Genomic DNA, 144,179 nt, shown 5'->3' with positions numbered 1-144,179 from the left:
CATTAAATATCTCCAGTGTGCTAGGCATTAGGAATACACATACAAAGAATCAATCAACAAGCAGCAATTAACCAGCAAGCACTTATTAAATGCTTCCTCTGTGGCAAGCACTGTGCTAAACACTGATGATACAAAGAAAAGGCAATAGCAGCTCTTGCTTCCAAGTAACATATTCCAAATGGGGGAGACTATACACATACACACACATACATATGTATATACACATATACTTATATAAACATTCAGACTATTAAATATAGAATATATGGAAGATTGTTGTTTGTCCTTCATTCTCGAAGAGGGCGATGACATTGGAAGGTGATGTCATGACTTGCACTGAATTGGATTTAAGTGAGGGAGGGCTGTGCAAAGTCACCAGCCTCACTTTCTCCTCCAGAGCCATCTGGGTCTAGTGGCAAGATATACATCAGGACAACTGGAGAGGGCTCTAGATGTTGAAGGCAATTGGGATTAAGTGACTTGCCTAGGGTCACACAGCTAGAAAGTGTCTGAGGTAAAATTTGAACTCAGGTCCTCCCAACTTCAGGGTCAGTGCTTTATCTACTGTACCACCTAGCTGCCCCATATGGAAGATAACCTTAGAGAGAATGACATTAGTAACTTGGGGTACAAGAACTGAGTGGTAAAGGAAGCTAGGGACTCTCAGAGTTTGAGGTTGGGAGGGACAACCAATCCTGGCATATGGAAGAATCAGTACAAAAAAAAGGCATGGAGATGAGAGCTAGAGGATGTTCTGGCAAAGATGGGACTGGAGATAGGGAGGAACTCACCTGAAAGCCAGCCTCAAGGTGGGATGAAGCTTGCTGAGGGCTTCATATATTTGAAGGACTTTCATGTGGAGGAGAGATTACAGTTGTTTGGCTCCACAGGACAAAATTAGATACAATGAGTAGAAGTTGCAAAAAGGCAAAAAAGTTTCAAAAAGGCAAATTTGAGCTGAATGCTAGGAAAAACTTCCTAAGAATTACAGGGTGGGCCAAAAGTCAGCCACAAAGGGGTTTCAATATCCAATTAGCTCCTTTATTTTTGTTTTTAATTTATAATACCATAGCATTATATACAGTATATGTAGTATGTATATAAGTGTATAAAATAAAGAAAAAATAATTTTCAAAAAGTTATTAAAACATCTGACCCCTTCGTGACTTGTGGCCCACCCTGTAGAAGTATTTCAAAATGGAATGGGTTACCAAAGGAAGTGGTGGTTGTCCCATGGTACAGAGTCCTAGGCACCCCATTCTTGGAGCTTTCTGAACAGAATGATCATACCTCAGAGTAGGAAGGAAACAGAGTTTTCCAGGCCCAAACCTCATATTCTGTGCATAGTTTAGCTAAAGCTGCCTTGAGAGACACATAACTTCTTTTAGTTCATCTCTTTATAGCCACAGGACAAAATGAAGTCTATTGCCTTCTTTTCCATAGTACAGAATTATTGAAGCCAGATTCATTGAGGTGAAATAAAGCCTGTGAGGGACATTTCTCTGCTAAAAGAAGATTAAGAAATTCTCATTTAGGGGCAAAAACCATTTTTTTTGAGTCAATTGGCCTGGGTCACACAGCTAGTAAGTTACTGAAGTCAAATTTGAACTCAAGTCTTCCTGACTGTAGGACTGGTGCTCTATCCACCGCACCATTTTGCTGCCCTCAGGGGTAAATGTTAACCTGTCTGAGAAGGGAAAAAAAAGTTATACATGACACACTTTTAATTTAATCTGCATTATTAACATTTTCTCCATCACTTTCTTACATTCAGACAATCAACAGAACAATAACTCAAACCCTGATTTTGAGTATTTTCTGATTTCCAAGGTGTAAATACTCCCACTGAAAATTTTACAGTTGGCTTTTGGTTTTTTGGGGGGGTTTCATGGGGCACTGAGGGTTAAGTGACTTGCCCAGGGTCACATAGCTAGTAAGTGTCAAGTGTCTGTATCCAGATTTGAACACAGGTCCTCCTGAATCCAGGCTGGTACTCTATCCATTGCATCACCTAGCTGCCCCCTACAGTTGGCTTTTAAAAGCTTATTTGAACTGGCTTTAGCACACAGTGTTGTCTACAATGTGGTATTGTTAGGGCTAAAATTCTAGCTAGTCTGTCTAAAATATTTAATGAGTGGTCGCCAATAAATTATAAGCTTTAGCAAGAGTTAGACCTTTAAGCGTTTATTAAGGAAAACAAGAATTTGGTAAAGAGAGAGAGAAAGGCCTAGATTCCTATCTATTAAAGGGAGAGCACATTTCTAGCTCCGCTCTCCACCAGAGTCCAAAGGAAAGAGAGTGAGACTGAGCGCCAGTCTCTTCCTTCCTCCTCCCACTAGCCCGCGTCAGGAAGTGACGCCAAAGAAAAGACTCCTGGTCTTGCCCTCAAAGACCTTCGCTTCATGGGCAGAACTCTTCTACAGTTAGTATCCAGCAGGTGGCGTTATTCCAATCGTTACAGTATTCAGGAAGCTTCAATGATGAAGCCTTCACCTATTCACAGATACTGTCTCTGGAAGAGCTCGGGTCTTTCCACTTGACATTTCCTATGCAATGGTCTCATGCATGGTCAACAAACGTATCTTCAATATCTGCATTGTGTAAAGTACCCATTCCTAAAGCATAAGTAGGTTTATTCTTGTCATTTTCCTACTGAAGACTTTCATTGGCTCCCTATGGGCACCAGGAAGAAATATAAACTCTTCTATTTGGCATTTAAATTCTTTCACAATATAGCTCCATCCTCTTTCCAGAACGGTTTCACTCTACATTCTAATTCAAACTGGCCTTCTTGACATTCATTGTACAGTACATTCCATTTTCTCTCTCTGAGTGTTTGTACAGGCCTCTTAACATGCTTGGAATCTTCTCCCTTCTCACTTCTGCCTCTGGGATTCCTGGTTCCCTTGAAGTCTCAGCACCAGCATCATCTCCTTTGATACCTTTCCTGGACCTTTCTCCCAATTAGCCTCCCTCCTCCAAATTATTTTGTTTTTCTTTGTATAGATTTTATATTAATTTACCTGTGTATTTGTTCAATGTTTTATTGCTCCTCTCTCTCCCCATCTCCCTCCCTCTTCCTTTTCCCCTCCCCCTCTCCTTCCTCCTCTCCCTTTCTTTTCCCCCTCTCCCTCTTTTTCTCTCTGTATCATTGCCCACTGCCTCCCCTCATCCTCAGTGGAAGTCTTCCCTTTTAACAAATGAGTATAATGCAACAAAACAAATCAATAGTTTCAGATCATGTCTAGAGCTGCATTTTTCAGCCTGTACCTCTAATTTCTGTCCACAAAATTGAAGTTGTGTTTTGTTTTCTCATTTGTCCTCTGAAGCTAGAATTGGTCACTTCATTGGTCAGCATCCTGAACACTTTCCCAGTTGTATTCCTTTATCTTATTGTGATTATCATGGAAATTGTTCTCCTGGTTCTGCTCATTTCATTCTGCATCAATTCAGACAAGTTTTCAGAGGTTCTTAATGAATCTACTTGTCATTTCTGAGGGCAAGTGGTAATTCTTATGGTAAGATTCTATTACATAAATAAACCCCATGATTTTTTCAGCCATTCTCCAATATATGGGCACCCACTTTGTTGCTGGCTCTTTGCCAGAATAAGTTCTGCTATAAATATTTTGTACAAAAAGGGCCTTTACCCCATGTTTGACTTCTTCAGGGTACATGCCTAGTTATAGTATCACTGGGCCAAGATTGTATACAGTTTAATGACTTTTTACAAACTCTTTGTTCATACTTGAAAAAATTGAAGCCCAGGGAGGCTTAGTGATTTGCCTAGGGCCACACAAGTAGCTTTGGCTACAGTTATAAACAAAACCCAAGTCAAACCTCATTAAATCAAGGCATGAAATATAAGTATAACATGAAACCATAGTGATTTCAAATAACAATAGCAATAATGATAATAAAACTCCAAATTCCAATTTATATAGCAACTACAGGTTTACAAAACACTTTTTTGATACAAATACCCGAAGTATATAATGCTAGATATTCTTCCCATTTCACAGATGAGGATGCTTAAGGGTGAAGGGACTTGTCCAAAGTTACATAGCTAATATATAGACAGAACAAAGACTCAAACCCAGGTCCTATAACTCTAATTCAACTATATCAAGATGATTTCTTGCTGATCAATAAAGAATAATATTTACTGAGACACAATTTTTTGTAGAAGACACTTATAGAAGAAAAATTGGGAAACCTGGGTTCAAGTTCCCATCTTGCTATTATGTGACCTTGGATAAGTCGTTTCTCCCACCTCTAGGTTTCAGTTTTACCCTTTGCGGAACCAAAAACTAGCAATGTTTGCAAGGAACATGAAAAATATCTTCAAATGCTATCAGGAACGCTAAAACAGTAGGATGTTGGAGAAAACTTCCCTGGGGTACATACAGTGGCACATGGCCGGGTTGCTTCTTATCATTGTTAATTCTTCCTCCTAACATCGGGCTAAATTTGGTTGTTTTTAAACTGCTAAAGGACTGCAAGTCTTATGAGCTGTCTCTAACTGCTGTCGCTCTGGGGCAAGGCAATGCTGCCCTAGTTACAACTCCAGAACCTCTTTAAAATTTAGGTGTTGGATTATATCGTTTCTATGGTTCCTGTTGCAGCCAGGTGGCACAGTGGATAGAGTGCCAGGCCTGGAGTCAGGAAGACTCCTCTTGGTGAGTTCAAATCCAGGCTCAGACACTTACTAGCTTTGTGACCCTGGACAAGTCATTTAACCCTGTTTGCCTCAGTTTCCTCATCTGTAAGAAGGAAATGGCAAACTACTTAAGTATCTTTGCCAAGCAAACTCTAAATGGGGTCATGGAAGAATAGGGCATGACTGAAATGACGGAACAACAATGGTCCCTGATAGCTTTAATATTCTGTAGCTCTATAGGGATCAAGTCCAGTATTCTTTTCCTTCAGAAAAGTTACATAAGTTGTTCCTTGTAATATAGTAGAACAGGTCCTCTGGAGTCACTCCTCCACAACTAGCACTTGTGTTCACAGATTGGGATGAAAGCAGCCACTGCTACTCTCGGGGTTCCAGAGGTACCCCGAGCTCATGAGCTCCCTATTGAAAATCAGCTAGTTGACTCAATTTACTTTTAGCAAAGGCATTTAAAACCTCAGATGATGTAATAATAATAGATACAAAATAGTTCCTCCCCAAAACCCTACGGCACAGTATCCCACAAATAATACATTATTTATCAGAAGGTTCGCCTCAAACTTAGAGTACAATGGTAATATGGCAGAAGAGTAATTTACAACTCCTTCCTGATGCTTTTATGACCTAGAAATCTTTTCTTGGAACTATAACTGGCATTTTTCTCTGGTGCTAGGGTTTACATTCCACATTTCTTGAAGCTGCTTTCTCCTTTGGTGGCTTTATATCTGCATCCATTTTTGTCTGTGTTTGCCTATGTTTGCCTGTGTTTGTCTTCTGTTTCTCTTTCTTTGCCACTGACTAGAAGTATTGTATCCTATAGGTACAGTCTCTCCAAGAGCATGATGGGGGAAGGGGGAGAAAAGGGGAAAAAAAACAAAGAGCAAAAAAGAGAGGGGCATGACATTCACAGGATATAGACCCTGTTTATTCATTTTAAATTTCATCATGGTGCTCACTTTGGCAGCACATATACTAAAATTGGAACGATACAGAGATTAGCATGGCCCCTGCGCAAGGATGACATGCAAATTCGTGAAGCGTTCCATATTAAAAAAAAAAAATCATCATGTTCTTACACTGTTTCATGGGGAGGTGGAGCCCTTATCTTTAAAATACCTAATGTCGGGCAGCTAGGTGGCGCAGTGGATAGAGCACCGGCCCTGGATTCAGGAGTACCTGAGTTCAAATCCGACCTCAGACACTTAACACTTACTAGCTGTGTGACCCTGGGCAAGTCACTTAACCCCAATTGCCTCACTTAAAAAAAAAATACCTAATGTCACATTCAGGACTTGAACTCAAGTCTTCCTGGCTTCAAGCCTACCATACTGTCCTTCACCCTAAGATGCCCTCTCTACATAGGAAAGACAAGGCATTAAGTATCACAGAGAAGTAATGAGGTGTGTCCCTCTTCAATGAGGCTACAAGAAGAGCTCAGCTAGCTAGTCACTTGGACTTCAGAGTAGCCTGGTACACCATTCAGCAGTTAGCAATATAGCATCTCCCCCACTGGCCAGCTGAAATAATGAGAAAACAGAGAAACCTGGTGTTGTGAAAAGAATAAGTATTTCTCCTCTAGGGATTCCAGCCTGTATTGTCTGTCTGTAATTACAGTCATGTTGTGACCTGTTTACTTAACTAGGGAGTAGGATAGACACTTTGGAAAGCTGAATGGAGGTGCATTAAGCCAACATCCAAGGCATTTCCTCTAGCAAATGACTTGGAATGTCTTCAGTGTGGTTCATTCAAGGCAGATCTTTTGTTTTCAGAGAATGGCATTCACAGACTAGCCAGCCCTGAAATGACCGAACTGCCTCAGAGATATGTATTATCTGGTAAAAGACAGAGACTAGCAAGAGACACCCATTAGCTATAACAAAGATTGGCAAAGCTGCTGGGTGGCCTCTTTGGGTGTCTGTTCCCTTAAGGCTAAGATTATAAGAGCACTGAGGAACTTGGGACGAGGACTTTTTTTTCCTACGAGATATGGGAACGGGATGAACCAGAGGCTTCTGGAGATCTGAAAAAAAAAAAAAAGCATAAAAGAACAAAAGACAAATGTGAAGGAGTATTTCTCCATCTTGTAGAAGACTGTGTGATATAGTGGACAGCACACTGAACCTGAAGGCAGCAGGTCTGAGTTTGAGTCTTAACTGGCAATTATCTGCCAAGCGTAGGCAAGTCACTTGATTTCCTTGAACTTCATTTGTAAAAATGGGATCTTTTTTGTACTACTTATCTTACAGGGTTGTTGTAAGGAAAGAGAGAGAGGGAAGGGAAAAAAGAGGAAGAAAGAGAGAGAGTAGACTTTGTAGATTGTGAAATTCTATGTATATTAAAATAGAATCTTGCCATTACTGTTGGTAAAAACTGTATTATCCACAAGTACCTTGCCTGTGGCAAATCTGCCCCCTCTACACTTTTCCTTTTCCCCAGCACTACTGTTCAGATATGAAAAGTGCAGTAAGTATAGCAGTATCTGATTGAATGTGTGCGCCTAACCAAATTCCAGTCCCATATAAATGATTGGAGGATTCTCTCCCTATGTCTGTCTGTCTGTCTCCCTCCCTTCCTCCCTGTCTCCCCCCTCCCCCCTCCCTCATCACTCTGTCACTCTGTGTCCCTCTCCTCCCCTCCCTTCCCTCCCCTCCCTTCCCCTCCTCTCCCCTCCCCTCCTCTCCTCTCCTCTCTCCATTATCCAAATCTAGATCCAAACCAGAAGTTCTGCTAACTCAAGGAAACAAAAGAAGTCATTCCAAGGATTAAAGGCTTAAAGATCAAGAAACAACCTAAGATCTCATCCAGCCAAACTTCATCATACATTAGGAAATTGAATCTCAGAGAGGTGAGGGAACTTGCCTGAGGAGAAAATTGCAGAGCTGGGGTTCAGACCCAGGTTCTTTGATTCCAGATCCAAGTTCTGTCCACCATGCCATGCCGCTTTATATTTGGATGATTCCAAGATTTGAACAAGAACCAAATAACCACCCCTGAAGGGAAACAAGAATTGAGTATTTTTTCTTATATGTGTATATATACTAAGCTTGGACTCTGTGCATTCTCTCTGAAGGTTTATGATGAATGCGGTTCCCAAAATAGATCCTTGCTACTTCTAATCTGTTGTATGTAATAACCCAGGAAGAACTGAAGATTGTCAAGAGAATCCAGATAATTAAACTTCTAACAAGTTTAACCTTATTTTACATATGATTTTAAGATAATAGACTTTGAGCGAAGCCAAGGTGACGGTGCTTTTCCGGAAGAGTAAAATGCATGGACTTTGTGATTGCTGTTCTCCTCCTGTTTTCCCTCTCCCCCACCTCCATCAAGATACCTCAGTTTTCAAAGTTATGTTTTGGATGGTTGAGGGAGATCTAAATCTGACTTGTTTTGCAGTGTTGGTTGTTTTTTGTTCATTTTCATGATTGTAATCATTGTGTGTATTTGTTTTCTGGACTCTGGTTTAGTTCATACAAATCTTCCCATGCTTCTCTGTATTGATCATCTTTGTGGCTTCTTTCTAGCACAGCTTTTGTAGCATCCCAGAGCTTTTAGTACGTATAATAATAATAACTAGCATTTATATAGTACTTACTATATGCCAGGTACTTTGCACGTATTCTCTCATTCAATCCTCACAACAACCCTGTGAGGTAGGGGCTATTATTATCCCCATTTTCCAGTTGAGGAAACTGAGGCAGAGATTAAGTGACTTGCCCATAGTTACTCAGTTTATAAATGTTTGGGAGCAATTTGAACTTAGATTGTCTTGCCTCTGGGCGCAGTTGTCTATCCACTGTGCCATCTAGATGTCTCATCATTTTTTATCATGTTTCATCATTTTCTTTCATAAAATTAATAATTACTTCCAACATGTGTACATCAGCCTTCTCAGTATTTAGGATTGTATTGGGGTTTTTTTTGTTGGTTTTGTTTTGTTTTGTTTTTTAAGTGAGGCAATTGGGGTTAAGTGACTTGCCCAGGGGCATACAGCTAGTAAGTGTTAAGTGTCTGAGGCCGGATTTGAACCCAGGTACTCCTGACTCCAGGCCCAGTGCTCTATCCACTGCGCCACCTAGCTGCCCCCAGGATTGTATTGTTATGGCTCAATTTGGGTCTATATTTTTTTGTTTGTGTTCTCTGAACACAATTTTTATTGAGTTGTGGTCTATAAAAGATGTTTAGTATTTCTTCCTTTTTACATTTATTTTCAATATCTCTATTCTCTAATGAATGGTTATTTTTTGTAGAAATCCCATGTGGTGCTGATATATGTAAATAAGTTTTATTCAGATGACTCCATAAGTCTTTTAGTTCTAGTTCTCCAGAAATTTGTTCAATTCTGTATTTTCCCTTTAGCCACTAAATCAGTGTTTAATTTTCTGTCTTCTTGAAATTCAGTTATTTTTTTTACATTATGGATTTACATGCTAAGGCATTTGGAGCATATAAATTTAACATTGATATTTATTTATTATCTATGGTTTATTTTAGTATAATGCAGTTTTCCTGTTTGGGGCAGCTAGGTGGTGCAGTGGCCCTGAAGCTGATACAATCTGAGTTCAAATTTGACCTTACTAGCTGTGTAAAACTGGGCAAGTCACAACCCCAATTGCCTTAATCCAGCCCTGGTTATCCCCAGTCATTCTGATATATATATATATATATATATATATATATATATATATATATATATATATATATACATATATATATATATATATATATACATATATATGTGTGTATGTGTGTATGTGTGTATGTATGCATGTATATATATATATATCTTGCTACTAGACCCAGATGGCTCTGGAGGAGAGAGTGAGGTTGGTGACCTTGCACAGGCCTTCCTCACTTAAATCTAATTCAGTGCAAGTCATCACCTCCCGATGTCATCATGGTCCTCTTCAAGAACAAAGGACAGGGTGCACTGGTGGTGCAATGGATAAAGCACCAGCCCTGGATTCAGGAAGACCTGAGTTCAAGGCCGGACTCAGACACTTGACACTTACTAGCTGTGTGACCCGGGGCAAATCACTTAACCCTCATTGCCCCGCCCCCTCCCCCAAATGAAAGAACAAAGGACAAACAACAATATTTTTATTCTTATCTTAGGTACATTAATTTTATCTTTGCAGAATCTTTTTAATTTCAAGTAATCATTTATTTTATTTATCTTTTATAATTGCCTCTATCTCTTGTATGGTTAAGAATATATTTTTTACTTATACCTGTGAGAGGTCTGTTTCTCTTCTATTTTCTTTATAGTATGTGCCTTAATATTAAGATCATGTAACTAATTTAGAATGTATTGTAGAATATGGTATAAGGAGTTGGTCTAAGCCTAATTTCTGCCAGACTGCTTTCCAGTTTTCTTAACAATTTTTATCAAATAAGAAGTTTTTTTTCCCTACATAATTTATTTTTACACTTTATTAAACACTGGGTTATTGACTTTCATTGTCTAGTCTTTGCAATTGATCTATTTCTTTTTTTTTCTTTTGTTTTTTCCAAGGCAATGAGGGTTAAGTGACTTGTCCAGGGTCACACAGCTAGTAAGTGTCAAGTGTCTGAGGCTGGATTTGAACTCAGGTCCTTCTGAATCCGGGGCCGGTGCTTTATCCACTGCGCCACCTAGCTGCCCCTCATTGATCTATTTTTTAACAAATATCAAATGATTTTGATGATTTCTGCTTTATAATATAGTTTGAGGTCTGGAAGTTCTGTATTCCTTTGTCCCTAGTTCTTTTCATCATTCCTCTGAATATTCTATATTTTTCTCCTCTTTTTTCCTCTCTGTCAAGTAAATTCTCCCTTCCTCTCTATTCCCTTAAACTAGGTTTGTTCATTAGTTTTTAAATTTCATTTTTTTCATCTCTTGTCATCTTCATTATCCACCTTTTCTTTGTGTTTATTCTAGACCTTCATTCTCTGATTCATGACTCCTATAATTGTCTGGTCTCAATCTTTTCTCTATATTCTTCGTGCCATCAAAGTGACTCTCCCATCTAGACAGTTTCTGCTATTATATTATAGGACTTGTCCCATGGATACCGGTTCCCATTGTGCCTCATTCTCAGAACAATTCTAATTACTACAAGTATTAGAGAGGACACTGTCCCATGATAGTGCCCTCCTCCAACCATATCCTGATCATGCAAGCCACCACTGAGCTATACCCTCCTTCGATTACCTTTCTTTCCTGATTTGCCTCAAAATTCTCCTCCCTGGGTCCACTCTCTCCCAATTCCCAAGGAACCATTTGCTCCCATACTAATTCTCCTTCCTTCCAATATAGGAGAGTAGACTTTTTGAGTATCAAAATCCCCAGGCCACACTTAGCACAAGGTCCCCATCTCCCTTCACAAACCACCTCTTTTTACCATGCCAGCCACCAAAGTAGGGCCTCTTTCTTTCCTTCTCCCTCCTCACCCATTCCTCTGTAGGCTCTTTCTGAATGAAACAAGAGGAGTCACCTTCTCCTCAGTGCTAGTCCTTGATTTGACCCAGACACATTACACATTCCTCTAATTCTCCCTGCTCCCCTTCCTTTCATGTACCCTTTCATATTTGTAAAGTAGTCTAACAAAAAAACAAACAAAAAATATGGATTCACCTGTAGGCAGGGTGTTGTTAGGCTCTGCTCATAATGCCCATAGCTGCCTCTTTACTATAAATTCCATCAAATTTCTGTCTTTACTTCTGTCTGCTTGTGCACATTTAGAAAGAAGTCTCTTACTGGTCTCTATGCTGTCACTGTTGCTGTTGTCCTTGGGTGCTGTAGTTACTCACTTCTACATTCCTATTGTTTGGGGTCTTTGAGAAGCAAATACTCTCTTTATTCTGGTTTTATTTCTTAAAAGGTTTCAAATGCCTCTTTATTATTGAAAGCCCATCTTTTTTACGTATGATTAAGCTCTGGTTTTCTTTCTTTTTTTAAAAAATAATAAACTTTTATTTATAGTTTTGGGTTCCAATTTTTATCCCTCTTTCCCTCCCTCCCCTCCCCCTTCCCTGAGGCAGAAAACAAACTTGTATGATTATGTAAAACATTACCATATTTGTCATTTTGTATAAGCAAACAATTAAAAGGAAAAAAAAATGAAAGAAAGTGAAAAATAGCATGCTTCAGTCTATGTTCCATTAATATCAGTTCTTTCTTTGGAGGTAGATAGCATGTTTTATCAATAGTCCTTTGGGATTGTCTTGGATCATTGTATTCTTGAGAATAAATTCTGATTTTCAAGGTAGGTCATGCTGGTTTGCTTTTTGAGCTCCATTGCTCTTCAGAACACATTATTCCATTCCCTCATATTTTTTTTTGGTGGATGCAGAATAGTCTTATATTATTAAAATTTCCTTTCATTTGTATTTGAAGGTCTTTCTTCTGATTATCTCTTTGGGCATAATTTCAGATTGCTCTCCAAAATGATTGGATCATTTCATAGTTCCACCAACAGTAAATTAGTGTCCCAATTTTTCCACATCCCCTTCAATATTTGTCACTTTTCCCTTTGTTTTAACCAATCTGATAGATATTAAATGATATCTCAAGGTTGCTTTAATTTGCATTTCTCTAATCAATAATGATTTAGAGTATTTTTATATGACCGTGAATTGCTTTTATTTCTTCATTGGAAAACTGCCTGTTCATATCCTTTGACCATTTATCAACTGGGAAATTACTCATATTCTTATAGATTTGACAAAGTTACATATCTGAGATATGAGACATTTATCTGAGAAACTGTCTATAAAATCTTCCCACCTGAATTTTCTGCTCTCCTTCTGATCTTGGCTACATTTGTTTTATTTGTACAAAACATTTTTAAACATAATATAATCAAAATTATTCATTTTATACCTAATTTTGCTCCCTATCTCTTGTTTATATAATTATTAATTGTATAAATTAAAAATTATTCACCTATCCATAAGTCTGATAGGTAATATGTTCCACGTTCTTCTAATTTTCTTGTACTATTTTTATATCTAGGTCATGTATCTATTTTGGCCTTATCTTGGTAAATTGTGTAAGAAATTGGTCTATGCCCAATTTCTGCCATAATGCTTTCCAGTTTCTCCAAGAATTTCTTTTTTTTTAACCAAATAATGAATTCTTATCCCCAAAACTTGTCTTTACATTTGGCAAATGCAAGGTTACTGTAGTCATTTACTGCTGTATGTCTTCTCTGTTTTACTGATCTACCTTTCTATTTCTTAGCCAGTACCAGAGAATTTTGATAACTGTTTTATAATATAGTTTAAGACCTGATACCTTTACATTTTTTCATTAGTTCCTTTGATATTCTTGAGCTTTTGTTCTTCCAGATTAATTTTGTTATTACTTTTTCTAACTCAGTTAAATTTTTTTTTTTTTGGAAATTTAGTTGGAATGGCATTGAATATATAAATAAGTTAGGTAAAACTGTCATTTTTATTATATTGTCCCTGCCTACACATGAACAATTACTATCTCCCCAATTATTTAAATTTGATTTTCTTTGTTTAAAAATATAATTATTTTTATGTAGTCCCTTAGTTTGTTTTGGCAGATATTCTCCCAGGTATTTTGTACTTTCTATGGTTATTTTAAATGGGGGTATCTTTTACCATCTCTTCTTGCAGCAGTTTCTTTGTGATATATAGGAATGCTGATGATTTATGTGCATTTATTTTATATTCTGCTACTTTGCTAAAATTGTTCATTGTTTCAACTGACCTTTTAGTTGAGTTTTTGGGATTGTCCAAGTATATCATCATATTATCTGCAAAAAGAGATAGTTTTATTACCTCATTTCCTATTCTGATTCCTTCTATTTCTTTTTCTTCTCATTGCTATTGCTAGGATTTCCAATACAACATTGGATAGTTTTGGTGACAGTAGGCATCCTTGTTTCACACCTGATCTTACTTGTAAGGCTTTTAGCTTCTCTCCATTACAAATAATGTTTGCTGATGGTTTTCAGTGAATGCTTTTTTATCAACTTAAGGAAAAATCCTTTTATACCTATACTTTCAAGTGTTTTTAATAAAAATGAGTATTGTATTTTATCAAAAGTTTTTCCTACATCTATTAGTATAATCACATGATTTTGTTACATTTATTATTATTATTATTTTATTTATTTAATTAGTTTGCAGGGCAATGAGGGTTAAGTGACTTGCCCAGAGTCACACAGCTAGTAAGTGTCAAGGGTTTGAGGCCGGATTTGAACTCAGGTCCTCCTGAATCCAAAGCTGGTGCTTTATCCACTGCGTCACCCAGCTGCCCCTGTTACATTTATTATTGATATAATCAATTATGTTGATTGTTTTCCTTGTGTTAAACCATCTCTGCATTTCTAGTATAAATCCCCCTTGTTTATAGTGTATAATTTTTGTAATATGTTGTTTTAATATTTTAGCTAGTGTTTTATTTAGGATGTTTGCATCCATATTCATTAATAAAATTGGTTTATAATTGTTTTTACTCTTTCTTGTTTACATATCAGTATCATATTTGTTTCATAAAAAGAGTTTGATCAGACCCCTTCTTTGCCTCTTATTCCAAATAATTTATTTAATATTGGAATTAGTTGAATCTTAAATGTTTTGTAGAATTCACTTATAAATCTATCCAATCCTTTCTTTTCTCCCCTTAGGAAGTTCGTTTATGCCCTGTTCATTTTTTTTTTTCTAAAAGAGGTCTATTTAGATATTCTATTTCTGCTGATCTAGGTAGTTTATATTTTTGTAAATGTTCCTCCATTTCACTTAAATTGTTAAATTTTTTGGCATATAATTGTGTAAAATACCTCTTTATAATTGCTTTGATTTTATCTTCATTCGTGGTATATTCACCATTTCATTTTTTATACTGATTTGATTTTCTTCTTTCTTTTAAAAAATTGTAGTAACCAATAATTTATCTATTTGTTTTATTTCTTAAAACCAACTTCTAGTTTTATTTATTAATTCAATAGTTTTTTTCCACTCAATTTTATTAATCTCTCCTTTAATTTTTAGGATTTCCAATTTAGTGTTTAATTAGGTAATCTTAGTTTGTTCTTTTTATAGTTTTTAATTGCATACCCAATTCATTGGTCTATTCTTTCTCTATTTTATTGATGTAAGCATTTAGAGATCTAAAATTTCCTCTGACTACTGTTTTTGCTGTATCCCATAGGTTTTGGTATGTTGTCTCATTGTTGTCATTCTCTTTAATGAAATTATTGATTGTTTCTATGATTCATCCTTTAGCTGACTTATTCTTTAAGATTAGGTTGTTTAGTCTCCAATTATTTTTTAATGTTTCTCTTCTTAAATGATCCCTTCTTTATTCACTCTCCTTACCCTCCTATCCTTTAATCTACACGAACCTCTAATAGTCCCTCCCTTATTCTCTCATCCCCCACCCTCCTAAATCTTAATCTATACACCCTTCTAAAAGTCCCTTATCCAGGCCCTTTGTCCTGTTTAGAAGAGCAAAAGGGCTGGGGTTGTGATCAAGAATAATTTATGGGGCAGCTAGGTGGCACAGTGAATAGAGCACTGGCCCTGGATTCAGGAGGACCTGAGTTCAAATCCTACCTTAGACACTTAACACTTATTAGCTGTGTGACCCTGGGCAAGTCACTTAACTCCAATTGCCTCACCAAAAAAACCCCCCAAAAAACCCCAAAAAGAATAATTTACCCAGTAAAATTTAGTATAATCTTGATTGAAAAAAAAAGGTCATTGAATGAACTGAAAGATTTTCAGGTTTTTTTTGACAAAAAGATTAGAACTCAATGGAAAATTTGATATGTAAGATACAGAAGAAATATAAGAAAAACATTAAAGACCAATGATAAAGGATGCATTAAGGTCAAACTGTTTACTTCTTATATATGAAAATGTTATCTGGGTTCTTAAGACTGTCATCATTAATGCAGACATATGTTTTATGTGATTGTACATATGCAGCCTGTATCAGATTGCTTTCTGTCTTGGGGAGTGGGGAGAGAAGGGATGGAGCGAGAAAAATTTGAAACCCCAAATCTTAGAAAAACAAATGTTGAAAACAATCTTGATATATAACTGGAAAATAATAAAATATTTTTATGATTAAAAAAAGGTTATCAGTTTGAAAGAAAGGGTGGCACTGAGCTGAGTATGATGGGGTGATTCTAAAAAACAAAATTGGGTAGGAAAAGGTAAAAAGGAGCAATTAACTCATGCAAATGGGGAGTGGAAGTAAGAACTGATATAGAGGAAGCAGGTGGGGGGTGGGAGGCTGGTAGTGCTTGACACCTTACTCTCATCAGATCTGGGTTAAAGAAGGAACAACATATACATCTAAAAAGGTATAGGTTTTTGTTTTGGTTTGGTTTTCTTACATTCTGCCCATTATTTTTACTGTGCAGGCCATAAATTCTGCTCTCATAATTCTCATTTCTCTTCTAAACCACGCAGAAAAAGCATTTTTGTTTGTTTGTTTGTTTTATTCTATAGAATTCTCTGTCTCATCAAGTGTTGGGTTGTTTTTCTTTCATTCGCAGGTTTTAATTATTTATTCATAGATGACTGAACTCATTTACTAGATCAGGAGAACATCTTTCCCTTTGTTGTTACTGTTTCCCCATTGATTTTTCAGGTTATATTCAAGGTCTTTGAGGTTTTTTTCCTGAAATCTCTGATAATTTCACATTTTTCCCCCTCTTACTTTCCCCTATCACTTACTTTCCGTTTTTTTTTTTTAAAGTGAGGCAATTGGGGTTAAATGACTTGCCCAGGGTCACACAGCTAGTAAGTGTTAAGTGTCTGAGACTGGATTTGAACTCAGGTCCTCCTGACTCCAGGGCCGGTGCTCCATCCACTGCACCATCTAGCTGCCCCTATCACTTACTTTCTGACCCCCTCCTCTCTGACTATAGTTTCTTTAGGGGCCAGATCTCAAAGAGCTACTGCCTCCTCCCATGCTTGGTAATTCACAATTTGCCAGCCTAGATCTCTTCCCCAAGTGACTTTTGAATGTTTAGAATTGGCACATCAGGATGCAGTGCTCTTTCCCCAGGGTTAGCAACCCTCCATATACAGTGTTCAAGAGCCTGTGTCTCCATGGCACTGGAAAGAAGGAGAGGGGACTGGGATATGACCATGGGTTTTGTTATAAGCCTATGTCATGCCCTGGGGTCTGCTAGTGCATCCTCAATTCCAGTAGCACAGATCATGGGCCAGGGGTGCTGAGTAAGCTCAGAGTCGGTCAGTGTCAGTTCATGGGTTTGGAGTTTTGGTTGTTGTTGGGTTTTTTAAAAACCTTCTTTTGGATTCCGGGTGTCCTAGAATATGGAGACAGCTGATGTTGTTTTATCTTTGCTGCATGGAAAAGTTTTGGAGGAGTTTGTGAGGTTGTGAAGGTCAGAAAAAGGTTTACATGATCACAGTTTTCTTATATTATTTCTTACATTATCATTTCAGGTTTTTTGACTTGTGTACTTCTGAGAGACCTATCACCCTTAAGTTACTTGTACACATCCTGAATTTGAGATCAGTATGTTTTGCTGTTGCACTTTTAATGTTATTTCTTTTTGCTTCTTTTCTTTTAGATCAACATTAACTTCTACATATTTGTATTCTCAAAATGGTATTTGTCTTTCACCTTTTAAGAGAAACTCACTTGCATGGAGTCAATATTTTTCTATTCTGTTGATTTATCTGCTTTTTTTTTTTTCGGAGTTTTAAATTGGGTTTTCTTCCTCCTGATCTCCTTCATAATTTCAGTCTTTTCCCTTATATTCTCTTATTGCTCACTTTCTGACTCCTTCACTTTTCTACAGAAATATATCAAGGTCTGGACCTCAAAGCTTTCCCAGTTTTCTCCTGTGCTCAAAAATTCCCTTTTCACAGTTCTCATTCCCTGCCTCAAATGAGCTCTAGGAGTGCAGGACTAGTCCCCTTGGCTTTAGATTTATGCAGTCCAGCACGTGTTAGTTTTTTGACCCAGTCTCTTTTATTTTCTTAATTCTTTAACTGAGTGCTATTATAGTAGCATAGTGCCACCGCAGGTAGAATACATTTCCACATTTCTATATTTCTCTCCCTATGGGTCAGGTTGTGCTGCCCTTCCAGAGTGTAAGGGCCAAGTGAGCACATTAGGTATTAGGGATGCTGTGTTGTCAATTTATTAGATTGTTACTTTGATCAACTTCTTGGTGTCTCGACCTTTGGGAACAGCTGCAATTACTTTACTTCTTGCACATAATTCTTATTTTGAAGAGTTTTGAGGGTCCAAGAGGATTGAAGAAAATATCTAGTTCTCCTCCTTGTTGGTTATGTGACCTGGACCCTCCAGCATAGTTTTTTACATGGCATGCATGCATTTAGTAAATGTTTGGTGAATTGAATGAATTAAAATTTGGCTAAATTTTCATTCAGGATACATCACCTTACAGTGAACTCTAAAATATTGCCCTAATTCAATATTATGTTGAATGTTATTCTAAGTAAGTGGTCCATCAACTGGGGTTTGGAAACATTTTAGCTTTGCCATGACTGTTTTGCTGATATTGGAGCTGATAGGTATATTGTTTCAAATAGTTTTTTTTTTAGGGCAGCTTCCTTAAAGAGGGAGGAGGGGGTTGGAGATTGGCTACCTTTCCACATAATGGATTGGCTTAGAACTGAATCAAGCTGGCAGCTGACAGGCTGATTGTTCCAGAGCAGGCTGACCTATTGCAGATCTTGCTTCACAAATATCCATGGTTACAAAGAGGGGCTGTAGGAGCTCAGGATGCTACTATTCCCTAGCCCTGCTGGACAAAGGGGAAAAATAGAGGTGATACACAAAAGCCCATCCTCAAATGACCAATTGTTCACTGACTCTGGTAGCTGCATACTTGGAGTATCTTGGAGTCAAGATTCTGTGGTCCACCCCAGGTACCCTCCCCCGCCCCCCCATCTGGGTTTTGTTCTGGCCCTAATCCTAGTTCCCCTCGTACCATAAAAGCCATCTGGTTCAATGGAAAAGGACACAATTCCACTAGAGACATAGTTATATACCCAAAAAGGTAAAGGGTTTTGCAATTTACTAGCTTATGACCATGGCTATTTTGCACATTGGGCAGAACCTCTCCCCTTACCCCCAGTGACAAACTTGTAGAAGGGCATGAACAAGAGTCACTCAGGAATGGAGGAGTTGCAATCGATATCACTACCTAGGAAATCTATAAAATCTCCATTTAGAGATACGCTGGTAAATATTTAACAAATAACTATCCAGGAAATACACAATACACTTTCACATTTAATCTGCATTATGAACATTTTCTCTATCACTTTCTTAAGTCTAGAAGATCAATTAAACAAGAAATCAAGCCCTGATTTGTAGGGGTTTTTTTGTTTTTTGTTTTTTGGCAGGGCAATGGGGGTTAAGTGACTTGCCCAGGGTCACACAGCTAGTAAGTGTCAAGTGTCTGAGACTAGATTTGAACTCAGGTACTCTTGAATCCAGGGCCGGTGCTCTATCCACTGCACCCCCTAGCTGCCCGGATTTGTAGCATATATAAATGCTCCCATTTAACACTGAACAATTTGAGCTGACTCCAGTACACTCCCAACTGCATAACAACCAAGCTGACTTTCCTTCAGGGTCCTCAGGGCACCTGGTGGTCAGTCATCTATTTGAGCTGCCTTCTGAACCAGGCTACTCTATTTTCCGACTAGTCCAGGGCTATGTTTTTATCTGCTGGTCGAATCAATCAGTTTCTACTTCCATCCCTTAGCCCTTCCCTTACCTCACAGATCTTAGGTGTGATTCAACAAACCAACTCTTTCCATCTCGTCATTTTAGAAAACATTTCCTAAAACTAGTATAAGAATGTATAAGCATATCGGCATCCATGCCCACAGGCCTCTCCATACAATTCAAGCTGAGGGTAGATTGGTATTGCCTCTGAGCCTGGAGCTTTGGGTGAGGAGGGAGCACTCACCCTACTGCATATAAAATGTCTTTGTGGTGGATGATCTCGAAGGTCCCTTTCAGCTCTGCTGCTTTAGACAAATGCTATACTTGTCCTGGATAAAGAAATTTTAATTTTTCTTCCATCCACGCATGAGTTCATCATTTAAAGAGTAATTAAAAAAAAAACCTCATGGAGAATTACACTCCCCCACCCCCTTCAAATTACATTTTTTGGGGGGCAGGGCAATGAGGGTTAAGTGACTTGCCCAGGGTCACACAGCTAGTAAGTGTCAAGTGTCTGAGGGCAGATTTGAACTCAGGCTCTCCTGAATCCAGGGCTGGTGCTTTATCCACTGTGCCACCTAGCTGTGCCCTCTACCCCCACCCCCTTCAAAAAAAGATTACTTAAAAGGAAAAATTCTAAGAAATAACAATATTAATAGTTAGCATTTATGTAGTGCTTTGGGCATTGCAAAGTGCTTCACATGCTATATCATTTTCTCTTTACACCAATTATTCCCATTTTACAGGTAAAATACTGAGGCTGACTTGCCTGTGATGGCACAGGCAATAAGTGTCACAGGTGAGATTTGAACAAAAGTCCTTGTACTTTATTTCATTGTTTTTTAGTGATATTGATTTGGGGAGAAATTTCTGCTTATATTTAATACCCAAGGATTGCCTTATGTCCCTACTGGTGCATATGTCAAGAGAAGCCATACACAGGGAAATCCCTCCTCAAGGCCAGCAATAGTCGGGATGAAAATATGTCCTAATCAACCCTCATTACAAAGTTCATATTCTGTGAAATGGTAAGTAGTAGTAGTAATAATAATAAAAATAATAAAGTAAGGCGTGAGCACATTTCTCTTGAGATGGTGGATGCCTTTGATTGAGCAGAGCTCTGCTGGGTCCTTGTGTAAGTGAAGATTTAGAGTCAGTGTGATTTATTTATCTATCTATCTATTTATTTATTTATTTAGCCTCCATGACAGGTGCTTCAGGGGTTGGTTAGTTGCTTTGCCACTTACCATTGAGAATGTAATTAGGACTCACATGCTCCTGTCTCCAGGTCTGGAAAACACAGTCTCTAGAGATGTAAAACACTTCCAAACCCTTTGTGAGGCTGCCTAAGGGGAACGAGGGTTACCACTGGACTTGGTGAGAGTAGAAAGCAGATGTTTCCAATCAAGTGGAGTCCCAGAAGATGCTAGCTTTAGAGCTGAAAGAAGCTTCAGAGTCCCTTCATTTTACAGACGAGGAAACTGAGGCTGAGATAACTTAAGCAACCTGTCCAAGGGGGCACAGGTACTGTCTAATAGGGATGGAGTTTGAACCCAAGTTCCCCCAATGCCCAATTCCATGTGCTTTCTACGGCACCAGCTGCCTTTTCTTTATTAGACGCTCCTGATGGTGCTGTAATATTTCCTTTTCCTCCTAGCCTAGCTCTCTTCTCCCCGCCCCAATTCCTAGTCCTGAAGCAGTGGTGGGATCTCACTGATTTAAAAGCAAGATTCAAAGCAGGTGGAAGAGCTATTAAAAATGAAGGCCAAAGCAAGCACTGAGGCCAGGAGAAAGATGGTTGAGAATTTCTAGTAAAACTTTACAATTTCCTCACTTCCCTCTCTTCTCCATCTCTCCATGAAGCCCATATATCTGTGGGGGCGTTGTGGATGATTGCTATTCTATGGGGAAGCCTATTAGACTTCCCCAGTGGGAAGGCAGCTCCTGCCTGCAGAAGGACCTTTCTATCCTCATTAGAGCCTGGGCCCAGCTACTGCACTCCCCTGCCCCAGTCTGCTAATTGGAGCGCAGGGGAATCTGAGGGAATGTTTAGCAACACAGGGAAAGACTGGAGAGCTGCCCTGACTATTCTATCAGACTCTGAGAGTCTTCAGTAAGTTGCTTGGGTTGAGAGAAGAGAAACCAGTTAGTTAAATGACAGGCTAACTTTGGTTATCTCCAGTTACCGGTTACTGGCTTTGCACTTGCTGGGCCATATAGGCCTGTAGGATCCCTGGTTGTTGGACCTTTCAAGTGTATTGACTTAGCAGAGTGCAAACATGTTAAAAGTTCACTCTCTCCTTTATAGGAGTCTATAAAAAACCTCTTAAACTGGAGTCATAGAGTTTCAATGAGACAAATGAATGATCTGCTCCTTGGAGTCGCCCCTTCTGAAGACTTGGCCCAGTAGGTGTGAGCAATTTTAAGATGTTGCTTCAGCTTGAAGACTTGGTTTGGCTGTGGGGCCTTTGGCAGTGGTCTCTGGCCACCAGGAGGCAGGATGGGAGGTCCAAGGAGGTGGGAAGTAGCTGCCCCTGTGGAATGGCAGGCGGTGCATGGTGAGCTCATGGGTTCAGCCCCAGCAGACCTGAATCATGGGGCAACTAGGTGGGACTGTCACCTTCAGGGTATGTTGGAAGGGTGCTGGGAAGGCTTCATGCCCCTCCAAATTGTTCCTTCAGTCAGCATGAGACTTTATACATGGTGGGAGAGAGAGAGAGAGAGAGAGAGAGAGAGAGAGAGAGAGAGAGAGAGAGAGCAGTTCTTAGAGCTTGAAAGAAGACAGGTTCAACTCTGACCCCTGACACATGAGTAACTTTTTAATCTGTGCAATCTCAGGCAAGTCACTGAATCTCTTCACTCTGGGAAACTTTCTAAGGCAAAGAAGGTGTCAGCCTGCACTGGGAGAGGGAGTTCCCTCATCAAGTCATTCTCTATACCAAGGAAATCACAGGTTCAGTCCCTATGCCTATCTTAAGTATTTAATAAAAGTGTGTGTGTGTGTGTGTGTGTGTGTTTTAATTTGAATGGAATTGCCTGAAACCAATTAGTCAGCAAGAACTTTCTCTGTGTCAGGTACTGTGCAAAGTGCAATGAATAGAAAATGAATGAAAAGAGCTTCAAGGACCTGGGAGTATGGAAGAGGTGGACAAGATACAAATATCTGAATAGATGACAAATAGATAGTGTCAATGGGAGGTAATCTCCAAATGAAGGCACTAGAAACTGGGGATATGGGAACCAGGAAAGTCCTATGGTAGAGGGTAGGTGTTGAGCTGAGTCTTTTTTTTTTTTTTTTGGTGAGGAAATTGGGGTTAAGTGACTTGCCCAGGGTCACACAGCTAGTAAATGTCGTGTCTGAGGCTGGATTTGAACTCAGGTCCCTCTGAATCCAGGGCCGGTGCTTTATCCACTGCGCTACCTAGCTGCCCCTGAGCTGAATCTTAAAAGAAGCCAGGGATGCAAAGAGGAAGCAATAGAGAGGACAGAGCATTTCAGGCACAGGGAAGAACCAGCCCAAAGGCACAAAGATGGCAGACAGGAAGGAAACAGGTTGTGAAGAACCCCAATGCTCAACAGAAGAGTTTATATTTGACAGAGAACCACTGGAGTTCTCTGAGTAGGGTGGTGACACCGTCAGACTTAAACTTCAGGAAAATCACCTGAGTGAAGACTGGATTGGAATAGAGAGAGGTCTGAGGTGGGAAGACCATGTAATTAATAGTGCAGGCGACAGGTGATGAAGGCCTGAGGTAGGGTGTGGTGGCTCTGAGCCACTTCCTCCTTTGAAAACAGCCACCACTGGAAGGGGACCCCTATGAGGACAGAACAAAGCAGCAGGCAGGTATCTGAATCTTAGAGGATGGGAAACACCACAGGGAGGAAAGGGGCTAGGAAGGAGGGTCAAAGACAAATTTGGTCGACACCACCATTTTGCCTATGCTGTCATGGCTGTGGTCACAGTCTTAATCTTTGAAACGGAAAGTAGCTCCTCAAACTTGGACTCGGCATTTCCCAGGAGGGGAGTAACCGAAGACGGTTCCTGGAATTTGAGGCGTCTGGTTTAGATTTCAAGGTGGTCTCCCTATTTTGACCAATGTGGTCTATGGAAAGAGTTTGACTTGGAGTCGGAGGACCTGGGTACAAATCCTAATTCTGTCACTATCTGTGTGACTTGAATCAAGGCGCTTCATAAATGTATGATTACGTACACACACACACACACACACACACACACACACCACACAGAACTGGAAGACGCCTTAGAAGTTATCTATTCCGGGGCAGCTAGGTGGCACAGTGGATAGAGCACCGGCCCTGGAGTCAGGAGTACCTGAGTTCAAATCCGGCCTCAGATACTTAACACTTACTAGCTGTGTGACCCTGGGCAAGTCACTTAACCCCCATTGCCTCACTAAAAAAAAAAAAAAAAAAAAAGAAGTTATCTATTCTATGTGAAGAAACTGAGGTCCAGAGAAATGATAACGACTTGCCAGATAGTTAAGTGGCAGAGTGGGGATTTGAACCCAGGTCTTTGGATTCCAAATCCAGCCACACCATTTCACCACACCATTCTTCTTTCTCATGCCCATTCCAACTTTGATTAATTGATGACTTAGTATAGTGCCAGTGATCCCTGTTCTAAATAATGTGATATTTAAAATCTAACTGTTATGTCTAAAAAATCTAATGTGTGGTCGCCTTAAATTAGAAACTTTAGCACCAGTCTTTGGGCATTAAGCATTTATTAAAGCATAGTAGGTATTAGAAAAAAAAGAACACCTGGAGTTAAGAAAAGGCCTATCTAGCCTAGAGTTCCAGCCAAATCCCATTATTTTCTCACAAAGTGAATTAATTTATCTCAGGTAGAAACAACAAGAACAACAATAATAGCATTTACATAGCTCTTTAAGGTTTGCAAAACACTTTAGAGAGGTAATCTCATTTGAGGGTCACAACAGCCATGGAAAATAGGTTCTATTATTAATCCCATTTTACAGATAAGGAAACTGAAGCTGAGACAGTTTAAGTGATTTATACAAGTCACATAGCTAGTTTCTGAGACAGGATTCAAATTCAGGCCTTCCTGACTCCAAGTCTGATACTCTATCCACTCCACCACTTAGATGCCAAATGTAATCAAGAGAGGAGAAAATAAGACATAAACTTTTGGGGACATAATGTTGTTTTCAGCATCTGGGAGAGAGCAAACCAATCTTTGTAGAAAGGAAATCTCATTCAGCAACTATTAATTGACCCTTCTGGTATTTTACAATGGAAAGAAGTGTGGGTCTGGTGGCAGAGGAGTTGGTTTTGAACCCTGGCTCTGTCACTGCCTATGTGACTTTGGGCAAGTCCTTTACCCTCGCTATACCTCAGTTTCCTTCTCTGTAAAAGCACGAGGGAGGGAAATAGGGAATAAGCATTTATACAGCACCTACTATAAGTCTGGCACAGTGCTTTTTTTTTTTTTTAAACAAATATGTCATTTGATAATGGGGGTCAGACTTAACTGGCTTCTAATGTCCAGTCCTGATCACATCTATACTCTTATTAAGGCTGGTCAGATTAGATGAGGAGCTGCTTCCTTGGTGTCAGCTGCTGTCTGAGCGCCTCTGTCTCATCTCTGCACTAGGTCCCAACCATCAAACTGTAGGTTCATTTCTAAGAGGTTGGCTTCTCGGTGTTTCAAAGTGTGCCTTTCCATCCCGATCAGGGACAAGGGGATCAGAAGAATGTCACGTGGCCCTCAGTGAGAAGGAGCAAAAAGGAAATGAATGTGGTCAGGCCCACTACATTGAGTGACATGGTATGTACCTGACGTCCCCCAAATGAAAAGAACTGACTGTTCTCGCTGTGCACATTTCATTAAGAAAACATTTATTAGATATCTCTATGTTCAGCGTGGGGAGGACAGTTTAGCTAAGACACAACCTCTGCTCTCATGCCACTCAGTTTGATTGAGGAGGGAGGTGAGAGAGGGTAATAACATACAAGCCAAGAGAATTATAGTAAACAATATTTCATGATAAACATGGGAAGATTTATATGAATTAATTCAAAGGGTAGTTAAGTAGAGCCAATGAAACAATGCACCCAAGCAGTACACCAGTGTAAGTGGAAAGAACAACCAAAAAATCACTGAAACTTGAATGTCTCAAAATGATAAAAACTAAACTTGGCCCTGTGGCGAGTAAAACTAAATGTGGTCGCCTATTTCTGTCCCAAGTGTAGGGAAAATTAGCTAGGGTTTCTAATATAGTTGTTACTTTTAAATTAGAAGCTTTAGCACCAGTTTGGGGCATTAAGCATTTATTAAAGTATATTAGATATTCGTAAAGAGAGAACACATGGAGTTCAGAAAGTTCAGAAGCCCTACATACCTAGAACCAGGGACGGGCCCACTAGCTTGAAGTCTCAGGCCAAAAAGAGGAAGTTCCTGTACCTGTGAGAGCAGAAGCTCCCTGCGGTTTGGAAGAGAGGTGGTCCCTACACTCTGCTCCAAGCTAATTGGCTGGTAGCATTCAAGTCCATTGATTGACATGACTTGAAGGTGGTCTTAAGTTAGTTAACTTCCTTTAGTTAGTTAGGAAGATCCATCTACATTTCCTTTGAAATTTTCCTGACTCTGGGCTGGCTCTGTAAAACTGGCCAGAATTCCTCTGTGTTTGTGTGTGTGTGTGTGGGGGGGGGGGGGCGGGGCGGGGCGGGGCGGGGATGGCTGAGTCCCCAAAACCCCATTATTTTCTCACAGCCCTGAGGAATAAATTTGACAAGAGAGCTCTACTAGCACCCCCATCTCCCTCCTTCACACCCCAACTTCGCAGAGGTAATGGGGTGTCCCATACTGCATCTATAGATTTATTCAATGCGTTGAATGATTTTCCTGATTTTTTCCCTTCTTTATTAAATTTTTGTTATATGAGGAATGACTCTCTGGGATGGAGAAGGGATAAAAGATAAAACAATAATAATATTAATAAAATAATAAACAATAAATAACATAATAAAATAATAATACTAATAATTTTAGTGGTATAAAAGCAAAATATCTATTTTAAGACAAACTATTACATGATGAAGGCACAAAGCACCTTGTGAGTTTTGAGAGGAGGGGTCAGGGGAAGCTGCTATTATGTCACACCTGCTTTGCTAAGCTTGCTGGCAATATTTTCTCTTATGCATGAATGGTGAAGACTCACGTCTATGATTTCAGGAAGCAATGGAGCCAACCAGCTCTGGGTCAGTACCATATGCCTGGCTTTCATACTAGTGTCATGTGAGGGAAAAAGCCAGCGTAGGCTCTGAGAGAATGGCCTTACTTTGGTTTATGAAGAACATGCTATCACTGTATAGAAAACAAGTTTGCTGGGTGTTTTTGTTGTTCACTCGTTTTAGTCATGTCCAATTCTTTGTGACACCATTTGGGGTTTTCTTGGCAAAGATACTGGCATGGTTTACTATTTTCTTCTCCAGTTCATTTTTTATAGTTGAGGAAACTGAGGCAGGTAGGGTTAAGTAACTTGCCCAGGGACACAGAGCTAGTAAAGTGTCTGAGGCCACATTTGAAGTCAGGAAAATTAATCTTCCTGACTCCAAGCTTGGTGCTCTATCCACTGTGCTGGGATGATGCCATGCTTTAAATGTCCCCATTGGTTAGGGAGCTTTATAGTTCCTTCTAGAAGTTCCTCCAGGAGGGTCTCTGCCTTTAAAACTTGGACTTCAGACCCTGGCGTTGCTAGAGCAAACAAATTTTGGTTCTCCTCAAGACAGAGTTTTACTGTAGGGCAGAAAATACATACATACACACACACACACACACACACACACACACACAATAGGTGTACAGTACCTCCTTGGCACATTAGGAGGTTCAGGAGGGCTTTGGTGATTTGGCTACCTTCCTTCTCAAAGTGTCTCTCCACTTCCACCCTTCTACAACCATTAGAGAAAAAAAAAACTGCATTCCCCTAAGAGCAAAGAATTGTCTTTTTAAACAAAAAGTCAGTAAAATCAGGGCTCTGGCTCATATCAGGAAGGTGACCTGGGTGCCTGGAAGAAGGCTGGCTTCTGCTATGCAGTGTACTTATATAGTTATCAGAAGAAGAAAATATGCCAAGAGATACTGGGAAATGCCACAGCTAATGGAGGCCCTACCTGTACCACTGAGCTTTCTACATTCTGCGTTAGCTGCCCTGCTAAAATCAGAATTTTGTGGGGCAGTAGTAACTATCCACATTCACTCTGCCAGCATTTGTCTTCTTTCTACCGATAGCTCACCTGCATAGTTCAGTGTTTGGTTGAGGGAAGTCCAGTTTCCCAGGGGAATCATAAACAAGCATTTATTAAGCACCTTACATGTGCAATACCCTGCTAGGCACTGGAGGAAATGTAAAGTTTAGATAAGACAAAATTCCCTCCTTCATGGGGCTTCTTGTCTAATATGAGGCTAATACATAAACACAAATAACTACAAAATGCAATTTGGCACACTATAAATATTTTAAGAGGGTAAAGGGTCAGGAGGTATAAAGTGTGAGGCTAACCCATTTCCTTTCAAAAGGGTCTGCAATCACACTGAGAGGCTAGATTTCCAGGCCTGAGGTAAGAAGGACCTGAGTTCAGATTTGGCCTCAGACCCTGACTAGCTCTGTGACCCTGGACAAGTCACTTAACCCTGTTTGCCTCAGTTTTCTCATCTGTAAAATGTTCTGGAGAAGGAAATGAAAGGGCAAGCCACTCCAGGATCTTTGCCAAGAAAATCCCAAAAAGGGTCACAAAGAGTTGGACATGACTAAACCACTCTCCACTATCTTTTTGTTTTGTTTTGTGCAAAAGAACATTCACATACAGGTCTTATGTCATTATGTATTGAATTTTTTTTTTTGGCGGGGCCATGGGGTTAAGTGACTTGCCCAGGGTCACACAGCTAGTAAGTGTTAAGTGTCTGAGGCTGGATTTGAACTCAAGTGCTCCTGACTCCAGGGCTGGTGCTCTATCCACTGCGCTAGCTGCCCCTCCACTATCTTTTGATGAAGGTATATGTGTGTGTGTGTGTGTGTGTGTGCGTGTGTGCACGCGTGTGTGTATGTGTGTGTGTGTGTGTGTATGTGTGAATTCATATTTCTGGACACTTTGTTCCATCAGCTGAGATGATTAAATAAACGACAGAGCTGGACCCATGTTAAATGCTCAGTAAATATCACCGAAGAGAACTGAATTGAATCCCATTCTGTCCTCTGCTTCTAGCACCAAAGTAGGTCTCTTGAATGGGAGGTTTCATGATGGAATATGACTTGATTTTATCTACTCAAAAAACCTTCCATGGATTCCTGCTGTCCACTGAATAAAGTGTCAACTCCTGACACTAGCATTCGGTTATTATTGGGTCATTTTCAGTCTTCTGACTCTTTGTGACCCCATTTTTCTTGGCTTGGTGGGGGGTGAGATTCTTGGCAGAGATAATGGAGTGGTTTGCCATTTCCTTCTCCAGCTCATTTTACAGATGAGGAAACTGAGGCAAACAGGGTTAAGTGACTTGTCCAGGGTCACACAGCTAGTCAGGGTCTGAGGCCAAATTTGAACTCAGGTCTTCCTGACTCCAGACCTGGCACTCTATCTACAACACTACCTAGCTGCCCCTGGCTTTTAGAGCCCTGAAGAGTTCGGCTTGAACTTGCTTTTCCAGCATTCTCATCCTGCTTCATTTGGTCTATGCCACAATTTTCACAAACTGTACTACCTTCCTGCCCCATCCCATCCTCATCTTTTTGATGTGAGCCTTTGCTCACATCATCCCCTATGCCTAGAATGCACTCTCCTCCAATCTTTGTTGAAGCCCTTCCCTTCCATCAAGGCCTGAGATGACAGTTACTTCATGAAACCTTCCCTTAAGCCTTCAGCTCATTTTAGCAATTTTTCCAGACCTCTCCTTTGTACTTGTCTCATTGTCCCTATTATCATAGTTATTTGTGTAAATGTCTTTCACCCTAGTAGATCTAAAGCTCCTTGAAAATAGGACCTCTGTCAAATATATCTGTATGGGGAATGGCTAAACAAACTGTGTTAAGGAACATAATAGAGTATTATTGGACCCTAAGACACAACCACTATGAGGAATTTAGAGAAACGTGGAGGCTATGTAAACTGAGGCAGAATGGATTAAGCAGAATGGGGAGAATAATATGTAGTGTAATTATAATGAAATTATGTATAATTATAATGACCAAGCCTGGTCCTGGGTTTAGGATGCTACACATACAATCAGACAAGAACCATGAGTTGGTTTGCTCAACAGGGTTGTTGTTGTTGTTGTTTTAATCTCTGTTACTTGCTGGGTAGGAAAAGTGAGGTGTCTATTCAGAAATGAATATGTATAAAAACAAAAAGCACTAATAAAAGGGTGTTTGCTTTTTTAACAATCTGAAAATATCTATAGAACAGTCATGACAAACAGAATATAGTGGAGGAAACACTACCATTCAGTAGTCCCTGCAGAGGCTGCTTATGGGCAGCTAGGTGGCACCACAGTGCATAACGTGCCAGGTCTGGAGTCAGGAAGATTCATCTTCCTGAGTTCAAATATGGCCTCAGCACTTACTAGCTGTATGACCCTGGGTAAGTCACTTAACCCTGTTCCCTCAGTTTCCTCATCTATAAAAGTGAGCTGGAAAACCCCAAATGGGGTCAAAACCCCAAATAGGATCAAAAAAGTATTGGATGTGACTGAAAATGAACAACAGCAACAGCAGAGGTCATTTAATTTTTCTGAGCCTCAGTTTGTCATCTATGGGGATAATATTTGTACTATCTACTCCAAGTATTGTTGAAAGGAAAATTCTTTGTAAAGTATAAATTTCTGTAGAAATGTCAAATGGGGAATGGGGTGGGGATAAGGGTCGAATTTGAACCCATGATTTCATGAGTATGAAGGATTCCTTGTTGTAGAAACTCTGATCACTGATCTAAGATTATAGATCTATAACCTATATAGTCTTGGAGAGTTACCTAGCTCACTAAAACATTAATATTACTCATGATTAATGATATAATGAGTTGTCATAGGTTTCTAGTGAACTTGAGGGAAGGGGTAGTAATATGCCATTTAGGAGCTAAAAGAAATTGTAGGTTGCAAACCTCAAATTTTCAAAGTCAATTGAATAAAGCTTTAAACATAAATGTGTATTATAAGGAAATAAAATTACATTTAAGTGATATTCACAATAGTTCTATTTATGTATTCTAAGTAGTTGGTATAAAGAATCCTGTGTAATTAATCATATTTGAACTTATCAATGAAAGCACTGAATACAAATAGTCATTCTCTGGTAACTTAAAAAAAAAATCTATCTTTGCATCCTTAGGGCCTAGCATAGGGCCTTGCACATACTAGGCACCTTTACTAAAAGTTGAAACTTTTTGCTAAATTATTAATATTCACTTTCAGATAAATATTCTTTAAAAAAATTTTTTTGGGGGGGGGCAGGGCATTGAGGGTTAAGTGACTTGCCCAAGGTCACACAGCTAGTAAGTGTTAAATGTCTGAGGCTGAATTTGAACTCAGGTCCTCCTGATTCCAGGGCCGGTGCTCTATCCACTGAACCACCTGGCTGCCAATAGTACAAATATTATCCCCATAGATGACAAACTGAGGCTCAGAAAAAATAAATGACCTCTGCTGTTGCTGTTGCTGTTGCTCATTTTCAGTCACATCCAATATACTTTGCCGATAGAGAAAAAGGGAGGGTGGTTTGAGGAAGCTGGATGTGAACTCTGTCTAAAAGTATTTTTACCATTGGGTTTTTTTGTTTGTTTGTTTTGGTTTTTTTGCGGGGCAATGGGAGTTAAGTGACTTGCCCAGGGTCACACAGCTAGTAAGTGTCAAGTGTCTGAGGCCGGGTTTGAACTCAGGTACTCCTGAATCCAGGGCCGGTGCTTTATCCACTGTGCCACCTAGCTGCCCCATTGGGTTTTTGTGAGCCCTGGAATTCTTATCTTTAGTAGAGATTTATACCTCGGCACCAGAAGGCAGAGCTAGAACAGAGAGTGGACATTCTGTGGAAGAAAGTTTTATCTTACTCACTATCAGGAAGAACTTTCTGGGTGTTTTGCAATAACGGAAAAGGTCAGATAGTGAGCCTCCTGGTACTGGAAATGTTTAAGCAGAGCCTGGACAAGTCTATGTCAAGAATAGGTGGAGGAGATTCCTACCTGATGAGGGAGATCAGACTATTTCATACTTTTTCCAGTTCTGAGATTCTAGTATTTCATGATTATGAGAATCTTATTTTGAAGTATAGCTGCCAGTTAAGGCCACACAATCTCAATTGTTATTGTCTCAATACAAGATAGATCACTCTGGCCTGCTGAGTTTGGGATAGGGGGAGAAGAGAGGGATGGGTTTAGAACATTAGGGTCTGATATAAGGATCTCCCAGATGAGAAAATTCTCTCCACCAATACAAATTGTCACCTTCTCTATAACTTGTGGTCTAAGAGAGTTGCCTAGAATACTGAGAAGTTGAGAGACTTTTCCGTGGTCACATAGTCAGGATATGTCCGAGGAAGGACTGGAATCCATATCTTTCTGATTCAGAGGCCAGATTTCCATCCACATTGTTCCATTGCTTCTCTGGGTAGAAAGTGTGAGGTTGGTGGGGAGCAGGGCAGAGCGTAACACAAATTTCTCTATTTCACATCTTTAACTAGGACTGGTCATAATGGTGTGGCTGACAAAACTTCCGTCTTTTCCTGGGATAGTCCAGAGCTAGAGTGAAGAAAACCCCAAGTCCACCAGCTCCCTCCAATTCAGCACTCACTGGAACCTCAATTTAGTCTGGCACAGGAAAACTAGCCTTCCTGGCTTCTCTGTTGGGCTACCCAGAGGAAGTGCATGTCTGGGGGAACCCGTTTTCCAGGATTCCCAGCTAAGCTGCTCTCTCTCGCGCTCGCTCTCGCGCTCGCTCTCTCTGTAAAACATGGGAGGTGGGGGCAGGCTTCACTGTGTGGGGTGTGGAGTGTGTGGGGATTTGGATGAGGAGGCAACCGGGGTGAAATGTATCTCAGACATGGGGCACTCGTTTCTTCCAGTTGTTTGGATTTGCCCATAATTAAATCCTGGTGGAGCTGTCAGTGGCTGTTGACAAATATATTACAAGCACATTGAGTTAAGTGAAAGTTACTTAGAATTAATCCTGCCCTTGCACAATATTCCTATTTTCCCTTCAGAAGAATGCATTGTGCAGCCCGAGTACAATTTCTGTCAGGGTTCTGAGAGACAGAACCACCTAAAGGTGGAAATTTGCAAATCAGGCTCCTGTAGAACCTAATGAGAAGCTGCAAAGGTTTCAATTATCCTCCCCAGCCTCTCTCTTTGCAGCCTGACTGACAGCTAATTACGCTGGTGCCATTTTTTGGCAGTGGAATTTAATCTCCCAGATGGTAAAGCAAATCAATTTGCCCATCCACTGCAGCTGAGCCTACTTGGGCTCAGTTTTAATTTATTCTCCTAAGCCTAAGAAGACCAGTCATTTTGAGTACAAAAATATCAAATTTCTCCTACTTAGCCTGGGCAATGGGAACACGGGGCTAGGATGACCGGGGGGTGGGCAGTAAAGGCCAAAGGAGGTTTTGTAGGCTAGCCATAGTGAGAGCTAGTGGTGGTGTCTTCACTGAGGCCTTGGGAAGGCTCCAGGGAAGGCCAATGTCACCAAGGAGCAGGCTGCTGGGATAATGGTTACACATGAGTCAGAGAGGCATTAAGTTGGATTCTAAGGAAGAGCAAAGTAAATCTCTAAAGGACACAAGACAGAAAGGAATTGGTGGCAATTTCCAAGTCTTTGAGCTAGTGGCTGCCTTCCACCTCCCAGCAGGGATGTAAATTCAATCCTCTCCCTACCTGCATTCTTTGGGCCCAGCAATTATGTTACCATTGTTATATCTTTGGGCATTACAACTTTTGTTATGGGAATGTTATGGAAGAATAGGGTATTTTTACTCTGCAACTTGAATACCCTCAATCCTTTTCTTCTTCCTGTTAAGTTTGGGAGCCACTGGCTACAAATCATATGTAGCACTTGCTCATGCAAGGCTGCCTTGCTGCTGATATGAGAACAGCCTTCCTTCCCCTTCCGATATAAGTCAAATCAAGTCAAGCATTTATTAAATGTGTACTATGTGCCAGGCACTATGTCAAGTTGTGGGGATACAAAAAAAGGCAAAAATTGTCCCTGGTGTAACAGGGAGACTCTGTGATGCTGTTAACATAAGCATATTAATCTGAGGGCAGCTAGGTGGCTTAGTGGATAGAGCACCGGCCCTGGATTCAGGAGGACCTGAGTTCAAATCCGGCCTTAGACATTTGACACTTACTAGCCGTGTGACCTTGGGGAAGTCACTTAACCCTCATTGCCCTGCCTCCCCCAAAATAATTTTTTTTTTTTTTTTTTTTTTAGTGAGGCAATTGGGGTCAAGCGACTTGCCCAGGGTCACACAGCTAGCAAGTGTTAAGTGTCTGAGGCCGGATTTGAACTCAGGTCCTCCTGAATCCAGGGCCGGTGCTCTATCCACTGCGCCACTTAGCTGCCCCCAAAATAATTTTTAAAAAAAGAATATTAATCTGAAAGTGCTATCCACCCTTTTCTCTCTAGGCCAGTTCATTTCCAACTGAGCCAAAACAATATTCATGGAGTTTATGTTGTGATTCCACAAAATCACAGAACCTCACACTTGGAGGGAACCTCCAGAGCTTTTGAGTCTAACCTGTATCTGTTCAAGAACTGCCTTTATGATATCCCAAATAAATGGTCTTCCATCTTTCATCTGAAGACCTTGCAATAAGGGCCCACAAATTCCTCAGTCAATCCCTTCTACATTGGGACAGCTCTAATAGTTAGGAAGTTTCCTTTTTCCTTCTTTCTCCTTTACTTTGAGGTATGCCTCTATGCAACTTCCAACCATTATGCTGTAAGGGGCTAAAATTCTAGCTATACTATCTAAAATCTAATGAGTGGTCGCCAATAAATTAAAAGCTTTAGCAAGAGTATTTAAGTGTTTAAGTATTTATTAAAGAGCATTAGGATCAGAGAGAAAGGTAAAAATCTAACTATTTCTAAGAGTCCCCATCATCCGACCCACCATGGCGAGGTCAGGAACCAAAAGAGGAAAAAGCCCTCTCCCAGCATCCAATTCCTACTTTGTGTCCTCCTCCCAGAAATGGGAGGCTCCTCAAGTTGATTGGCTGGTAGCCTCAATAGACAGTACCCACGAGCAAACATCACTTCCTGACGCCAAGGACCTTGACCGCATGGCTTGCCCTCAGAGGTCTTCTCCTTATGGCGGAGCTTTCCTATAGTAAGTCTCCAGTAGGTGGCATCATTCCAATCGTTACAATGCCTAGTTTTGCATTCTGGGGCCAAACAGAATAAAGCTAGTCTCTCTTCTACATGAGAATTCTTCAGAAACTTAAAGAAAACTATGGCATTCCATCTAAGTTTTCTCATTTTCCAACTTGATATCTCCAGTTCCTTAAACTAATCCTCTCTGGCTTTTCCAGTCTCCTTACCATTTTGATTACTCTTCTTAATAAGCTAGACAGTGTCCAGCTTATCAATGGTTTTCTCAAAATGTGGCACTTAGAACTAAATGGAATTCTCCAGATGTGGTATTTTCAGGGAAATCTTCTAGTTATTTAGAGCATTAAAGTTAAATGACCTCCCCAGAGTCACATTAGCCAGTGTATGTAAGAGGTGAAAGTTGAACTCAGGTCTTCATGGCTTCAAGGCCAGTTTAACCACTGCACCATGCTGTATAAATAGGTAGAGATGGAGATATCTTAAGTACCAATATTGATATATAGAAGTACATATCATGTCTGTGCACATATATCATCTCTATTATTCTTGCCCTCTTGTCATCATTGTTAGGAAAGATAAGAATGCCATGTAGGGAAGAAAAGAAAGGAAAAGAAAAAGAAAGAAGAAAAGAGTAAAGAAAGATGATGGAAAAGAAAAAAGGAAGAAAAAACAAAGGAAGAAATGGAGGAAACAAAAAGAAAATGATAAAGGAAAGAAAAGGGAAGAAGAGAAAGAGTGAAAGAAAAAGGAAAATGTAAAAGGAAGGAAAAGAAATATGGGGGAAAAGAGAAAGGTAGCTACTAGAGTTATTCTGAAGATGCTTCCAGTGAGTCCACAGAAGATGAATCTGTATCCCAATACTTTATTCAATTAAAAAAAACTCAACCCAATCATTTCATGTACCTGCACAATAGTACCCTTTAAACATTAAAAAGTGACTCAACCCCAGATCATTTCTATCTTAACTCCATAAAATATAAAGATTAATAATAATAATAATTCTACCATTTTAAAGCCTGCAAAGTGCTTTTTTGTATGACCTGGGACAATCCTAATCCTGTCTCAGGTTGGAATTTGGGGAGCCCCAAAGAAAAAGGGTCTTCAATATGTTTGCCATGGTTTGGAGGAAATGAGTTCTTAAGAAACTTCTCAACAAAACCTCACAAGCTGGGGTCAGGGAAAAGCGAATATATTTACACACCTTTACTGGGATGTGTGAGAAAGAGATTAATGAGAACTTTTACTGTGGGTCTTGTCAGTACATTCCTGTGAGATCATTTTGATGTCAAAGACAATGGATATAGGTTATAAAGAGAAAAAAAACACAATAAAATGACCTCAAATAATTTAGACCAGCTTTCTCTTTTTCTTTTCCCATTTCTTTTCCTTCCTTTCATATTTTTTCACTCTTCCCTTTTTTCCTTTCTCCCTGTTTCCCTCATTTCCTATTTCTTCATTTTTCCTTCCCCTTTTTCTTTTTTCTTCTTCCTTTTTCTTCTTTTTTCTTTTCTTTCCTACATGGCATGTTTATCTTTCCTGAGATAACTAAAGAGACAGTAGTATATAGCCCAGAAAAAAGATAACCCCCATCCAAATACAAGCATGTGTTTCCCCTTCACTCTTAGGTCTGAATGTTAAAAATACCAAATTGGCAAACTAGAACCCAAGAATTTGATGTTTATTAACCCTGGAGAAAATTGGAACTAACTTAATTCCCTTCCTCCCTCCTTCCCCTCCATTCCTCTTTCAAACTCCCTCCCTCCTTCTCTTTCTTTTCTTTCCTTCCTTCCTTTCCTAACCTCTTTCCCTCCCCCTTTCCTTTCCTAGAAAATTATATTTCTGTCAGTGGCTAAATGCAGCTGTGACTTAACACTGCAGTCTGACCATGAATGTGATGGAGTAATTTTATAAGATAAACAAATCACATGGATGGATAAGCCCAGAAGGTGAGAGAATTGTAGTAGGAGGAGCTGGACTGAAAAACAAGGCAGATCTAGAGTTACACATCTCAGGACTCATCTGAGCAAAAAGACTCTGCTGACTCATGGCTCTTACATAGTGCAGAGTCCATTCTATCCTCATTTATGCTCAATCACAAATTCAAATGGGAAATCTGACCACTTATGCATCTGACTAAAGATGTCTTTGTGTCTCAGCCCCTCGACCTGGGCTTTTTGGATCTTTCCCTTGCCACTTTTGCTCACAGTTTCCTCCACCTGGAATGTCCTCCCCTTTCTTCTACGTCTGTTCAACTCCCATCTGTCCTTAAGGTCCGAATCAGGTTTCAAGTACTCTGTGGAAGCTTTCCCTGAGTAACCCAGTCCACCCAGATTTATCTTTCCTCTCTTACAGAACCTATCTTAGATCACTCATTTAGCATGTGATTCCTCTAACTGCAGTGACAGAATAAGTCACTCAATTTCTGAATGTCAGTTTCCTTCCCTATAAAACACTTGCACTACCAATTTCTGTGTGTTGGTTTGAAGAAAATTTTAAAAACCTTAAAATGCTCCATAAGTGCAAATTAGTTATGAATATTAATAATCATTTTGTGTATGGGTAAGGACCCTTGTTTCCATTATTAGAAAGGATACTCCCTGAGGGTGGGGATCTTGCCACGTATAAAGCTCCACGTAGAAGGCAGGCAGTACATGCTTATGTATTTATGACTAGAGATGTCTTTAAAAGAGGTGCCATTTTTCTTTTTTCAGCACAGGGTTGTGGAGTGATTCTCAGAGCGACAGAGTCTGAACTGGCAATATCCTTGGAAGTTTAGTCCAGGGGCTTCTCTGGAGTTAAGTTGACATCAAAGAAGAAAATATTGCTTCTCTGTCTAAATCTTAAACAGAACCTAGCAGTTAAGATAAAAGTTAAGATAGGGGCAGCTAGGTGGCACAGTGGATAGAGCACCGGCCCTGGAGTCAGGAGTACCTGAGTTCAAATCTGGCCTCAGACACTTAACACTTACTAGCTGTGTAACCCTGGGCAAGTCACAACCCCAATTGCCTCACCAAAAAAAAAAGTTAAGATAACTGAGACAACCAACTTTTGTCCAGATAATTTAGGGCCAAAACAAAACAAAAGAAAAAGAAAGAAAAGGAAAAAAAATCCAAACCCTGCCACTAAGGACAAAAGTATTATTGATAGATGATATTTGTATATTGCTTTAAGGTTTGCAAAATATTTGGCATGTATCATTTTACCCTCACAACAAATCTAGAGGTAGGAACTATAGGTATTATTCTCCCCAGTTTTTTTGATGGGTAAACCGAGATTGGAGAAGTTGAGGATTGTTGTTTTCAAATCCATGTCTCTTCTGAACCCAGGTATATCTTTTGATTCTTTCCTCCAGAACTATCCAGATGAACCGATTACCTTATTGATTCTATTCTTCAGAGTACAGTGTAACTCATAACCTGTAGGGCTTTCATTCAGGAGGCAAAATTTCTAAGGAGTCCTAATGCACTGGGGCATGACTGTGAAGCAAACACAGGCAAACACCACAGTATATCCATGTACTGCATGTCTGTTTGTGGCTGCTCATTTGGAAAGGCATACTCACCTACCAGAGGCACATGGGCACGTTATCCCCCCGTCCCCCCCATTTTTTGGATAATTTTTATATATTTAAAAATTAAAACAAATTTCAGCATTTAGTACAAGTTATTCTTCTTCTGAATTCACAGGATTTCTTCCCAGCTGAAGCAAATTATTTTTGTGGCGCATTCTCCTTTCTTATGAGCTAGTTTTCTGGCTAGAAAAAAAATATGTTTTATGGGAATTTCTTTGCAGTGGTGTATATTTTGAAAGGATGAAACATTTCTCTCAGACCCTTAGCCCTAAGGTAACTACTGTTGAACTCATTTTGTTAAATCATTTTAATGGTGGTGTAGAGATCAGCACAGAGTAGACCACTGAATTTGGGATTAGAGAATCTGGATTTTAACCCTTACTCTACCACTTATGTAACTCTGAGGAAAGCATTTAGTCTCCGTTGGCCTCAGTTTCCTCATCTGTAAAATGTAGGAATCCCTTCCAACTCTCAGTCTGTGGTCCTGAGTACAGACTCTAACAGACGGCAATTTTTGTTGTTGTTGTTGTTTTGTTTTGCGGGGCAATGGGGGTTAAGTGACTTGCCCAGGGTCACACAGCTAGTAAGTGTCAAGTGTCTGAGGCCAGATTTGAACTCAGGTACTCCTGAATCCAGGGCTGGTGCTTTATCCACTGTGCTATCTAGCCGCCCCCCAGACAGTAATTTTTATACCCTAAGATCAGAGATTTAGAACTGGAAGGAATTCTTAGAGACCTTCTACTTTAACCCCCACATTTTACAGATAAGGAAACTGAAGTCCAAGAGGCAAAATGTTGTCCATGGTCACACAGGTAGCAAGGGATAGAGGTAAGATTCAAATCCATGTCCTCTGGCTCAAAACCCAGCACTAAGTTCTGGGCACCATTTTCTTCTAAAATTATTACTACAGATTGGAGACTCCACATTCACAGAGAGAGGAAAGTGTAGTTCATTTTTCTGAAACTTCAGATATTTTTTGGTAATGATGGTAAATAATTACTGCAAACTTCACAGGACCTATACAATGTAGGCCTTTGTGTGAACACATGGGACAGATCATTTACTTTTCAGTCCTTTTAGCGACATCTAGTGGCTATCTTTACAAAATACAGGGTTTGATTTACCCAAAAAAGAAAGTCAGGGATGGGCTAAGAACTTTCATTAGACCTTGGACCTAAGCAGGTCTTAGAAGTCCTGTAATGTCCAGTTCCTCCACCAATTGATAAAATTCTACATCCTTCAAAGTAATTTCATCTGCTTAATTATCAAGCAGCTTAGCTGCAAAACACAACATCCACTAATTGAAGTTATTGTCATTTTAAAAACATGTCTTCTTAAAGAATAGAGAAAAATTCTCTTTTTTGGGGGAAAAATCTTGTGCTTTGGTACCAGGGTTACAAAGCCTAGACACAAACATAGAAGCCCCAGCAGAGACCATGGAAACACAATGAATGTATCTAATAATAGGTAAGTTTAAAGAACAGCTCAGTAAGCCACATTTCTGGTTTGAATATGAAGTCACCAGATGCTGCACTAGCTCGGTTGTTTGGGGGAGGAAATCACCTAAGGACAACACCCAAATGAAACATTATACTGTATTATCTTTTTTTACCTTTAAAATATGGCTTAAGAGTAAGAATCACAGGAAAAGACTCATAGGGTTTTTGTTGTTGTTATTTTATTTTGTTTTCAGAGCTGGGTGAGTCCCTAGAGATTATCTAGTCTAACCCTGTCATATAAATGAAGTGTGACTTCTAAGAGTCCTTGATGATAGTGAACTTTTACCTCACCCAGGGTGTAGCTGTTTATTGCATGAAGAGAATAGAGTTGGAAAGGAGCTCAGAGCCTCTGGTCCAACTTCTTTGTTTTACAGAACTCTGAGAGATTAAGTGATTTGCCCAAGGTTACATAGGTGGTAAGGCTCAGAGCCGAGAGAATGTGTATGCCAGGATAGATTAGACAGGACAAAGTGGCCTGTGTTTAAGACAAATTGTTGTTGTTCAGCTGTTCAGTTGTGTCTGACTCTCAGTGACCCCATGGACTACAGTACGCCTGGCCCTTCGATCCTCTACTGTCTCCCAATGTCAAGCTCATGTTCATGGCTTCTATGACAGTATCTATCCATCTCATCTTCTGCTGCCCCCTTTTCCTTTTGCCTTCAGTCTTTCCCAACATCAGGGTCTTTTCCAATGAGAAAACAAAAAGAAGCAACAAAACTGTTCTGAGGGGGTTTGTTTTTTAAATTCAAGCATTCATTATTTTTATAAAATACCCTAACGAGCATGAAAATAGCTTGTTTTTTGGGGGGAAGATGGGGAGAAATGAAGTATAGACCTGAGATTTTATTAAGATAGAACCTCTTCAGCTAGGTGGCGCAGTGGATAGAGCACGGGTCTTGGAATCAGGAGGACCCGAGTTCAAATGCAGCCTCAGACACATAACACTAGCTGTGTGATTCTGGGCAAGTCACTTAACGCCAACTGCATCACCAAAAAAAAAAAAAAGATAGAACTTCTTGATGAGTAGACTCTAACCAATGCAGATTAGCAGTTGATCTTCTATGTACAGCTTTGGAGATTTACCTGAGGCCTGGAGAAGTCTGAATCATCCAGAATTACAAAGTTTGTATGGACCAGGCTCAGGACTTGAAGCCCCTTTATATCAGAGATGTCAAAAAGGCAGGACAGTGTTCCCCCGGTTGAATTAAAATTATTTGGGAAATATTTAACAGAATAAATAAAAATACAACTGAACATAGTTTTTATGGTAATGTGGTTTTCTAAGTCGATAATGCAGCAGGGACTCTTGTATGCTATTTAGTGGCCCCTCTATTTGAGTGTGACACCTATGAGAAAATAATTATTAATAATTGATTTCTTGGGGGACCCAGGGATCAGTCTTTTCTCTTCCCCCCTTCCCTTCCCCACCTTTTCCAGAAAGTGAGTTCTTAAGACTTCATCCAATCTCATCTGGGATGAACAAAATGGAGATAGATTCTTTTGTCCAAATTGCACAAGGACTGATGTGATTAAACCATACCTAGATAATGGACTTTGCCTTAAGCAACTTGAGTGAGGGTCTTTTGCATATTTTTTTCCTGATGTCATCCCTAGAGTTCATTTTAATGTAGACCCCCTTCAAATTATATCAAGCAATAGAGTTGAATGATGCTGACCAATTAGATTTGATGTATAATGACCCAATTATCTTGGACTGGCCTCTATCAAAAGAGGATAAAAATCCTTGGAAAATTCCATGTGAAGGCTTCTGGGGTGTTGTCTGGGTCTCTCCTGACTTTCTGGGACTACGCGGTCTCTGTCTCTCTAGCTCACTCTCTTGGGTCTCCTTGAGACCAACCACATGCTGTCTCTCTGGGAGACAACATGGGTCTTTTCTCCTGCTAGCACTAACTGGCATGATGAAGCTCTCTTCACCATAGAGCCTGAGGCCATGAGAAATTAGGGAGACATGTAGTCAAATCCTTTGCTGGTAAAATATTGATAAATTAATAATATGCTTACCCAAACTGGTGTCTATAGTAATTATTTTTGTTTTGTTTTGCGGGGCAATGAGGGTTAAGTGACTTGCCCAGGGTCACACAGCTAGTGTCAAGTGTCTGAGGCTGGATTTGAACTCAGGTCCTCCTGAATCCAAGGCCAGTGCTTTATGCAATGCGCCACCTAGCTGCCCCTTATAGTAATTATTTTAACATCACACATCACTGTTCTATACTAAACTGCCTTTCACTGGAAAATCATATCAATAAAGTCACATTGAACACTTGTTTTTGAGACCTTGGTCTGCAACTATAGGTGGGTGGTTTCAGGGACAAGCCTATGCCAATGGTCCCTTCCTAAGCCTTCGGGCCTTGACCTACATCGTTAGTATGTAAGAATGAGGTATGATATGCAGCTAAGACAAAAGGGCCCATTGTCTGACCCTGCAAGTAAAACGTGAGCTTCACTGCCTGAAGATTTTGAAAGCTGAAACAAAAACTAGTGAATGGGATTTTAACCCTGGCCTATCCTCTTCTCTAGACAAGCAAGATCTGGGCCATTCCAAGAGCCTGACATCCTTCCCCAACCAATGTGAGAAGCTAGCCATTGGCCTCTCTGGCATAGTTACCCAAAAACACACAAAGCACAGAAACAGTTTAACATTTTACTAAATCAATTCACACAAATTCCAAATTGCAAATATAATTAAGGACAACAGGCTTCTCTTTTTTTCCCCCATTTCCAGATCAATCATTAAGACAATAAGTAAACAGAAATTAGATGTGATTTGTGGTTTTTTTGTCTTTTTTTTGTTGTTGTTTTAGGAAAAAAAAATGAGAACAATGTGATGAAAGCAAAACATCACGCAATGTAGGATTACGTACCACAACACAGTTACAAAATAGGGCTTCCTGGTTTCTTCCACATGTAAAAGACAATGTACTTCCCACTACTGTCTGCATCAATCCGGTTTTCATTAAAATAAAACTATAAAATCTCCTAGATTACACTAAACTCATACAAGGGCTGAAACAGTGCATTAACAGCAGTAACGCCAACTATCAGTGCTAACATAAAAAACGTTTTAGAAGGTCAAAAAACAAATTAACCCAAAAAACAAACAAAACAAAACAAAAAAACCCAAAAAACTCATTTCCCTAGATGAGCAAAATTGAAAATAAAGGGTGTTGCCTCACAATTAGGAGTTAAGGACTTTTTTTTTTCTTTTTCATTTTAAATTCAGAGAAAGGGACCAAGTGATTTTGGGCTGCTTCTGTAGTTCTTTCAACTCAGTTAGCATCTAGTTTTGCCATTTCCTGCACATATATCCCTATACTCTCACTGTCAAAGAGCACAAAATAAACCGTTTTGATTGACGAGGACATTGTGGACACAAAGTAGCTGGAGATGGCTCTCAGGATCAGCTGTGCTGCCGTCTGTTTGGGGAAACCATTTCTGTGAAAGGAGAAAGTACACACCAGAGTTAGCTTAGAATTATTCCAAATATGGGGGGGGGGGTTGTCAAAAGCAGCAGCTGCTGTTCCCCTCTCCCACTGGCTACTTATATATGTTCTATATATGTCCTTTCAGCTCTGACCCTCTGAGTAACTGGTCTAGTAGTATATTATGTTGTCATTGTCTCATGCTGTTTCATGCTTATGTCAGACTGAGATATGAAAGGGTAGGCTTAATCTGTTTAATTCTGCCTACTCTACCTGGCCCCTGCAATAGGCACTCAGTGTTTGCTGAAAGGATGTGGTAGAGAATGAACAGTGATGACTTGGTTTTGCTCCTCCAACAAAGTCTAGACTGTGCCCTATCATTTCCCAAATGGACATCAAAGTGTTTTAGAGCCTTATAGATAGAGTGGGAAGGGCCATTTTACCATGAATAATACACCTGGAGCGGAAGTGACTTGTCCCAGGTCACATAATTTTAAGTAGCCGAGTCAGGATTCTAACTCAAGACCTCTCCAAACCTTAAAAGCACTATATACAAGTTTGCTGTTACTGCCATTGCACCACCCTGGTCTCTTATGACTCCAGAAGCATTTTAGGCCCGTGGTTCCAACAGCATGGGGATTTCTGGTAGGGGAACTTCTATCAGTGCAAATTTTGCCTGAGTCACACAAGAGTTTAAGTGACTTGTTAAGAGTCACAGAGCTTTTTCAGGGTCAGAGGTAGGATATATTCGCAGACCTAAATTCAAGCCCTGAACTCTATCTGAGTCACAGTGCCTCTACTACACCTCTAACATGGTCACACGGAATAGTATTATACATACATATATATTATTCAATAATATTATACATACTAATACAAGGCCAGTTTGGGTCTTAAAGGATCTGTGGCCATGCTAACACTAAAACAACCTAAATGTCTAATCTCAGGGTATATCACTCAATTCTTAACAAAAAAAGTTCTTTTAATTCAATTTTTAACAAAATAAACATACTCCATAGAGCATGTTCAGGAGATGTGGAACAGAACCACAGGACAGGAAAGGTTGGAAGCCACAACCCTACACACTGTGGGTGGGTGAGTTTCTGTGCATTTCTCCAAATGCCATCCACAAACACAAGGGCCTGAAACAGAAGTGGTAGACAATCCGGCTTGACAATCCCCAACACTTGATTTCTGCCTCAATGGGGACCTTCTTGGAATGGGGCATCTTTGAACTACTCTTGTCGACACGCACCAAGATGGATTGAAATATAACAAGTTAGCTTCCCACATGATTTGTTCTTTTCAATCTGTTCCATATATGAGTCTCATATACCAGGGTATCAAAAATCATGGTTGGGCAAGAAACCCATCATAAAAGGCCAAGGATAAAGACTGTGAAGATAAATCCTGTTGGAGCCAAACTAAGTATTAGGAAAAAAAGCTAAATGGACATGCCAGCTAAAACAGGGATGCCAAATTTTAAGCAAACCTAAGTAAACTATCCTACAGTCTAAAAAGCGGGATGACTTAACCTCTTCTTCAGTGCCTACTTTCTATACTTTTTTTTGGTCTCCCTGCAGTAGCTAGCATTTTTAGTACTATGCCACTTAGTAATAGTAGGTAAGAGTCGACATTCTTGTTCACTCCTGGTTTTATTAGGAAACAACCAGATTTTCTTCATTTAGTCATTCATTCAGCAAGCCTTTGTTAAACACCTCTTATTACTACACCTGGAAAGGCACTGGACTCATAACTTCATTCATAGAGAGAATTTCCGGATGAGGAAATCCCCTTTACCAATGCAGGCTGGCACCTCCTCTTCGATTCTTAGAAAGTGCCCAGGTCACTGAGGGCTTAAAGGAACTTGCTCAGCTCCACGGGGCTGGTATTTGTCAGAGGCAGCCCTTGAACCAAGGTCTTCTTGGTTTCAAGGAAAGATCTCTATCCTTACTATCTCTCATAAACAATCCCTATCCTCAAGAAACCTATATTCTATTGCAATGCAATTAATGCTAGATGTTGCTTTTAAATTAAACATTTTCATCATATTAAGGCGAGGTCTTTTCATTCCTATGCTTTTTTATTTTTTTCAACAAACATCTTGACATTTCCAAGTAGCTGACCCTCCTTCCTTCCCTCTCATTGCCTCCCATGCCCCACCCAGCCGCCCATCTATTCTCTCTCTCTCTCTCTCTCTCTCTCTCTCTCTCCTCTCTCCTGGAAATTGTATATATTTTCTATTTATCTGGATACACATTGCTACCCCAAAGTAAGCTCGTTAGGGGCAGGGAATGTTTTCATTTTTATCTTCAAATTTCCAGTGCTCAGAACAGTGCCTCACATATCATAACTACTCAATAAATGTTTCTTGAATTTCTCTGAATGCTAAGTGTCCAGATTAGGGCTGGTTTTCATATGTAGGGAGTCAGTCAGGAAGATTCAATTTACATTAGTCCCTGCACACATATACTCAATCTTCAGTACAGAGCGTGAGTTAAATACATATTTATATATCTGGAGTCAGGAAGCCCAAGTTCAAATCAGGCCTCAGACACTTACTAGCTATGTGACTGGGCAAATCACTTAACCTGCCTGCTTCAGTTTCTTCAACTGTCAAATGGGGATAATAATAGCCCCTATCTCCCAGGGTTGTTGTGAGGATCAAATGAGATAGTTTCTAAAAAGTGCTAAGCACATAGTAGGTACTGTACTAAATAAATGCTTATTACCTTCTCCCCCTTTCCTCTTTACAAGACCATTCTGGATGGATGGCCTTTTGGTAAAACCTTGCAGAGAAGTACAGGTTTAGTGCAACCAGTCCCAAATAGCCATGATCATCCTTTAACATACCCAAACTTATACATCCCCAAAAAGTGTGGGAAGATGTAATCTCCTTGAGGGAAGGTCTTGCTTGCTTTTTTTCTCTGAATCCCTAATATTTAGAAAAATGCTTGTTACAGAGGGATAGATGTAAGACCAGTGATTTCACTGATGTATCAAGGCAACAGCTTCTGTTAATTCTAGTCCTAGAGAATCACCTGGAGCACTGACTTGCCCAGGGTCACACAGCTTGAACGTTTCAGGAGATACTTGAACCCCAGGTGGTCTTGGTTCCAAGGCCTCCTCTCTAAACATTACACTTGGGCCTGGCATCTAGTAGATGCTCAATAAATGTTGAATCGAACTATCTTCTTTAAGATGCACCCTTTGGAAGGTTGTATACTCATTCCAACAATGCTGCAACTGCCTAAAACATTTCTGAACTTCCCTGAAGGAAAGCATCCATTCATTCATAGCCAGTTTGTCAACCATCTCATTAAATGGTAGTCATACTTCCATTCTGGAATGAAAACACTATTATAAGCTTGATCACATACTAGTCTTGGCGAGCTCCAAGGGGCTTCTGACCATTTCCAGAAATCAAATCCAGCCTCAAAAAAGGAATATTTGCCACCATGGAAGATTTAAAAGCTGGTGCCCCAGGCCTTGATGGCAGTTACCAAAGGGAAATCTGGAACTGTTGAGGGAAAAAGCAGCATCATTGGATTACGCAAGCAGCATGCTATCTCCCAAGAGAACTCTCCTGAAGACAGCGGCGTTCATTTGGATGGTGAGTCTCTCTGGTAGGTTTCGAAAAGTAACACCTCTCTTTATTGGGGCAATGTTTTCATGGTGGTGGTGAAATGGTGCAGTCAGAAGAATGCTGGACTTGGATTTGAATCCTGGCTCTGCTACTGTGTCTGTTTTCTTATGTGTAAGATGAGAGGTTTGGACTAAAGTGATTTCCACGTTCCCTCCTAGCTCTTAATCTATGATTCTACAATCATGACACGGAGAAGGTAGTACAGACAAGCCTGGAAAGCTGAGTGGGAAAATTAACTGACACATGCCATCAGTTAGTACTCTGGGGATGGAAAAGACATACCCAGAAATAGGATAGAATGATTTTTCCCCCCTTTCTCTCGGTTTTTCCAGGCATGTAGTATAATTTCTTAACAGAAGGGGAAAAAAGGGGATGTATTCTATTTCTGCTTCATTTCATCACAAAATAATGCATATCATTTTAAATTTAAAATAGGAAGGTAAAGTCTAGCATATCTGAAAGAAGCCAGCCTGAACCATCTACTTTTCCCAGGATGCCCCCCATCCCACCCCTTTTGTCATCTAAACATGTTCTGAGATCTCTCAACTTTAAAGATACTACCATGTATGACGGTGGTATGATAGGTTAAAGATCTGATCATTTTGAATATAGGTTTCTGAACTAAGCAGTGGCAGAGGTTAGTTAGGCCAAAGATTCACGTACCTGAGCTCCCTTTCATAGAATCATCATTTTAGAACTGGAGGGGACCTCAGAGGTTATCCAGTTCAATCCTCTCATTTTACATGAACCAAATGAGGCCTAAAGAATGGAATGATTTGCCCGAGGTCACAAAGGTAATGAATAAGCAGAGTGGGAATTTGCCTCCAGGGATTTGGAACCTAAATTGGACATTCTTTCCCCTGTACCATACTGCCTCCTCTCATTCCCATGGATCATCCATGGCTGAATACTTGGCAAAATCACACTAGGTCTACACAGACCCATTTCTGAGCTGAGCTAAAGTAGGCATGGGGGTGGGCTAGGTGGTGTTGAAGGTCATGTAGAGACCATCTGAATAAGAGATCATTTAAGTGTCACACGAAGAATGAAAGATTATTTTCATGCTGTAAGTTCAGCTGCTGCTTAGAGTACCTGATCAGGTTACAATGATTCCATTAATTTCGCCAGCTGTGAGAACAACCCAAGGAGGCTGGACTGGTAGGGAGTGGGAAGCCTTCCCAGGACTGCAGACATAAATGGACCCACTAGCAGCCAAGGATGTGGGAAGGAGCTCTAGAAACACATGCCTGAAGAGAAAACTGTTCACTGTGGGGATCAGTCTGGGTTCCTGTTGAGTCTCAAAATACCTCCTTGATTAAGGGGGAGACTGTTGGCTGTGATTGCAGTGCCCAGCAGGGGCCTTGGCTGATGGGGAAGGGGAACAGGATTTCACCCCATTATTCCCTGGTTTATTTGGTTTACCCTGATACATTCTGCTTTTAAAGTGGCGTGTGGTTCCCACTGAAGCTGGAAGGTCATCTCTATTTTGACTTTATCTGGTATATACCATGGCACTGGGCAGAAAAGAAGGCCCATTGACACAACAAGCATTCATTAAGTTTCCGTATATTTTCCCGTGCTGTGGACAAAAAACTCACAGTACCTCCTGCCCTCAGACAGTTTTCATTCTACAGGAGGTCCCAAATAAACCAAACGTCTGAGTCCTGTCATCAGCATTTGGCCATCCATTATGTATTTTTCTCTACAATGTAAGTTCTTAATAAATGTTTATTGAAAAAATAAATGATCTTATGTCTTGTCTCCCCTACAGTGGAGATAATGCTGGGTTTGCAATTGTAGGACTTGGGGTTCAAATCTCAAATTTGCTACTATGTGACCTTGGGCAAATCATTTAACCTCTATGGGAACTGTGGTTCCTGATCTGTAATGGTCTTACAGTCCTAAATCTACGATTTTGTGAACCAGGCCATGTTTATGTAAGTAGGGGCCATGCTATCTATTTCCTTGTCTTGACAAAGTGGCAAGCATACAGTAAGTATTCAAGGGCTCTCTGATAACTGAATGACTTACAGTCCTGTAGTTAGGTAATGATCTGACTGTAGGCCTCTCTCTGCCATTCCAACAAAATTAATTGTTTGGGAACTTAATGTCTGAGATCATTTTGGCTGTGTAGACCTAGCCTCTTCACATGAATCCTAGGGCCAGTGTCTGGATATTCACATAAAATAAGAACATATCTAAGAATCTCTTCCTACACATAAGGCTAATCTTTAATAGACCCTCACTCAATGTTTCTAAAAGTGTCTGCTGCAAACGTCTGGCAAAGACAGAGCAGAGAGAGGAGGGGATTGGAGAGATATTATTTTAAATCCCTTCCTGAACTATCAGTGTTTACTTTGCAATCTAAGCCCTTGAAATGTGTTTTCTTCTGTGTTCTGACAGCACCAGAACAGTGAACATTGGAGAAAGTCTTGCTCAGGTAAGGCATGGGTGTCCATTATATCTAGGAACTTAAATTCTGGACCATTTTCTGTGTATTGTATATGTGTATGTATATGCATGCTTGTACAACACAGTAACCAAAACATTTTAATATTTATCCACAAGGAAACATGACCTCATTCACACAACTACTGGTGAATGAATGTTAATAAGGATTTGTTAACAGAAAATTCTCATGTTGGTTTTACTGAAATGTGTTCCAAGGTGCCTACCACTTTTATAGTAAACTGCCAGGAATTGTGCTAGGTGCTGAGGATTCAAAGACAAAACAAAAACAGTTCTTCAAGGATTTTACCTTGTCCTGGGAAGAAACATGACTCACTTATAAATGAGGCCTCTCTCTGGTAGAGATGATACTCCATCTAAGCCCTGAAAAGTTGTGTTCCAAAAGGATGAGTGTGTGAGGAATGATATGTTCATTAGAAAATGAAGGTGAACTAAGTACCCAGGGGCTCTGCCTAAAGCTGTGTACTGACAGATAAATAAAGGAGACCTTGCAATCCTATGTCCTGGACGTGGCTCTTCTGTAAAATGGGATAATAATAGCAGCAGTCCATACATCACAGGGGTGTTGTGAGGCTCTGATCACATCTAGCTATAGCACTTAGTAAATTTTAGAGCAAGATTTCTTAATCTGGGGCTCAGGAATTTTTCTTTTTAATATTTTGATAACTACTTCAACATGACTAATTTGCTTTATAATTCCATGTATTTTATTTATTATGCATTAAAAAAATTTTGCAGGGCAATGAGGGTTAAGTGACTTGCCCAGGGTCACACAGCTAGTTAAGTGTCAAGTGTCTGAGACTGGATTTGAACTCAGGTTCTCCTGAATCCAGGACTGGTGCTTTATCCACTGTGCCACCTAGCTGCCCCTATTATGCATTTTTAAAACATTACATTGAGAAGGATCCCATAGCCTTCAATAAACTGCCAAAGAGGCCTACTATGCACCAAACACTAAGAAATCCTGCTGTAAAGTAATAATTAAACTCAGCTATTAGCGTTATTTGGCTATTTTTATTGGATACTGAATTTCAGTACTTTGGTGCATGATTAAGTAGTGAGATCTTCGAAATCTTTTTTTTTTTTGAGGGGGGGGAGGCATTGAGTCATTTATTTCTCTTTTGCATACAGAAAACTGGGAGGAAACAGGAATGGGATGAATCCAGCTTTACAAAATTTTTTCTCCTTCAGGTCAGGAGACAGGGTGAAATCCCATGATTTTATTTGTTTTTGTTTTTGCAGGGCAATGAGGGCTAAGTGACTTGCCCAGGGTCACACAGCTAGTTAAGTGTCAAGTGACTGAGGCTGGATTTGAACTCAGGTCCTCCTGAATCCAAAGCCAGTGCTTTATCCACTGCGCCACCTAGCTGCCCCCAAATCCCATAATTTTAAACATAAATCTCCTGACAGTGACCCAGCCATTTCGAATGTTCCTCCTTGGGTCCTCTAAGTGTCTGGGGGCACAAATTGCTCTGTGCTTGCTTGCTTCCGTGAATACTCTGGATCACTTCTCAGCTTGCAGGGAAAGCTTCTACTAACACTCCAGAAGCATGATAATGAGAAGAAACTTTAGAATGTATAATCAAAGTAAAAAGAAAGGAGTCCTAAAATGGCCATCAAACTCCTGCTTGTCTCTAGGGTGGACTTAAAGTGACTTTTACTATGAAGTTAGTTTTGTAGCATCTGTATTGGGAGAGCAGGGAGAGTCACCATTTTCTTGTTCTTTTGGTAAGGCTGGGGGGTGGGGTAGGGGAAAGAAACACTGGATATGGGATTTCTCTCAATACAGATGTGCACCTGCTCTGCCACTCCTGGTCTCAGGGAGCTGCGTGCAGAGAGGCGTACTGTCTTGCCCCACTGTTATCCAGCTGCCATATCAGAAGCAGGATATGAATCTACCTCTTCCTGATTCCAAGGCCAGCTCTCAACCTACTATGTCACATGGCTTATCTTTTTCTTACTCTTCTTCACAGACTGGACCGTTGATAACATTGGCACATCTTTAGAATCTCAGAAATCATTTACTCTTTGTCTCTTGTTACAATGACTACTTAGAGAACTAATGTGCTCTATGTAGCACACGTTCAGTCGTTGAGTTTGTTAAATGGATATAGTGCAAATGGAGAAATCTTCTTTTTAATCATTATTTTGGCCAAGTGAATACAAAGTCTCTGCTTCTAGTGCAGGCATTTGGGCTCCTGAACGTCAGATTATGATACATGGTAGTCTCCTGTTTCCATGACTTCTCACTGCTGGTGAGTAGTTAAACTGTCAGGGCATTGAGAAGAAAGTGCAGAGTTCAGCAACTTGGATAGTCCACCAGCTTAGTATGAGAGACAGCTTGGTGTCCTGGAAAGAGCCTGAGACTCAGGGCAAGAGAACAGGGTTCTAATCCCAGCTTTGAGACTTTGGACATATTTCTCTCTGCACCTCAGTTTTCTTATTCTAAAGAAACTGGTTTAGATTAGGTGACTTCCAAATCCTTAAGTAATCAGTCCTTCAATTATAGAGCAATGATACTTATGTATTACCCTCAGTCCACAAACCTCTTTATCGATTTTTGCCCTTCATAAGTGGGTCTTAGATGGCATTATCTCTTTAAGTATAGAAATCTGCCATGCTTACTTCCCTGAACAGCCAGAATGGCCTAGTGGATAGCAGGCCAGGTTGGAAGTCAGGAAACCATGGGTTCAAGTATGGCTTCTGACACATACAAGCTGTGTGAACATGGGTTAAGTTTCAACTTTTCAGTGTACCAGACAACTCTCTCAGACTACAGGTATAACAATAACAACAATAATTACTATTATATAATGGCTATCTTTTATATATTACATTAAGGTTTGCAAAATGCTTTACATATTAGCTTATATGATCCTCACAACAATCCTGTGAGGTAGGTGATATTTATTATTGTTGTTGTTATTAATATTATTAGCCCCATTTTACAGATTAAGAAAACAGAGGCTAACGGGTTAAGTGACTTGCTCAGGCTCACATAGCTAGTTGCTAAATCAGGATTTGAACTCAGGTCTTTCAGACCCCAATCCACTACAAAGTTCTCAATCAATGGATTTTCTTTTTTTTTTTTTAGTGGTTAAGTGACTTGCCCAGGGTCACACAGCTAGTAAGTGTTAAGTGTTTGAGGCTGGATTTGAACTCAGCTACTCCTGACTCCAGGGCTGGTGCTCTATTCACTGCGCCACCTAGCTGCCCCTAATCAATGGATTTTCTATACCAAGAATTCCTTACCTTGATGAAATAATAAATCCACACCAAAAAGCAACATAAAGTGTTCTCTAGCTTTATTGTTCTAGTCTTGGATCTATTAAAAACATGTCATTTAATGCCACACTGCCTGATCTGTTGCTTACTTTCAGTTCTGTCTGTCCTATTAGGATTTGGAGTTGTGTATGCAGGCTACAGATTAATCTGATTTTATCTTGAGGATACATTCATTGGCACAGAAATGTGCAGGCCATTTCCCTGAAAATGCAGGCCTCCCCGCAGTGTTCTCAAAATCAAGCTGGGTAGAGACAATCAGAAACATTTTCCATAATCTTAACTGTTTAGGAAGCAGATAGGACTATGATATCTAAGGAAGGAAATAAGTAGCAATGCTGCATCTGCTCTTCTAAATGGAATGTGGGCCTGTCATCATTCCTATACCTTAGAAATACCTTCAATAGTGTTCTGCCCTGGCTCTGACATTGGGGTTAATCTGAAGCTACTTTTAAGACATTCACAGCCTTAGTGAGACAGCACCTTATTCAGCAATAAAACAAAGCACCTGTTCTGAAAGGGTAGTTCTTTAAGCAGTGAAAGCAGTGAAAAGTAGAAACCTGAAAGAGCTGCTACGTTAGATGTTCTCCTGCTCCATGAGTTCCCAGTCAATGATGGAAGGTGGAGTCTCCTGCAGTGGGTTCCCACCTCGACACTTAATACAAATTTCATTATCTCCCATTTTAGGTCATGATTCTGCATCTGTGATCTTTTGGCTTTTTCTCTAATTTTCTTTTCTTCTAGGCACAAGGGAGGGACCCACTAGCTCTAACCCTGTGTTTACAGGGTGAAGGAATTCCAGAGTGTTTCCTCCTGCCACCCAGTCTCTCTGCCTGCTCAAAAGTTTTGGAGAGCCTGCCATGCAAATGACTGTGGGGCCTGCACTTGCCAAATGGAAAGGGAATAGAGTCCTAAACTGGCTTTGTCTCAGAACTCATAAATTCAAGAAAAGTTCATGCAAAATACCCTAATTGGAAGAGAGCAAATTGACTGTATTTTTCTTCTAGGAGATTGTGTACACCCTCCTCTTAATGTCAAACAGAGCCCAGGAAGGCTTTGCATAGAGTGGGGAGTTCAATAAATTCTGTGGTCTAACAGGCTGGAAACAGGATGTCTAGATGCCAAAGGTAGTTTCCTGCATCCCATGTTACAATGTTGGGCTTTATTTAGCCAAAGCACATTTTAAAAGAAATCATCTGAGGCAAATGTCCAGTATGGAATACACATTGATGTATGCAGTATTGTGGTCGTTAAGACTGCTGGAGGCTGAAGAGATCGAAATATTGTTATATGAGAATCGCTGGGTCTTTCCTTTAGTATGCTGGACTTAATTTTTTTTTTTAAATCCCAACATGACTTTTATGCTGGAGACACTGAATGCCACAAACAAGCTTTTTTATTTCCCCTCCTAAAATCCAACATGATTTATTTGAACAGCTTTGGTGTAATCCCATTCTTGAGTCATGAAAGAGAATGAAACTGTTTACATGGCTTTATAAGGTGATGTCTGCTTGACAGATGTCTGTAACAGAACAGCTGTGCACATGTGGTGCCTTTGGCACTTGTGGATCTTTAAAGTTTTTCAATTGATTATTTTTTAAAAAATGTTTTACTCCATGAAAAATGTAAATATACTTGAGATAACAGATGGACTTTTAGGGGAATTCATTTTCATTATTCAAGTAAAAGCATTCTCAATAGCTAAAGGAAAAAATACCGCTACCAATAAAGAAGAATATTGCCTCTCACGTCTCAAACACCTTTTCTCAGCATATATCAAAGTGCATTATAAACACTAGTTAACAGAGCCTCGTAATACTTCCATGAGGAAGGGAAGCCATATTAACCTCATTTACTGATAAATAAACCAAGAGACAGAGAGGTTGACTCATTTATCAAAGGTATCCAGTGGTAAAGAACAGACTTCAGAGACATGGCTATTTTAGACTTTCCTACAAGAAGATGGCTTTGTGGAAAGTGGTTCCAAATCTACTCTGGGCCTGAGTCTGTGTTACTGGCAATAAATCTCCTTAATTGCAAATAAAGTGGATTCTACCAGGAGTGTGTTGACTACCTCCTATCTTATAAAAGGCAGTCACTTTTCTTCTCCTTTGAAAAAAACCTGTAAATGTAGTAATAATCTGCATCCATATTTTTCTAGATCATGCTCAGTTAGATAATATGTGTAGAGCAAAACAGCCCACTGAAAAAAAGTACAGTACACTGCCAATGTAGTAGACTGAGAAAAACACTTGCTCTCAAGTCTGAATTCTATCTATGTTCATTTGCTGTGTGACCCTGGGCAGGTCACTAAGCTTCTCTGGACCTCCATTTCCTCATCTACAAAAGGAGAGGGTTGGATCAGGTGAACTATGAGGTCCCTAAATCCTACAAATGATGCTTCCACCATCTATCCAGAAAATTTTATATAGTTGATAAATAGTTAGCTTTCAATTTTGTCCTTAGTGGAGAATCCTTGCATGGCTGGACCACATTTCAAGATGATGACTCTAAGGTCATCGAGGGGGACATCAAGACAAGGAAGTAAGATGATATTTACAGACTCAGAGGGTCTCCAGTCTGACTCTCAGCTAGGCATTTAAAATGAGAAGGATATAAGTAGATGACGATGCATGGGGAGTTTTCTCCAGGCCTGAGAGACAGCATCCTCAAAGGCACCTCTCTGCCTTCTCATTTTCAAGGGCTGGTTCAGGTGCCACTTTCTTCATAAAGCCTTCCCTAATCCATCCCTTTCATCCCCCAGTTAGAAGTAACTATTCCTTCCTGAAATCTCCCAGGCTTCTATTTAATCTCTCCTCTAAGATGTGTACATGTCCCAAACCTCTATTAGAATGTAAGTTCCTGGAAGACCAGAACCGCGACTTATTTTAAATCTGTATTCTTGGTTCCTAGCACAGAACCCAGACATAAGGATATAATTATTTATTGAATGAAATGAAATGAAATTGAATTCTTTAACTTTTCACATCTTATCTCTTCAACTATACTATGAACCACATGAGGATTAAGACCTAGCCTTACTCAAATTTGCCTCTAATCACCCAAATGAGCATCTGTATTAGTCCCTCACTAACTGGATAAATGAGGTGAAATAAATGGATAAAATACTTGAGAATTATCTTGTGGCACAACTATTTGGACTAGTGGGCTCTCTTACCGGCCACTACCAATTGACGGAAATGCAATTGATTTGAGCTTCTTGTCGTCTGCCAAGGCCAAACAGTTCTTCACTGTCTTTTCCAGAAGTTCTTCACACTTGTCAGAGCCCCATATTGGACTGTTACAGTGGATCACAAACTTGGCGGGCAAGCCATGGCCTGCACTGACAGCCGCTGGTGGGAAGAAGAAGCCAGACCTTTAGCTCCCAAACCTTTGCAACAAAAAAGCAATTTACATGTGCACATGGGGTTAAAAACAACAACAACAACAACAACAACAGCAACAATAACAATTCAACCCTAAATTTAAACTACCTGCCAATATGGTATCATGGAAAGATGGCTATAACTAGTGATCAAAAGAACTGGGTTCTAATCCTGGTTCCTGTACCTACCTGAAGTAGCCTTTGATCAATCACGCTCTCATTCAATTTCCTCATCAGTAGCCCTGCCCTGGCTCCCTCACAGAACTGTTGAGACAGTTAAGTGAGATAATACATGTGAAATGGCTTTATAAATGGTAAAGTGTTGTATGCCTATTTAAAATTACGCTAGTTTTTTTAAAGTCAGGAGCATGAAGAGGGAACGAGAGCACTTCTAACGTACTTGCATTTGTAACCTAGGTTCCCATGGCGCTAAAACATATGTTTAGCTACAGTCATTTACAACTGTACTGCCCAGCCAAGGCATAGCCTTGGAAACTTGGCATGTAGAAGCCACTGAACTAGTGCCAGGAATAGGTTCCATTACTGTACACAATCCCCCTGCTATAAAGAATAGTTACTCAGGGCCAACCACAGTGAACTGTACATGCTAGCTAGACAAAGTGCTCATAACCACTGGTCCCTTTTGCTGTCATTGGGTTCATTTGAAAAAATCATTTGGTGCGCTCTATAAATCTCCCTGACACGTCAATACAGACACATTAGGAAAACCACCTTTGTTTATTTACAGAGTCTAACTAAATACCCCGGTATCCTGCTTTGATGGCTTTATTAGGGAAAGGTCTTGAAAATCTATATGACTAAATGATGCTATTTAGCTTTGACAGAATTAATGAGAGAGTCTGCATTTGGTAAGATCAATTAATTTTAATAGAAGATGGCCCATGCTCAATGATATATCTCAGTTAAGAATCCTTCCTTTCTTTCTCATCTTACTAATCATGAAGAATCCTCTCCCAAAGACACAGATTTAGGGTACTTCTATATACTACAGAATGAGATCTGGATGATTAAATATGAGTAAATAAATGGCTATACACAAATGGAAAGATACAGATGCTTAATGTTATTATAGTGAGGTGTCTGTAAACAAGTACTTAATTATTACTGGCTATCCCTGACTTATGAACCCTCAGGATTCCCTGCTGTCCAAAAGTCACTGGTGAAGGCCCTGTCCCAGAAGTCTTGCCCCAGTTTGACCAGGAGGTGGGAGAGATTCTCATTCTTATGTGTATATTTTGGTGCTTGAGGCATTGGAAGGAAAGGGAAAGCTCTGTAAGTCAGAAAGTCTTTCCTTTCAAGGGTCTGTGGAATTGAACCTAAAAACTTTAGGAACAATGTCTAGAACAGTGATTGAGCTTAATGACGTGATTAGTGCCATCGTTCATCTATCTTACGGGTTCAAAGTGTTTTTGGAGGGTAGTCTAGGAACTGGCACATCAAATATCATAGATTGGAAAACATGTTCTGAGGTCCAGACAACTGACCTACAAATAAACTTTAGGAACACAACCAGTTATCACACTCGTTCTCAAACTTCCATAAAGTGTGGGGCTTCTTTTCCCAACTGGTTTGTATTCTCCAAGGGCTGGGACGATGTCTTCTACTCCTTTGTTAATCGTGGTTCTGGTCTGTCACTTTTCCTTTTTTGGGACTTAGCTTTCTACTGTTTAAGATAAAGGGGTTATATCTGAAAGCATCTGGGATCCTATCTAATTGACATTCTGTGGTACACTTTAAACCTTTGTGTCTTTGCATAAGAGTTTGTAGTAGGCTGGCTTTCCCACTTGAATGGATTTAAGAATATGAGGAGGCCCACCATAAGTGTCACGTTTCCTCTGGTGGTAAAAGGGTCTAGAACTGGTTCTATCATCACCAAATCCAGGGACTAGATATTGTCTAATGCTTCATGCTACAAATATTCAGACTATCTGAAGGAATCCCACTGCTGTCTCATCCTGATGAGCTTTGGTCCTATATAACCACAGAAGGCATAAGGATCTGACACTGTCAGAAACAGTAAGGCCACAGGATTTCTGGACAAGAGAGAAGAAAGACCAAGTTGCAACTGGTTTGCTAGTACCAGAGCTTTCATTTCATGTACATTCACATCCAGCAACTTGGGTGACACTGTACTTTGCCATAACCCATATGGATTAAAGTTTTCCCTGATCTGTATGCTCAACTAAATTATCTTTCAACTTCAGATTTTAAAATGGCTTGGATAGGGGATTCTGTATGGACCAAAAAAATAAAACAAACAAAAACCCCCAAACCAAAACTTAAAGAAGTTAATGAAGTTTTTGCCTGCAGTTCAATGTCATTCATGTTCAAAGAAGTCTTTTCCTTTTCCTTTCTTTCAGGAGTTTAACTAGTAAATCATAATTGACTTTATTTTTTGTGATTATAGACACGGCTGAATGAGGATTATTAATTTGCAACATTTATAAGCAACATTACAGATGGTTTAAATATTGCCATTTGTAATTTATCAGAGCTCATTTTTGCAGTGTTCTTTTCCTTATTTTCAAATTCCATTCAGAATCTTAGATGTACAAAAACTGGTGAAGTGTTTTGAGTAATCACATTTTAAAGGATGGCTTGGTAGAGTCTAAGTTTGACTCAATGCCTACCATAAAATTCTGTTTTGTAAAGATAAGAGCCCTTCACTTCACTCCATTGCAAGGATGGAATGGATGTCATAGTGTAATCTTCATTTTGAGATTCTAAAGTAATCATGCAGGATGACTTCTGTTTAGTGAGGATTAAAAGATGGCACAGCCCAGGAATATGCCCAGGTGAAGCAAGAACCAAACCTGGCAACTGGCAGTACTGCTTTTGTCTTACCTCCAGCAATATCCAATGGACCATTTTTTTTCCGAAGCTCTAACACTGCTTCCACAAATTCCTTGCCACCTTTCTTCTCTAGAGTATTTCCTAAACGAGGACAGGATCTGGTTAGATTCTAAGCCTTGTCACTTGGGCCCACACAAGCATAGTAGCATGTCAAACTACCATACTACTTACAAAATGATTTTACCCACTCAAGTTTTGAAGGACTGCAAAACAGGAACTATATGTTAGTTTTGTTAATGTAAAATTTCAAAGTTATTCTCGGATAGCCAATGGGCACCTTTCACATTGCCTCTTGCTTTTCCTGTCTCTGTTGGACCTTGATTCAGATGTCAGTGAGTCTAATTCTGTGTGGTCTCAGAGATGCCCAAGTCATCAGGAAGCCAAGCAAATTGGGCCCTTTTTATGCAAGCCTGCTCCTATTTTTTTTGGTCAGAAAAGAAGCTAGACAGGGCTAGAAACTAAACCCAAAGTCCTGCTCCCACTTGAGCTTCTCTGTGAAAAAAACTAAATTCTCCCTACTACCTTTCCTTCCTTAAAATAATGAGATCTTTAAAGAATCCTATCGTTCTCCCACCAAACACATGACTTCTTCTATCATTGAACCTAGAACAAAAAGAGAATACCCCAATGTTTGGTGGGCATCATCAAAGCTTTTTATCAACTTATGGCCACCAATTATTAAATGACTTAATTCTTGTTTTGCAGTTCTGTCATCATAGGCAAATACAAAAATGGCCCCAGACAAAATTTCCTTAATTATACTAATGACCCCCCAATCATCATATGTAAAGATGAGCAAAGAAAGAAACAGAGCTTAAGAATGTTCTATTATATAAAGATTTTTTTGCATTCCCAGAACTTAGCACAGTCCCATCATATATATATATGTATGTATATATGTATATATATGTGTATGTAACACAAGTTTGTGGTAATTTGCTTTTGAGGCACTGAAAGGAATTATCCTAAATTTGGTTTGGTTATATGTTACAAAAAACAAAGTTTGAATGTTTTAAAGAAATCTGCCTTATTCACATGGAGTTCACATTCCCCCAAATGGGTGGACTGCATGCGTGAAAAACCCCCAGCATGGATTAAAAAAATAAGAAGACAAATGGATTCTGTATAAATAGTAGGTACTTGAAAAATGGTTGGTGATGGATTGGCATGTTTACTGAGTTTCTAAAAATTCAGGTTCAAAACGTAAAAATGAGTTTATCTTTCCACTTATTTGGTAAAATATTAATTGGGAAAACACTGTGGTGCAAAGAGCTCAAGATATGGAACCAGAAGTCGAGGGTTTAAATTCTGGTTCTTCAGCTCAGTTTATGAAAGAAGATTAAAATACGCAACTTTATGATGCCCCTTCCAACTCTATTCTGTGATCTTACATTCTAATATCTTCCAACTGGGGGATGTTTTTCTAAGTGGAAATATAAGTTCACAGAAGAAACTAATGATAAATATTTAGAACTGGAGCATGACATTGTTCTGATAGACAACTAGCAAACTGAAACCAAAGAAGGCAATAAGACTGAACATTTCTTTCTTTCTTTTTTTTTTGGGGGGGGGGGTGAGGCAATTGGGGTTAAGTGACTTGCCCAGGGTCAAACAGCCAGTAAGTATCAAGCGTCTGAGGCCGCATTTGAACTCAGGTCCTCCTGACTCCAGGATAGGTGCTCTATCCACTGCGCCACCTAGCTGCCCCCAAGACTGAACATTTCTAAATGGAGTTTGGTGCTTTTTTTTTTTTAAGCTCTGATTCCTGTTTTGCACATCTTAAAGTTACTTCCCTGAAGTGAAGCTGAAGGGCACCCTTTTAAATTGCTTACTTATGCTTTTATTTGGGAACAAATCATGATATACATAATACAAGTTTGTGGTGATCTGCTTTTGAGGCACTGGAATGAATTATCCCAAATTTGCTTTGGATATGTGCTACAAAAACAAGGATCAGATGTTTTAAAGAAATCTGCCTTATTCACATGGAGTTCACATCCCGAAAATGGGTGGACTGCATGGGTGAAAAGCTCCCATCATGAATGAAAAAATAAAATAAAAAGACAAATGGCTTCTGTAGAAATAGAATTTGGGGTTAGAGCTATAGTTATGTCTGCAGATTCCTGCCCTGGAAGTCTGAAAGCACTGCTGTGAATACTGAAAGGGTGATAATCAAACCCCAGTCAACTCTCCGTGTAAAGCAGACACATTAAGGTGTTAACTGGGTCCTGGAATGACTTTCAGAGAGAGAGGTGTTCATTTTAAGATGCTCTGTGGAATCCAGCCTTTCCCTCTACACTCTAATGTTCAAAAGGGAGCAACAGGGTATTTTAATTACAGAGATCATGAGGCAAAAGCCACTACCCAAAGTAGATTTCTGAGGCCCACTGAAAGTAATCACAAGTGCCGGGAACTCTCATTTGCATGTGACATCTGCCTAAGGCAGCAAGAATAGTAGAGAATAAGGGATAATAAGCACTTACATAATATAGGCTTGAAATGACCAGAGAATTGGGCCTTGATTCTCTATTCCCTATCATCCGGAATGATTGTACCACTGCTTTCACATCAGATAGTATTTGCAAAATGTATTGCAAACTTAAAATGCTATATAAATGTAAGCCATCATTATTATTATTATTATTGTAGCATAGTACTACTTTCTTCTTACACTTTTGCTGGACTTGAAGGGAGAAGAAATATTCTAGAATAAATGAATAAAATTCAAATTCCCTAACTATCTCTATTAAATAAAATGAAACTAAAATTCCAGAGTAGAAAATGGTAACAATAGCTTTATGATAAAGCACTTCCTTTCTATAATTATTTCTTAGGCAGATTCAGTTTATTATCAATATTCAATGAAAAGTATATGTTTTAAATTACTTAATAAACTGTTCTTTTTTTAATTGGAAAGGAAACTAAAATTAAACTACTCTTAGATGAAATATTAGTGATGTCTGAATTCTATTCAAATTGAGGACACACAACCAAGGTTCACTTTGATCCTATACATAGCTATGTATGCATGAATACATAGGCATTTGTATTTTTCAATAGGATAAAGACACTTTCCTCTAGACAATCAAAATTCTTAATGAAGAACATTTGCTTCTTTAGTCTCATATCAGGGTTAATAGTAAAGCAATTGGCTTATTTTCTCCCAAGCATAACTATGTGTTACTCTCATGAGAATAAGAGCATTATCTCATGCTTACAGAGCAGGCATAATAAGTATTACAGTGCTTAAAACAGCGTAAGCAAGAATTCTGGCCTAGATGACTTGAGGCTTTATGCCTGTGGTAAATTTCACTGTTAGAAAGAACTTTAGGTGATCAAAGTTAATCATCAGAAGCTAAGCATTCGTGCAGGTTCATTTCTTCTTCCAGCAGTCATGGGACCTGGGAATTTATTATCAATGGTGAGAAATCAGATTATCAGGCAGGTGTTTCTTTGACTCTTAAACAGGCTCACTTCAGAACAGACACTAGACCCAAATGGGGTATAAGTTTAGGTCAGGTTTGGTTGAGATAAAGTATGGATCTGGTTTGCTTCTGGTTTAAACTGGTTCAGTAGGCTTCATTCCTAAGAACAGCCTCATGCTGGCATATTCTAATTCTGGCTCTATTACCAAACAAACTTCAGCAAGTATTTCAAATTCTCTGGGCCTATTTCCTCATTTGTCCAATTGTGACACGGAACTACTTTACATGAAGGTATATGTACCTTGGGAAAATAGAGAACTATTGAATGTAAGGTATCATTGCCACCACTGTTTAGACAGGATTTCAATTAATCATTCAATAAAACTGGTTCCATTAAGGGTTAATGTGGTTTCCTTTGGCTTTTGTGTCATCTGGCTGCAGAGATATCACATCACACTGTGAGGTGGGTGTCAAGAAAGAATGTAGGGAATTTTTGTCTTCCCTAGGATTGTTTGGAATTGTCCTTTTCTGGGGAGATTTTGAACAATCTCATTCTCAGGGGGTCCCTTCAGCTTCTGAACCAAGAGAGTAGAGTTCAAAGGAAGTCTTAGCAACTGGTCCCTCAGAAGGTGGCCTTTGAGGTCCAAAGCATATTTAGTAGGTATCATGTATCTGGAGGCCCTGTCTTTGGGTACAGATACTGTGAATTGAATGCACTGCTCTAAATTTTGTAAAATTTATTACTAAATTGTTTTGTTATTCAAAAAATGACCTCTTCCTGCTCATTACATTTCCACTTGGTTAAGTAAGGAGTGAAGCTCCTGTCTCTTAGGCTCTTTGCCTTAGGAAGTTTGAATTTCCTTTCTGACACTTGGATTTCGGTTTATTTTTGTTGTCTACATTAGGATTTAATTTTGGCAGAACAGCCTCAGCTAACCCAGACTCTGCTTAATATTTTCTTTCTAGATGTTGTATTAGAAACCAGAATCTAAGGGAGTAACTAACTTAATTTCCACAATGGAAATGCTCTGCAAATATTATCTTATCTTTAGTAGTAGTGAACACAAGAGGACAGCCTGTTGGATTATAGTCATTTGGGGAATAGTATGAAATGTTTCTGAAGGTCTCATCATCTTTAGCCACCTTTAATGTAAGCTGATAGTTATTCAATAATTTTCATTTTGTATATCTAGGGGCTGCCTGAACCTATAACCTAGGATTTCTGCATGATATGCTGCATCAGCATTTCTGTACAGGTAGCCCTCACTATAAGGCAAATTAATACACTTACAAAACTATAGGATCATAGAATTTAGAATTGAAAAGATCCTAAAGGTCATTTATTCCAACCCCTTGGAACCAGTCAACCCAAGGAAAACAACTCTTTTGGGACCTAGAAAAGTACCTGGCACATGGAAGAGGCTTAGTAAATACTCGCTGAGTGACTGAATTAGCCAATGACAAGAACGACTCTTCCAGAGCTTAGGATTCTGGGAAGTCTTTGGAGAGGTAAAATACAGTGATGTTAATCAACCAACCAACAAGTGTGCATTTATTAAACATCTACCATGATGCACCAAGCCCTATGCTAGGCACTGGGGATAAAAGTACAAAGAACTATGAATACTTTTTAGAACCTTATCTGCTTCCTATCTGTTCCATATATTGAGAGATGCCAGTAGATTACACAGAATTATGTATTCATTTTTGATTCCTTCAGTTCTTGGGTAGTCTAAGGCTGCGGTGTCTCCATGATGTTAAAATAGCTTATTAACCTAGTAAAAGGTTGGTGGGAGATAAAAATGAGTCAATTCTGTGATTAAAACAAACTGTTTCATGTAGAAAAAATTTTACTAATAATCAGATGATTGAGTTTTCCTCTTCCAATTCACTACAGTGGATATTGTGAATTCAGCCGGAGAGCTTTATTCAGTTTGAAAAAAGGTGGTTGTCCTGATGGCATCCCTCTGCCAAAGAGAGAGTCCATGTCATAGGATCCCAGAATATGAGTAGGGATCACTTGCAAAAGTTTAAGGGGAACTTGTGTTGTAAAAGCCAGATTCCTCAACCAGAAACATCCATTTGATGGCTGCACGGCCCACCACAACTGGTCTTTTTGCCTTTGACACTGAGCCTAGGGAATGCAGTTTAGAGCTATGATCAGGGGGACTTTGGAGCAAGGATATTTCATTTTCAGAGCCCATGAGTCAGGACTGCTGGAAGTACAAGATGAATGCAGCCCTGCATAGCTATCAGAACGATCAAGCTTTTGTGGCTGATGGCCCATGCACACACACAAACTCCGCAGCACTGGGCTTTCCATTACCTACTTCACCACCGATGTTGATGTCAGAGTTTGTCGGGTGAACGACAGCATCACTGTCGATCGTGGCAATATCAGCCTGTACAACTTGCAACTATAACAGGTAAACAAATGTAGATCAACTAGGTTGGACTGAGACCCACGCATCGGCTGTACATTCACTAACGCACCAATGGAAGTGTGGACCTACCTGGTGGATTCCAAAGTATGAGCCAAAACGGTAATCCAAGATGTGTGTACACGTGTGGATGGGGGTGAGAGGAGGAGGGATAGCAAATGGGACATGTTTCAATTAAATGTTTGAATGACAGGTCTAAAAAAATCACATGAGATCATTTCCAAAGGTTTTTTTTTTTTTTCTAAAATGGCTAACACCCCTTTCACTTTGCAGAAACCTATAAAACTGGCACCCCACTGAGAAGGATACTAAAATATGGCATGTTTTTTTTTTAATTGCGGATCATCAGGCCAACCAAAATAACGAGTTTCTCCATTTTGTCAGCAGTAATAAACTCACAGGCCTTAATTTTTATCCTAGTGACATTTATCATCTTGTCTACCCTCAAGGCACCTCTCTTTTAAACTGAGAAAACAGCATATTTGTGTGTAGAGAACTGGTAATTTTCCCGTTTCTCCAGTGGAGTGGAATATGTTTTTCAAATCTACCACTTATTTAAGCCAATTCTGCTTTAATGTAGTTTGCATTTTTAAGATATACTCTACTGGTGCCAATTTCCCCCTCTTTCTGGTTGTCTTTTCATTGAAATAATATCTGGGTAAGTTATGTGAAATACAAATGTTTGAAATGGGGTTAGGCTTAGTATACATTTGTAGATTTGTCTACTCTTATACTGTGCAAAAGTGTTTATGAACAACACCTAAACAGAAGAATGGAATTATTCTTCCATTAAGGAAAGCTGGTGTCATATAAAAGCAGAGGTACACATACAATGAATTCCTAACTTAGTATTTACTGGAAAAGAGTTCCTTTCAGGCTTTTTGATATATTGGAAATACCACAGACAAAGCTAGAGAGAGAAAAGAGACATCTTCAGCCCCTCAGGCTATCACTGGGGGAAGCAGAGGTGTTGTTAATAACCATGACAATGAAGGCAAAGGTGTGTTTCTAGGCCTGAGGAGGATAGGAATAGACCCATCTACATTCCCTCACAGATGTCTAGTCTGGTCTATAGTGTTGTCTGGGGCTCTGGAACAGATGTTTCCTCTTCACAAAGTAATTTATCTATCCAGAGACTGAATTCATATCTTTGGATATGGGTCCACTTCCTCTAAAGCACAGGTAAGAGGCCCCCTCCTATATAAGGCCTTTTCTGACTTCCCCCAACTTGAAGTCACTTTTTATTACTCCCTTGTGTATTCATTGTATCCCTTCAAGAGACTGCTGAGCTCTTGCCCTGTGAGGTGGGTTGGGTTGAAGGATACTCACTGTTGTTTATTTTCTCTGTATCCTCAACATCTAAAGCAGGGCTTTACATATAATTTGTTCAATCAAATTCACTCTTTGATACCACAGTGTGTTCTAAATAGGTGGCACTTATTATTATACTGTTTTCCAATGTAAAAGACAATGCAATAAAGGTAGATTAAAAATGTTGAGAAAATCAATTTGTTTGCTAATTAAAGCCAGCATGACAATTTGTAACTACATGATATCATTCTCTTCTACTTTTTAATTATTTTCAGGCTTAGTTTGAATATGATTTGTAATGAAGGTTAGAATGGAGAAACTCTCATTTTTGTTGTAACCTGAGTATTTCAGTCAGTTAAAAAAAAAATCCCCCCTCCCCTCCACCCCAAGAAGCCAACAGTCAGTTTGATCATTATGGAAAAGAATTTAGACATAAATGGATTTGTAATCAGGTGAGAAGATGCCAATCAGAATCAATGAGATGTACTGAGTCCCTTATACCTGGGCTAAGGTTGGTGAAAGCTGGACACAGTTATGCAGGCTCAAACATCAGCCTAGGATTGGGGAATTTGGGTTAGACTATTTTACAAAAAAAGTTGTTCAAGAAGCTAAATTCTGGGTTCCATAGTTTTCCATCTGACAGCTGGTTGTGCCAAACCCATTCCCCCAATTACCTAGGTCATCTTTAAGGTCAATGTCAGCATTGGTAGGATTGATAATGGCCTCCACCTCAAAGCCGGCTAAATTACTGATTTCACTGTGAATAAGGTTCAGCTGAAAAGAAAAGCATGAGGTGGGAAATAACAGGACAGCTGGGAAGTCACAGAAAAGCTGCAGAGAAGTGAGCCTTGCAACACAGATGGAAGTAACAAATACTCAAAACAAAGTCCAGGCCACAAACAAGGTGGATGATGGGTGCGGGTGCGGGGTGGGGTGGGGGAGGGTCAGTGCTCAAAATGAATCCATTTCAAACACAAGACTCAAATGCTACTCAGGTTGCTGAAAAGAAGTTTTTTTAGGTGCTAGCCTGAGGGAGATATCAATGATGTTAATACAGAGGCTTGGGCAAAGTCTAAATTGCATCGGATACATCTATTTCCCTTGGCAATGCTGATCATCTGAGATGCTCAGTCCAGGAAAATCACTATCATGAGACTCAAAATGTCTCTGTTTTAAGAAAGCACAATGTTATTGAATTCCTGTCCCCTCCCAGTGGCTTCACAGAATCAGGCTGGCTTTGTTAGGGATGGGGTGGATGTTGCCATGTCAAACAAAGTTATCATATATCTTTAGTGCCATTCCCATCTATCTAGGAGGAAGTCTGTTTAGATTCAGTCAGGAGGCCAGTTAGGAGCTATAATGGCCTGTTGCTTAGAAACATCTAATTTCACCTGCCCATTCATCACAGATTCCAGACTTCTCCAGGGAGAGCCAAAGGGAAAGGAAAAACAGTATCTCTGCAAGAAGAAGTTATCTTAAAATTTGCCCAACTCTTTGGGCACCACTGTCCTGACACCCAATAGACTTCTACTCTAGGTATTTCCCTCTGGCAAGTTTATTTCCACCCAATGAATCAACTCCTTTATATTCTTGCTCCCGACCATCCTTTTATCATATTTCCATGGCAACCCTGAGTGTCTTAGTATGAGGGGAAATTTTACACTGTAAACTCTGCAACCAGTGGGGTGCTGGGAATTAATTAAGGTACAGACCAATGGATGTGTTAGTCTCACATTTCCTCTTTATTGCTTTTTAGACACAAGTGTTCAAGTGGAACTTTTTTTTTTTTAAATGCCGATATTAACTCTTTGGCTTGGTATTTCAGGAACAAAACTTGTGCTGAAGAAAAATAACAACGACAGAGAAGGCTGCTGAGATAGATTCTAGCCAGGTGACGATAAGAACTGTGGGCATCACTTGACTTAAACAAAATAACGCCCGCCTCCCCCCCAGGAGAGGATGAACCATCGATGGTAAGGTTTTCTGGGAAAACAAGTGACAATCCTATCAGAGGAGCTGAAAGCTGGCAATGGGGCCAACTGCTCCTTAGACTTCAATCCTCTGAATTGATGGAGCCAAATATTTTATTGAAAACAAAACAAAATAAAAGCCCAACATACTCCAAGGACCAGAAACAGAAAACCAGGGTTAGGATTCCCTGAAGTAGTCAGCACATTCTCAAAATCAGGACCCTGTTTAGACAGATGAATCGTTTCTTCGGAAGACAGTAGTGGAAACAAACTCTATGTAACTATGCCAGACCTAGGCTGAGGGCAGGTCTAGCCATTTGACAGTGGGAATCACTTTTAATTACTAATTAGAGAGGTAGTGGACTAGCTTTCAGTTTGAACATTTAGTGGTTTAAGACACTTTTCCAAATGGCCTTGAACTGAGATCCTCAGATGTGTTTCTTGGAACTCAAGTGTGGTGACCAGGGTGGGGTGGGGATAAGGAGTTGCCTTAAAATAAAGAACTGCAACCTGGGACTTCAGCTGCCCACAGTACTGGCTTTTGGGGGAAAAAAACTAGTTTGGGATGATTCTCATTCATTCATTCACTCATTCATCAGAAGGATTCTTCCCGTGCATAGGAATAAATGGCATTAAAGAAAGTCAAGATTAACACTTGTAAACTGTGGGTCTACCAGTTGGGTAGGAAATATGGAGGCAATTTAACGGTTACTGTGCCTTAACACGTGCACAATTGTGAACAAGGAGTGGTTGTTTCCAAATGATATCATTTGAGTCTTGCAATCTGACAACATGCAAATGCTGTTAAAAAAAAACAAAACACCCAAAAAACTCAAATTAAGCCAATACCAAAGAAACACTGTTTCAAGGTTGGGGAAAGGGAAGGAAAGAGGGGAGAAAGGAAAAGGGAAAGAAATACTTCATTTGGCATGGTATGGATGAGTGCACTTTTTACTATATCTATCACATTACTGCATTTTTGTATGTGTTTAAAACCATACATGCTTAAATCCTTAGAAATTCACACTTTTTTCCAGTTATATAAACTGTTCTGGTTTTGTGTTCTGAAATGCCTCATAGGAAAGCTGGTTATTTATGTAGGATCCAATTCAACCAAGCCATAAAATACCCTCCAGCCGTGAGCTGGCTTTGTCCTAGGGAGACTGACTCTGCCTACATTTAGTGGAATTGGATTCTCTGCTGAGAATATGGAGTATAATGTGGGTAGAATCTTATATCCTGGCCTGGTAAAGGGACAAAAATTGCAAACTGAAGCCATGAGGCTCCACAGACAATTTACAACTGCAGTGTGGAGATGTCTGTCTTTACATCTGGCCAATGTAGGTGTCGTTCAGAGACATAGGACACCAGAAAACAGCCATTACTCAATGCTATGGATTATAACTGACCAAGGTTTATCTAATGTATTTGGATGATAGACCAAAGAGCATATGCCTGAAAGGAAAGCTTTTTTCTTTGTTCTTTTTTTGAGGGGTAGGAGGGAGGAAAGAAGTAGATGAAAGAGGTGCAGGTACCTTGGTTAACTGGCACATTGTGTAGAAGAAATGAAATTCAGCAGACAAGTGATACACCCAGGGAAGAACAAACATTGCACAGAAACAGGAAGGCAGTGGGCTGGGCATGAGCAGGTATGGTCAAGAAGATCTCAATGCCATTGCACATAACAGACCAGCCATGAGTCAGTCAGCCCTTCATAAAAAATGCAAATGTAGGAGGCAAAAACAAGAGAACTGAAGATAGAAAATATAAGGCCACCATCTGATTATCCTAGTAAGAACCTGAATGGGCAACAATGGACTCCCCCAGAAAGAGCTGTAGAAGAGAAGAGGACAGGGCAGTGGGTCGAGCACCAGCCCTGGATTCAGGAGCACCTGAGTTCAAATCTGGCCTCAGACACTTAACACTTACTAGCTGTGTGACCCTGGGCAAGTCACTTAACCCCAATTGCCTCACTAAAAAAAAAAAAGAAGAGAAGAGGACTAGGAGGCAGTTTAAAACTACAACATGGGGAAATTTAGTCTAGACATGAAGAGGAATTTCTTGCCAATAAGGACTATGAGGTACTGGAAAGTGTGACATAAGAATGTTGGTGTGTTTATAAAAAATAGGATGGTTTCTCATAGGTCAATCAGGGCTTAAGTAGAGTCATGTCTAAAGGATACCATGGATGATTTCTCAAAGTTGCTTGCCAGCACAAGGTGTCCATGGTTTTAATTCTGATTGGTTCTAAATGATGTTGATCTTGTTCCTGACCACCTCATAGCATCTGTCTTTACTTTGCATTTTTGACCCTGGATTATATTCAACTGAGGACTAGACTGATATTCTTTTGTATTGGTCTCTAATTGGTGTGTGTGTGTGTGTGAGTGAGAGAGAGAGAGAGAGAGAGAACACCAACTAGACTGTAAGCTCCTTGAGGGGGAGGGACCGTATCTTATGCTTCTGTTGTATTCCCCATAGTATCTAGGCACAGGGCTGGATGGCAGACAGTGAAATAAAACATTAGTTGAAATGAATACTAAAACATTTGTAGACGTAATGGTGAAATGGAATGATATTTTTATTAGTTCATCTTCCTTCAATGTAAAAAACACAGTGAGCCATTTTAAATATTCTAGATCTATACATTTTAGTGACAGAAAACTGCCTTAACAAGCTTTCTGTCCATTCAGAATCACATGGTCTTATGTGGAAACAATGACCATGCCTATTTGGAACAAACCTTGAATTAGCCTGTTAACTAAGCTGAGGAGATGGTATCAGCAATATATAAGTATTGAACTTTGAAGTTGTGATATATAATAAAGTTTTATTTTCCTTAATACCCTTTGAATATAAATGCAGATTTTATGAAAATAAAGTGAATGACCAATAAAAACAATTTGGAAGATATTGATAATTCTCTTCCAAAATGTTGGTTGGGTTCAAATTTATATTCATTCTTTAAGAAAGGGGAATTTGGGTGAAATTAGTGTGCTTTACCACCATCCCCAAAGGACAAATCCAATCCTGTACGGCCTTTGTTTTTTAATCCATTATGAGAAATAGAACTACACTGTAGTGTTTGTTCATCTTCGTAAAAAAAAAAAAGTGGCCTCCTGAATGTATGTTTATGTTGGGGAGAACGTTGGTCACTCTTACTTTTCTGAATTTATTGTAAATAGGTATACTGGGGTATCATGAAACATCCAGTGGCCACAATTCTCTGAGTTTCAAACTAGCATCTCCCTCATGAGAAGCTTTTGCTTTGTTCTGTATGAACACAACAACCAGAGTTCCCTGGAATGGAGTCAATGAAAATTGTCTTCTCTGTTGTCTGGAATGAAAAGAGTCTAGAACGACAAGAGAAAGCCGAGGAATTGAGGGTCCTGAGGTTGCTCCATGAACATTAGGAATATTTGTAAGAAATGACTCATCACTTCCTGGGCTGTTCTGAAGAAGTATTAACCCTACTAAGAAAATTATTAAATTATATATGTTCTCATTTGATGGCAATTTATGGAAATCTATGTTGGATGTTCTTTGGAGATGAAGTATCAGATTTTAAAAGCTCTGCAAAGGGATTCTGTCTCTTTGGTAGTTGCACCAGAAACCACAAAACAAAGGCATATAATTGGTTCAATATCACAGAACTGCCTTCATTTTCACAACAGTTTTACAACGCAATATTTATATGCATTTGTTAAAAACTTACAGCATAATTAAAGCAATTATTTCAGGGATTTAAATATGTCAAGTACAACATCGTTAACAAGAACAATTAACTTCTAGTCTCCAAAACTCATCTGCTTTTTCATATAAGTAGCTTAGCAACCGACACAGAGAACTGTTGCAACCAAACAGCATCTTCCAGCCCAACCCTCTTGCCATGTGCAGGAGATACCAGCTTTTCTCTTCACAGATGGGAAATCATGATACATACTTGAAAAAGAGGACTTGAGCAGTACAGAGGACTACTGTACAGAGATTGTACTGATGTGAGACTTCTGAAATCTCTCCTAAAACCCAAATCAGCCAGCAGGTTAAAATGGCTAAATTAAATTGCCCCAATTAAAAGGCAAACTGAATCTGAAAATTGGACCTTTTTTTTTTTTTTTTTTGGTGAGGCAATTGGGGTTAAGTGACTTGCCCAGGGTCACACAGCTAGTAAGTGTTAAGTGTCTGAGGCTGGATTTGAACTCAGGTCCTCCTGACTCCAGGGCCAGTGCTCTATCCACTGCGCCACCTAGCTGCCCCCTGAAAATTGGACATTTTTAATGGTGTTTTGAGGTACAATGAAAATTATCTCTGTTCTATGGCTAAAAACATATGGTATCCCTTGTTTGCCTATTATATTAGACAAACGATTCATATTTGGGTGGTGGGTAAGGGAGGCGTGATCTGAACCACAGAGGCAGTTTAGTGAACAAGAACTAGATGTGGAGCCAGACACTGTTAGGTTCAAAACCTGGCTCTGACATTTGCTGGCTGTGAGAGCAGAAGTCACTTAAGTGCTCTGAGAATCAGTGTCCTCCTCTGCAAAATGGGGATAATAATACACTAGTTATACCGTACAGAGTTGTGAACAAAGTGCTTTGTGAAGTTTAATGTGTCACATAAATGTGTTATTGTTCATACAAATTTAATAGTGAACTGCTTTATAAGAAGGTTGTATTTTGTCTGGGAGATCTCTCTTGTTGACTTTTATATATCTTTAGTGCCTATGTTTAATATACACACAAACAAGTGTTAAACATTTTGTTATTTGAAGGTAGTCTAAACACAATTCATTCCATGAAAACTATGGGAGTAGAACTCAATAATTGCTCCCAACTTTAAAATGCTAGAGGATAATTTTCTAACATTCAAAACGTTGAACAAAATACTTGCTGAGAGGCTCCGTAGTAAAGTTGCAAAAAATCAGTCTTAGCATTGTATTATTTGTTTATGTGAAACTGATTCAGCAGTGTACTGAATTCCCAGTGTGCAAACTCCCTTCACCAGCACAATGCAGCAACTGTCCTGCAACTTACTACGTCTTTAAAAGTTGCCTTAGAGCACTGAGAATTTAAGTGACTTGCCTAGGGTCACACAGCCAGGATGTGCCAAAGGCAGAAGTTAAATTCAGGTCTTCATTATTTTGAAATTAGCCCAATAGCACTACAACCTGATGCCTCTCTCAGTCTGCAGACTCCAAATTTGGACAGAGGAAGAGTTCTGCTGTATAGAGTACTGGCACTAACTTTACCTACATGTTTCCTAAAGTGTCCAACGTTCTTAACTGAAATAAATATTAAAAGAACAGTGTTGTTTCAGGGACGTTTTTTTCAAGGATTAAATAGCCAAACAGGGATATTGATTTCATTGCTGTACTCTTACGCAGCTCCTCATATTTTCTTCATTTCCTAAATAACATTGGATTAAATGTCTGCAAGCAGTTTAAATGGTGACAGCACAAATTAGAGGATTGCCATGCACTTTGTCTGGCTGCTCCAAGCCCCTGAACACTGTGGTGTGGTTGGCATTAACTAGCTTTGCCTGTTTAAAGAATCCTCTTCTCATAGCAAAGACATTTCTATGGAGCCTGGTAATGAAACATAAATGAGAAGGAAGAATAAATTTAAATGACTCGTGTACAAGTCCCACCTCTTTCCATCCTAATCTTCAGCAGACTTTTGAATGGATGAATAATAAATCCATTTACATGGGAGAAGAAACTCCTGATTCTTTTATATGCACTAAAGCCTACCTACTGTGCACAGGAAAAAAAATGGATTGGGTTGAGTGTGCTATTAAGTGTAAAGCACTGTACTTAAGTAAATTTGAAGACCTAGTCCCTTCATACAAGGAGCTTACAAATGACTAGGAAAGAGATAGGCAAGCCAGAATCTCAGTTTCTTTATGAAATATAAGAGTTGGGGAAAGGGGGAGAAATTCTTCTTACCATTCACACACATAAAGAATTTCTATTTAGCTATGTGGGAAGCATTTTTTTCCCCTATTCATCAAGGCAGGGTGAGGAATTCTGACACAAAGCAGGAATGGGGGTTAGCTATAAGTATGAAGCAGAGATGGGAGCAAGCAGAAGAGGCTATAGGGACAAGCTGCAAGAGAGTAGGGAAAGGGGACTGGGTAGGAGGGGGTAGGGGGTAGGGGGTGGGAGTGGAACACTAAGGTCTCTATGTCTTCATGTACTTCATAGGTTACCAGGTCTTGGAAATTCCATCTGGGCCAAGGAACTTAGTACAAGCTAGGGGGAGGGGGGCAGCTCTCAAGTTGCAGCACTTTTCACCCCTCATTCCAATCAAGGTAATTTATATGAAGAATCACATTAATCTGGGATCTACTGCCCAGAGGACAAGTAAAAGGATATAAAACTATACCAAATCAGTTCACTTTCTTACTTTGTGCAGTTAAAAATATAAAGTGAATAAAAAATGTCATGTAAAATTTTCAAAACCCCCCCCGCACCTTAAAACAACAAATTTATGCTGTTTTTACCAAAAAAAAATATACTGAAAACAGTGACAGCATTTGCAAAACAGAAGGTGTTCTGATTGTTTTATAACACTAAATGAGCATAAAACTACAATAAGAAACTAAGTACAACCTGGTTTGGGAAAAAACAAAGTATTCAAAGGAGAAATCTCAGAGACATGATTAAGCAGATTGAATCACTTATGATGCAAAAATAATCTCAAATTGAGAGTTAACAAATGATGCCATGTCAAAAATGAAATATCATTTTTTAAAGATCAAATTCAACCCTTAAATTGTACCATTTAAATTTTCAAGTTAGGAAATGATCTGAATATAATATTTTTAAAAATATCTGAATAAAATAATTCCTTTTTATTCACTATGTTTTCTTAAAGACAGTGTTCATAAACATTATGTTTTCAAGGCTTAAGAACTCTTGGTTTAATTTTTATTGGCAATAAAAATAAATGATCTTTTATAAGTATGGCATCTTTTGCAAAGTTGCATCACCAGAGTAACTGAAAATATATCACACAAGGTTAAAAAACAAACGATAAGAAATTTATAAATTGATATGTCAGTAAGTGAAAACTACTCTAGTACACATATTCTGTAAGAACCAGCCCACCCTTTAGGTCAGAAAGACCACTCTATCAGAAAATGAAAGTGATATTCTTCCATATGTGGTTAAGTGACCCACCAGCTGTTCCCTCGCTTTCTGCCAGGGATCTTTTGCTTCTGGCTTATTTCAGTCTACCTTTTGAACAGAGTTCCACCTGTATAGGAGGAAGCTTAGATGATCCGCTGACCATGTTTTATACATATCAGCTTCTCGATCCCTTATATGTGAAATGTCCATACTTTTCCTTATCTTCACACCATCCCAGTTTCCTGCACATTATTTTTCACCACTCCCACCAATATTTCCAAGTTTTCCGGCTTCCCTAAAGGTTTTCCCAACAGATCTGTCATCTCTAGTTTCTTTGGGACCCAACCTAGTCCTTTTTTCAATCATGGTGGTATCTTAGGGCCCCAAAGAGCCCACACAGGACCAAAATTCCCCAGCCTTCATGGTGGAGGGCATTCATTGTGTGCCTCTGTGTGTGTGTGTGTGTGTGTGTGTGTGTGTGTGTGTGTGTGTGTGTGTGTGTGTGTGTGTGTTTGAGAATCTTGAAGATCTGTCCAATAGCTCATTCATTTTGAAAAGTGCAAGCATACCTTCTGGCCGAGGAAGAGGCTTTTGGTGGAGAGGACGGTGAATCCATCAGCAGGAGTGCCCTCTGTCGTGCTATCTGCACTGGCTGCTTTGCTGACTTCTCCCTGCTTCTTCTTGCATAAATAGAGTTGATTAGTTTAAATCTGCATATGAGGAGGTTCTCATTTAACTGAACATTTGTCTGCTGAGGCTGGTATGTAGCACTTCACTGCAAAATCAAGAGAACAATGTAAAACATCCAATCACAAGGTTTAAATTTAGAGCTGAGAAGAACCTTACTGCTTATATAGTTCAACACCCCTCATTTTGCAGGGAAAAAAATCTAGGGTGGGTATCATGCAGGCAAAAAGTAGCAGGAATTAGAACCTGGATTTTCTGACTTTAAATCCAGTATTATTCCCACTATGCCCTTGACGTACTACCAGTGATTCTCAAAGGTTGGACCAAGGACCAGTGCTCCTCCCTGTCTCTGTCAGATGCCCCATGCCCTTAGTCCTACTTTCATCTTCCTCCCCCTTATCAAAATCTATTCTTAGGAAAGTATGTGATAAATTCATTCACACAGAGTTGTAACTGATTGATAACTTAAAGGATACTTCTCCCTGGTATTTGTATTTTCACAAAATCTTGAGCTAGAGAAATAAATCTGTGAAATGTCAGGCATTAATAGACTTGATAAAAGTTTTTTTGTGTGTGTCCATAGATGTTCCATGAATTCTGGTTGGGATGTTTTAACAGTGCTCAGTGAAAACAGGTGAAGCAGGGGATGTGAGGTCTTTTGTCCCAACAGAATGGTCCCTGGACCCCCTCAGACATTAGTCTGAGAGTCAGCAATCTATATAATGGATTAGCCACTCCATAGGTTATCTGTCTGTTCCTATAAGAGCTCAATTGGGACACAATTCCCCATAATAGGCCTAGTTCTTGAGGGATTTGAGAACAGCACCCAAGATGGTTGTTGTTATTATGTACTAAGTGGATCTCATGTGTCTCGTGTGAATTTTAAAGAAACAGAAATGGCTTCTCAGGTTATTTTTTGCCTTTCACTCTGCTTAGCATTTAGCTGGGAGTTCAGTGAATGGGTTGGTGGCATTTGACCCCTGAATGGATGACAGTGAATATTATGATCAGAAAAGATGACTATACAACTTAAGGCTAGAAGGGAACCCGGAGATAATCTAAGCCAAGCAGTCAAATACTTAGGCTCCCAGAATTTAGTGCTGGAAAGGACCTCAGAGATCAACTTGTCCAATGTCACATAGGTAGTAAGCAACAGAGCCAGGATTTTAACCCATGTCCCTAAACTCAAAATGCATTTTTCTGTCCCTTACGAAAAAGAGGGGTCAGCCCCCTAGGTTGTAAAAGGAGCAGTTCCTTCCTTCAAGGGCCTTGCAATCAACCACATGGGTGAAAACAGTGGTGAGGTGGTAAGGAAACTTTGACCTTGGTGTCAAAGGAATGAAATCTGAATTGAAACCCAGCCACTCACTCCTTATGTGATCTTGAACACTTGAGCTCTCTGGGCCTCAGAATAAAGAGGTTGGATGGGGTGACCTCTAAGGTCTCTTAGAGCACTGGGCCTGAAGTTCAAAATCTGGCTTCAGACACTTATAAGATGGATGACCTTGACCACTGTCTGCCTTGGTTTCCTCAACTGTAAAATGTACATAATAATAGCACCTCCCTCACCAGGATTATTGCACAGATTAAGTGATTAAACACAATGCAAATATTTGTAAAGTGCTTAGCACACAGTAGGTGCTTCATAAATATTTGTTTCCCTACTTTCTTCCTTCTTTCCTTTCAACTCTAGTTCTATGACTCTATCAAGAAGTCTAAATAACTTTGAAACCCATTCCAGATTTTGTTTCAACCCCTCAGTGTTTAGCTGACCTAAGGTCCAGATCTACATGCTTAAGAAGCAACAGTAGCCCTCTTCTTGATTCCTCCCTCTGTTGGATGGCACATGTGGGAAGAATCTGACTCCTGAGGAAAATTTTACCAAAAGTTCAGCAAAAGTGAAACAGTGGCAGCTTTTCCAAAGAGCCATTTCACTTTCTTGTCATTCTCACCTAAACATTAGTCCCCTTCAATTTGTGGCTAGGGGGCAGCTAGATGGTGCAGTGGATAGAGCACCGGCCCTGGAGTCAGGAGCACCTGAGTTCAAATCTGGCCTCAGACACTTAACACTTACTAGCTGTGTGACCCTGGGCAAGTCACTTAACCCCAATTGCCTCACTAAAAAAAAAAAAAATTGTGGCTAGAATATTTATGCCTCTAACAGAGAGTGACTATACCAAGATCACCCAGGGTCTCAACTAGTCTGTGAGAAGGGAGACCTGATACAAATGTCTGATTTTTTTTACACTGGCTAAAGGGAAAGATTCTGAATGAAAATTATCTTTGCCCTAATTTCTGACCAAAAAACCTTTTCACATTAGGAGATTATCTATTCCTCATGAATAATCTAAATGTTATTTGTCCTTAAGGTTATCCTTAGGTTATTTGTCCATAAGTTCCTTTCCTTAACTTTACATGCATATAAAATTTATCCATACAGTTTAAGTCCCCACAAAGACAGGGATTAGATCTGTGATTTCACTGGGATAGAGAATTCCTGCATGAGAGCAGGAGGCACCTTCTCTGCAACTTAAAGTACTAGAGAATTGCCTAGACTGAGGTTAACTGACTTACGGGTTAGTCACCCAGTCAGTAGATTTCAGAGGCAGATTTTGAACCCAGTTCTTGCCATATCTATTTTTGTGTGTACACACACACAGTATATAAAATATATACACATAATATCTGTATATAAGGTATACATATACAATATACATATGTATAAAATACACACATACACATATATATGTATATGTATATAAAATATATTATATATACATACACAGATATAATGATGCTTTAATACCAAAATGGGTGTTTGAAACTAACCAGATTAAAATGCATTATCTATGTATAGATGAAAAATTTTGTTATCTGTTTATAGGAGTCCATTATAACAGATTCAGCTGTTAGACTTGGAATTTTTTTTTTAAATTTAAATGACATGGAATTGAAAAAGAATATGGTGCTGTGTTATTCAAGGTTTGACACTTGATAAGGAGCAATGCCCTTTCCTTTCAAGCGTTTGGGAATGTTAGGAGACATTCCAAGTATCCTTTGACAAGGTATTTTAGGAACAGGAAGAGGAGAGAAGCAAGGGCTTTCCACTGATTTCTGGGAGCTGACACCACAATTCACATTAAACAAATGTTTGGAAAATTAGCTGTTCACAGGTCCAATTTCAACTCCCCTCAGGGTTTAACGTTAGCCAAATACTGGTACAGTAAGCAGACAATGTGCTTTATTGTGTGGAAGAAAAACAGACCACCATTACAGACTTCCTGCTTTTGTAATCAAGGAAAAAGTGGAGTTTTGGAGTGATCATTCGTGTGTGGTTATTAGAAATTCTGGGCTCTAAATATAGCTCCACCAAGAAATGTTCCCCACTACCTCCCTCTCTCCCCTGTCCCGTCCAAAAAGAAAACATGCCTGGATTTTGAAGGTCTGGAAGTTGAGAAAGGCAGTGGGAAAAAAATAAATAAATTAAAAAAAAACACCTGGGGGTCAAGGGAGAGGGACTGGGACTGACCAAGGGTCAGATTCTGAAATCACAATGAAGGGCCAGAGACTTTGTTTAGCTCCTCAGGCAGGCATTCTCCAGGATTCAGGAATCTAAGAGAGTTCATTCTGGCCTAAACATGAAACAGTGAAGCTATGAATACAAAACCTGAAATTACTCTCTAGCACTCAGACCAGTCGTTCAACCACAGCCCCCACTGCTGATGGGATGCTGTTCAGTGGGTGGCCAGAGCTAGGAAATCTCTCAGACAAAGAGTGGATCTGGATCCTTCTCATAAGCTTCAGATCAGATCCACCTGACTTTTTTTTTTTAAATCATTTCAACTGTACATATGAGAAGGGAAGAAGAAACAGTTCAATCTGCTAATTTTATACTTTGCTAGAACAAGTATGGAACGTTCCATGGAATCCCTGAGTAGTCCTGAACCACCTACGGGACTTCTGAGGGAAGTGGAATTCAAGTCTGGAAATAACTTCTAGTGAGTTATTCAATATTGCGTTTCCCTTTCAAAAGGCTTGGGGCAATTCTCAGGTGGTCTGGGAAAGGTTTTTTGAACTGTTGTTTTATGGGAAGTACCTCATTGCCCTGAAAGAAATGAGCTTTGCATGGAAGAAATTTCTCCAAGTTTACTTTGACTCCACTCAAAGAGACATTAGCAAATTCTAAGGGAAATAGACTCTACAGCAGACAAATGAGAGGCAGGCTGGTACAGTGGCAAGCCAGTATTGGAAAGGGGCAGGTTCCAGTCTTGCCTCTGGCATGTATGGAACAGAATGGAAAAGCACTCATTAGGGCTTACAGGATGCTAAGCACTAGCAACACAAACAGAAAACCCGGTCTAAAGGAGTTCACATTCTAATTGGGGGGAGACAACAAATAAAGGAGTGTTTCTGTTCATGTTCATGTTTGGTTCATAGAAAATAGAAAGGTCCAGAAGTAATTAGGCAGGAGAAGTATCAGGGCAGATGGCAAGGCCCCGAGGACCTTGGAGAATAATGTCAAGGCAGATGGTCCCCTACCAAGATAGTCAGTCCAAGGGTTACAATGGAGTGGGGCTCTGACCTACCTCCAGCAGAGGCAGGGATGGGGACACAGACACACACACAGACACAGACACACAGATACAGACACAGACACACACACACACACACATGCTGTTTGCGATTCTAGTCACAACATCTCAGTGTCCTCAGCAACTCTTTAAAAAAACTTTAAGTTAAAGATGAATTGTTAATCTATTTCAATACAGAACCAACCCCACCTCAACATCCCCCACCCCCAAACAATAGTAACAACAACAAAACAGGCAGCATGAGGTAGCTGGTTGTAAGGTGGCCTTAGAGTTAGAAAAAAATGAATTTAAATCCTGCTGTTAACATTCTCCCACTGGGCAAGTTACTTAATAAACCCCCAGAGCTTCACTTTCCTCATTTGTAAAATGAGAAGGGTTGGAGGAGATGACCTCCAAGGACCCTTCCTGCCCTGGCTCTTTGATCCTTTGGTTAAAATGGGAGAGACAAAGATGGAGGGTTTTATCACATCACAGGTAAAACCAGGCTGTGGTATGACAGGAGGTGATGACTTTTTTTCTAAGAAGTCTTTAATTGGTATGCTATTGAAGTGGATAGTAACTCATTTAACTTGATCATCCCCTTCTGTCATTGTACAGGCTTCCACAGAACCCCATTCTCGATGGAATTAGAAAGACCTTCCTTATGGGTAGAAACTAAAATGTTACCACTCTTTGTCTCAGGAAGCAGAAGTGGCTCTTCTAATTCTGATACGCATCTTCTGTGATTCTAAGACCCCATCCAGCTTTGACATTCTGAGTTTGTATGGAGAACTATGTATGTCTCCATGAGATGGAAATCAAGATTTGTCCATTTAGGGACTTTTGAAATAGTACTGCATCACTTTTATATATTTTTTAATACTTACTAGTAGTATAAGGGAGGATATTGTAGTAAATAATACCAGAGAGTCAGTCAATAAGTTAGGAATACTAATGGTCAAATCGTACCTCTGACACATACTGGCTGAGTAACATTGTACAATTCATTTATTCTCAGTGTTCTAGGCAACTTTCCAAGACTATAAATTGCAGGAGATCCCAAGCCGAATCAGAAGAGAAGGTTTTCTCCCCTGGGAGTTCCTGTACTAATGAAATCTCAGATCCAGGGCCTATGCCCCACTAATTACATTCATCTACTTGGAGACAATGTGGTACAATAGGCAAGAGGGCCTGTTTTGGGGCCCAGGTTCTGCTACTTACTGTATAACTATGGATAAGACATCTAACTTTTCTGGGAGTCAGCTCCACACCTGTAAAATGGGGAGGGGCACAAAATGTCCTGCAAGATTCTCTCTAGCTCTAAATCTATGATGGATGAATGATGATCCTATTAACACAGTTCTTTCCTGTCAGAGAGGTGGAGGTACCAGAAGTAGAATATGGCAGGCACTGTCAAATTGCTTTGTGCCAAGTTTTGCTTAATTGCTTCCTTAATAGAAGAGCTATTTTTAAAAAGATATCAATAAAGCACTTTTTAAAAAGAATGGGTTACCAAAGTGTTGGGAGAACAGATTTTTCAAAACAGAAAGGCCAGTAGGATGTCCTGGACTGTTTTTATTAGCCAAAGAAGAGACAAGAAACTAGGATGAATGCCTCTTAAGCAGTTTTTCAGCTGAAGTGTTGTGGTGCCCACCTTATTAAAAACTATCTGATGAGGTAAAGGGAGAAGTTTCACCTTTACCCACGAGGCCACTTGATTTAAAATGGAAGTCTTTTGGCCACAGTTCACAGATCTGTAGAAAACAGGACAAATGTGCTTAAAGTTCATTTTCAGCTATTTTTCTCTGGGAAGGTCAAAAAGAAGCATATCATTATGTTTCATGAGAAGTCAGTTTGATTCATTTCTCCACAGAAAATACAATGCTTCAGAGGAGTCTGAGAACCAAAATTCAGATCTGTAGGAACCTTCTCAGACTCACCTACTCTCCCACTAAGAAAAAAGCAAATCATTCCAATTTGCTTGTTTTATTCCACAAATTAAAAATAAAATTTCAAAAAAGCAAATGCAGAAGATAGTGCAGAACAATTTGCTCATAAGAGCAAAGGATCACCCCCCTACCCCAATCCCCAGTAACCACTAGGCTCCTAGCCTCATTCTCTGAGCAGGAATACATGGCACTAAATGTCGGGCAGTACTTGTGTTTTTCTCATTGACGCTGGAGTAATAACATTGCAATGAAGAAAACATCTGGGACATTTGGGAATGCTCCCATTCGCTGAGAGATATAAAGTCACTGCAATGAGTAGTGACAACTGGGGAAAAGTTATTTTTTAAGGGGCCAACATACTCCTTTGAAAGTATACTTTGCCCCTTGAGTAATCAATCAGCATGCTCTCTTATATGTTGGACATTTAATTTTTGAGGAATGTAGATTGCTTGAGGGAAAATTCGTGAATAGCCACAGCCGTAGGCAGAAGTATATATGGGAACATAAGAACTGCTCCACTTAGTTGCCCCATAGGCTACCTGACCCATTATTCGGTATCCAACATAACAACATGGGACAGGATAATAACTGTCCTACATGACATAACTCATGAAGGTTAGATAGATGATGGGCTTTTTAGAAGGCACATACAGTTCTGTCAGTCACAAATGTGTCCAACTCCTTAAATCCATTTTTACTCCCTGCCTCTAACAGCTCTTGGGGGTAATCACTCCCACGAGTTATTAATCACTGTACAAAGCAGGACTTCCTTTTATTTGCCCTAAATTTATTTCATCCAATGTTCAGAAGAGATGCCCTCATCCTAGAAGATACACACAGACTTTAAATGGCACTTGGTTTTTGCTCCCCTAGTGCCTTGAACATAGAAAGGGCTTAATAAATGCTTACTGACTTGAATTGGATTAAAAGCCTTAGGTCTCCTGAGGTGGCTTAGTAGAACAGCATACCTTAGATTTCCTGGGTCCTTTCTTGCCTCCTGCTTTCTTTGACACAGGTTTCTTCTGAGATGGAGATTTGGCCTTTTTGGCTGGAGGGGGAGTAATGATGGCTTCCAGTTTGCCTTTGGATCCTCTCTTCTTTGCTAGTAATTCTGGGTGGATATTTGGTAAAACACCCCCACTGGCGATGGTGACCCCCTTTAATAGCTGCCGGCAAATCACAGTGACACATTATAAATCGACGTTTCCAGGAATGCAGAATGACAACTTTTTCATGCTGAAGCTAATCATCTAGAACCATGTAAATTGAGAACTGGATCACCTGAAACTGTGACCCAGGAAGTGAAAGGTCCTGTGATTGAGCTGGGACAAGAAGATAAGTTTTTAGATGGGAAAAAAAAAAGTGTTTTTTCCCCAATGGACCTTTCTATCAGGGAAGCTATGTCACGTATTCCTAGATGGGTAGGAGGTTGTACTACATGATCTCTAAGGTACCTTCCAATTCTGATATTCTAAGGACTCATTTTTAATAAATACCACACTTCCCCCCCACTATCATATACAAAGTTTCAAGTACTGAAAAAAGAATGAATTTTTCATCTACTTTTCCAGCATCTTTGTATTTACATAGTACTTTTCCTCCCTCAAACTGCACATACTTTATCTCACTCCACATGAGAAGTGTTCTGGTAAATGTTTAATAACCAGCTCTCCAAAAAAAAAAAGGTACACATGACACATTTTAAAGATTAATCTGCCTTATTAACACTTTTTCCATTACTTTCTTAAGTCAAAACAAAAAAACCCAACAATAGTCAAGCCCTGCTTCTGTAGCATTGGCCAATTTCTGTGGTGTAAATGCTTACAATGGGCTCTCCTGAACACACCAATGCTCCAGAGCCTCCCCTCCTTCCCTTCTGTGGAGTCAAAAGAGAAGACCTATCTAAAATGAGTGTGACAAATGAAATGCCTGGTATGGCATACAACTTTTTCCTCATGTTTCACTAGGAGAGTTAATCATTCACTCCTGTGGATTTGTTCCTTCAAGAATCCTACACTAGAATCCTACTTTAATATCAAATTGTGGAGTGGTGGTGATACTGAGTTCTCTAAGCCTATGCCAGAGGAACACAAGCTTCAGTCAGGTAGAAAGGACTTAGGTGAGAGCCACCTGACAAACTGTATGCACCTGGTGCTCAAGTCCAGAGAGGCTTATTATTAGCAAGGTGACTCCAGCAGAGGTATAAACTCCTGGCCCCTCCCAAGTGTGCAAAGCCAGATTAAAATGTAATTGGCATATGTTTAAAAAAATACAACATAGGTAATGTTAAATTATGGTTTTATAAGTCAAAATGTAGCACACACCACTTAGACTACAGGTATTTTTTTAACCAGAGCATCTTTTGAATACAATCTACTAGAAATACCTGAAGATTAGCCCTGGCCTGTAGGCAATGAGGCTGTAGATAAATGAAAGAGAAATCAAATCAGGGACCCTTGATGCTGATGCCATCCTTCAGAACTTGCAGACATGGAAAGGCTTGGAGGAAGAGGCTGATAAAAAACTGGACTGTCTGCTAGAACATTTGACTGAACTTCCTCAAAGGGGTCAACTACCTGAAATCTACCTGGGAGGCACCCATGGCTTGTGTTCTTACCTGGTTTAATTCCTCATCATTGGCCACAGCCAGAAGGATGTGTCGAGGAGTGACTCTTCCCTTCTTGTTGTCTCTTGCTGCATTTCCAGCCAATTCCAGAATTTCTGCTGTGGATGGGGAGAGGCAGAAGAATATAGCTCTTGGTTAGCATCACAGAAGGGAAAGATCTCCGTCGGTGACATACATAGTAGCTTTGTCTGTTGGATTCTGCAGCTTGGACACCTCATGAAACTCTATAATCCTGAGGAAAAGTCTCATTCTTTCTTACTCAACATGGTAACGTGAGCAAAATATTTTCTAGGACTTTGCTAGGAAGCATTCCTCTTTATAGGGCAGCTTCATAGGATGGTCCTCCCTACAGATACCAGTTCAGACACTAGTTTCTTTCCCTTTCTGAGTCCCAGTTTTCTTGTGAAATGAAGAAAGGCCTTAGATTAGATGAGGTCGAGGACTCCACGTCCTGACAGAGGAAGCACAATGTACTGGAAAGAGAACAGGCTTATTTACATTCAGAAGACATGGGGGTTCACATCCCCACTTTGTGACCTTGGTTAAATCACTTAATCTACCTATGTCTCAATTTTCTCATGTGTTCATGGGGATTATAATATTTATACTATCTCAGATTAATGTAAAAGCCAAATAAGATGTGTACATAAAGCACTTTAGAAGCTGTAAAGCTTCATAAGTAAATGTCAGCTAATATTATAAAGTGTCATCATGATATTATGGAAAGAATACCAGGCTGGAAAGAGCTGGATGGGAACCTAGGGCCAAAACAGCACTATGGTATTTAAGATAGCATGCTGCCTGGAGGATGTGGGTTTGAATTCTGTTCCATACTTACTAGCTGTGTGACCAAAAGCTAGTCACTTAACCTCTCTGAGCATCAGTTTCCTCATGCCCCTCATGCCTACATGCAGGGCTGGTAGTACTTTAATTGTTAAGATTTAATGAGGCTACAAGGAGATAATCTATGTAATGTTATGTCTCAGCTCTAACCCTTACTAGCTGGGTGACTCTATGCAAACTCCTTCAGTTTCAGCTTCCTTGTCTGTAAAAGAGGAGCCCACCTACATGACATGAGGAAAGTATTTCGTGGACCCAAATGTGTGACCAAATTGAGTTGTTAGCAGAGGTGTTATTCTAAGATTTTAAAGCTACTAAAATTAGTGCCAACTTTCTTGAAGGACAGAATTACTAATTCCTTCTCACTTCAAAGGTTAAGCTGTAAATGAGGCCAGTCACCAATCTGAACACTGGCACAAAGGACATATAACCTACACCAGTGAGGCCTACAGAGCTTCAGGATGGCTTCATAAGAAAGATCTATATACAGGGTACAGTTCCCAAAGCACATCATCATCATCACCAAAATGTACATCAGAGCATCAAGGTTTGCAGTGCACTGCACATGTTTTGCCTCATTAACAAATCACATCGATCCTGTGAGGTGAGAACTACAAGTATTAGTGTTCCCATTTTATAGATGAGAAAATTGAAACTGAGAGAGATGGAGTGTCTTGCCTCGGGGTGGGGGTTACCCAGCTATTCTGAGGGAGGGGATCACATGTGACGCTGAAAGACCCTTCTCTTGCTCACTTTCTGTATTTCAATTAGTGAGCATAAATTGAGTAAACATGTCTGAGAAAATCACTCAGAAGTCTTAACACATCCTTAACCCCTAAACTCCTAACACTTGCACACTATCCTTGCCTTGTCTTGAATACGAGAGATTTTAAAACTTGGGAATTTTTGTGTCTATTCCCATTAACTGACATCTGTCCCTAAAATAAAGCATTGGGTTTCAATGGCAAATGTTTCAACTGCTGGAATTGAAAAAAACAAAAACAAAAACAACACATTTTGGAATAAGCCACTGAGGCAATAGAGACGTTATTATATCTTTTGTTGTACCATATGTGGACAGGGAATGGATCAATCAATCAATAAACATTTATTAGATGCCTACTATGTGCTAGGCACAGTTCTAAGCAGATTTACAGATTTTTATCTCATTTGATCAGATAAGATGCACCCCTGAGCAAGAAATTTCTTCTTTTAGCACCAAACGTTTCAAACCATTGTAGTTGGAAGGTACCTTAGAGATCATCCACTTCAATCCCCACATTTCACAGCTTATGAGGAACTTGAGTATTCAAGAGGTAAAATGAGTTGTCACACAAGAACTGAGGCTTGAAACCAGGTCTCCTTAATCTCACCATCTAGAGTCTTCTCCAGAATATCATTACCTACTCCTCATTCACCTTTCTAAGCATTCTGCTTCAACCAAATTGCTTTCCTGCCTGACGCCTGAACTCATTTGATACTTTCACACTATGGGCTCAGCCATTCTCCACCAGAAACGCCCTCCCTTTCCTCTGCAGCTATCTAAAACAAGGCACTGTTCACGATTTAGTTTACAAAGTGCCTATTTCCTGAAGTCTTTCCAGTCCACGGTCAGCCCCACTACTTCCAAACTCCTTACTTCTTAGGCTAATTTTTTTTTTTTGGCTTGTAATTACATTCTGTCTTGTTTGTGACATCATTTCAGCTTTTTAAGTTTTTGGTTGTCTTTCATTTCCCTGACTTGTTATAAGCTCCCTGAAGGCAAGGGCTTCAGTATTTATAACTAATTGCCTTCTTCACCTCAGTGCACAGCAGGATTGATGCCTTTTATACAGTAAGTACTCAATAAAAATCTGTTCATTCAAATGAATTCAGCAAATATTTGCTCAGCACCTACTTAGTAGGTGCATGCCAGTATGATGCATACACTAGGGATAAATATCTGAAAAATGATACTTCTGCATTCAAAGAATGCAATTCCACTGAAGAATATAACATGTACACAGACAAGTAAAGAAGGTAATCTGAATGAGAGAGCTTTACAAAACGATTAACTGGTCATGTATAACATCACTGACTTAGACAGAAGGGACTTCAGAGGCCATCTAGTTCAACCCACTCATTTTATCCATGACAAAACTGAGAACCAAAGAGGTTAAGTTGTAACTGAATGTACAAACAGCCTTTGTGTGTATGATAGAGAATTTACTGTTGTGCTCAACCTTTTGGCCTAAATTTTATACATCCATTTTTGCATATAATAACAATAATATAAATAACCATTACAAGCACATCATTATTATTTTAATTATTTATTAAATAGCTATCCTTTTTTAATAAATATGTTCATTATTGCTTTTTAGAAGTCATGTTAGCCATGCTCATTGGTCTTTTTCCTGTGTCTCCGATTTAAGACCTGTCTTCAAAGAGATAGAGCCCTATTTACAAGGTAAGTGAACCAGGTCCTAGAATAACAGGTTTTTGAAGAGATTTTCACTCGTTTCAAGGTCTATCACTAAGTTTATAATGCTTTCTGGTTGGAAAAAGATGAACTGTGTTTATTGGTGAAAGCTAAATAAAAACTGCACATAATTCTCAGTTCTTTAGCTCAAGAAACTGATAGAAAAGGAGAGGAGTGAGAGTAGAGAGAAAAGACAGGAAAAGGAGGGGAGGATATGAAAAAGACCTCAGTGGAAATTAACTACATGAAGGGGTTTGAGGATCTTCTCTTCCACCACTGAAATTATCTTTCTACTTACATTCTAATTTATAAAAAACCACCCGCACATGTTCCAGATATCTGCGGTGTTAGGAATAGATGCCAACTTCCTTCCTTTTGCAGAGCCAAAACTAGGAATCTTTCTTCTTCTTCTTCTTCTTTTTTGGAGGCAATTGGGATTAAGTGACTTGCCCAGGGTCACACAGCTAGTAAATGTCTAAGGCCACATTTGAACTCAAGTCCTCTAGAGCCAATGTTCCATCCACTGCACTACCTAGCTGTCCCTAACTAGGAATCTTTCTATATGGCTAGAAACATATTCTTAACAATATCTTTGTCACTTGGAAGGAGAGAGTAGCAATAAAGCTGAAAACAAAGTTGAAAAGTGAATGCCTATCAACTGGGAAGGTATGAAATAGAGTTCTACTGGGCCCTAAGAAACAAAAAGTATTTAGAATTCAGAGAAACATGGGAAGAATTTCACAAATCAATACAGAGCAAATAAAAGAGAACCAGGACTTCATTATGACTACACAAGAATGTAAATGATGGGGGCAGCTAGGTGGCGCAGTGGATAGAGCACCGGCCCTGGATTCAGGAGGACCTGAGTTCAAATCCAGCCTCAGACACTTAACAAGTACTAGCTGTGTGACCCTGGGCAAGTCACTTAACCCCAATTGCTCACAAAAAGAAAAAAAAAGAACGTAAATGATGTACAAGGGGTGGACCAATCTTGACCTCAAAAGTCAGATGATGAAAGATAAGTTTGATCCTTTCAAAAGAGAAGTGGAAATATGGGTACAGAATGTTTCACATCCTATCAAACAGGATGAATGCGTTTAACTATTGCTTAGTTACAAGGGTGAGATCTATCGTGTGGGTATGTTTGTGGGTGGGGGAGGGCTAAAACCAGCAAACCAATTTGAAAAATAAATATCTACTAATAAAATTTTTTTTGAAAAATAAAAAGAAATTTGCAACACACCGCACTTAATCATGTTATACCTTATGAATATTATATTTTAAAAATTTCATGCATTTATATTTTCTCTCTTACTACATTATAAACTTCTTGAAGGCAGGAACCTTGTATGTATTCTTCATTTCATCCATTGTACCCACTAATCCTAAATCCATGATGATCACATTTTAAAAACATTAGCATTCACAATTAAAATCAGGGCTATTAGTATAATAAACACTATATTAGTATAAAAGACACTAAACCAAAGGTGTGTCTTTTAAATGTTTTGGCAGGGTTTTGATCATGCCACTCCTCCTCTATTCAAAAATGTTCAGTGGCTCCCTATTGCCTATGGAGTAAAATTTATACGCCTTTACTCGGTATCCAAGTTGTAGCGGCCCTATGCTTTCAGAGGCACCTTGGTGACTAAATGGACAGATAGAATGCTGCCCTTACAGTCAGGACAGACCTGAGAATGAATCCTGCCTCAGACACTTACTAGCTGTGTAACCCTGAGCAAATCATTTAACTTCTCTCAGCCTATTTTTCCTCAGTCTCAAAAATGGGAATATAATACAATAATATAATGTAACCTAATACAATGTAACACATGATATAACATGTATCACCTGTCTCACAGGTTTTTTTAAGGATCAAGCGAAAAAATTTATGTAAAATGCTTTGCAAACCTTCAAGTGCTATATAGATGCTAGCTTATTATTTTACATTACTTCCCTTAATACCACCAAAATGTGCCATGTTCTGTACCCTGAACACACTCTGTGCTATGCCAACTCCAATTCTTTACTCATATTCTTCTCTTTTTCTGAAGTTCTTCCCTTTCATCAGCTGAATTCCTGCCCATGCTTTAAAATCCAATTCAAATAGTATTTGCTCCAGGAAGCTAGTTATTCTTAATTCCCCTTAATGTGTTTTGTGTGTGTGTGTGTGTGTGTGTGTGTGTGTGTGTGTGAGGTAATTGGGGTTAAGTGATTTGCCCAGGGTCACACAGCTAGTAAGTATTAAATGTCTGAGGTCAGATTTGAACTCAGGTCCTCCTGAATCCAGGGCCGATGCTCTATCCACTGCACCACCTAGCTGCCCCCCCCCTCTTAATATTAATAAACTTTTCCTTAAGTTTCAGAGTTCTTCACCTATCATTATGTCAGAGTTAATAGAATGGGTTTTACTTTGCTTATTCTACTATAAGCTCCAAGGGGAGTGGGGCGGGGGGGGGGATAGAAAAGACCAAGTCTGATTTAAACTTTGTATTCCTAACCTATAGAACTCAGCACAGTATCTGCATGCAGTATGTTAAGAGATATTTAATATCTGACTGAATTAATGTTCATTCATCCCAGGTTGCCTGTTTACAAATATTTCCTTTTTGTATAAACATGGATCAATAAGAAATTGTTCACAGTCAAAATAACAAAATTCCTGCAAGATGAAATGGAAGCAATGTTGGATCAAGAGTCAGAGGAACTGGATTCAAATATTAGATCTTCTTTTTACAACCTGCTGACTTTAGGCAAGTCACTTAATTTCTCTGGACATCATCTATGATTTGAAATGAACTGTGAATGTTACTGCCACAGGCAGTATAGTATAACAGAAAACACTGAAATTAAAGTCAAAAGAATTCCAATTCCAGACCTGAAAGCTATATTAGGACCATGGGAAAGTCACAAAGTCACTTCCCCTCTCTGGGTCTCAGTTTCTTCATCTATAAAATGAAGAACTTGGACTAGAGCAGAGGTTTTTAACCTAGGGTCCATAAACTTAAAATATATATTTTGATGACTGCAAGTCAATATAGTTGCCTTTCTTTGTAATACTATGATTTTATGAGTGTGAATGTCTTAAGAATAAGATCTGCCCCATGAGAATAAAACAAAGCCACCCAGGAATCCCATATGGGAGTTGCACTTAACAGGCAAGGATCATCCCAGAAATGAAATGAGATGAAAGTGAAAGTTCATTATGATTCCCCTTTTCTGTAATAGGCAGAAAGCCTGCGAAAGTCCCTCCTAGCTCATGGTTTCACGTTAGAATAACTGGAAGACATCCTTTCCTCTGAATCTTATCAACAGAAATCAACCAAAAAGAGTAAGAGATCCACACGTCATATTTTCTTTATTTTTCATAGCTCACATTTCTGATATGCTTTCACATTTACAAAGTGCTTTCCTCATAAAAACCCGAAGAGGTGAGGAGTCTTAGGATCATCATCATCATTTCACAAGTGAGGAAATGAGGTTCAAAAATATTTGGTAATTTGCCTGTGGTCATACAATGTTCAAGCAAATTCAAAAACCCTGGTCTCCTGATTTTAAGGTGTTTGCTCTTTCCACTAGGCCACACCAGCTCCCTTAATTATCTTAAGTATTTCCCTTTCTGTTAAGCAGAGTGATATAACTGCTCCGTTGATCAGGATATAAAGGACAATGGTTCTGATCACTTAACCAGTTTCAGGCTACCAGTAATTTATCAGACATGCTGAAACTAAGTCTGCCAAAGTTTGCTGGCAAGATCAATCTTGACTATATTTCTCTTCCATTCATTAAGTGAAGCAGCAATTACACAAACTTACTTGCTCCTCACTCAGCTCAGGTGCAATTTGCCAGGCACTGAAACAAAATATACCACAGCAGCTTTGACACTGGGGTCAGCAAGCAAGAATTAGGTAAACTGGAGGGTGGGCCCCTGCCATTATTAGGATCTATACACTTGCCCTGGTTGAGAAATAAGGAGAGATGTTTTGCAAAGGTTTTCCTATTGAGTTTGTCTTGTCTTCTCTTTTTTCCTGATGGGGTTGACTTCTGTCTCTTTTGCATAGATACTTGGAGGAGTTGGGTACCAATATTTTTAGGACTTCATCAGCACAGGTAGGTTAGGTGGTGGGTGTGATGGGTGGAGTGCTGGACCTGGAGTCAAGAAGATTTGAATAGAAATCCCACTTCAGTCACTTAGCCCTGTGACCTGGGCAAGTCACTTAAGGTCTCTCAGCCTTGGTTTCCTAAATTGTAAAGCAAGGGAATTGGACTCATTGGCCTCAAAGTTCCTTCCTAGCTCTAAATCTGTGATTTTGTGCATGACTAGTCTACCAAGCTATTTCACAGCTAAAGAACTAAACAAAGAATGAATGGGGACGTGGGGGAGGAGGGAGGAGGAGGGATGGGAACATTTCACCACTGAAGATTGCTCTATTTGTTTGTCATAGAAAAGAAAATGTGGCTCTCACAGAGGAGTGTGATTCTGCTAAACCTTGTTCCTTCAGCAGGAAATTCAGTTTGAAGTTACAGTTTTCTAATGGCCGTTTAGGGAAGCTGAGGTGTCCTACTTTCTTTCCTGCCTGGTAAATGGTATGAAGGGGTTCCCTGTAAAAGAACCCAGAGAGATGCAGCTGGGGCTGTTGAAAGGGTGAGGGAACGGAAGAGACATAGAAGAAGAAAGGAATTTATATGGGAAGTTGGAGGAAAAAGTTTTTTTTTTTTTAAATTTCTCTTCCCTCTTTATTATTCTAAACAAGAAAGAGAGTAATAGATTCCACCAATGCTTATAGGACCAGTGTAACCATGGCTAGTGGAAGTTGAGCCTAGAGTTGAAAAGAATAGGAATGAGCAGTTTGATGCTCATACCTGTACGAAAAGTTTTTCATAAGCATGGGACCAGCGAGAGGATGGGGAAGGTAAAAAGGTCAGAAAAGACAGCTCAGGGGCGCCAGGGACCAATTCTTATTTGCTTCTTTCTGTACTTCCTGCCTACTCAGTTATTTTACTATGGAAATACTTCCAATGGTGTTTACTTAATGGCAATGCAGTTCAAAACACCTGACTTCAAAAGTGGATATAGATATTCTAAGAGTAGAAGCACAGAGGGAAAGTGGTGACCATGACAGACCCTTCTGCATTCTGGCTATAAGAATTCTGGTTCCCTTTCCTCAAATTTAGGGAAAACCCAGGCTCCCTCCTAAGTCTGCCATGTCTGAGGCTCCTTTCTCACACAAGCTATGCAGACAGCTTATACTGTGAATTCCCATGGTTCTGGGCCTTCGTTTTGGAGAAAGGTTTAGAATGAGAGGACTCTGTTCTTCTAATGATGATTAGCTATATAGCCTTGACAAGTAAGTCTCTATCCTCCTGTAGGTATGTTTCCTTATGAAAAGAAAAAAAAAAAGCTAACACCTGGGAATCCTTCTGTCTACCTTTTATTGACTCAGCATGCAGCACTGCACAGCACCTATTCCAGACCTTCCCCTGATTCCTCCAAACCCCAATTCTATTCCCCTTCCCTTCCCTTCATTCTTGGATAAATGACCTTGACTTTTTCTTTGCTAAAAAATGGAGGCAATCTAATGCCCGTATCTACCATCCTTCTCCCCTAAATATATTTCTGTCTGTCCCTAGACCTATTCTCTATGACTTCCCTCCCATCTCTGAGTAAGATATAGAATCTTCCAGTACTAAGACTAACTCTTGCCCTTATGCCCTAGACTTCATCCCCTCCTGCCTAGTGATGGTTACCAATTCCATGTTTATGACCTCTCTTGCAGTTTCTTCCATGTTCTTCCAACAGTTCCTTTCTGCCTTGTTTAATAAAGAAGCACTAGCTTTAGAATCGCAAACCATGGCCTTCAAGTACCACCTCTGCCATTTGTTATCTGTGTGACTTTCAGTAAGTCCTTGAGTACCTTGACTCTTTCTTTTGCAAAATGAAGAGAATGGACACTTAGCTATTTAGCTGGAAAATAAATGACTTGCTAGTCTTGTAATGCATAGAATCGCAGGTTTAGAGGTGGACGGTACCTTTGAAGGCACTAAATTCAACCCGCTCATTTTACACATCAGGAAACTGAAGGTGAGAGAAGTGAAGTGATTTGCCCAGGGTCACTTCTTGTTCTACCATGCTATGGATCTATGAGTTGTGACCTTCAACATGGTGAAAATAAAAAAGAGTATGATGCTAGGTTTGGAATAACAAGTCTTATATTCTAATTCCAGCTCTGCCATTTACTCTATAATCTTGGGAAAGTTTCTTAAACCTTCTCCATCTGTTTGTTAGCTCACATAACAAAATGAGGGGGTTAGACTAAATAATCTCTTAGATTGCTTCCAGTTCCATTCTTCTTCCTTTCACCAACAAACTTCTTGAATGACAGCATATGCTTTTATTTGACCATCATCTCCCCTCTCACTCCTGAAAACCTCAAGAGCAGAGGAACAACAACAATGTTGAGATTCCAAAATAAATGGAGCCACTGCCATAGGCCATTGTGAACTTCATCCAGTACTGCTCCCTTTGTGAAACAGTTGAGTGCTGTGTATCTGTCTATGATACAATCCAAAATGGAGTCCAGAATAAAATACAAAATGGAGTCCAAGGCCTGTCAGAGTAGTAAGTAAACCCACTCCCCATGCACATGATTCTCTCCTTCCACATGAATTTGGGAACTCCTTTATGTAATGTGAGGGCTACACAAAGGGAGTGCTCACAGTTCCCCCTGGAGAGCTGTGCAATGGCGTTTATAACTCTGTTTACTCAGGCACTTTTTTTTCCAGATGGACAGTTACTATAGCAACCCCTTCATCAAGGGACACACAAGACACAGCACCCCAAGACACACCTTTTCAAAAACACACTCCACGCCCATCCCCTCCTCCCCCTGTATGGATGGCTGCATGTTTCACAATAGCAAGGGGGGAAATGAGCACAAAGACCCCAAACAAAACAAATCCCTAAACATCTGCTGTCCTTTCCAAGTTTCTAACACACAGTCTTCTTCCACACTCTTTAGAAAAAAAAGGACCTAAAAGTGCTTTCCTGGTAAGAGACAAGGCAGCAAATTGGCCTATAACTGAGTGAAAAAAAGGAAGGAGATGCCAAATGCTGGCAGCTTGAGCATGATATGACAATTCCCTTCTCATTCCCGGAGGGCACTGTGCAGTCCAAGCGGGAGAAGGAGGGGGAGGGGGAGGATGATAAAAGGCAGGGGGAGGTGGGAGGGATAGGAATGAATGAGAGAGACAATGGGGCACAAAGGTAGGAGAAAGAGAAAAGCGGTGACAGAAGAGGAGGAAGAGGATAAAGGAGAGAAGAGAAGGGAGGAAAAAGAAAGACAGAAATTATGGGAGGAGGAGGACAACAAGGAAGAGGAAGAGTTAGACGAGAAGAAAAGGAAGAGAGGCTCATGAAAGAGAGATAGGGACAAAGAAAGGGAAGGAAAAGAGACAGAGAAAGGCATAAAATACATACAAGATCAGCAAAGGATGTTTCTAGGTTTTGTTTTCCTGCAAATGGGAGAGTCTCTCCTTTTTACGTTCTTAACAAGACATAAGGTCATGGAGACTTCAGGCACTGAGCTATACACTAAATTATTAACAGCCAAATTCTGCTCCCCAAAATGATTCTACATACCATTTGCATCAACTCTACCAAAACCTTGGTGATTTTCAGCAGGAGGTGCACTGTTTTGCATTAAATCAGAACCAGCTTCAGTTATTGCCTAAAACTTGAACTGAGCCCAAACTCTTTTAAGGGAAGGTTTTCCTAAGTTCAGTTAATTTGTTTTGGGGAAGGTTCTGTGCATATTTGAATTTCCTGACTGTAGCTGGATCAAGGAGAAAAAGAATCTCAGGAGCCAAGAATGCCCTGAGATTCACAAACCAAAAGCCTCATCTTGTAGAGACTGACAATAACTTTTGGATGGAGTTTGGGAAAGAATTCTCAGGTGTCACAAGTGACTCTTCTTGGGACAAAAGGAACCTGAATTTAAGAACAAAGGAAACCAAGAGGAAAGTAATTGAGGAGGAAAAAAAATAAACCAGGGCCCCTCATGTGGCTTATATCAAGTTCACTGCTGCCTTTGTTGGGTCATTTTTGCTCCACACTTTAGCAAGGGGAAAAAAATCCATTTTTTATAAAGAATGTCCACCATGGACCTGTTTCATACATATCAGAACTTGGGATGAAGTCTAGATGGGATAAAAAGGAGGGGCAAGTTTACCAATTAGAAAAGTTGTAGCTGAAAAGGAGACAGGTTGAAAAGATGAGAAATTCTCTTCAATCTCATTAGTTCTTATTTTGCAAAGCATCCTGGATTTAGGCAGCTCTTATTTCAGCTCCTCTAGCTTTAAAATCTATACTGGCCCAAACTCACCCACACTTCATGACTTGCCAGCTGCATCATTTGCAGTGACCCTGGGCCTAAGAGACACAGCATCCTTTTTCTCTCCCCAGAGTAGCAATCTTGACAGATTTCTTGCTGGCCTAAATGTCCCCTGGCCTCATTGAACATGATATTTTAAAGGCTGTTCTGACAAAATTCCTGCAGCCTTGAATAACAGTGTGATTTGGCAGCCTTTTCAGCCCCTAACCAGCTGTCAGAATGTGAGTACCTTTGACAGGTCTACTTTCCCGAGTTCATCCAGAGACCAAAAGCTTAGGTTTTGGGTTTTTTTTTTTTTAAGTTTAGTGTTGGGTTTTTTTTTTTAATTTCTTGAACTAAACCATATCTGTTGTATTGAAGCCTTTTGTCTATCTTCCCTTCAGGGAGATGAAGTCATGGCTTGCAGAATTAGGCTCATAACAACTAACAGGTGATGTGTTGAGGCCAAGCCAAATTTTTAAATACAGACCTTCCAATAGGAAAAAGTCAGGGGCCTTTTCAGAGCTGTTTGAAGAGACTCATGTAACAAAAGAGAAATTGAAAATAGCATCTCGAAATCAAAGAAAAGCAAAGGCTGTTGTAATCCCAAGGAGAAAACAGGCATTTGCTACAAAGCCAACAACATGACACGGTATCTGTTTATTGTATTTCTTTAAGTTAATCAACCTTCCATCAGCAGTTTATTGAGTTCAGAATTTTTTCGAACAATTCCGGAAGGTTTTAACCCAATCAACCCCAATCTGAGGGTGACTATATAGTTTCCTGCAAGTCTTCCCCCACTATAGTCTCCTCCAATCCCCTTGAACTCTCCCAAATCTTGGTAGTTAAAGGTGGATCCACAGGCATTCCTGTGTCTGTGCCTCATCTGAGACCCCGCTAGACCTTTTGTCCTACAAGCTTACAATTATAAAGCACACGAAGGTTTATAAGGTTCTGCATAGGGATGTGTATATATGAAGGTTTAGAAAATTCTACACTTTTATACAAGTGTAAAAACCTCATTTGATCCTTATACTAACGCCATGAGAGTTGCTGTATTATTATTATTATTATTATTATTATTCCTATTTTATAGATGAAGTCCAAGCTCAAAATCATGGTGTCCGTACAGAATATTCTATGGGCTATATCCTGGGTTAGGGTCTTCACTGCAGGAAGAAATTATTTTAACTGTAGAGAGCACTGGAAGTACAGAGCACAAGCTCCCAACTTCTTTGTACCCCTAAAAGTTGCATAGCACCTGGTACATAGTAGACCGTTAAATGCCTACTGACTGAACAACTGAACTTGGGAGTCAGTCAGAAGATGTGGGTTGAGCAAGTGACTCATTTTTAGCTCCTTTTTTATGTGCTGTCTTCCCTTATTAGGATGTAAGTTCCTTGGGGGAAGGGACTGTCTTCCTTTTTATTTGAATTTATATTCTCCAGATAGCTCGGAACCTAGAACACAGTAGATGCTTAATAAATGCTTTATTTATCTATCTAATAGGTTGGCACAGTAAAGGTACACGATAACATGATAATCCCATTTTATAAATAAAGTCCCTGGAAATAGAATGTATGCTCATTCAGCCGGTGAAGCTTAGGTGTAAAGAAGATAAGAAAATAGATGATATCAGAGGTGTCAAACATGCAGCCTGCAACACTCCCAAGTGCAATGTGAACCAGATTAAAGTGTACTTGGAAACTATTTAACAAAATAAATAAAAATACAATAAAAACAAACAATTTTAGTATGTAGTTTTCTAAGTCAATATGTGGCCTGTAGGGATCCTTATGTATGAGATATCACCAGACTAGATGACTTACCCTCATTCTGTCTGACCCACAGAACCAAAGAATTCAAAGCAATTGGGAGAATTTTTACATTTCCAAAGATAAAACTGAATTGCCCCCAATTTGCAAAGGAGGTCCTAGTCACATCCATGTTCCTTTTTGTCTTCAGGTCTTGTATTTTGCATGAAAATGTCAGTTCACTGCTCTTATTATCAAGAGACTATTCCTGGGGGCAGCTAGGTGGTGGAGTGGATAAAGCACCAGCCCTGGATTCAGGAGGACCTGAGTTCAAATCCAAATCCAGACACATGACAATAACTAGCTGTGACCCTGGGCAAGTCACTTAACTCTCATTGCTCCAAAAGAGAGAGGGAGGGAGGGAGGGAGGGAGAGAGGGAGAGAGAGGGGGAGAGGGAGAGAGAGAGAGAGGGGGAGAGAGAGAGAGAGAGAGACTATTCCTATATTTTGATACTGAGAAGTACAGAAAGTATCAGGGTTTTGTTTTTTTATACCTCAGTTTCCCATGTTTCAACTGAAGCATGATTTTTTCTTGCTCCATCCTTGGTGGAGTTAGTGAACAACCATCCAACAGACTTCCAGTAACACTGTTAAAGCCTCCTAAGTACCTTGAAGGGTATAAATATGCCAGTCATTACTAATGATAATAACAATAACTGCTAAGTGAAAGGAGAACATAGCCAAATCTCCCACCCACTTCTAAAGTCCCCTACACAACAGTAGAAGAGCTCAGAGATCATGGAATCTAGTGGTTCTCAAAATTTTCCATAGCACTAGAACCGGTCAGTTTAAACAAAACTTTGGCAAAACTCTTGTAGTAAAACTCTCTAAAATTATTATTTTAATGTCTATTAACAAAGAACAAAAAGGTTTGCTCAAAACAAAACAAAAAACCAAGGTGATTAGGGGTTCCTTACAGCACAATTTGAGAAACACTGCTCTAATGAAACCCCCATTTTACAAATGAACTATGACCCAGAGTAAGAGGCTTGGCTAGAGTCAGCCATGTACTAAATAGCAGAATCAGAATTCAAACTCAGGTGCTGTGACTCGAACTTCAGCATCCTTTCTGCTGTGCCACAGGTCCCTACAGAGAGTGACTAGCATAGTCGGGATGAGAATCTGCATCTCCTGACTGCTTGCCTTCTGAGTCCTGGGTCAAATCTACTTATTTTATTGAAGAAACCTTTCTAGCTTTTCTCATTTACACATTCATTTTGACATAAATCAGTAAGGGCTCTGCAGCCAGCATAAAATGTAGCCACAAAAATGCCCCCAAACCACACACTACTGAAGAGTTTACCAAGGTTGGCAAACTTGATTTTACAGCATACACACACACACACACACACACACACACACACACACACATATATTCTGTATATATACTGCAGATATGTGTTTATATACACACATGCACACAGAAAAGCAAGAGAAAGAGAGAGAGAGAGAGAGAGAGAGAGAGAGTGTGTGTGTGTGTGTGTGTGTGTGTGTGTCTCATTGTGGGGGAAGAGGGAAGGGAGAGCAACAGAGAACCTGGTGTTTCCTCCCCCTGATAGTTTACACTTTGCTGTTACTCTTAACGGTTTACATATGTTTGAAAAAATGCACTTGAACCTGATTAACCTAAGTGCTGCCAGACATGTCTTGATTGAACACAGAGTGTATGTCTTGGCCCAGCAGGCTCGTTATTCCTTAGAGTTGGGGTCTTGGTTTTTAGTCTCTGACCTTCTTCTGCATTTGCCAAACTTGCATTTGTAAGAGGAGAGTCAGAGCTGACAGGTGTCAGCTGCCAATCACTGGCTAGTGCCCACCCCACATTTGCTGAGACAGCAGATGCCAGTACCATTAGTAAAGAAAGAGAATGGAGGAGGTGACCTCATCATCACCAGCTGGTCTGAGGAAAGTATCTTTGCACTCTAGCCATTTGGGAGGTCTCTGTTGTCCCTTAGAATAATTTTCTTCTTTTAAAGGCTCTAAACTCATTTGAGAGGAAGCGGTTAATTTGTATATTTGTCTCTTCAAACACCAAACTGTGATACTTTGCCATTAATTCGTCTCAGAAGAAAGGGACAGGTACAATACAAAGAGCTCTGCCAAAAGCTGAGAACAATCAGGGATAATTCATAAAATGTCCCTGAAAGAGAAGCCAGCCTGCTCACTAACACTTCAGCAAGATCTGAGAAATGGAGACCACATCTTTACTTCCTTCCTTAAAAACTTTTGGTCTTATCCTCCCTGTCCATCTTGTTCCTTGGAGTGGAAACCCTAACCACATGGCGTGTCTGTGTCTCAGTCTCTAACAAAACTTCTGAATCTCCTTTCTTTCTTGGTTTGCCAGACTATGAGCTTGGTGATTAAGAAGGCAGTTTCTGGGGGCAGCTAGGTAGTACAGTGAATAAAGCACCAGCCCTAGATTCAAGAGTACTTGAGTTCAAATCCAGCCTCAGACACTTGACACTTACTAGCTGTGTGACCCTGGGCAAGTCACTTAACCCCCACTGCCGGAAGAAGGAAGAAGGAAGAAGGAAGAAGGAAGAAGGAAGAAGAGGAAGAGGAAGAGGAAGAGGAAGAGGAAGAGGAAGAAGAAGAAGAAGAAGAAGAAGAAGAAGAAGAAGAAGAAGAAGAAGAAGAAGGCAGTTTCTGAAACTTTCTAATCCAAAGATGTGGCTACTTTCCCCTGTCTAAATAAGGAGGATGTATGGGCTAGGGGCATTTAGTGTCCAAAGTAATACGGTTAAGTGATAGAGGCAGGACTCAAATTTAGGCTACTCTCTTCTCAGAAACATCCAATAGTTCCTCATTGCCTAGAGAATAAAGTACAAGATCTTCAGCCTGGCATTCAAGGCCCCCAACAACCTAATGCCACCCTACTTTTTCTATCTTATTCCATCTCTCTCCTGTATATGAACCCTCTATGATATCCAAACTGGTCTTTTCATTGGCCCCCACATCTTTCACATTTCTGTCTCCATGCCTTTGCTGTTCCTCCCTCTCACCACCTTTCTAATTTCTGTCTGTCTCTCAAGGATCACACTGTCATGAAATCTTCCCACAATTCCACAAAGCTCTGCTAGCTCTGCACCCTTGGGCCTCACAGCACTTGTTTGGTACTAGGCACAAGACATTCTTTATGAGGAACATAGATCCAAAAGAGACTTTGGTCATCTAGGCCCAACTCCCTCATTTTAAAGATGAGGAAACAGGCTGTGGAAGGTCAAGTGACTGGCATAGGATCACATAGATAGAAAGTAGTAGAGCCAAGATTTGAAGGTAGCCCTGAGCCAGAGCCTTTTTCCACCACACAATATTACTTATCTCTACATGTATATGTCTTTTTCTCCCCAACAGATTATGAGCTCCTTGAGGACAGAAGTTACATGTTGTGAACCTCTGTTTCATCCTTACGACCTGAAACAAGCACTAACAGGTAGGACGCATTCAGTAACCATTAGTAAAAAGATGACACTGAAAATGGACCAGAGACATTTGTCATAACTTAAAAAACCTGTCACCTGAGCAAGCCCTGGGCTCTGACTGTTAAGCTTCCCACAACGCTAAAGAGAAGAAAGCATGGAGGAAGCTATTTTGAGGGAGAGTTACTATGCAACAGATGGAAACTTTGCTGGAGTCTCCACATGTGCTTGCTGGTTCACTCGCTGTGCCCAGCCTCTCATCTTGCACCAGCTGCTCCCTCAGGCAACTCTGGCAAGTCTCACCTCTGACTCTCAGAAGACCATAGGAATCAGAGTTGAATGGAACCTTAGAAATGATCTAGTCCAAAATCTTGATTTTACATATGAAGAAACTGAGGTCCACAGATGGGAACTGTCTCACCTAAAGTCACTCAATTAGGAAGTATAGAGTCAGGATTTGAATCCCAATTGTTGGGCTCTAAATCCAATGTTTTTTTAAGAGGAAATCCCTGCATGATCCTTTCCAGCACAGAATTTAAGGAGCTGTAAGGGAGGAACGAGAAGAGAGATGAGATGAAGAACTCTCTGGTCTATGTTTATTGTTACATAGTGTTTTAAGGTTTACAAAATGCTTTCCTTACAATTATTTATTGATACAGTTAATGCAAGCATTATCTCTATTGTATAAACATGGAAAATGTGGCTCAGAGGAAAAGGGACTTGCCTATGGCCACAATGCTAGTAAATATAAGAGTGAGGATTTGAATCTAGGTCTTGTGATTCCAAGTTTAGTGTTTTATCCCATAAGGCAAAATCTTCTAAGGAAGCCAGGAAGGTTCCAAGGAAATAAATAAGCAGCATGGATAGATAAAAGGTCCTGATCTGGAGTCAGAGGCTGTAGTTTTGAGTCCCAGCCCTTTCCTGGGTGATTGAGGGCAGGTTATTAAATCTCTCTGGACCTCAGTTTACTTCATCTGTAAAATCATATGACTAGGCCAGATGATCGCTAAGGTTTCTTCCAACTTTAATTTTATGATTGTTGTATTACAAAATCTTAAGTCAGTTAAAAGTACTGATTGTAACATTTCCCTATCTGTTACAAAAATTCCAGAAGTAATTTGTACCCACATACTAGGGTCCTCTTTTGAAAATTCTAAAATCCTATTCTGTCAGATCTAGTACAATGTCTTCATTTTACTAAGAAAAGAGAAGGAAACTAAGGTCCAGCAAGAGAAAATGACTTGCTCAACATCACACGGGTAGTGGCAGAGCCAGATCTCCTGAGTCGAGTTCTTTCCCATATATCATGCTGTTTCTCTAAATGAAACTTTCCCCAGCCATTGCAGCCAATGTTGATCTCTCTTTTCTCTGCCTGTCTTGCATGAGAGTGAGTCTAGTGACTGTGAGCTCCCTGGCCAGGGGCTTCTTCTTATCTTGTTTCCTCCATCATGCCCTAGTAGAGTAACACGGAACCAGCAAAGAGGAAGCTGGAACAACATAGCCGTCACCCCATTCCATGAGACACAATGGGGCTAGGTTGTGAACACGTGAAAGGAGTGGGCTTTGAGGATCAAGATGGTTACAGACTTACTTCCAGATCAGTGAGTACTACAGAGGGTATCTTGTAATGTCTGGGAGGAGCTTCCCTGAAGGATCCTATATTATTACCACCTATGAAATTCCTGTCCGGAAGTCCAGGCTCCCTGAGAAATCATCCATCTCCTTTACTTCCCATACAACCTGCTCCATGCCTTTCTGAGGTTTGTACCCGTGGATGCCTACTCAGGGCCCTAAGTTTTACACTTCAGCTGACTGTCCTCAGAGGGACTTATACCAGGCCAGAGCAGGAACACCAAAACCAGAACCATTCACACTCATTTACATTGAAACCAAACTGTCATTTAGAAAAAGCTCATGATGCATGAGAAAAACTACTAGATCTGAAGAGGACCTGTCTCTAAATCCTGGATCTACCATTTTACTATCTGTGTGGCCCACCCTCTCCAAATCTGTTTGCTCATCTGTAAAAAGAGGAGGTTGGGTAAATCTGAGGGCCCTCCAACCTCTAAATGCCACAAACCCAGGTAAACCAAAAGTCTCCTGCCCCCTTCTTTAATACCTGACTACTGCATATAGGACTGTAGATTTAGAGCTTAAAAGCACTTGGCTCATCTAGTTTAACTCCTTCATTTAACAGATGAGGAAATTGAGATTCAGCAGGAAAAAAAGGATTCGCCCGTGGTTCAGGAATGACCATCAGAGGTAGATTTTGAAACCAGATCCTAATGACTCCAGTACTCTCTCTGTTTCTATTATACATAATTCCAAGACACCTCAAACTAGGAACAGATACAATATGAAGCCAGTCTATATCATTGGATCATAACTGGAAAGGGCCTTAGAAGCCATCTAGCCCAGCTACCTCGTTTTATACAAGGAAACTGAGGCCATAGAGATCAAGGGGCTTACCCAAAATTACACAGGTAATAAATAGCAGAATTAGGATTTAGAGGCCAGGTCCTCTGATTCCAACACCCAGAATGCTTTCCTCTAAACTAAGAATTACCAGAAGCACAGAGAAGATAGTGACTTGCCCATGATGACAAAGCTAGTATGTGTCAGAGGCAGGTCTCGAACCCAGGTCTTTATGACTCCAAAGCCAGCCCTTCATTCACTATATCCAGTTGTCAGCAGTTAGGTAGTGGCAGGTGATACTACTCAAGTTAAGAAGACTTGTTTTGTAATGAATGACTGATATCAACTTTTAGTAGTCAATATCTAGATTTTATGAACTAACAGATAAATTATTAACCAAAGACTTGGCTAGTAAGTACCTCATGGGCAAGGGGCTGAACAAATTATGGTATGTGATTATGATGGGATACTATTGTGCTATAAGAAATGATGAGCAGGATGCTCTCAGAAAAACTTGAAAGACTTACACAAGCGGATACAAAGTGAAATGTACTGTGTACAAAGTAACAGCAGTATTGTAAGATGATCAGCTGTGAATGACTTAGCTATTCTCAGCAATACAATGATCCAAGGCAACTCTGAAAGATTTATGATGAAAAATGCTATCCATCCCCAGAGAAAAAACTGATAGTATCAAAATATAGATTGAAGCATATTTTAACTTCCTTTATTTTTCTTAAGTTTTTGGTATCTGTTTTCTTTTACAACATGAGTAATATGTCAATGTTTTGTATGACTACACATGTATAACCTATATCGAATTGATTGCCTTCTCAATGGGGGAAAGGGAGGAAAGGAGAGAATTTGGAACTCAAAGTTTTAAAAATAAATGTTAAAAATTGTTTTTACATGTAATTGGAGGGAAATAAAATACTAAATAAAAAATAATTACCCTGGGGGAATAAATCAGAATTTCAAACAGAATATGAAGCCAATGTCTCTAGGGTCAATTTGGTGAACCTGTGAATTTTCCTGGGCTTCCCAGGTAGTAAGTGCAGCATTGCAGGCAAGGCATTTTTTTTATCAGGATTGTTGCTATACAGCCAGTAAAATTAGAATTTGATTGGGATCCTGTAATAAGAATTGGTTCCAAGGGAAGGGGCAGGGGTGAAGAAGAATAGAGGAGGAAAAAAAAAAGACACATATTTCCCCTGACTTTTATTCTCTACCATAACATCCCCAAACCCAAAGACAAAGTTATACACCTATGTAGTTGGTGGTCATATGTTAGACACTTAAGTGATTATATTACAGGTATATGGAGAAAACAGCATTTTGTATCATGGAAACAATAAAGTCATTGTCTGTCCCCCTCTCAGCCTGCCTCTGACATGATGTAAAAATCACTTGAATGTTTGAAGGAAATAGAGGAAGGGAAGAAAAAGAAAGGGAGAAGAAATTTCATCTCACTGATATATTTATCATGAATTGCAAGAGGGCAGAAATCCTGTCTTTGGCTCCCCAAATTCTGAGAATCATGCTCTACACACCAGCGAAAGCTTACTTATTGTCTGCTGAATGAATGGATGAATGGAGAGGAAGAAGGAAGGGAAAGGAGAAAAGAAAAGGGAAGAAGAAAAAGGACAGAAGAAAGGAAGAAAGAGAAGGAAGAAAAGGGAGGAGAGAGAAGGAATGGAGAAAAGAGGGGTTTTTTTGTAGCTTGGCAGATCTAAAGAAAGTTGAATATTAAACTTTTGACAAGCAGGAAGCCATGAAGAAAAAGACTATCTTTCTTGAAGACTATGATTAATATTCCCCTTAGGGCTGGTCCCCTCAACTGTATTTATTTATGTCTGGACTTTAGGTTTTGCTTTCCTGACATATTACTATGGCTTAAATAGCTAGGGAGAGCGGATAATAAATATATTTTTATTAGTTGTTGATATTTTGATGGAACAATAGTTGGAAAGACTACTCACAAAACTCTTACTGCTTTCTTTTCTCTTCTCCATAGGGGACTTTGTATCTCAAAAACAAATTCTAATAATCATCTTCAATGGTTCAAGGCACTTGGGAGATTTTTAAGACTGTAGAACCCTCCCCAGGCCCTGTACTCTAATGATTCCCATCACCTACCTGGGATAGTACAATTACAACCCAACTGGACTGTTCAGCCCTCAGGTACCTTTTTGCCTTAACAAATATTGCTCATTTTAAGTTGTCCCAGCAAAAAGGAAAGACCATCTCTTGAAACATTTAAAGATAACTGGTTGTTTTTCCAGCAGCTACCACATGTCTAATCACCGACTTAGCCTTAACAAACTTAAACACTTGATTTCTACCCTTTTTGGACTGCAGATATCATAGGTAATAATGTCACAGCCAGGTCCAAGATCAGAAGCTCTTGTCTAAAACAACTTTTTTTCCTAGGAAAAAGATATATGATGATATAATCATAGTATGTGGAATTTATGTAGTATTTATCACCTAAAGACCTCACCTTCCTCAGTTATTCATTCTTTAATTACTTCTCTATATTCTTAGGAACAGAAGGAAAACTTTAATAACCAAGGAAGTCTTCTAGGATTACTAGAAATGTCACCTTCCCAGATCCCAAGACCAAAAGAACATAAGAGTTAAGGGATCAGGATATTTTTCAGCTCTAGATTCTGTCTGACAGGAAGAAGAGAGGCATCAACTTGGACAGGGCATGAGAATCCTTTCTGATGCTGACCTTACAGGGTAAGGATCATGAGACCAAAAGAGATCAGAGTTATAAGGGACCTTAGAGCTAATCTAGTCCACCCCCTTCATGGGACAGAGGAGAAAACACTTAGAAATGTGCCTTTAATCGACCTGCCCTGTCATATTAGCTCCAATGTGTCTGATATTGCTTTCCTTAAATTCTTGGATGACAGATTCATTTTGGATTATTATTTTAACCCTTTTTTTGAATAAACTGTGTATCTATTCCATCAGTGTACTTTCTCTCAGAAGACAAAGATACACTCAAGGACACTGGCATTTCAGGTGACAGATACACTCCAAACACCAAGTCACCCTACCCAACTGCTAAACACCTGAAACTTGTTCCTGGGTTCTGACTTGCCAAACAAGGATATATATGCAAGATAGCTTTGCCTTATGTGAAATTCACAAGCCTAGATAAAGAAAGAGACCACAGCAGACCTGGGGCCTTCTAAAGACTTTCCAGAAGGAGGTACATAGACTTCTGAGGTGAGTAGAAGTTCAAAATAGTGAATATTGCTGCTGGACTCTCCAAGCATTTCTAAGCACAAGAGCCCCTTGGGTGGCAACACCTCCTAGACCACCATTCCTGCTTCCAGACCAGCTCTCACAGATACCATCCAGGCAAACAACTCTTGTGGAGAAGAGCCATTCATTCCTACTGCCACCCAGAAGACAGGCAAGCCAGACTAAATGAAGCAGCAAGGTAGCCTGAGAGGGAGGAAGGCAGGCAGGCAGAATTTTAAAGGCAAGCTAAAACAACACTACCACCTTGAATATGACCTCCCCTCATACCTAGATGGAGACCCTGAACCCAAGAGGCCTGGGAAAGGAACAATGTCTAATAGCACCATCCTGGGAAGCCACCCCTATGGAGATCTGGCAGTTTCTCTTGCAATTGCTATAGTCACAGCTATTGAAGAAACAGTCTTGACCATGTCAAATGGTTCCATGACAGACCAAAATGCAATAAAAATGATATTCAAAAAAAGGGCTGATGAAGAAACCATTAAACAGACACTTTAAAGTTCTGTTGGTGGGCTTATGAACCAGTTCAGCCATTCTAGAAAGCAATCTGGAGTTCTGCCCCAAAAGCGATTAAACTGCACATACCCTTTGCCCCAGCAATACTTCTACTAGGTCTGTATCCCAAACAGATCAAAGAAAAAAGAAAAGGACCTAGAACTGCTAAGAATATTTTTGTACAGATGGGCAAAAGAACTGGAAAATGAGGAGCTGTGCATCAATTGGGGAATGATAAGTGAATGTAATGCATTACTTGTTGTGCTCTACATATAGTGAACTTCCAGTTTAAAAATTTTTTCTTTAAAAAAATGATATTAAGGAAGAGGCACTACAATCCATCTGCTTTGCTACTGTACTATAAGGGCCAGGGGTCCTTTCTATCTTACTTTCAGTGGAAATGTTCCCTACATGTTGTCTCTCCCATTAGAATGAGAACTCCTTTAAAGCAGGGACTGTCTTACTTTTGTATTTCCAGTGCTTAGCAAAATGTTTTGTACGTTGCATGTCCTTAATAAATATTTCTTTCTTTCTTTCTTTCTTCATTCATTCATTCATTCATGCATGGTAGCTAAAGTGCTATGCCACCTGTATGAGGGATCTCTGAGCAGGTCACAAAAGTCTAGCATGGTTTTGTTAATTAAAAAAGAAAAGAGGATAAACAATAAGCTGCTGTGAATTCAGGAATAACAACTCATAAGAGGAGCATGAGCCAGGTCAGAGAACAGGGTCACCTAACTTCCACAATGGAATGATGGCCTTAGGATTTCCAAATGCAACCATTTACATTGCAACATATGGAGGAAGAGGAAGAATAACAAAAGCAATCCAATTGGGAATCACTGGTATAAATACACTTCTTTATTATGAGGGAGGGCTCATGGAGTATAGTCAGGGACATTTGGGAAATGACAAGTATGACAAAAACAATGCATCAATAAAACATTTTAAAAAATAATCATTGGAAGTAGCAATTTTCTCCTAACAACCAAAGAAGAAATATAAATCAATTCCTATTTCCAACACATGCCCTAAGATTCTGTTGGTCTGCATTTGCTTAGTTTCTACTCCATTTTAATTTCTCTTAACTGTCATCATGAATATAAAGCAGGATGGCTCTAGGGAAAATATAACTGGCAGAAAGCATCACTCCCACATGGCAATTATAGTGAAGGAAGGACTGTTGGATCACCAAGCTTACTCTGTAAAGCATTCAAAGAACTTACAGCCTAGTTAGGGAGAAAATTATACCTACTTCAGAATTCTCTAAAAGTGTTCCAGCTTGTCAATATCCTTTCTAAAATGTGGCACCCCAAATTGAACAAAACATAACAGTTGTGACCAGCTCAACAAAAAAGCAAGACAATCAAATCCCTTATTCTGGATGGTATATCTCTCAATACAACCTACTTTCACATTAGTTTTTAAAGATATCATGTAATACATTTAATTGATTTAATTAAAGATATCATGTAATACAATTAACTTGCAATCCACAAAGACTTCCAGATCTTCTACATGTGACCTGTTATCGTGCCACAATTTCCATGCTTTTAAAGTTAAATCCTTGAACTCAAATGTAGAAATTGAAATTTGTCCCTAGGAACACTTCATATTCTTAGATGTAATCCTCAATTCTAGACAGCTAGAATCACTTTGGATCCTGATTCTACTATTCATTTGGATCTCTCTCCCAGCTTCATGTAATCTGTAAATCTGATAAGCATGTGATCAATGCCTTCTTTGAAATCATGAGGAATAGTATAAGCATCAAAGACAAATGTCTAGGTTATTAACCATTAATAATACTATTTGGGTCTGGTTGATCAACAAATTTTAAATTCACCTAATTGTCCTAATATCTAGCTCATGTTTCCATCTTGCCTTAGAAGGACAGAATGAAAGATGCTTGGCTGAAATCTAAGATATAGGTAGCTATACATATCTAATTAATCTAATATGTATGCATACATGTTTATGTATGCATAAATATGCATATGTACACACACAAATTCTTTCAAAAAAGGAAATAATGGTAAAAGGCTGATATGACCTGTTCTTCATGAATCCATGAAGGTTCCTATTGATCACTTCCTGTTAAGACTGCTCAGAAATAATCACTTTAATAGTGAATTTAATAATTTTTCCAGGAAATCAAAGGTTTATCACACAATTCACAAATTCCAACTCCAATAATGTAATACCTTTTCTTGTTCTCCATGATTTTTCAAAGATCACTAACAGCAGGTTGTTAATCATAACACCTAATTCTTTTAGAACCTTGGGATATACTTCTAGCCTTGGTAATCCATATCACCTTTAAGGGCAGCAAGATTTCTGGTAATCATTTTTATCTTCTCTCCCAGGTCTCAAGATCATCTTCCTCAGGAAGGAAACAATTGCCAGCACTGATGAACCTATCTGTATACCCTAAGGTTTGAGTGTCTTGCCTAGAACTACATAATCTTTTACACATTTGTGTGATGCTTTGTCATTTACAAAGTGCCTTCGCATAAATGATCTCAGTTGATCTTAATAATACCCTTTGAGAAAAGTAAGGCAAGAATTATGTTTCCCATTTTCTTTTTTTGCCCATTTTTTTTAAAAGGAAGAAACGGAGGCTCAGATCAATTAAGTGACTCTTCCAAGCTAACAAAGCTAGTTAATGGTCAATCCAGGATGTGAACCAATAAATATAATGGCCTGCAAGCTCAATTTAAATCAACAGTGTGACAGGGCAGCCAAACCTCCGGGTTCAATTTCAGGCTTAACAGTCTCATGACTTCCAGAATTAAGGAATAGAGTCATACAACCTCTTCGGTACTATGGTCTATTATTCCTTTTAGAAAGGATACAGATAAACTGGAGAATGCCCAGGAGAAGACAACCAGAATGATGAAGAGCCTTGAGATCAAGCCACACAAAGATTAACTGAAGGAACTAGAAATGTTTAGCTAAAAAAAAAATCGGGCTTAGGAAAGACTTGGTAGCTACTTTAAAACATCTGATGAGCTACCATAGTAATAGGAAAAGGAATTAGATTTGTTCTTCTTAACCACAAACAGCAGAATTAGGAGCAATGAGCAGAAGTTCAGAGAGGGAGAGCTATCCCAAAGTGGAATCACTGGCTCCCCCTCACTGGATTTCTTCACACAAAGGCTAGATGACTACTGGTTAAGTACACTTCAGGGAGAATTTTTGCTCAGAAGACCTGGGTGTGTAAGCAAACAGCAGCTCCACTGTTCATAAAATCTATCTGGGCCTCAGTTTCCTCATGTGGAAAACAAGAGGATTGGATCAGATGACCATCATGGTCCCTTCCATGTCTATGAGGCTGATTGCCGAATGATTTATTTTTTGGCCATAGCAACTCATTTATTACAATATAAAGGAGTTTAAAGTTACATACATGGAAGGAATACTCATCCCAACGAACGATAAAAATGTGTCAACACAAACATATATACACACATACTGAGAGATTATTTATTAGAGTGCTGGCCCTGGAGTCAGCAAGACCTGGGTTCAAGTCCCACCTCTAATATATATTGGCTATGTGACCCTGGGCAAGTCCACTTAACCTTTTAGGTTTTCCAGTAAGCTTTCTAAAACTATAAATTTCAAAACAGGGTCCAATCTGTATAGTTAGAGGGAGTTCCTTCTACCAATAGAATCACATCTGCTCCAAAATATATAGAGGCATATATGTGTGTGTACAAACATACATGCATACCATCTTAAAAAACTGGTGAAGCATGCATAGAGTCAAGGAACTTTAAAGCTGGAAGAAACCTTAGGGATCCTTTAATCCAACTCTTCATTTTACAGAGACTTCTTCAAGACTGAGTAATAAGTAGCAGACCCTGGATTTTGAAGCTAAGTCCTCTTAACTCCAAATTCAGTACTCTTCCTACCATACTATGTCTCTCCTCATCATTCCTGCCCATTTCCTCTCCTCTCTGAAGTCACAGTGAGTTTGTGGCAGAATCAAGACTAGATTCCAGATGTCTTGACTCCTGTTCCAATGTTTTTTAAACCATGGAAGCCCAATGGTGTCCCCATTCTGCTTCTCTGCTCTAGTTAAGTGGTACTCAATGAGCATGTTCAGGAAAGGCTGGGGTGACTAGGGGCTAGAGGTAGTAAATTTAACCATGACCTCTGGTCTTAGAGCTAATGTCAGGGCCAAATACCTTCCCCCCTAAGCTCTCTGAGCCTGAGGGATTTACTTCCTTTCCCAAGGCCAGAAGCCCCAGAAATGATGTATGTTCACTGAAACAAGTATCCGTATAAGCAGGATGTGCTGACAAGAGAATTCTCTCACGCCCCCGATTTAAGAAGAGCAGCGTGGCTGAAAAACTGATGGAAGAAGGATAGAGAACATCTGACCCAAGTTAAAGATCAGAAGTCAAACAAGCTGAAATGTGGAATAAAGAAGATCTTTTTATTAGCTTAGCCCAGACTTCAAGGTGTATTTTTAATGACTGTCCCTTTCCTCTGTGTTTTATTGCAAAATGAAATCAGGCTCCAAAAGATACCTCATCCAGTCTGTCAAGTGGCTGGAAGATCACCCAAGGGACACCTATTGTTCCCTGGGTCAAGAGTCAGCTGTGTAAAAATACACATTACTCAGGTCAATTAACTACAGACAGCTGCAGAAGAGACGGCTGTTATCCAAGGACACTAGGCTCCTATTAGGGAAGTCTTATGTTCAGTTGTTAATATAAGAGAGAAGACAAAGAAGGTGCAGAGTGCTGAAAGGAAGGAAGGTGGGTGGGTAGGGATTTGGGAAAAATCAGAGAAGACAAATAGAAAGAAGGGGGAGAGGGGAGCTAAATGGGAGATATAATATGCAATCAATATGTTTAATGAGAAGACAAAAAGCAAAACCAAAAAGGAGAATTAAATTCGAACCACAAACTCATAGTGTGGGAAAGATGCAAAAGGCATCTAAAGCTTAAATATATCAAAATAAACACTGGTCCCTCTAAAGTAAAAAGTAGTCCATGTGGGGGTGGGTGGGGAATGCTATTGTCTATTCTAGTGCTACTGTCACAGTTCATTTCTACACTCAAGTTTGGGAACTGCCTTCAAAGCAGGGAGATCCTTAATTTTGTACTTGAGGAAAATCAAAGACCAAAGTGATTTGCCCAAGGTCATATGGGCAAGAAGTGTCCCAGTCAAGCTCCGACTATGATCCTTTGGCTCCAAGGTCAGCAAACTATGGCTCACTGACTCCAAAATCCTCCGATGTTGCCGAACACCTGCTTTTTCTCCCCTCTATACCTTTTGGTTATCTAGGCTTCTAGTCCTCCTCCTCTCTTTCTATCCAAACTGTATCTATTGTTTAAGTTCTTTCACGGAAGTCTTTCCTAGTTCTACCAGTCAATAATGACCCTTCTCCTCAGATCTCACAAAAGCACTTTTTGTTTACAACTCTTTAACGCAGGTATCCTAATTTTTCTTAGTCAGAAGTAATGTCAGGAATTATACAATATAATTACTTACATAGTATATGTATTATCCTCTTCTTAGACTGTGAACTCTGAGAGGGCAGGAGCTGTGATTTAGTTACATTTCCCTATACTTAGAGCAATTCTCTGCATATAGTAATTGCTTACTAAATATTTGCTGAATAAGTGAATTGGATGGCAGAAGCCTCTTTGGCTTTACCCTTAGTCCCTAAATTCAGCCCAGCTGAGCTAGCCTTCTGGAGGGGAAACCCTGCCAGTTTTCTCCCATGCTCAGCCTTTACTGGCCTGGATTCTGGCTTGAGTTTCCTGCCACAGCTGCTCCATGCCTCAAGTCTTACTCTTCAGGCACCTGACCCACACGGAGACCTAGACATTGGTGCACAGGATGGAATCTCTGCAATATTTTCATATTTCCTCTAGGAGTGAATTTGATTTGTAGAAGCAGCTAAAAGTCACTCAAAACTAAGACTGGTGAATGATGCGATAGGGCTAGTAATCGCATGTTTGGTTAAAAACAAGTCCAGATGTAGTCTAAGCAATGTCAGAAGCACAGAAAGGAGTCTGCAGCCTCCCAAGCGGGTGGCATTCATTTAGATATACAAGTTTTGGTCTGTTTATTTTTAAAATAAGTCACATGGTACACAGTCAGACCTCATCTGGTCCATCTGTTAAAAGCCTCTCACTGATTTATGGTTGGCTACACCTTGAATGAAAGCATGCATGCAATTAGACAGACCAAAAACTCAGCTCTTTATCCATAGAGCTTTGGTTTTCTCCTACAACTTGGTACTAGACTTCCCTAACCATCCCATTTCCCACAGGCTAACCTATAATGTCCAGGTTAGACAAATGAATCAGAGAAGCATGGAATATTAGGGCTGGAATGAACCTTAGAGGTTATCTAATCCACATTCCCATCCCCAATCTCCTTAACCCCATTTTACAGATGAAGAAACAGGCCCAAGGAGCTTAAGTGACTTGCTCAAGGTTACATGTCAAGTAAGAGACAGAGCTGGGATCTGAACTCTGGTCCTCTGACCCCAATCACCACCCTGCCTCCAAAACTATCTCCTTTTCAGTTTCAGATTCTTATATCCTAGTGACATAAGGCTGTAGATTTAGAACTGGAAGGGGCATCAGAGGTTATTTTGTCAAATCCTTTCCTAACAGAATGAGGAAACTGAGGTCTAAGAGAGGGGACCTGTCCAAGATCACTAAGGGAGGAAGGGAGCCAAGATGGAAATCCAGAACCTTTGACTACAAATCCAGTGTGATTTTCTACATACTTTCCTGTTTCTCTATCTTTTCCATCTAATTTCCTGAGTCTGTCCATTCTTTGACCTACTAAGCTCCTTGCTTACTGAACCATACATACACTTTGGCTTTGGTTAGATTCAATTTAGCATTTAATTCCATACTGTCACAATTAACTCATGAGTATGTGTGTGACTCCATCTAGACCAGAAGTTACTCAAGGGTTGGGACCATGTCATATTCTTTTTCACTCTCTCCTGCAACTCCTAACACAGTGACAGGCACATAGTAGACACTTACTGAACACTTAATACTTTGATGACTTCATTGTTTCATTAGTGTGAATACTACCTCAACTGGAAAAATCACAACCCTTTTGTCTTTTTATCAACTATGATTCTTATCTATGCCTTCCTGTAAATCTACCAAGGATCCACCCAATAGAATCTTTCATCTTGTTCTCAGAGGGAGCCAGCATCCTCAGGATGTCTTAACATCAATTCTCTCTCATTCTGGCTCTATGATAGCAACATCTCTTTTTCAGATTAGACATGCACTTTATAACTAATGTTTTAAGTCAGGAAGATCTGACAGAATTTAAGGCCTATCTCTGACACATGCTGTGACCCTGAACAAGTCATTAATCTCTAAGCATCTAGGACCATAAGTTTCAGAGAAGATACCAATTTGAATTGGGAGAGGAAGGTTCCTCATCTTGGATTGTCCTATAGTAACGAAATCCCAGGTCTTCTCCTTATTCCTACACCACTTCTTATATACAAATTTTAACTGGCATGATGAATTAACCTGCTTAAACACAGCTTGCATCTTTTCTTTACCCTTTAGGATATTTATAATGTTGTTTATTCTAACATCATGGTGCTCCATGAGTCACAGACATATAGCATCACTTGGAGAACACCAGTGTAAAAGAGTGCTGGGCTTTCTTTTGAAGCAACAAATTCAAATAACTGAGGTTTATACAGTTTCCAAGAGAACTTATAAATTTCCCCTTGAGAAACACAATCAGTGATGTAAAATGGCAGCCAAAAAAGTTAATGAGATCTTGGGCTATGCTGAAAAGCATATTATCTGGACAAAGGAAGTGACAAGGAAAGTGACCAATTTGGAACCCAAGCATCTGAGTTTTGATCTTGATGCTGGTACTTATAGTATAACTTCAGACTACATACTTCACCACTCTGGGCCTCAGTTTCCTCATCTGTAAATTGGGCTGACTGGACTATTTGATCTCTAAATTCCCTTCCAGCTCTGAATCTATATTCCTAGGATACTCTTGTTATAATCTGGCCTGGTCAGGTTATGTCTGTCTTCTGAAAGTCTCCAGAGAACTACCTTGAAAAAAGACTGGAGATATTTAGCTTAGAAGAGACTTCAGTGGGGCCACAATAGCACTTCAAGGGCCATCATGTGAAAGAGGGATTGCTTTGTTCGGTCTTACCAGGCAAAAGGTGGCCATTACTGAGTGAACTTCCCAATAGTTAATGCTGTATTCAGGTGGAATGGGTTGTCTCTGGAGATCCTGTGCTCTCCTTTCTGAGAGGTCTTCACTCCTTAAACTTATGACAGAGGGGATTTTTATTCAGGTACAGATTAGACTAGATGTTTTCTGAAGTCCCTCCCAACACTAAGACTCATGATTCGATTTCTGTTAAACCAATTCTGGACCCAGTTTATTATTCATCTTAAGCACCTTTACAAGACATGCACAATGAAGGACTAACTCAAACAGCTGTCAGTCAGACTGTATGTCACAAACTGGTACTGCCCACACTTTCTAATAAGTGCTTACTGACTAATAAGAATAAACATTAATTAAAGGTTACTGTTAGGCAAAGGGCTTTATACACCTCATCTCATTTGAGCCTCACAACAATCCTGTGAGGGAGGCAGGGTTGGCATTATTAGCACCATTTTACAAATGATAAGCTGAGACCAAGAGGGAAAGTGAATTGCCTAAGGTTACACTGTTAATAAAAGAGCCTAGCTGGGACTTCATTCCTGATTCCAAGGTCAATGCTCTTTCAACCACAACACACTGCAGGCCATGCTCCATTTCTCTTAAAAGGGAAACATGTTTTTTGAAGCATGTTGCAAAAAAGAGTCAGCCAGTTGAAATTGGGCCTCAGGCACTTACTAGCTGTGTGACCCTGGGCAAGTCACTTAACTTCTGTTTGCCTTAATCCAAGGGAGAAGGAAACGGCAAACTTCGGCAGTATCTTTGCCAAGAAAACCCCTAGGACAGTCTTGGCATGCTAGCATACATGGGGTCACGAAGAACTGGTCACAATTGAATGACTGAACAATAACAAAGGATTCCCTGTGGGAATATGAAGCAGAGATGGTAGAGTGGACAGAGGCCCAGAAAAAGTTACCATAGGGCCAGAACCACATTGTCTCAACTGTCCCTGCTGGCCCATAGTCACTCTGAACCTTGCTGTTTTGGATGAACAAAGACATGGAAAAGCAATAGAGGCCTGTAAATGACATGAGAAAGATACAGATGCCACTGAGACACTAAGAGAACAGCAGCATGCCATGATGTGACTGACAGAAATGGGCAATAGTGCATGGCAGACCAAGGGATCACATTCTATGGGGAAAATCTGAGAGGTTAGGGCTCAGCAGAACTAGAGAGCCATCTGTAACAAGAATTTCTCGAAGGTGCTTTCTGGTCACCAGACACAGGTTCACTCCAGATGCTGTATTTTCCTTTCAAGTAAGATGGATGATTCACCTAGTCATACCAGAGGAGAAACAGATGCCCAGCCTCAAATTACAGAACAACACACATAGCCCACATTGCCCCCCCTCCCAACAGAACTGAAGAGAACCCCCACCCCCACCCCATGTCACCCAACAAACCCAGTTCTTAAATAAACATTCTTCTCCTTCCTCGCTTTCATTTATCAAAAGGAATCTATAACATGGTTGTGATTACATCTACTTTGTTAGCAATGGTTCATAGACTCAAAGGGTCCTATGAAGCTGGAAGGGGCCTTAGAGGTCACCTAGTTCAATTCATTCATCTTCAAAATGGAGAAACTGAGCAGAGGTTAAATGATCACACAGACAGTAAACAGCAAAGCTATTATTCAAAAACAGGTCCTTTGACTTCAGGAACCCCCACTTCCACTGTGGCTGGGTTTTCTTGCATACACACAGGTATGCTTGACCTATACACATCCCAAGGACAGTTCACAGAAGTGTACTGAGAACACTTGGAACTCACTGAAGTTACCTCCAACTTGTCCTAGCTCAGTGAGAGAATAAGTTCACTTGTGGGAGGCAGACTCATTGGGAGGAGGAGGATGTAGTAGGAAAAGTACCATAGTGAGTATAGCTATCCCTTCCACATGGGGGGGGGGGTTGGGGTGGTCCCGTGATCTGGAAAATTCAGAAAATCTGGAAAATGTTTGGCCCTCCCTTTGTACCAGAGAAGTCTGAATCTCTTCTTTTTTCTTCTATGGGGTATTTATAGGACCTTATTATAAAATTTGGGTTAAGTATTTGGTCATAGACTTTGTGTTGTCTGCAGCTTCCACAAAACGCCCCCCAAGATTCCCATTTAATTTCGTATGCTGACCCGCAATATATCAAAACCATGATGGGGAAAATTGCAATGCGGAAGGGATAACTGAATTAAAAGACCTTCGTATGAGTCCCAGGTCTGCCAATGCCTGACTAGGTCTGTTGTATTATTAGACAAGTCACTTCCTCTTTCCAGGCCTGTTCCCTTTTTTGCAAAAAAGAAGAAGTTGGACTAGATTGTCTCTAAGCTCCTTCGCGGCTCTAATGTTTTGTGGTTTAAGGTCCCTTCAAACTGTGACGGACATTCTATAAACTTCCATGGCCAGAGCATCATTTCTTACCAACAATTCTCTGGATGCTTTAACTAGGGACATTCCTAGCCCTGGCTCTAGTTCATATATGGAGTGGGACTGCAGAGTTCAAATCTTGCTTCTGATGCTGACTGGCTGTGTCATCTTGGGAAAGTCAACTTCCTGGGACTTAGTTTCCTTAGTGGATGGACTAAATGTCTTCTAAGTTTCCTTCAAACTCTGCGTATCCTATGATTGTACTCATGTGGGACGGTTTTTATACATCTTTGGCTCTGACAGATCAGAAGCAAACTGTATTACTGGCCTTCTGTGGAAAGAGGATAAGAAAAAATCATTCATTTGTGTCCTATTTACTTAACTCCTCATTGCTTTCTTTCCCCAATGTAGCCTTGAAAGATCCACAAAAATTGTTTGATGATTGAGATGCGGAACTTCACCAAAGCTACTACCATCAGTTTGTTATATTGGGGGAGAGGAGGGAAGATGAGGAGGATGGGGAGTTTAATTTCCTTTACAATTGAATACTGAAGTCTACTTAGGGAAAAATAATTGGTTGGGGAAGTGAGGTGGGGAGGAGGAGGGAGGAGGAGGGAGGAGGAGGGAGGAGAAGAAGGCCCTGCAGGGGGTAAATGTTATTCATCTGAAAGTCAAAAAGTAGTGCAATAAGCAATTTAAAAAACTCAGCAATCTCCATTTTAGAATCCTACAATGTCAGGGCTGAAAGGGACCTTAGAAATTCAGTCCAGCACCATCAGTTTATATATGATGTAAATTGAGGCCCAGATAGGGGAAAGGACTTGACTAAGGTGTTAGTTTTGTATCAACTTCGTAAATTCTCTCTCTCTCTCTTTTTTTTTTGTGAGGCAATTGGGGTTAAGTGACTTGCCCAGGGTCACACAGCTAGTAAGTGTTAAGTGTCTGAGGCCGGATTTGAACTCAGGTACTCCTGACTCCAGGGCTGGTGTTCTATCCACTGCACCACCTAGCTGCCCCTCAACTTCATAAATTAAAATTGAATAGAGTGGCAGTAATTTTTTTCCCCAGATCTCTGAGGTATGTAATACCAATGTCCTTACTCCCATTTTACAGATGAAAAAACTGAAGTTCAGTGAAATAATCTGTTCAGGATCATATAACTAGTAGATGAGAGAGTCAGGATCCAAAACCAAGTATCTCTTGATTCCAAGGTCACTGTCATCTCTGCCATATTCTTTTGCTTGAGAGAAACTATGGATATGTACATTAAGGATCTGTGTCCTCATCAATGTGGAAATTGCCTCTACCAATGCAGATCCCAACTTATTTGGAACTTCAGAGATGCCTTAGAGTTGCCTGAGGCTTACAGAGGTTATCTATAACAACAATAATAAAATGATGATAATGATAGCCAGCATTTATATAGCACCTACCATGTGGCAGGCACTGTGCTAAGCAATTGAGTTATCTTATGTGATCCTCACAGCAACCCTGGGAAGTAAGTACTATTATTATCCACACTTGACAGTTGAAGAAACAGAGGCAAAGAGAGGTTAAGTGACTTGCCCAAGGTTACACAGCTAGTCGATGAAGCTAGATTTCAACTCAAGTATTTCTGAGTCTAGGCCCGACACTATCGACTGTGCCACTAAGCTTCCTATGTGGTAATTTTTTGGGGGCAGTGGCGGGGCACACCTCTGATTTGGGCAGAGGCTCTTAACTTTTTTTTATAGAATTGGAGGGGACCTCAATGGCCATTTAGTGAAACCCTTTTATTTTACAGATGAGGAAACTAAGGCTCACAGAGGGGAAGAGACCTAGCCAGGGTCACACGGTATATTGAGGCAGGACTTGAACCCAGTTGAGCTTGATTCAGTCAAACTACATCTTTATGGAGCATGCTCAGGTTGGACTAACTTAAGAGCTAACTCCTCAATGAAGCTTTTATAATCCCCCCTCCTGTCCCCACCCCCAACTTCACAAAGCAGAGGTGTCCCTATAAAGAATGCTATTATTCAGGTCAGAAAGGACATGGGTTTGAATCCTGCCTCCTATACTTACTAGCTGTGTGACCATAGGCAAGTTAAGCTTTCCAAGTCTGTTTCCTTCACTTCCAAATGTGGATAATAACTATATCTATCTCACAGGTACACATCAAAGGGGATAATGTGTGTATGTGCTTTATAAACCTTACAGTGCTATTTAAAGGTCAACTATTTCTCTTGTTTTATGCCTCTCTCTAATGCACATATGTTATAGTGTATATTACAATTATGTATCTTTCCCTGTTAGGCTGTGAAATCCATGAAGGAACTGCTTCTTATTTAAATGTGTCTCCCCCAGGACAGTAATTCTGCATACTCCAAATGCTTACTATTTGTTTGTGAACAAATGCATATATTCCATATCCCATCCAAACTGTTGCACTCACTTCAACATGAAAGCCATAGCTTCCCTTAAGTGTCTTGCTCATACTGTTCTCTCACTCATTCCTCCCTGTCTCCATCCCCACTTACTTAAATGCTGCTCTTCCTTCAAGATGCCACCTCCTCCATGAAACCTTCTCTAATCACACCAATAGTAATTGACCTTTTCCTCCTCTATATTCCAAAAGCCCTTGTTGTCTTTATCATTCATATGGGTCATGCCACACACTGCCTTATAGCATATTTATCTGTGTTCATGTCTTAAACCCTCCCCGCCATCCCCACTAAGAGCTCTGTGAGGACAATGACTGGGTCTCATTCATCTGGGTCCTCCCACAGGCCTTTGCAAATAGATGACACATAATATTTGTCGAAAGAAAGTGTTCTCACTGAAGCAAAAATTAAGTGACACTAAAATGGCAGAGTAGAGAGAGAGGGAACTCAAAACACTAACCTCTTTGAGCCTCTTTCTCCATCTGTAAAATGGGGGGTTGCATTAGATGATCTCAAAGCTACCTTCTGATGCCAAATTTATGATTCCCCTTTCATTCTAGTAAGGGAATTTAAAATGTAAGCTTAACCCAGGATTCCAACACCCCACTAAAAAAAAAAAAAGATCAAAGAATTTAGGAGGACTCTAAATGTGAGAAGCCTATTCATTAAACACTGGCCCTCCACCACCCTCTCAACTGCAAGACCACCACTGCTCTCTGTCGCAGCTAGGTGCCCATGAACAATGCATGAAAGAAGACTACAGAATGGTAACTGACCAGGAAGCTCTAACTCTACATATGGTCATTCTTGGCCCCCCACATTTGTTAGTGCTCCTTAGCTGCCCAAATTGATTTTATATTTACTCTGAATATGGTTTATTATAATATTAACTAACAGCTCATAGAGCATTTTAAAGTTTACAAAGTGCTTCACGCAGAGCATTCCATTTGATCTTCAAAATAAACCTTTAAGGCAAATATTATTGTCCCCACTTTACAGAAGCAGGGAGAACTAGATTATTACATATACTGAAGGCATATCTGATGCACTGGTTGGTTTGGCAGAACTGGGTTTTTTTCTTTTATTCTTTGTTAGAAGAAATGGCTCTGAGTAGGAAGAAAGATATGTTCAGAAACAAAGGTGATGTGAAGATAAAAGATATCAATAAAAATAAGATTTAAAATGCTTTTTTAATTGAAGTGAATTGAAAGTGTCATGCTGTAGGATATTCTAATGTATACTACACTATTACATGTAGTGCTTAGAGAGCCTTGTTCTGGGAGTTAGAAATCCTGGGTTTTGATTCTAAACCTCTTAGTAATGGTAACTTGCTTTGTGATCCTGACTCAAGTCCCTTGCCCACTCTGAACCTCAGTTTCCTCCACTGTAAAATGAGAGGATCATGTAATCTATTACATGATTGCTAAGGTCCAATTGCTAAAACCAATCTAATAATCATCTTTGATTTAAAACTGTGGGGACCAATTTTTAATTGGGGAGTGCTAGCTAAGCGGCTCACCACAATATTGGGGGGCAAGGAAGGAGACCGGCAGCCTCCCTCAAAACAGAACAAGATTTATTTTAACAAGAACGAACTTAAAAAAAAACACACACACACAAACAGGATCAGTAGGATCAAGGGAAAGGAAATAAAATGGGGAAAGGGAAATTATAATACCTGAAAAAATACCACCACCCAGGAATCAGCTGAAAATATGCAGCAGAATGACTGTTGCTTTCCAGCTTCCACCTAGAATGCCCAATTCTCCTCCCCCAAACCTAGAAACACCCCACACAGCCCCAGCCAATGGCATGGCCACTCTGACAGTCACATGACTGCCCTCACTAGGCTTCCAATCATTATAAGTTTGCCAGGCCCATGTAGGTGTCTGCGAGTGGAGATGACATGAGGTGCCAGAGGCCTGGAAACAGCTACAACCAGTGGATGGAGCACCGTGCATCGGAGCCCCAGGCTGGAGCCCCAGGCCAGTGTGCGCCCGAGGCATAAAAACCTCAAATAACAATTCTTTACAATACTTGACTGTTTTCAAAGTACTTACACATATGTAAATGTGGACCCTTCACAACAACTCCATGAGGAAGGAACTGCAGCACTTTTTTTTCATCCTAGCCTGTAATTCCATTGGATTAAGAAGTCACTTAATTCCCTTTATTACTGCAAATCAGTACCTGATATGGAACTTATCATCTTATTATCCAAAGTCATATAGATAATATGTGCCAAAGATGAGACTGGAACCCTGGTCCTCTTGATCCCAAAGCAGTCTTCCACCCAGCTATGCTAGTTTGCTTCTACCCTAAGCAAAATTAATTGCCCCTATTTAATAGATGAGAAAATGGAAGTTCAGATTATAGGCAGCCTTGAAAGGTAGTGGATTACTTATCACTGGATGTATTTGACCAGACAGGATCACCACCTTTTAAGGAAAGTCAAAGGGATTCCTGCTTTGGATAAGAGCTGAATCTCTGAGTGATTCCTGACCGCCAATCCACTGTTCTTTCCTCTAGGTTATCTTTCTCTGGAGGGTCTCACCCACTACTTGTTGAGCACTTTACATATGAGTTGGTTTGCACTAGCATATGACAGTTTTTCCTTCTTATTTCCCAAATGCCGAAAGTACCAGTGGGACAATAAAAACATGGCTCCATGCGAATTAGGTGTATTAGATTTGAAGAAGCTAAACCCCATATTGTTGAGTCTAATAATTCAATAAACATTCGATCAACATTTATATTAAGTTCCTACTATGTGCAAAATATGATCAATAGCCTTGGAATCTAAAAGACCTGGGTTGAAGTTCTGCCTCTGACACATTTCAGTTGGGACAAGTCACTTAACCTCTCCATTCCCAAGTCCAATCTCTGAGACATTCAGTTGTATAACAGTTGCTCATCTGCGAGTTCCTCACACTAATGAAATCACAGGTCCAGACCAAAAAAAAAATGTAAATTACAAAAAAGACAGAAATGAAACAATCCTTGACCTTACGGAGTTTGATTTTTACTAGTGGGATTCTAGAGGAATCCTCTTCCCTAAAGAGACACCTCCTACTTCCCCCAGTCTCAACTCTTCTATCCCTCCTCAAATTTTCTTCAGTCACTTTGTCTGGTGCTCTCCTGTGGTGACCACATCCTCCTTTGTACAATCCTTGTTTTGTACATGCCAGATCCATACAGAAAGCTCCTTGAGGACAGAGACTGCATTCTTCATTTGAATCCCCAGGCTGTAGTACAGGGTCTCACACAAAGAAGGTGCTTATCATAGTTGTTCACAGAATTACATTCTTTCTAACTATCCCAACACACCCCTGCTACTCTACATAAATGGCCTGCCCTCCAAACACACCCCACTCATACCTGTCTCTATGGCTTTGTTCAGACTGTCTCAGCCTGAAACGCCCTCCCCCTCCTCTTTTCTGTGCCAATCCACGTTCTCTCCATCCATGGAGACTCAGCTCAAGGCTCCCCTCCTCCTGCAAGCCTTCTCTAAATTCTGCAGCCCACAATGATCTCCCCTTTCCCTGAACTTTAGTTTATATCACATTTAAACATGTAAAAGTCTTATTCACTGACAGTTTCTTTGTGCATAAGGTCCTGTCTCCCTATCACACTGTAAACTTCTTGAGGATAAAGTCTGGAACCTTTTTTGTTTTTCTTCCCTGTGTCTTCCCCCCGCCCCCTGCTCCCAATAAAGTCCCAGGTCGGGCACATAGCAGATATCATGTGAACGCTTGTTGGATGGCCACTTCACATTCAAGTTGAGTTGAGACTCACCAGTCAGGTATTCCAGAACAGCAGCCATGTACACTGGAGCACCCACCCCAATCCTGTACTTGGGGTGTCCTTTCTTAATGTATCGCAACATCCGCCCCACAGGGAAGATGACTCCAGCCTTTGCTGACCGGGAGGTTTTGGTGGACTTTTTCTTCCCACCCCGGCTTGACATCTTGTATTTTCCTTGATGTTAAACAGCACACTAAAAAGGCAAAGGAAAAAAGCAATCAGATCACCTACTCCAGTCCTGGGATCATCTGCAACAGAACATGCATACATAGACTAATAGTCTACCTCATATCTGCCTAACTGAAGGCAAATGAAAGACAGAGGATTTGGTTCTTCTGTATAGACTTGAAAACACTTAAATCCTCTTTATTCTCTTGGAATGAACTTACCCCCTCCTCCTTTAAATAAATGATTCCACTTTCCATGTCTGACACTATGACATCCATTTGCTTTATTTGCCATTTCATTTAAATAACACCATGAAAATGATGTGACTGTCCGTAAATGCTTTTATACCGTATTCTTTTTTTTTTCCTTTTTTTTTTTGGTGAGGCAATTGGGGTTAAGTGACTTGCCCAGGATCACATAGCTAGTAAGTGTCAAGTGTCTGAGGCTAGATTTGAACTCAGGTCCTCCTGAATCCAGGGCTGGTGCTCTATCCACTGCACCACCTAGCTGCCCCTATACCATCTTCTTAAAAAAGAAAATTGGATTTCTTTGCTAGGTTCTCTATGTTTTATATTTAATCATTATATTTACACAGAACGAAAACGTAGGGCTTATCTATTTGTTGGCCATATATGTTTTGAAGCTACTTCACCCGCATGGAAACTGAATCTTAAAATCCATGACTAACTTAATGCTTATGGTTCTAAGTGGCAAGAGCAATTAACTTTCAGTTTCTTTGGAACTTAATTTTGGAATTTATGGTTACCCTGGCCTTTTAGGTTCTACCAAACACTCGCTAAGTTTGGTCTTAGCCTGACAGAGAGAAGAAGTGGTCAGGTCCTTTCACCCCTCTAACCTGCTAAAGGTGATATGGAGGAATCAGGTAGCCAGTGAGAGGAGGCAAAGTGGGGGAAAGCAGCAAGATTGACAGCTAATATTGCTGTACATATAGACATAGTGTGGTACAGAGGAAAGTGCTAAATTTGAAGTCTAAAGTACTGGGTTCAAATCCTGACCTGACTTACTACTTATGTGACCTTGGAGAATAGGATATAAGCTATCATGAGAATAGGAATGATTTCATTTTTGTCTCTATATTCCTAGCATGCACTTAGACTACTTCCCAAAATACAGTAGGTCCTTAATAAGTACTTATTAAATGAATAAACGTAATTGAAATTCTCTGAAACCTGAGGCAACACGGTATAGTAGATAGGATGCTAGACTTGAAGTCAGGAAGATATGTCTTCAAATCCCACTTCTGAAACTTAGTGGGTATGCGATTCTGGACAAGTGCATTATCTCTGTGAATCTCAGTTTCCTCATCTGTAAAAGGAGGGGGTTGGAACAGATAAGCAAGCACTAAGGCTCTTTCAACTCTAAATCTACGATCCTATGTTCCCAAAGGGCTCATTTCTTTTGTACAATAGTTTTCTTAAAGCACTTAGTCCCCTGAACCAGTGTAAAGGAAATGATTTTTTGATTCTATTAATGACCAATTATTAAAATAGAATTAAGGTTTTTGCTCTTTATGTCCTCAATCAGGGACCAGTTCCTGGAGGTCAGACAGTCAGTCTCTGAAAAATAAGGCTAAAAGATGAGATTACCCAAATCCTAGGAGAGCATGCTCCAAGATCTTGGGCAGGATCTCACCCAACTAAGAGACCTTATTTCTGTTAGAGTATAAATAGAATCTGATTTAGATGAATTCCAGCCTCAAAGCATTAAGCCCATTGTGGCTGAATCTCAAGATGAAAGCCTTGTTCTCAGCAGGAGGAGCTGAAGACTTTTAGCCCACCTCTTATTAATTGTTCACCAATCAGGGTTGATTTTCATCTGTCAGGGGCACTCCTCTTTTCCAAAAGTACATTAGGATTCCAGTATCCATGTGTTTTGTCTTTGGTTACTGAGAGAAACCACTGACCATCAATTTATTATTACCTAGTCTAATTAATAAATTGATTATTAATTACCCAGAAACTCTGTCTCAGGTTTTTTATTCATGTGAAGTGTGATGGAACAATGAAATAGGTGTCAATATAAGTTGTTCACTTTACAATTCACAGAATATTTTCCTCAAAATAATCCTTTGAGAAAATACTATTTTTCCATTTGACAAATGAGAAAATTGAAACTCAGAGAGTGATTCATCTACATAACTGGTAAATAGCTGACCCAAGACTAGACTCTAGGTCTTCCAATTTGAAATCCAACATTCTTTCCCCTATACCATAGAATACCAATTTCTTTTTTCTTTCTTTCTTTTTTTGTGGGGCAGTAAGGGTTAAGTGACTTGCCCAGGGTCACACAGCTAGTCAGTGTCAAGTGTCTGAGGTCGGATCTGAACTCAGGTCCTCCTGAATCCTGGGCCAGTGCTTTATCCACTGAGCCACCTAGCTGCTTCCAATAGAATACCAATTTCTAGCGGAATCACTAACTGGCTCTTGGCAGCTAACAGAATCTTTATATCTGCCCAGTTTCTTAATCTGTGAAATGGAGCTAACATCATTAAATAAGGCCTCAGTCATCAATTCAGAGGGCCTGGTCTCTATGAAGTTAGTTCAACTCATTGAAGGCCAGAGAAATATTGTTGTTTATAAAAACACTAATTACAGTCTCAAAAACGGCACCACCAGGTACACTCTATTCAATGCATCAGGCATTTTCCAATGACGCAACATATCTGTCTTACTGTTTCATTCTTCCCCCTTGGGGCTGCAATGTCCCTTGAGAGACATGGTTCAAATGTCAGTAAGATTAATTCTTAGAAAAATCAGCTCTGTGACAGATAAATCTGACAGGAGCTAAGACAGTTCAAACCTTGGTTCAGAATCAACAAAAGAGCTAGTTGTCCAAGGAAGAGAGACCTTATTCCTTAAAATACATCTATCCACCCATCCACCAAAGGATGGCAAAGAGTCAACTGTCTCCTAAAGGCTAGGTAAAGCAGAAACAGGGCTTATTGTCAGAGTTAGTCCTTGTAAGCCTTACTTATTTTATTAAGAATGTTTCAGGGCAGGTAGGTGGCGCAGTGGATAAAGCACTGGCCCTGGATTCAGGAGGACCTGAATTCAAATCCAGCCTCAGACACTTGACATGTACTAGTTGTGTGACCCTGGGCAAGTCACTTAACCTTCATTGCACTGCAAAAAAAAAAAAAAAAAAAAGGTTCTATTTAGTGTCTATTGATGCAATGCATCTCATTCCTTTACAATACTATGAGGTCTAGATGGACTGTACCTTATGTTAACTTTCTATCTTCACCACCATCTAACAGTACTTTCAGCGACAGGTCAGAGGACTTAGAGCTTCTGGAAATCTAGTCCAATGTGCTCATTTTAGAAATGAGTAAAAGGAGCTTCAGAAAATTTAAATGCACATAAGTCACAAAGGTAATATAGTACAATGCAGGGTTGCAACTTTGGCCACCAACCTCACAAGGCTGCTGTATAAAATGCTTAATTAAAATGTTTGTTGAATGAATGAATGTGACTTAAAAATATTCCCTACTTACAGGTACCTCTACCCACTAAAAGGAGGAAATGTGTGGTTCATATTTGTCTTAAAGATCCTAACTTGGTTCTGAATAAACATTTTGCTACCTTCTGTGTAGTGTTACTGCAAATATTTCTTAGAACCATAAGCTAAAATAGAAATTTCCATTGAGTCTATGGATATCAAAGTCATGCCCTGCTCTAGTCATTTTTAAAATGGGTGAGTATTTTTGTCTTTTAAACAGAAGCATATGGAAAAGTGATCAATATTTCCTGAAATCAGTTCAGCTCTTTATTTGAACATTTGACTTTAGCTCATAACACCCTTCAACAACCACCGTGGGCATAGCCCACCTTAAACAGTGAGTCAAAGCTGCCTTCAGTGGCTTTTGGCTAATTACAGCTAGAGGAGAGTATGACCTCTGTTCAGGAGAGGAACAATAAGACTTCTGTGCTTGACACGCTCTGAAGTACTTCTTGTTCCATAGAATGAAAGTTCTTTGTCCCATTCTGCACTCAGACATTCACAGGACCTGATTCCAGCAGCTTGCCCTGAAAAACTGAATAGCCCCGACTTTCCACTTACACCTGGCCTAGGGAGGAGCCAAACTGCCTCTCAAGCCCAATATATGGCAAAGTAGAGGTGTGTGGGCCAGAACAAAGGCTGGTCTATTATAGTCATATATTTGAGACTTTGAGAAATTAGAATTTTTAAAAATTGCATAAACGTTTTCATCTCTGTGTGAGTAATTCTTGCCAACAGTTCCAAACTAGCTAAATGTATAAGATATAGAGTTAAGATGTTCAAAATTTAGGCCCCAGTTCTGTGAGGCAAGACAGTGAACATTTTGTCTTCCAGGATTTTCAAGTACATTTGCAATTTCAGTAAAATAAAATGTACTTCAAATAAGGCTCTGCAAATGAAATAGCCTTTTTGAGACATGTCTCAATTTGGGGTTCAGAAACTATGGTCCTCATAATTATAGATGAACAACAACAGCACTAGGGATTTTTATTTTTGTATTCCAGACACCTGAGTTTCAGAGAAATGGACCACTCATCCCCAGGGGAGGCCTGGTTGTACGGCTTAAAGGGGTTGGATTATGATAATGAAGCACCCCCTTGTCATGAATGAGATTCAGTGCTAACTCCTCTCCTTCTTGGATGCAGAGACATTATCTTTCTGATTTGCTTGCTCACTCTTCAGCCTAACATCCTTCCCTGAAGCTGAGCTTCTGGGACACCAAACCAGCAATCAATCTAGGGAGGAAAGCTCTTCTGACTTCATATCAAATGAAGTGCTAACCTAAGGTCTGTGAATTAAAAAAACAAACAAACAAAAAAACCCCAAACTTTTGATAATTTTACTTCACTATGTAACTGGTTTCCTTTGTGACTCTATGTACCTTAATTAAGAACATTCTGAGAAGGGGTACATAGGCTTCCTCAAACTGGCAAAGGCACCCATGTTTAGTATAGAACAACTGACTGATACAGCAACCTTTTAAGTCCTTGCATAGTATAAACAAAAACAGCATTTCAAGGTTATTTTTCATGCTTAATCCACTTTATACTCATTTCATTCCAAACTGGAGAAGGCATCTGTCTTACCAGCATGCCATGTCAGCCACACAGAATCAAATACCCTTCCTCTATGGTCATGTTTCACAGTAAAGCCTCTAGAATAAGTTTCTAGATCAGATTTTTAAATATTTCCCTTTACACTGAGACACTAATAAAGGCAGTGTTTTCACCTTTCTATATTTAATGCCTTTTTTATGCATATTTTCTTTTTTTTCTCCAAGGTTAAATTGCTGTGTGACCTTATACAGATCCCTTCCCTTCTCTGGATTCTATCTATCCTGTGGTAAAATCAGAAGGCTGATTGGTATCTAAGGTTCCTTCTAGCTCTAAGATTATCCGACCCTCTGCATTTAAATCACTAGTCCTTTACCACCAACTAGTGCCCTCTCTGCCAGAAATTACGTTGTATTTATTTGGTATGGATTCTGTATATAATTATGAACATATATTATTTCCTTTTGGCAGCTAGGTGGTGCAGTGGATAAATGCCCTGAAGTTGGAAGGACCTGAGTGCAAATGTTACCTCAGTCACTTACTAGCTGTGTGACCCTGGGCAAGTCACTTAACCCCAATCGCCTTAAACATTTCACGTCATCTCTAGTTGTCCTGATGTATATCTTGTTAGTGAGGAGAGAGTGAGGTTGGTGACTTTGCACAGCCCTCCCTAACTTAAATGAAATTCAGTGCCAGTCATGACATCTGCCATGGTTCTCTTAGAAGGACAAACAACAATTATTTTCCTCTGATAGACCCTAAGCTCCGGGAGGAAAAGAATTGTTCTTTTTTTGTATTTGTATATCCAGTGCCTAGCACAGTTCCTGACACATAGTAGGTACTTAATATATAATTATTGATTAGTCATTGTGGAAGAGTACCCAGAATATACATCCTATATATGTACTCTTCTCTTTGAGAATGATTTAAACACACACTGACATTATGCTTGATGAAAGTGTCAAACAACCACAGGGAAGCTTCCCCAAATAGCTCTGTAGAAGCATGAATGCTACCAGGCTGGGCAATATGGTTTCGGTCCAGCTATGACTGATGAGAGCTAAGTGCCTATGGAAAACAAGCGCCTACAGAGAATGTATACAAGATACCAGACTCCAGCTCCTCTGACTCCAGTCTTCTTAATTACAAGTCTAGCATTCAAGCCTCAGCATTTGGGGTCAGAAGATCTGAGTCTGAGTTTTGGCTCTGTTACCTCTGACATCTTGAACAACTCATTTCTCTGCACTTCTTTCCTCATCTCTTAAATGAGGGGATTGCACTGGATCGGAGATTCTTAACCTTTTTTTGTGCCATGATCCCCATTCTTAAATGATGTTTTTAAATGAATAAAGTAAAATATGTAGCTTGACAAAAGAAATAAATGATTTTCAAACATAGCTATCAAAATATATTAAAAAATAGTTCATGGGGGCAGTAGGGGTCGATAAAGCACCGGCCCTGGATTCAGGAGTACCTGAGTTCAAATTTGACCTCACACTTGGCATTTACTAGCTGTGTGACCCCGGGCAAGTCATTTAACCCCCACTGCCCTACCAAAAAAAAAAAAAAATCCAGCCTCAGACACTTGACACTTTTACTAGCTGTGTGACCCTGGGCAAGGCACTTAACCTCAATTATCTTCACCAAAACAAACAAACCAGGGGCAGCTAGGTAGCACAGTGGATAAAGCACCAGCTCTGGAGTCAGGAGGACCTGAGTTCAAATCTGACCCCAGACACTTGACACTTAACTAGCTGCGTGACCCTGGGCAAGTCACTTAACCCTCACTGCCCTGAAAAGAAAAAAAAAGAAAGAAAACCAAACCAAACCAAACCAAACAAACAAACAAAAAAACTCCAACTAGTTCATGGACCTCAGGTTAAGAAGCCTTGCCCCAGATAAGTACTTAAAGGTACTTAAAATCTGATGATCCTAGTTTATCTCTCTACTCCAAACTGAAAATATATGCTTTTCTTAGACTCATTTTTATGCAAAGTACATACAACTCTATCCCTTTCCCACTTGAATAACCCTAGAGCCCTCTCTGTCCTCCTACATGTCCATCAATTGTTTTATGTTTAGAAAAGTGATTGGACATTAGGTTACTGTGATAGACATTGTATGTCTGGCCCAACTATTATTCTGTCACCTGGTCAGATGGAGGAGCTGAAGAAGTTTCTAACAAAGTGATCATTTACAAAAAGCATTGCTAGGCACAGGCCTTGGATTCAGGAGGACCTGAGTTCAAATCTGGCCTCAGACACTTGACATTTACTAGCTGTATGACCCTGGGTAAGTCAATTAACCCTCACTGCCCCATAAAAAAAGAGAGGAAGAGAGGAAGAGAGTGGGAGAGAGAGAGGAGAGGAGAGAAGAGGAGAGGAGAGGGAGGAGCCTTGCTGGGAGTTTATTTTGCAAAGACCCTAATCTTTTCCTACCCATGAATCAATTACAGAAAACCACCCCGTTGTTTTAGAAAGCCACAAATACGACACTTTCTGACCCTCCATTTCCTAATTTGTAAAGTGAGGAAAATAATACCTGGACTATCTCAAAGGAAAATGCTCTGAAAACCCTAAAATGCTCTAATATACACATTATCACTCACCTTAACTGAGCACAGAACAGTTAGAAACCTGAGAGGCATATCTCATATAAGAAGGTATTGTGGACATTCCTCTCCAACCCTTGCCAATCACGAGGGAGGAAAACACACTGGAACAGGACAGGCCCAGCTGTGCCACTTTCTAGCCATACAGACTTAGTCATGAGTCTTCCTCACTCCCTTTCTCTGGTCCTTATGTCAAACCCTTTATTTCACAGATGAAGGCCAGGGAGATGAGGTCACACAGTTAAGAGGGTGGCAGAGCTGGGATTAGTATGCTTGTGGATCAGATGGGGAAAATAAGCTATGTTCTGCCACCTATACTAGGCTGTTGAGATCAGATGATGTGATTTATATAAAGGAAAAAACATTACCCCATCATCAGAAGAACAAGCCCTGGAGTCAGTAGAACTACATAGCTTTCAAGGCTATCCATAACTTGTCCCTAGCCCACCTATCCAACTTCTCCACTTACCAGTCTCAGTCCTAACTCTATCATGCTATTCCTTCTCACCTTAATATCTTCCTTTTCCCCACATTCTCTCCAAATCCTACCCATCCTTGAAGTCCTATTCCAAATCATCCTCCTCTAGGAAGCCTTCCTTGACCACTCTGTATCCCAGTTATTGTTGGGATAGCAATCTAAAGCAGCCACCCCAGCACTGGATTCTAGTCTTGTATCGTTCTCTTAGCCACCATCCTAGTTCATGCACTCCTCAACTCTCATCTGGACTACTGTAATAGCCTAATTGTTCTTCATGCCTCTGGCATCTCCTACTTCCTCCCTATCCCTGATTTTCATAAAGGACAGGTTAGACCAAGCCACTCCTTTGCTACTGGAATTCCTTACTGCTTCTAGAATCAAGGGTAAACTTCTTAGTTTGGCATTTAAAGCCCTTCACAACCTAGCTCCACCCCACCTGTCTAATCTTAGATCACTCCTCTTTGTGCACTCTACGGTCCAGTCAAACTGACCTTAATGTTCCTCATACATGGTATTCCATCTCCAGTCTCCATGCTTTTGCCCTGGCTATTCACCCTATGCTTCAGATGCAAATCTCACCTCTACCTCTTAGAATCTCTAGTTTCTTTGAAAACTCAGCTAAAGCACCACTTCCTAAATTAAACTCTTCCGAATTCCCCAGCTGCAAGTGCCTCCCCCACTTCACAGTACCCTGTTTTTTATGTCTCCAGTATATAGAGATAACATATGTATATACATATGTACACATATACATACACACATATAGCTATATATACACAGATATGTTATCTCTCCTGATAGAATGCAAGCTCCTTGAGGGTAGAGAATATTTCATTTTTGTCTTTATAACTACCCCTAGCAGCTAATACAGTGGTTAGCATAGAGTGGGTCCTTAATAAATACTTGTCAGCTGATTGTATCTCCAACTGAAACATGAAATCGCAGAGGGAAAAAGTCTTCTTTTGTGTCCTCTGCATCACTGACTTGATACTGGACACACAGTGGGAGCTTTACAAATGCCTTTTATTTCAAACCTTCAGAAGATCCATGATTTCAGGAATGTGGGCACTCCCTCCACTAACATTGATCACAGACTAATATGTACAGAAGATCAGACTTCAAGTTGGAAGGGAACTTATCTATATTTGAATCCAATCCCCTCAATTTACAGATGAGATATGAAATTACTTGCTCAAAGGTATACAAAAGAAAGTGGCAGAGCTGAGATTTTTTTCTTTAAGTGAGGCAATTGGGGTTAAGTGACTTGCCCAGGGTCACACAGCTAGTAAGTGTTAAGTGTCTGAGGCCGCAGAGCTGAGATTTGAAACCAGGTCCTCTGACAACAAATCCAATGCTCTTTCCACTATGCCACAGCACCTTAGTAGAGAAATATGTCTTCAGGAGTTGTTAGTAAGCTATTAAAAAAAAAAAATTCCACCACCTTGTGGCCAACCTTGGAGTGATGAAGAAAAGAGTTCTAGATTTAGAATCAGGAACACTTGAGATTGATTCCTACCTACTTAATAGATATGTAACACTGAGGAAAATAATTTTACCCCTGCCTCAGTTTCCTCATCTGTAAAATGGGGCTAACAATAGCACCTACTTCACAGGGGTTTTGTAAAGATCAAATAGGTTAATAAAGCTCTTTGGAAATCTTCAAGGGCAGTAGGAAGTTCAAGAATACTTACCACAACATTACCCTGAAAGTTGCTTAAACCTCTCATCTTTCAAATAGAATATTTACAGGACTTCCTGTGCCTGGGCCTCTGCAGGGCACTGCCTGTTTGGAGGGATTTTTCCTCATGTCTAGAATGTTCAGCCTCTTAGAATTCTTGACTCCTTCCAAAGCTCAGCCCAAGGGCCACCTCCTTAAAGAAATCTGTCCTGAGTCCCTCAGTTGTGACCGCATTTATCACTTTATATTTATTTTAAACATATCTGTGAACACACTGCATCCCTCTAGTAGGTTGATAGTTCCTTGAGGGTTAGGAATTGGCTCCCTTTTCTATTTGTTTCCCCTAAGCCTGACACATAAGCAGAGCATAATAAATACCTATTGATAGACTCATAAATCATAAAATGTATAGCTGGAAGGGTTGAAGCATTAACTTCTAGTTCTATCCTCTCATTTTATGGATGAGGAAACTGAGGCTTAGAAAAGTTAAATCATTTGTCCAAAGTCACTAAGGTAATCAGTTATCAGAGCTGGGGCTTGCATTGGATACCTCACAGGGTTGTTGTGAAGGCAGTGCTTTATTATTATTATAATTTTTTTAATTTTTTTTTTTTAGTGAGGCAATTGGGGTTAAGTGACTTGCCTAGGGTCACACAGCTGTTAAGTTTTAAGTGTCTGAGGTCGGATTTGAACTCAGGTACTCCTGACTCCAGGGCCGGTGCTCTATCCACTGCACCACCTAGCTGCCCCAGTGCTTTATTATTATTGTTGTCGTTGGCATTGTTATTGTTATCATCTAACATTTCTACAGCTCTTACTATGTGTCAAGCACTGTGTGAAACACTTTACAATTATTATCATCTATGCCTCTCTTCCATCTGATTTCCCTTCCTAATTTTGGGAATACTTACCAGTGTGATTTTTTCAGGACAGCATTATGAGAAATGCCACTCAAGCTCACGCTAGAATCCATTAATAGCAATTCCACTTCTAAAGTACATAGCAACTTTCCTTCAAGGAGTTCAAAGTGCCTCATTCACATACCCTTCTTATATACTTGTAAGAAAGATGAATAGACCAAAGATTATTATTGTTTCATCTGTTACAATTCATGAAACTAAGGCTGATAAGCTAAGAAACTAATCTAAGGTTAGACAGTGGATAGCTTAGCCAGAATAGAACCCCAATATCCTGATTCTCCAGCAATGTAGGAAATAAAAAGATGCCCTAAAGACATCTCCAAAAAAGCACCTCTGCACATCTTTTAAAAGTTTTCCTTGCAGCAAGCCAAATAAAGGGGTTTTTCAGACTTCATAATTTAACTCCATTATTAGACAGACCTAAAAACCAAGTAGCAAGGAGCTAATAATCAAGACAATAACAAAATGGCTTAGAGATATATTATAAAGTTTTTTATTAGCTAAATAATTAATACTTGCACATTTACCATAAATAAAAGTATTGATTAGTTTGATTGGTGACAGCTATTTAAAGGTAATTACATCCTACTATAAGGATGACAGATTCTGTAAGATTAGTGCTCAGATCAAAGCCATGTTGTCACAGGATAATGATCTCATGGAGTTGGATAAATGCCCACTTTCTACACAAGCATTTGTCACCCTCCCATCAACTTCAATCACCAAGGCCAATCTGAGACACTTAATTCAGGAGCATGAGACACTAATCCTGTTACAACATTCCCTTCCATTTATTCCCATCATACAAAATGATTAACCGTGTCACTGTTGTCACTCCCAAGAGACATGGGATACAGTACAATAACCATCACTCAATGGGCTGAGGTTAAAAAGTGTCACTCTGATTGGTTTAAAATAGGGGCCTGCTCTAGTTTTCCAGCCAATCAAGAATGCCATCTGTCCCCATTCATGCACACACTTCCTTGAAAGTATGTTGCACTAGATAAGTATCCTACAGTCAATTCTCCACAATCCTTTGGAAGCAAGCCATGAAGTGCTGCAGGTGAAAAACCCAGTTATTTTGTGCTTTGGAATACTATAGCTTTTGCCTCTTATTTTTCTTCCTTATTTGTTTATTTAGGGCTTAAAACTAATCTAGTGTGCACCTGAGCATCAGCCAACTGATAGGGAGCTTAAATTTGCCTTGGAAAATCTACTACATAGAGGATTGTTATTTGTCCTTCATTCTCAAAGACCATGACATCAGGGTGATGTCATGACTTGCACTGAATTGAAGTGTGGGAGGGCTGTATAAGGTCACCAACCTCACTCTCTTCTCCAGAGCCATCTGGGTCCAGTAGCAAGATATACATTGGAAATGGCCCCAGGTGTTTTAAGGCAATTGGGGTTAAGTGACATGCCTAGGGTCACACAATAAGTATATGTGGTGAAATTTTAACTCAGGCACTCCCAACTTCTGGGCCAGTGCTCTGTCCATTGTGCCACCTAGCTGCTCTTACAGAGAAGATAACGCCATGTTTACTTGATTAAAAGAATTTTCTTCAAATGTTAATACCCAATAAGGAAAACAAAAATTCCCCTTGTCCTCATTTCCATTCTCATTACAACCATCCCAATTCAGAAACCCCCTTAGACTCCCAAATAGCTTCATAACTAGTTCTGTTGACTCTAGGCTACATTCTCCATACTGTCAGCCAAGTTATCTTCCTTTTGAATTACTCTGATCATGACATTTCTCTACCTGAAAATCTTTAGGGACTCCCCATTGCCTACTGATTGAAGTATAAAGTTCTGAACCTGGCATTTTAAGACTTCCTTCAAACTAACTTTCCAACCTGAGCAAATATGACTCCCTTCACAGTCTATAATCTCGCTGAACAAGACTACTCTTTTACCCATGCTATTTCTGCCCTTCCCCATCTTTACACACATCATCCCTAATGGCTAGAATAGAATCCTCCCTCCCCTCAGCTCCATTTTTTAAAGTCCCCATTTTATTTCAAGTCCCAAGTTGACTTCAGATATCACCTTGTCTATTATCCCTGGGGTCATAGCCATGTATTATCATTTCCCATCCCCTCCCTGTGAGATTGTAAGGTCTATATTCCCAGACCCAAGCACAATGCCTTATACATGAAGTGTCTGTTTCACTGAATGAAGGCACAGGCCTGATTGACAAAGTGATTTCCTCACCCCATGCCCAGTCCACAAGCTCCTTCCATTTGGGAAGGGTGTGTCCCAATAAAAAATGGAAAACATCTACACTAATGGAAACCCATCAAATAAAAGCACCCAGGGCCAGTGAAGTGGTTCTGTGAAAAACATTCCCAAACAATAATATATTTCCAAGGTTCTTGACTGCTAAATGATTCTCATAAGCCATTCCCACAGAACAGTGAACTTTCTTCTAATTATCAGCCAAGAGAGCATAAACTTGTGGAATTATATAGAGGAAACAATGGTTTGCAGACATTCTTGGAACCACAAGCTGGAAGATACCTCAAAGGTTATATAGTCCAAACCTCTCATTTTGCTCATCTGGAAACTGAGGCACAGAGAAGTGAAGTGATTTGTCCAAAAGCATACAGATCCAAGTGGCAAAGCTGGGATTTGAACCCAGGTCCTCCAACTCCAGATCTATTACCAATTCACCGTACTAAAGAGCCTCAGTGAACTGGGATGAACCCAGGCAGAACACAGAAGTGGGGAAAATACTTGGGTCACCATAACCCCCTTTCTTTCAGGGTTTCGGAGAATCCTTTTGAACTAAGAGACACAGAAGGTTACCATGCAATCCCCACAGCTGTCTTTCTCTGGCCATCAGCCCTAGATCAGTAAAACAACAGATGAACAATCTCCTGAGGCAGCTGCAATGATGTCAGAAGCAGTCAGGCTGTTGTTGGGGGTTATTTGGGGGTTTTCCTTTTGGCTTTTGTAAGTAAAGCAACTGCTTGATGGCAGTGACAGAGGTAAAAAAATGAACTAGTCTTGTTATGAGTTGTCCAAAGTAAGGTTTTTGTAGACTCCCTTGAAATAATATTTCAAAATTCCCTATTATTTTGGGCCTCCTAATGTATAATTAAGTGAGCATACTATAAAGCAATTCCTATCAGTTTTGCTAAAATAGGAGATGTCACAAAGTTTGAGTGTATTTATGTGCTGAAGTCTAATTGATGCATTATTCAAAGTTAGAGGTTAGAAACCATTTAGTCCATTTCATAGCTGTACAAGAATCCCCTGCACAACATTCCCACAAGTGGGCATCCAACCTTTGCCTAGAAACCTATAGGGAGGGGGAAATTCAATAAATACACATGAAGCCAGCTCTAATTTTTAGAAGTTTTTACTCTCATGGAGTCAAAGCCTGTCTCTATAATTTCTACCCACTACCCCTAGTTCTGCTTATTCGGGCCCAAGCTTAACTATGCATCTTCCACATGACAGCCCAGCCAATACTGGAAGACAACTATTATATTTGCCCTGAAGTCTTCTCTTCTCCCCATTACCTTTAACTTCTCATACAGCATGTTCTGAGGACCCTCCAACCATCCAGGTTGCCATTCCTCCAGACCTTCTCTAGGTCTTTCCTAAAACTAGGCACCCAGAACTGAAGACAATGCTCTACATGTGAGCTACACAAGAACTCTCACCTCACGAGGGAGTCCTCTCTTTTAATGCAACCTAAGATTCATTTTCACTTGCTGGCAACTGTATCACAGTTGACACATGCTGAGCTTGAAGTCCAACTAAATCCCCTAGATCTCCCTTTCCCTCTCTCTCTCTCTCTTTTTTTTTTTGGTGGGGCAATGAAGGTTGTGACTTGCCATGGGTCACACAGCTAGTAAGTGTCAAGTGTCTGAGACTGGATTTGAACTTAGGTCCTCATGAATCCAGGGCTGGTGCCTTATCCACTGCGCCACCTAGCTGCACCCTTCCCTCTCTTTTTTAAAAGAATGACTACTATCTCGAAGTCATTACCTATTACTCATAATTAGGGCAGCTGCATGGTGCAGCAGGTAGAGCATTGGGCTTGGAGACAGGAAGAGCTTCATTCAAATCCTACCTCGGACACTAGCTAAGTTAACCATGGGCTGGTCACAAACTCTCAGCTCTCTCCCAAGATCCTCATCTATAAAATAAGAGAAGGCTTGATTCCAATGTCCCTCTAAATGCTCTATGATGCTATTTAATAGTGTTTTTAAAGTTTATAAAATACTTTCCCCCCAACAACCCTGTGACATTCTGCCTATATAGATCTCATAATGATTAAATGAGATAATATAAGTGAAAACACCACAAAAACTATACAATGCCAAGCACTGTATATATGTAAGGGGTTATAGTCATTTCAATTATTATTTTTATTTTATTATTCCAATTTTTTTTTTTTAGTGAGGCAACTGGGGTTAAGTGACTTGCCCAGGGTCACACAGCTAGTAAGTCTTAAGTGTCTGAGGCCAGATTTGAACTCAGGTACTCCTGACTCCAGGGCCGGTGCTCTATCTACTGCACCACCTAGCTGCCCCTTATTATTTTTATTTTAAAAATCATGACTTTGTTGTATTGCATCACTCATCCAGGGGAAGGCTACAAGGCCGTGCAGATTAAAGATACGACTAGAGTCAAGACCTAGGTTGTACATAGTCCCTTTGTGCCACATGACCTTGGATATGCAGTGCCTGGAAAAAAGCAAGTGTTTAGTAAATGCTTGTTGGTTCACTCATTTACAAGTCTTTTATTCCTCTTCCTTCAAATGATTATCATACAGCATAACCTCAAGAACCCTCATCATCCCAGTCACTCTTTTCTAGACACTCCAGCTTGTCAATATCCTTCCTGAAATGTAGTACTCAACACTAAAAATAATCCTAAAAGAGAATGTAAGCTCCCCGAGGTCATGAAATTTGGTTTTTTTATCCACTGCTTGGTGTCTGGAGCATAGTAGGCACTTAATAAATTCTAGCTAAATGAACAAAAGAACTATACTGTCTGACTAAAACTTAAAACATCTGGGAGCACCACTGCATCCCAAATTGAGAGCTGGAGGGACCTTCAGAGGTGGTCCTCTCATTTTATAGAGGAAAAAACTGAGGCCAAGAAAGAAGAAATTGATCAGTGACTGACTCCAAATCTAGCACTCTTTCCAACGTACCACTGTATCCCATGTTCTAAGCACTGTGACTATCCTAAGATGAAATCAGTTTTTTTGGTTGCCACATGTATTGATTTGCGCTGAGCTTGTTAGTCATAATTCTTGGTCTGTATGTGTTTAGAGAAATTGGACAATTTCTGAGGTCTGAAAATAAAATATCTCAATGTCCAACCTCTTCCTGATATAATTCATGTTTCCTTTACTCTTCATTTCCAGCACTGTGTTAGCTTTCAATACCAGCACTAATTGTGTCAGCTAGGTGGTGCAATGGATGGCGTTGGACTTGGAATGAGAAAGACCTCAGTTCAAATCTTGCCTTGAACATTGTAGCTATGCAGTCCTGGGTAAGTCACTTAACTTCTTGGCCTTGGTTACCTCATCCTTAAAATGGATCTAATAATGGCACCTGCCTTATATGGTTGTTGTAAGGATTAAATAAGAATATTAGTAAAGTGCTATATAAATGCTAGATATTACTATTATAAAATCGATTAAAACTACAAACCCAGATTTTCGGAAACTGTGGAAATATTTGACTATCTCATTGTGATAAGCAGACAGAAAAGTGTAATTTAAAATCCTTTTAAAAAAAACAGTAAACATTTTTTTATAGAGAAAAATTTTAACTTTCACATGAAATGTAGGAGGTATAACAAACTAAACTTGTTTTAGATGTATACAGAAGAGTTGGTGCCAACTCTGGGAAATCAGAGGTGCTTGCTTTCATAATCAAATGGGTGAATACCCCCACTGGGGGTAAAAGTGAGTTCCAAGTCTGTGAATGAGTGCTACCAGCTCCACAAAAGCCAATGGTCTTTAAAGAAAGCCTAGTCTTAAAAAGGGGAAGGAAGCACCTTGAACTGGGAAACCTCAAACTATGAGAGTAAAGGGAAGGAAACTGGCATGACCCTATAATTTTCTTGTCTTACAGGACGTTTATGGCATCATAAAAATCTTACAAGTTTTTCACAATAAGTGCAAGTGTTACAACTGAAGATTTACTTGCTTTTCATGATCCAATTGGTCTCTTTGGAAATAAAGCAGTTTCTTAACATGTATGTAAGAATTCTGTATGCATTTGTAGTCTGAATTTATTTTAGGTAATGTAGAGAGTAATGGGATAAACTTGGTGTGCTGAAGGTCAGGTGAGATGACATACAATTTCAAACATCCCTCCCAACCTCCACCCACCCCACTCCTAGGACAAGGGAGGCAGGTCTGTAGTTTCGATCCTTTCTCAACCCTACAAAGGATCAAAGATTTAGAAGCAGGAATGACCTTAGAGGTCGAGTCCCCCTCATTTTATAGATGAGAAAACCAAGACCCATAGTGCCCAAGATAACACAGGGCAGTCTGACAGAGTTGGGTACAGAACTCAGTTCTTCGGACTCCAATTCCAGCATTTCACCAATATGCTCTTCCGGGAATTACCTTCGGGAAATAAACTGTAAACAGAAGAACTACCGGGAAACTAAAGAACATGGAGTGCTGGTGAGTCCCCCAAATCCCCACAGTTCCCTAATGAGAAGAGGCTTGTCCAGACATCATCTTCGGGTACCAACCGGGTCAACTCGGTCTAATCCTTTGCCCCAACTGAAGAGGGCCCCTTGCCAAGGTAGCTTCCTCAGCTTCTTCCCCCCGGGGGGCCTGAGGGGGAACTAATGACAGGACTTGGAATGGCCCAGGCTCCAATTCCCACACATGCACATCCATCTCCTTCCTTCCAGGGCCTGCTTCTCTGCCCTCACTCCCTCTGCCAGTATTGTTCTGGGGAGCTCGCAACACCCCTCCTTCCCGAACACCCCCTTCTCTCTCCCATCCATTCTCGTAACTCCGGGGCGCCACGTTGCCGCCGACGCTGCCTCATCTTCCAAGTACAACTTTAGGCACCTTTAACACAAGACTTCCAAACACCGCCCTCAGTCCAGGCCTGGCCAAGGAGTGGGGAGGGGTATTAGAGGGGGGGATGGGAGGAGTCCTTTTCTTCACCTCTTTCCAGGTTCTGCACCTTCCCTTCCAGGAGCTGGAGGCACTGGGCTTTCCACCCACCCCTCCCTGTTCCGCCCCATCCCCAACGGCTTGGGCTCCCCGAAGGGCGGGAACAGCCCCAGGAGGCTCTGCCGGCTCCGTGGCCCGGGAGGGGAGTGGGGGCGGGTGAGAGGAGGAGGAGGGCAGCAGCAGCAGCGGCGGCGGCGGCGGCGGCAGAGGCAGGGATAGGATGCTTGCTTTTTTTTTTCTTCCAAAGGAAGTTGGTTTCCGGGTTTATTTTTAAAAATTAAGAAGCTGTCGGCCTTGCAAGCTTGCTTGCAAGAAAGGAAAGAAAGCAAGGCGACCTCTTTAAAGGAAAAAAAGGGGGGAGGGGGAATTGGGGGAGAAACAAACGAAATCTTCCTTCCTTCTTTCCTTTCTCTCGCTCTCTCCGCAGCTGGAGCAGGTTTCCCCCCCACCCCCACCCCCGGCCCTGAGCAGCCTCCCCCCCCAACCCCCACCCCGCGCCCAAAGCCAGACGGAGAGGGACACAATGTATCCCATCCGGGGCGGCCCGGGCTGCCTGGAGCGAGAATTCTCAATGGAAAGCCGGGCGCTCTGCCGGGCAGCCCGCCAGCCCCGGGGACGGCGGCGGCGGCGGCGGCTGCCCGAGCAAACAAGCGCACGGCCCCAGAGGAGCGGGAAAGACCGGACCCTCCCCCCGCCCCCCCCCCTCCCGCCGATCACTTACGGAGCGGCTCCCAGGCAGCAGCAGCAGCAGCAATATGTCTCCTGCCTCGGCCGCTCTCGCTCTTTCTCTCCGCGCTCGCTCGTCCGGTCTCTTTCCCCCCACCTCCCTCTCGCTCGCTCGCTCCCTCGCGCGCGCTCGTTCTCTCTCTCCTCTCTCTCGCTCGCTCGCTCGCTCTCTCTCGATCTCGGCTCAGCCGCCGTGTGAACTGGAACCAGTCGGCAGTGTCTGTGTGAATCCCCACAATGCACCGCGAACCACTCGTCACATCCCCATCCTCGGCCCGTGTCCGGCTGGCAGAGGTCCTTCCCTTCCCCCTCTACTCCCGGCCCCCCCACCCCCAAAGCCGCGCGCCCGTGCACGCGCCCCATCTACACCCTCCTTTTCCAATGCGCGGCCTCGCGCGTTCACGTACGAGCGCCTAGTGAGGCTCCGGAGCAGTCAAGCCTAGCTGCCCAGCTGCCCAGCTGCCCCAGGCCT

General features: G+C 40.1%; 1 protein-coding gene and 1 non-coding gene across 6 annotated transcripts; one reads left to right on the top strand and one right to left on the bottom strand.

Annotated features, from left to right (window-relative positions):
- The first annotated feature begins 5,623 nt into the window (after positions 1-5,623).
- On the top strand, positions 5,624-5,727 carry LOC122744873. Its single transcript, XR_006355210.1, has one exon. It is a non-coding gene; the product is annotated as a U6 spliceosomal RNA (small nuclear RNA).
- A 36,725-nt stretch (positions 5,728-42,452) lies between these two features.
- Positions 42,453-143,853, bottom strand: LOC122740668 (core histone macro-H2A.1). Of its 5 annotated transcripts, none has more exons than XM_043983161.1 (9): positions 143,703-143,853; positions 124,875-125,076; positions 85,001-85,107; positions 83,352-83,549; positions 75,746-75,856; positions 66,752-66,851; positions 58,892-58,981; positions 55,820-55,994; positions 42,453-43,257 (listed from the first exon to the last, which is right to left on the bottom strand). In XM_043983161.1, the coding sequence occupies exons 2-9, from the start codon at positions 125,044-125,046 to the stop codon at positions 43,092-43,094; spliced, it is 1,119 nt and encodes a 372-aa protein (XP_043839096.1). In that variant the 5' UTR covers positions 125,047-125,076; positions 143,703-143,853; the 3' UTR covers positions 42,453-43,091. The 5 variants fall into 5 exon arrangements, with proteins under 5 accessions (XP_043839096.1, XP_043839100.1, XP_043839097.1 ...); XM_043983165.1 differs by lacking the exon at positions 66,752-66,851 and adding an exon at positions 64,652-64,742; XM_043983162.1 differs by having other exon boundaries at positions 75,746-75,853.
- Positions 143,854-144,179: the final 326 nt, after the last annotated feature.

Source organism: Dromiciops gliroides, chromosome 2 (genome assembly GCF_019393635.1).
Source record: "Dromiciops gliroides isolate mDroGli1 chromosome 2, mDroGli1.pri, whole genome shotgun sequence".
Classification (NCBI taxonomy): Eukaryota; Metazoa; Chordata; class Mammalia; order Microbiotheria; family Microbiotheriidae; genus Dromiciops; species Dromiciops gliroides.
Note: the sequence above shows the minus strand (reverse complement) of the source record. Positions and strands in the feature narration are given on the sequence as shown.

Coding starts and splice junctions, on each gene's coding strand:
- LOC122740668 (XM_043983161.1), bottom strand. CDS start 125,046: ATGTCAAGCCGGGGTGGGAAGAAAAAGTCCACCAAAACCTCCCGGTCA. Junction 85,108..124,874: donor TGTTCTGGAATACCTGACTG/GTGAGTCTCAAC, acceptor CCCCATCCACAG/CAGAAATTCTGGAATTGGCT. Junction 55,995..58,891: donor TCCATTGGATATTGCTGGAG/GTAAGACAAAAG, acceptor TCTTCCCACCAG/CGGCTGTCAGTGCAGGCCAT.